This window comes from Lotus japonicus, chromosome 1 (genome assembly GCF_012489685.1).
Source record: "Lotus japonicus ecotype B-129 chromosome 1, LjGifu_v1.2".
Taxonomy (NCBI): domain Eukaryota; kingdom Viridiplantae; phylum Streptophyta; class Magnoliopsida; order Fabales; family Fabaceae; genus Lotus; species Lotus japonicus.
In genome coordinates, this window is record NC_080041.1 from 25,544,005 (window position 1) to 25,688,183 (window position 144,179).

General features: G+C 38.0%; 9 protein-coding genes across 15 annotated transcripts; 3 read left to right on the forward strand and 6 right to left on the reverse strand.

Annotated features, from left to right (window-relative positions):
- Positions 1-3,820: 3,820 nt before the first annotated feature.
- On the reverse strand, positions 3,821-10,933 carry LOC130734260 (sulfate transporter 1.3). Its single transcript, XM_057586603.1, has 16 exons — positions 10,843-10,933; positions 10,675-10,740; positions 9,589-9,726; positions 8,725-9,075; positions 8,572-8,620; positions 8,267-8,474; positions 7,931-8,105; positions 7,579-7,644; positions 7,373-7,486; positions 7,063-7,179; positions 6,845-6,971; positions 5,647-5,933; positions 5,294-5,484; positions 4,800-4,885; positions 4,380-4,456; positions 3,821-4,284 (listed from the first exon to the last, which is right to left on the reverse strand). Exons 4-16 carry the CDS (start codon positions 9,058-9,060, stop codon positions 4,141-4,143), a joined length of 1,977 nt encoding a protein of 658 aa, XP_057442586.1. The 5' UTR covers positions 9,061-9,075; positions 9,589-9,726; positions 10,675-10,740; positions 10,843-10,933; the 3' UTR covers positions 3,821-4,140.
- Positions 10,934-40,292: 29,359 nt separating this feature from the next.
- On the forward strand, positions 40,293-56,722 carry LOC130734261 (low affinity sulfate transporter 3-like). Its single transcript, XM_057586604.1, has 12 exons — positions 40,293-40,638; positions 40,720-40,768; positions 40,851-41,058; positions 41,153-41,345; positions 41,455-41,520; positions 41,603-41,833; positions 41,949-42,075; positions 44,479-44,765; positions 55,810-56,003; positions 56,089-56,177; positions 56,278-56,354; positions 56,464-56,722. The coding sequence occupies exons 1-12, from the start codon at positions 40,333-40,335 to the stop codon at positions 56,602-56,604; spliced, it is 1,968 nt and encodes a 655-aa protein (XP_057442587.1). The 5' UTR covers positions 40,293-40,332; the 3' UTR covers positions 56,605-56,722.
- Positions 56,723-68,041: 11,319 nt separating this feature from the next.
- LOC130734262 (uncharacterized) lies at positions 68,042-70,142 on the forward strand. Its single transcript, XM_057586605.1, has 2 exons — positions 68,042-68,200; positions 69,714-70,142. The coding sequence occupies exons 1-2, from the start codon at positions 68,087-68,089 to the stop codon at positions 69,846-69,848; spliced, it is 249 nt and encodes an 82-aa protein (XP_057442588.1). The 5' UTR covers positions 68,042-68,086; the 3' UTR covers positions 69,849-70,142.
- A 1,546-nt stretch (positions 70,143-71,688) lies between these two features.
- On the reverse strand, positions 71,689-75,023 carry LOC130734263 (agamous-like MADS-box protein AGL104). Of its 2 annotated transcripts, none has more exons than XM_057586606.1 (11): positions 74,649-75,016; positions 74,227-74,280; positions 74,095-74,127; positions 73,920-73,938; positions 73,699-73,760; positions 73,549-73,576; positions 72,909-72,970; positions 72,706-72,805; positions 72,548-72,598; positions 72,257-72,354; positions 71,689-72,173 (listed from the first exon to the last, which is right to left on the reverse strand). In XM_057586606.1, exons 1-11 carry the CDS (start codon positions 74,966-74,968, stop codon positions 71,852-71,854), a joined length of 1,149 nt encoding a protein of 382 aa, XP_057442589.1. In that variant the 5' UTR covers positions 74,969-75,016; the 3' UTR covers positions 71,689-71,851. The 2 variants fall into 2 exon arrangements, with proteins under 2 accessions (XP_057442589.1, XP_057442590.1); XM_057586607.1 differs by having other exon boundaries at positions 71,985-72,135; positions 74,649-75,023.
- Positions 75,024-78,205: 3,182 nt separating this feature from the next.
- LOC130734265 (probable aldo-keto reductase 1) lies at positions 78,206-81,918 on the reverse strand. Its single transcript, XM_057586612.1, has 7 exons — positions 81,764-81,918; positions 81,516-81,683; positions 80,703-80,912; positions 80,419-80,591; positions 79,561-79,657; positions 79,334-79,487; positions 78,206-78,784 (listed from the first exon to the last, which is right to left on the reverse strand). Exons 1-7 carry the CDS (start codon positions 81,806-81,808, stop codon positions 78,606-78,608), a joined length of 1,026 nt encoding a protein of 341 aa, XP_057442595.1. The 5' UTR covers positions 81,809-81,918; the 3' UTR covers positions 78,206-78,605.
- A 1,172-nt stretch (positions 81,919-83,090) lies between these two features.
- Positions 83,091-90,012, reverse strand: LOC130734264 (aspartic proteinase-like protein 1). 6 transcript variants are annotated; one of them, XM_057586610.1, is made up of 11 exons: positions 89,847-90,012; positions 88,343-88,604; positions 87,748-87,886; positions 87,049-87,290; positions 86,720-86,947; positions 86,475-86,613; positions 86,322-86,392; positions 86,140-86,239; positions 84,991-85,051; positions 83,924-83,995; positions 83,091-83,582 (listed from the first exon to the last, which is right to left on the reverse strand). In XM_057586610.1, the coding sequence occupies exons 2-11, from the start codon at positions 88,594-88,596 to the stop codon at positions 83,362-83,364; spliced, it is 1,527 nt and encodes a 508-aa protein (XP_057442593.1). In that variant the 5' UTR covers positions 88,597-88,604; positions 89,847-90,012; the 3' UTR covers positions 83,091-83,361. The 6 variants fall into 6 exon arrangements, 4 of the variants coding, with proteins under 4 accessions (XP_057442593.1, XP_057442592.1, XP_057442591.1 ...); XM_057586609.1 differs by having other exon boundaries at positions 88,343-88,687; XR_009017843.1 differs by lacking the exon at positions 89,847-90,012 and adding an exon at positions 84,135-84,273 and having other exon boundaries at positions 83,514-83,582; positions 88,343-89,840.
- A 7,107-nt stretch (positions 90,013-97,119) lies between these two features.
- On the forward strand, positions 97,120-98,140 carry LOC130731738 (protein FAF-like, chloroplastic). Its single transcript, XM_057583979.1, has one exon. It carries the CDS (start codon positions 97,457-97,459, stop codon positions 98,051-98,053), a length of 597 nt encoding a protein of 198 aa, XP_057439962.1. The 5' UTR covers positions 97,120-97,456; the 3' UTR covers positions 98,054-98,140.
- A 17,689-nt stretch (positions 98,141-115,829) lies between these two features.
- Positions 115,830-116,465, reverse strand: LOC130730943 (uncharacterized). The gene has a single exon (XM_057583102.1). The coding sequence runs from the start codon at positions 116,463-116,465 to the stop codon at positions 115,830-115,832; it is 636 nt and encodes a 211-aa protein (XP_057439085.1).
- A 9,819-nt stretch (positions 116,466-126,284) lies between these two features.
- On the reverse strand, positions 126,285-127,001 carry LOC130730954 (uncharacterized). The gene has a single exon (XM_057583112.1). The coding sequence runs from the start codon at positions 126,999-127,001 to the stop codon at positions 126,285-126,287; it is 717 nt and encodes a 238-aa protein (XP_057439095.1).
- Between the last annotated feature and the right edge of the window lie 17,178 nt (positions 127,002-144,179).

Below are 144,179 nucleotides of genomic sequence, written 5' to 3' on the forward strand. Positions count from 1 at the left end.
TCCTCTTATGCAAATACCAATATGGTTGTAACAAAAAAAAAAATCAATATGGTTTGGCTTGGAAACAGCAAAATTAGACCCGATTCATGATCTATATTTTCTTGTGCTTCAATTTCTGCTTCTTTTCCTTTTCTTTTCTTTTCAACTCTTCCCTCCGTTTCCTTTCCTTTTCTTGTTTTCTCATCATCTCCTCCTCTGCTTGTTTCTTCATTTGCTTCTCCTCTCTCTTTTTCCTTTCTTTCTCTTTGGCCTTCCTCTCCTCTTCTTTTCTCTCCTTCTCCTTGAGTTTCGCTTTCTTCTTTCTCTCCTTCTCTTTTAACTCTTCTCTGGTAAGTTCCCTGCTGACTCTGAAGCACATATTGGCGCATCAATATCTATCACACTAATGGTTTCTCAAAATGAGCCGTGCGTTTGTAACTATATATATGCGAATGATGTATTTGTGTGAGTACTAAATACAATATTTTGTGTTGCCGATTGTAGTTGCCTCTTTTGCTAGTAGCTACTCTACGTTCAATTTGGATTTTCTATTGTCTCCTTTATGCATAGCCGTCCATTGGCCTGCAGGGTGGCACATTCATTGTTCTGTATATGAAATGCGATGGTCACTTTGTAATTGTGCAACAAGGAGTCCTAAACACTTTGATGTGTAGAAAGTGTAGGGGGAAAACTCGACAGGGCAAAAGTAACACTTTCGTAGAGCAGACACATAAACTTAATGTTTTAAAGTTTTGATTAAAAATGTAGTGTCGAGTTATCTTAATTGTATTCGGGGACACTACATTTTTAATACAATTAAGATAACTCGACACTACATTTTTAATCAAAATTTGGCTTAATCCAGTTTTTGGTCCCTAACCTTTGTCATAAATATGGCTTTAGTCCCTCGCTAAAGGTGGGGATTGGTCCCCAGTTTTTGGCAAAATGATTGGGTTTGGTCCCTCCGGCCGTTTGGGTCAACGCCGGAGCTCCGACTGCTGATCTGGCGTTGCCACGTCAATTAGTGAGCTTCAGTGGAATTTTTTTTTCCATTAAAATTCTAAAAATTTATAATTAAATCCTTCATTTAATTAAAAAAAAAACCATTCTTCATTTTCTGGATCTTCATCCACATAACATCCTTCATCCACACATCTTTCATCATCATCTTTCATCATCATCAACCCACCCTACCACTCCCTTCTTCTTCGTCTTCTTCTTGTCCTCTCTCCACCGCACCACCACCAGTCAAGCAGACAAAGGGATAGGGCAGAAAAAGAGATGGTAGAACAGAGTGTATGGGATCGAGAGGAAGAGAGCGGCGAGCTCGCAATTCTGGGTTCATGGAGCGGCGACTCGCGGCGATGGGCGGTGGTTCTGGGTCGGAGATGGGTTTGGTTCTTGTTTGGTTGTTTCCCTCTCCTTCACGGTATAGATCTGGGTTTCACGTTGTAGATCTGCTTCCGCACTGTTAATAGCCACCGCGACCTACCTCCACCAAGCCATCATTGAAGTAATCGCGAATTCCCTATCTCTTCTTCCCCAAGCAGCGAAACTATGCGGGTTGGGTTGGAGTTGTGGTTTCAGATGGGTAATGGGGTTAAAGATTGAGTTTTTTTTTTTCATTGTTCTGTGTTTTTCTCTTCTTCTGGTTGTGGTTTTGGGTTTGGATATTGTGGATTTTTGTTCTTGGTAATGGAGGAGGAAGAAGGAGGAAAGGTTTTTTTCTGGGTTTTTCTATGATGATTTTCTGGGTTTCTATTCACCTTCATTTCCCTTTTTTATGTGGCCAATGGTTTGCATAAAAACCTGCCCACTCCAATTTCAAAAAATGATGTCAATAAACAATATGGAACCCATCATGATCAAAAGGCAGCAGCTACAGTTAATGGTAGTAAGGCATGGAGTCGAAAGCCTAAATCTGAAATTGACAGGGTGGTTTTAAAAATCAAAGTAGAGAAAGAACCAAACCTAGTTAAGAATCATGTAGTTTTGATAGGACCTGTATCAGTTAATCTTGGTAATTGCAGAAAATCAGAGGGTAATTGCATAAAATCATGTAGTGCTTGTTTTTTGTTTAGTGTTAATTGATTTTTGTTTTATTTTAATTAAATGAATGATTTAATTAGGTGAAGGATTAATTAGGAAGAAGGGGATTTAAGGGTTTTAATTATATTTTTTTAGAATTTAAATGAAAAAGAAAAGCCACATAAGCTCTCATTAAATGACGTGGCAATGCCACATGAGCTTCCCGGAGCTCCGACGTTGACCCAAATGGCCGGAGGGACCAAACCCAATCATTTTGCCAAAAACTGGGGACCAATCCTCACCTTTACTCCGGCGAGGGACTAAAGCCATATTTATGACAAAGGTTAGGGACCAAAAACTGGATTAAGCCTCAAAATTTTAAAACATTAAGTTTATGTGTCACATATCTTACATTGTAATCATATCATTCTTAACCATTATAACTTATAAGACTCTATCTCAATATCTCACACTTCAATTCTCAACGACATTCTCCCTCTCATATATGAATACTCATCACGCTTGAATTTTTATTATTGGTTAAGAATGAATGATATGCGAAGACAATATATTAGATATGACTCATAAAGCTAACTTTTTTTTTTGTTAATTTTGTCCCCTCCAATCATTTATGTTAAGCTTCGCCTTCAGTTGGGTAGACAAAAGAAGTCTAAACTAGGAGAATCTGTATTAAACACACCAAGTTGTCCCAAGACTAAGATTGTAAGAATCATTGGTCCCAAAGGCAAACCTTACTTTATGGTTTTTTTGTAAGCATATTCTGATCTGTGGTGGTGAGTGAACTCGAACTCATCCAAACATCATTAATGAAGAATATGATATAAGAAATGATAAGATGTTAGTATCTTATTTTGTGTGCGCAACAAGCAATGGAATGTGACTATGTAGCATATCGTGTCTCCAACTTGAACTTTACTAATGATGAATATGATATGAGAAATGATAAGATTTTGTTATCTTATTTTGTGTCCCAACAAGCAATGAAATGTGAAGGCGTAGCTTGTCATGCCTCCTGCACATAAATAATTAACAAAAATATTAATGCAAGGGTTATCTTGCACACTTTATAAAATTTAAGGAGTTAAATACAAATTTTTTAAAATCAACCACATGACTTAAACGTTAGGGGGGGCTAATTTTCATTTTTCGTTATATATAAAGATAAAGATGCCATCACAATTTTCCAAAAAGCAAGAGAATATCTAGTGGAGAAAAGGAGAGTATAATAATGAAAATAATAAATAATAAAATCTAAAAGGCACTTTAAGCCAAATTCTAAGTGTGTGCGTGTGCTGGTACGGTTATGTGGAGAACCTGCACCATGAATCATATGCTTTTTGAATTTGCTGTTGTTATACTTTTCAGCTATGAATCTTTGCTTGTGATCTATGAAGTCTGGTTGAATGAATGTGGCGTGGTTTGCGACTCTGTTCAGAGTGAAAATTAACAAAACCCCATTGCAATCACAACATGGAATAAATGGGCGTATGGGACCAGAATGAGAAAAGTGTTTTTCAGATAAAACATGATAAAGACAGCATGGTATAGATGATAAAAGTAAACTATTTTACAAATATTGTACCATGATACAAAAATTAAAATATTCATATTCTTTGCAACAGATTTATGCCCAGTTATTAGTGCATGGTTGGTTTGAGAATTGCATATTCAATAATTGTGTAATTTAGAAGCTTGGGATGATAATTTCTCTCTTTTCATACTTGATTTTGGACTTTCATATGCTTAACCAAATGTGAAGTTAGTAATAATAATAACATCTCACATCAAGACAGATGAGTTAGACTATGTGGATATTGGACAAAGGAGTGTGCTTATTGGAGTGCACATAAGCGCACCTTTATATGCTTCTTTTTATTTCTCCTGTGGTATAAGATAAGGAAATCAAAGACCCCATTACATTATAACTAGGAGAAAGGGCCGATATTTCTACCAACTTTCTGTAGTGAGTGACCACTGACCACCTCATAATTCTTCACTAGCTAACTCAGCTGAAAGCTACAAGTACAAACAAGTGCTCTCTACCCTTAGCTTTAATATTTCTTTATCTCATTTCCCTTAATTTCCTAAGGCAAAAATCACATTAATATCTTTTCAAGGGTCCTCAGCAAGCTTTGGAGAACAGTATGCAACAGCCTCTGCAACAGTGAGGAAGATCTTGTCCTCACCAAGCAAGTTTGCAAAGTTTGATGTGTGGAGCTTGCCTATCACTAGTGGTCCAGGATTTGCCAGAACGAGCTGATCAGAGAGGAATATAAACATTTTGGTAAGATTAATTGTCACATGATCATGTTTTGGAATTGTTTTAGAATAGAGATTAGTTTGATTGTTACCTGAACCTCTCTCTTCTGAAGACTTCTGAATAACTCTTCCAGGGCATGAATGCCACTGGTGTCTATATCCGTAACGGCTGCATTAATAAACACATATTTGAGGTTAAGAACAGCTCAGAATTATGTGCTTAACTGACGACAAAGGAAAAATATTTGTAGACAACCCAATTGTGGGATTTGGATTCACGTAAGGAAAATCCTAAATTCACGCAGTCAAGGAAGTTGAGTTTTTTTCGATCGAGACCAGATGACTGAAATTTTGTTTGAGCTAATCTATATGATCTTAGTGAAACATATGAGTCATCTGATCTTGAAGCTTACATTACTTGAATGCGTGAATTTAGGATTAAGCTAACAGTAGGAAACCAAAATCGGGGGTTTAGGGTTTAAAAGTCAGGATTGGAAAAAGTAGATACTCACGTGACATCTCAACAATTAAAAATTGGATTCTTGTTTGGTAATCTCCTTTCACATGCTCTTCCTCATCCATCAGCCATCTTAATATCCTGCAAGAGAATAATAGTTCTCAGGCAATTAGACATCAGTAATTGGTTTTAAAATTACCAGAAATGAAAAGGTTCCGAATTTATCATTTGAGAATACTTATGTACATGAAAAGGGTGAAAAACTAGTTTTTTCCTGCAGAATAAGTTGGAATACAATTCCAAAACTTGTTTTAACCATCCATTTGGTTCACCCTACATCATTTTGTCTTTGATCATGTGTCTTTCTTGTTTACAATGCAAAACTAAACTTCCCTTTTTACAATCAGATATAATTCTTAATGGTATGCTTATGCTGCTTTAGAATCTCACCTATAAACAGATTTGGTTGTTTCCTTTCAGTTCAATCTAGAATTTCAGATAATAGTTCCAATTTTTATGTGTAAAACAAAAGGAGGAATAATTTTTTACCTTTCTCTAACATAATTTGAGTTGGAAAAATATATTGCAGAATCAACCCTTATAATTAGTACACCAGGAACGCTCGTGGCCTCTGGGTATTGTTGGATGTTTCTATATACAGTTGTCCTAGGAATCTTCCCCAGAATAGCAGTTCGCGGCCTTGTTACCTGTAATAGGATCTTTGCGAAGGATATAGAGACCTACCACAAAGTGTAACAATAACTTGTTAGTTAAGTTGTCCTCGCTTAACCCACTTCTAACCAATGTGAGACTTCATAACTCAAAACACAAATTTCCGAAAAAAAAAACCTAAAAACCACCAATTATATAAAGATAACTAGTTTTAAACTTTTAATACTTACAGCAATCAGAAGCCCTATCTCAACCGAGGCGAAAACAACCCCGAAAAATGCTCCCACGCAAGCGACGAAGTCAAATTTATCGACCTTCCATATCAAAATTGCTGCCTTGTAGTCCACAAGGTTTATGACAGCAGAAATGATAATTGAAGCAAGAATGGCATTTGGAGTGTATTTGAAAAGAGGTGTGATGAATAGCAGGGTTAAGAACACAACAAAGGACATGACAATATTAGACACTGCAGTTTGGCAGCCGGACATGTAATTCACAGCTGATCGAGAGAAAGAACCTGAGTATAGCAAAAGGAAGATCAGAGGCTGTAAAATATTAGTTCATAACCCAGTTTACATGCATTCCCTTGATTAAATATGAAGCAAGCTACTGTAATATGATTAAGGTGAACTAAATTTCACACCTCCATTTTCACCCCCTTCAACTTTGGTTTAAACTAAATATTAGCCTTTGAATTTACTTTAACATCAAGTATTACTTATAATGCACATTCCTTGTCATGGTTTAATAATTAAGTGGACTCTCAAATTCGTCCCTGAAAGATATACAGCATCGGACAAGTTAGTCTCTGAAAAAGGAAATAACTTCAAAAGTCCTTGAATGTGTCAATTGTCGGTCAAGTTGGTCCCTCCATCACTTTAAAAGTCCCTGAACGGTAGTGGATCAAGCGTGATGAAGGGACAACTTGACCGACATTTGACACAATCAGGGACCCTGCGCTATATCTTTCAGAGACGAATTTGAGGGTTCACTCTTAATACTTGCTCAACCTACCCCTTAAAGTTGTTGTTTAGTCTTTTACATGTTACCCTCCTAAAGAAAATTTTGCGGGTAAGCAGAGAAAATGTTAAACTGATGTTAAAGTTAAATCAAAGGTAAAATATTTCAACTTAAACCAAAGTTGAAGGGGGTTAAGTGATTGAAGAGAAAACAAGTTGAGGAGGTTGTTTGAGAAAGGTTGAAATTTAATAAATTCAGCTAAATAGATATAAAAGTAACTTCCCTTCTTGTTCATTCAGATCTATTAACTGCTCAGAGTTTCCCCTCTTTTTAGTATTGTTTCTACAACCTAAAGAAAATGCTTTAACTTATATTTCATCACAGATATAACCATCTATTACATCTTTCTAACAGTTGCAGCTGATGACAAAAGAAAGCAAGGTTCATATAACATCTCTTCGAGCTTACCGGTCGCTACATAACAAGAAGTCATTGAACCAACAACATTCATAGCTCCTAACGCAACCATTTCTTTGTTTCCATCCAGTTGATAGTCCTTCATAGAAGCAAACGTTCTTCCAATTGCTGTGGCTTCCTGATAAACAAAATGTAACAGTTTATAACAATTAAAAAACACAAATGGTAAACTTCTCCATATGAAGATAATTTTGTCAAAGTTTGCTTACAGTCAATGCGATCATGCCAGCCACGATGCCAATTCTAACACCTTTCCCGAGGTAAACACCGCTCCAAAAAATTTCCTTCACTGATGAAGGGTTGAGCCCTTTCTCTATGTGTTTTACCTTCACGTATCAATAGACAAAGCTTTACTATATTGCTACAATTAGTAATATTTAGCAAATCTTAAATAGACTTTCAACAGAAATCCATGTCTCCTAATGGATTGGGATGAAAGTGTTTTTAGGTGAATGGAACAGAAATCCAAACACAATCGTCTACAATGTTCAGGATGAAAATGCCAATATTTATACTTACAATCGCAACACCGTGCTTGTCCGCATGAGTTATGTATACAAAAAATGTGGAGAGTACGACAGATATCAATGGGGCAATAGCTGGCACCCAGAAGAATTTCTGCTTCTTCTTTCCCTGATCCACATATCATAATATAATGAGAAAACAATTCACAATCCCAATATTCTGTCTAAGGAATATATGATAAAATGAATTAGAGTGCTTACAATATACTTGGCCAACAGAAGAAAAGCCAGAAAGGTGGCTCCAATTACTATAGTTTGCCAGTTCCACTGAAAAATGTTAGATATTTATCAGCTTTAGTGTGCGGACAAACACATATCTTCAAAATAAAGTCCCCGGATTTAAGTTCTCTGTAGTCAGGGCAGTCCTACATTCGCGCAGTTAAGGAATCCGAATCCTTCGATCAAAGATGAGTCGGCTCATATATTTCATCAAGATCATATGACAGATATAAGCTTAAAATTTGAGTCGTCCGATGGCTTAGATTCCTTAACTGCATAAATTTAGGAATTTCCTAACGGCAGGTACAGTAGATATAGAAATGAGAAAGCATACTCCATGATGGGCTGTTGAGAATACTGAATTCATCACAGAGATGATATCAGTTTTCTTTGTGAACTTTTGAATCCCAAGGAAACCTTTAAGCTGTTGAAGTGCAATGGTGATGGCAGCTCCCCCCATAAAACCGACAATTGCAGCATGAGATAGGAAATCAATCAAAAATCCTAACCTGATAAAAAGATCCACCCAACCAGAATGTCATCATATTGTATAAACAATGAAGCATTACATTGGAATTTGGTAGCACGAGTGCAGGGCAATGCATAAACACTACTATCAGCTATGAAGATTCAAATGCAAACTCCCCTAGAATCAAAGTGTCATTCATACCTACAAACCCCAAGTATTGCTTGAGTGATTCCAGCAAAAAATGTGGCAGTAAAAGCGAGTCGTCTATAGTCTTCTGGATTCGCAACGGGATCAATCTCATTCTGAAGTAAAGTCCCCAACAAGAGAGAAACCACTGCCACCGGTCCTATTGCAATGTCACGAGAACTACCCATGAGAGAGTAAATCAGTGGTGGAACAAGGCTGGAATCTGTAAAAGGAAGAAGAAAATGCAACAAAATCTCAGTCCAACATCTAAAGAAAGCATATGAGCAACTTAACCTGTTCTTCAGAGACAAGAGTCTTACACAATCCGTACTGTGGAGCCAAATTCGCAAGCTTTGCATATCCAATATCCTGTTTTTACAAGCCAGATATTAAAATCTATGTAATAAGAAGTATAGTTCTTTACTCACAGTAATCTTCAAGATCTCAAAATCAACATTTCAAAGCAAATTTACCTGAGGAATGCAGAGACTTGCAATAGTTAGACCAGCAATGAGATCCCCTCTAAATTTTTTGAGGGTGTAAGTTCTCCCCCAACTAAGTATAGGGAATATGGCTTCAATGCCGAGGATACACTTCCGCGACTTCGACTGATCCTTGAAGGACCGTAGAGGATCGTCTGAGAAGAATGTTTCTTTCACAGTGGATTGGAATTCCTTGAAGAGGTTTTGTCTTGGAGGAATTCCAACCTTGTGCACGTACGGTTCCTGGCCATGTGAAGATGACAAACTTCTCGCGTCCATCTCTTTTGTTTCAAGATTCTCATCACCTGGATGTCCCATTGAGGACATCAACAATGACTTTTACTGTAATACATTGAAAAATGTTATGTCCATGAACAAGTGGTGGAAATAGTTTAACTGCAGTACTATTTCACAAGAACAATATGGTATATTTACATTGCACTGAAAGCAACCCTACAAATATGGATTCCTGCAGTTAAGGAAATCATAAATTCACAGTCAAGGAATGTGAACTGTTTGATTAAAATTGGATGACTCAAATTCTGAGCTTATCTGAGCCGTCTGATCTTGATGAAATATATGAGCCGTCCAATCTTAATCAAACAACTCAAATTACTTGAATGCATTAAGTTATTATTATCTTTACTGCAGAGAACCTAAATCCCGCTCCAATGCAGTTCTATGCTTAAAGAGTTTAACAATCAAGCATATAATGCTGCTTACAGCTCTTGTGTACAACCAAAAATGTTAAGAAAATCAGGTACCAATTCACGTCTATGGGATTTGAGATGTAGACTAATAATAACATGAGATATTTTACTAAAAGAGCAATAATTCAGAAACATTTAAACTAACCTGAATGAAAAGTAGGGAACACTGACAGAAAGGTGAAGTTCACTTTGTTAAAGCAATAAAACACTTGTCTTCTTGAGAAAAAGATTGCTGTGAAGCTACTTAGGATTATGTAACTTCAGGTCAAAAGATGGTGCCAAGCTGAAAGAGGAAACACAAGCTAAATAAGATGTGAACCCAACTCATCAAATGCAGAGAAATTCTGGTGTACATTTACTTCTTAAGAAGAATGGTGGGGAGGGAATATATAGTGTGAGAAGGGTATTGAGTATTGACTAGGGACCAAATTTTTAATGCATATTGTAAACTATTATTTAATTCTAGTTATGTGACAATCCTGTAATTGCTTAGCTCATTAAAAACACAAGGAGTCCCAAAGGTAAAATAAAGAAGGATGTTGAAACTTGGTCCATCATAACTAGCGATTGACAACACTAGTTCTAAAGTCATATTTGAACTCCATTTGTTATTCAGTTATTCTCACAGTCAAATAAATAAAACTAGAATCATGTTACTCAGTTCAACAGAATCATAGTATGCTCCATAAAGCTTTTTTTTTTTTAATTGTATCTATGAATGTTCAGATTTTTAATTCACAATAAAAAAAATTAGCTTGACTTTTATGGCAATTTTGGGTGTTTTTGCAACTTGAACATCTTAGAATTTGGATTAGGTCTAACACTACCTCAAAAACTAGCTTAAAAGTTTGTGTTTCTCTACCCTTTATATATAACAGTTATCTTGACCATATCTCTGATCAATGCGGGACTTCTAACAGAATGCCCTTGATAGCAAATAGGGCTTGATGGCTTGTTTGAAGCTTTGAGCCTAGTAAGGTGAGATCCCAACCAAAAACGCACTAGTAACATGCGTTATCGATGACCTATGTTGCCACATTGCATTTTACCTTTCAGTTTTCACTTTATATACAACAGAATTGGACATTTCTCAGAAAAAGACAGAGAACCAAAACACCAAACTTTTTCCAATTCTTGAATATAATATTAGCCACAAAGTGTCAATTTCAATGAAAAAATCATTGGAGTTTGACGAATAAAGTCTAAGTACATAACTAGAATCGAAACTCACCTATGCTTCTTCTCTTCTCATGCAAACCATTGATAGTGGAGGATCACAATCTGGTCCTGTTCCTGTCTGTGATTCAACAAAGCGCAAATATATTAAGAATGATAAACCACTCATCAAAAAAAGGTGGAAGAATAATAAAAAGTTCTGTGTACGTGAAGATGAGAGTACTTAGAAACAGTTTCTTTTGGCTTTGGCTTTCAATGCTTCTCCACAATCGATGGTTCTCGTGAGTCTTTGGTGAAAAAAAGACTGAGTTTTTATTTTGAAAATTCTGAACCCCATTAATAGAAAAGATAAGTGGCACTTGAACAAATCAATCAGATCATCGTCCAGATTCGATGAATCCATTCTGTTTGTGCCAAAATCTTACTAGTACTACCTGGCCCAAGCCATGTTTGGTTGCCTTTTGATAAAAAGAAATTAAATTAGTAAAAGAAAAGAAACATAAAAGGCCTTTATGTGGAGATTGAGAAATAGTATTTTTTTTTTTTAAAAGAAAGAAGATTGAGAAATAGTAGGAACACTTGTTTTGGACACTGTTTTTTAATACTTTCTCTTTAATTATTCAAAATCCATGTATAATTCATTAAATGTGAGGCACTTAATAATATGCACTAAACATTTAACTTTTTTGGAGTACACATATTGGGATTTTAAATGTTGTTAACCTGAAGAGATAAATTCACTTGTAGAGAGAAAAATTAGTTGAATTTTCAAATCTTTAAATAAGGATAATTTAAAAAGTCAATATATTTTTAAAAATGTATTATTGTAATTAACTACTCATTCTATCCTCATTTATACGCTACTTTTGAAGATTTTTTTTCCTATATAAAATATCAATGAAGAACTAATAAGAAATAAAATTCCGTCAAAATAAGAAACAAAATTAATTATCCTCCTATGTGGCATACTATTATTGATTGTGCAATGTCGGTGTAAACTTTGTTGTAAGTGTAAAATTCGTTTACATTGAAAGTGCATATTCATTAAATTCTAATATGAAAGAGATTGTGTGCTTTTGAAAATGAGTTTAATTTCTATGTATTGACGGTGTAAAGTTATTTTACACAGTCAACCAAGAATGTGAGAAAATCTGTTTTTTTATTTAATTTCATTAATTGACATGACACATCTTACAATCTAATTGATTGATTGTGTAAGAAAAATTTACACCACCATTAGTGCAGCATCATTTTTCTTTAAAAAGTTTTTAAGTTAAAGAGAATTACTGGTAATTTAACAAAGTTAATAATACAATCTCTTACAAATTTTGTAACCAAACAAAAATCTCTTACAAATTTATTGATGAACATATATAAAGAATAAATTAAAAAACTTATAAATGGGTTGTACCGTTGGAGAGAGGAGTATATTTCTTAAATTAAAATGATTCATCAATACAATTATTTAATGTCGAATTAACGTAGTTATGAATTTAAGGACAAAAAAAATGTAGTTATGAATTTCAAAAAAAATAAAATTAATGTAGTTATGTAAATGTTGACGGTGATGGAACATGACACAAGGCACGTGTATACAATGACGAGGACACTGATGCATGGGTAATAAAAATACTAAAAAGTCAAAAGCACGAACAACCTAGTCCGTTTGTGTGGCGTACGTTTTGGTGAAGTGAAGGCTTCGGTTCTGTCATACGATGGGAAACGGGAAGCCCCACACTTGCCATGAAATCAGAAATGGTTGAATGAAGCCACTATCTTGGCTACATTCCTTCTGTTTTCAGCATCTATTTTTCATCACAGAATTTTCTATCTATAGCCTACACTTTATAGTCCAAATAGACTTGCTTTTGTATTTTTTTAATTGTTCTATTTAGAGCAAGGTAGGTAAAATGCACCTTGGTCACAAAAAGCAAGGAGCATCTTCAATGAAGATTTCTATTTTAATCTTACTTCACCATTTCAACTATTCTACATGGCGTGAGATTTTAGAAAAAGTTAGAGTTCGTGCCTAAGTTGGTTACCCTCTAAAGTGAGATCTTATCATCTTAAATAAAATAATCATTATTTCTTTTTTATTTAATACAAGAAATGTAAAATAAATAATATAAATATATTGAGTATTGTGGGTCCAACTAAAAGTAAAGTAAGATTCAAACCCTTAGAGCGAAATGTGTATCAGGACTTTATGGGTGCCTTAAATCCTATGTGGCAATATTGGCCTACAAAAAGTGAGTTAAGTTACAAAATAAGATCTCATTGTTGAAGATGCTCTAACACTTACTACATGCTATTTTCGAAACCAAAAAGTGGCAACTTCGACAACTGTCACCCCCTTATTCTAGGTCTTTTTTCATAAGTTTTCTCTCATACTATAATTAGTAGGCAGATGATGTCATATTTATATTTTTTGATTTTTTAGTAATTTAAATATTGAATAATTTCATATTCTTGAAAATAATTAATTTATTGATATTTAATTTAATAGTTATTAATGACATTATAATAATTAACAAAATTCAATTGTGATTTTTTTCAAAGATAACTACTGTATTAATATAACATTTAATGATTTTTAATAACATTAAAATAATTAATAAAATTTAATTGTGATTTTTTTACCATTTTGATATATGTTGTCCAAGTTTTTTTTTTAATGATTTGGTTATTTTTTATATTACAAGATAAAAAAAAGAATGTAATAACCTACATTCAAAATGATATCAAAAAATTCATATTAAATAGTTTTAAAGGATTGATTTGAAAACTAACTCAATTTTTTTGTATTTTATGTTTTTGTATATACACTGAAAGATTAAAATTGTTTTTGTATATTGATTCAAAGCATAACAAATTAGAAAAAAAAATGGAATTAAAATATAACTATTATTAGAAGAAAAAAAACGTAAATCGGTGATATACGTATTTAAAAAAGAAAAACGAGAGAGGAAATATGAAAATGTATGATGTATGTCGATAAAGTATTCTTATTTCATCCATGCATGATGCGGGGGATCAATAATATACTACATCTGTTCCTATTTAACTGTCTAGAGAGAGAAGAAACACATATTAAAAAGCGCAATAATGTTAATGCTCTCTTAAAATGTTCAGTGGACACATACATAGGAACAAATTTTTTTCTTCAAAATTGACAGTTAATAAGGAACAGAGGTAAGAAAATACTTTAGTAAATTTGACCTCATAACTATCATGAATCTTCGAGCTACTATTTCTAAACCTCGTGGGCGACAACGTCCTAAAAAGCTAAGAGAAGTTGTAAGTCCTATCTGATCTGGCCACTTGTGAGGATTTGGTTGTAGTTGTTGTAGGAGGTTCTATTTCTGATGTGGCCACGTCCACGATTTCTCTTGCTCTGAGTGGTGGTTACTTTACGCGGGCGAAGAATACTTGCCATGTTGGTCAATTTGAGGGGTTGGAGTTGATAGAAGGGACAAAGAGGCTATTTGCGGTTCTGAAATGGAATAGAAGGAGTTGTAGCTTCTTGAGCGTTAAGGTGCTCTTTCTTTTGTTTTTTCGTTTTTGTTATGGTACATTTGTTTAGTTTTAGGCTCTTTTGGCGTTGTTTTTTGGTACAAGAGGTGGCTGCTTGTGACACCCGGGCGGTTGACGAGTGCAGGGAGTGATCAACGATGCAATGAGAAGGCACATACAAGGTGCGACTCCTTGTAAGACTTCTAGGAAAAAAGACACATGATTGGACTGATCTCGCACCCGAATTAGAGGTATTTTGAGATTATATAGGTATGAGACAATTCAAATAAGGAGGCCATAAAATATTTGATTGGTACTATTCATGATAACAATATACATCTTCTTTTCGGAGCCCAACTCATAAAAACTCAAAGGTTAAGGAGGATTGCCTTGGAGCAATATTGTGATGGGTGACTTTTTAGGAAGTTATTTCAGGAAGCGCGCAAGTGAAGACAAAGCGCACTATGAAGACTCGTGTTGTTACCGAGAGGTCAGTCGTTAGATCGGCATGTTACAAATGGTATCATAGCCAACATCTCCCAGCACAGTGTGGTTGGGGGGACAAACTAATCGAAAACTAGTATGGGTGCATTGGAAAAAGGAAGGGGATTCATTCCTTAGGGAGCGTCCATTTAACTTGGTAAAAATGAAGCAATCCATTTAAAGAACACAATCTTTTCATCACTATAAAGGAGGGCGTAAGCAATCCGTGTAAGGAACACAATCTATCTATATCGAAGAAAAACAACTGATCTATTTAAGCAACATAGTTTTGTGTCTTGATAAAGATGAACGTATGCAATCCATGTAAGCAATGCAAACTTTTTATCTCAATGAAAAAACAAGAGATCCATTTAAGGAACATTGTCTTTTCGTCTTGGCGAATGCAGAGGTAAACGATTCATTTAAGGAACACAGTCTATTTGCTCAGCAATTATAAAATGTGAGTGATGCAAGACAAAAAAAATTAAAACTATGAGATGTATTCATAATTATTGTGAATTATATCATTCAACCAATTTTAGGGCCTAAAAAGTCTAGATAAAATGTTTAAATAGTCATCCTTCTTAAAGAAGAAAGAAAAGCAAGTGTTAATAAAAGGTGAAAGTATGAAAATCTATTTGAAATTCTTGTCTCATTAGAATGAATGCAAAGGATGGTGCTTCCACATGATCTTGAAAATTGATAATTTGAAGAGATAAAACCCCTTAAGTTCCTAATGGTTGTCAAAAATGTATCGACTATGAACGAGAAACTCCGCTTCATTTGAAAATTTATTTTGTCTCGCACAACCCTATCACAAAAAATGCATCCTATTTTTAGGTCAGGGTTCAAAATGACAAGTTGCTCGACAATATATTTGAAGGCCACTTCAAAATCTTCAGATAAAACGATGTAAAGAGTTATGATTCTTGAACTCACGTTGTTCTATGATATATAAAGTTTTTTTTATTCTTTTGCTTCTCAGCGTGAGCAAGAGAAAAGGATCATTCTTTCTTAAAAGCAGAGGAAGCTTTTTCCAAATTGGAGCCTTGATATTGTTGTAGATGAGTCAATTGGGTTTCCTTCTCTTTCAAAGAACCAACTAAGGTGAAAGCTTCAATTTAAGCATTAGAGAATTTAAACTTGAGATCTTTAGCAAGGAGTTGTGGGGGACAACCTCATAACATAGTTCTTTAATCTTTGAAATCATCCTTTTTGTCTCGTTCTCGATCTTCAAGCGTGAGACTCAAGTGTAAGATCAAGTTCTGATCGAGTAGTACAACTCTATGTTTTGATTATTACAAGTTAACATTTTAGTATGAACAATTATGGTACTCTAACGTGTTTTTCTGAGTGTGCTATTTACAGGCTCTGACCTCAATTCAATCTCACACAAATCAGAAGCACTGTGCATAAAGAGTGACCCAAGCAACGCTTTCGCAACATATATGTTCGCTCTGAACAGTAGAAACGCTTCAGAAGATCTGAAGTCACACAAGCTCTGATATGGACTCAGTCACTTGAAGTTCTGAAGATCCAGACGTTCTGACAACCAAGAAACTCTGAAGGCTCAGATGTTATGACGGTGTAGAAGACTCTGAAGATCCAGAAGCTGAAAAGTGGAAACTCTGATGTCCAGAAGCAAGATGACTCTGAAGACCATGTACTTCCCTCTGAGTTCAGAATCAGAAGATACAACGGTCAGAGGATCTGTGCTTCCCTCTGACTCTGATCAACTGGCTTCACAAGTTCCAACATGAAGCATTCCCCTGATCAGAAGTCTACTAGGTTTAAAGGTCAAGTCACTATCCAAGTACAAAAGCAAATGTACTATCCTGACGACCTACCTAACATTCTCAGCCACAGCAGAAGCTGGAATTTCCAGAACTGCCCTCCAACGGTAGCATTTCCATGCAGCGTTCAAACCCTAATCCTTGGAGTATAAATAGAGGCTGAAGATTGAAAGATGCGGTTGGAAGAATTACTCACGCGCAAGCTATATTCAAAACCTTCTAAGCATTCTTTCATCTGAAATTCATTGTGTTTACTATTAGCTTTTCAGAAGCAAATCCCTTGTAAACATTCTTTCTTAAACAGTTGTTTAGTTACCTTTAGGAGATCAAGGTTGATCGGATCCTAGAGAAGACTAAGAGAGTGAATCTTAGTGTGAGCTAAGTCAGTGTAATTGTTAGTCACTTGTAGGTTTCAAGTGCAGTTGTAACATTTACCTGATTAGTGGATTGCCTTCATTCTAAGAAGGAAGAAATCACCTTAACGGGTGGACTGGATTAGCTTGAGGGATTTATCAAGTGAACCAGGATAAAATCCTTGTGTGCTTTTCTATCTCTTATCTTAAGCACTTCGTTCTCGAAAGATTTGTTAAAATCTTTAAGGTGGAAGTTTTATTCTGAAAACGTTATTCAAACCCCCCTTTCTACCGTTTTTCATACCTTCATCAAGCCCTTTGATTTCAACTACTTTTTTAAGATACCAAGAGGCGTTTTCATAAAGATCTTGTTCAAATTGAGTAAGGACCACCATTCTGAGAATGAGAGAGGTAGAAGAAACCCTTAAGGCACGTCTCACAATCCAATCTAGAGTCTCTAAAGGACCAATATCTTCAAAAGACTCAAGGGAGAAGTGACCATCGAGAAGTTAGTCTGCGACTTCGAAATCCAAAGATTCTTTCAAGAAGTCATAATCTCATATTATCATATTCTCATTTTCATCCTCGGGCGTTTTATCCTTCATGATTGTAAAAGGGTCGTTCGTTCTCTCTTTCTACTTGAGGTAATAAGGGATGCATCGAATGGGGTGGCCTCAAATGTTTCCATAGCGATCAGCCCAAGGTCGCTCTCACCTTAGAAAGTTTCACGTTGAGGAAGAGGATTCGTTCCTCCGGTAAGGGAACACATCCCGCGAAGAGGTGTGGGTGCACTGGTATTTTTGGCCCCTTTTGAAGCAATGTTTGAGTCAATGTCCTTAGAGTTGTCTGAAAGGTTTTTCTCAAAGTTGATGTCTAGCATCTTGCCCATCGAATCTAAGGAAGACGTTTCAAGTTTTTTCTGAAAAGAAGAAGTCAAGAGAAATGCGTGAATAAGATAGTAAATGGGTGCATTAAAAGCCAGAATAAGCTTGACTTTTCGGGTACCTATATATTTTTTAAGTGCAGGATAGATACAATTGATTATCTCTCGAGTAGGTAAAATATTTCGTTTCTTACAAACATATGAAATTAAGATGTTAAAGTATCATCATTCATTTAATCCCAAAGAAGCCGAGGAGTGGAGTATTCTTTTACTTCTTTGAAAAATTTATTCCTTTTCCAACTTTGAAGAAACTTCTTTGAATTGTTTTCCCTAATCAAAAGAGGAGTTTGATCCGGAGAAGCAGAGATAAATATAAAATATTCTTTGAGCCAATCTTTGTCGGATTGAATTTCCTTCTATGATTTTTCTTCCAACATTACGATGAAGAGAAACGAAAACACTTCCGAGAGCAGCTACATCATAAATATAAAAAATAATAATGATGAAGGGTCTGGAATGAAAAAGTAGTCGAATTTAATTCGATATGCTCTAACAAGAGCCCACATACTTGGATGTAGCTAAGTTGAAGCTATTTGTAGGTTCCTAAGAAAGAAAGTTTCAAAATGATTAAAAGGAACCCTAAGTCTTAGCTCAGTCCAGACATAGGTATATATACTTGAGACCCCCTCATATCACGAGAAGAAAACGCGAGGATTAGAGTCTGGAATGATGAAACGATAGTTGTAGGATAACTCGTCCATCAGAGTTATCTATACTATACATTTATTCGGCCCTTAGAGTCGGGAAGGAAAGAAGAGCTACACTCTCGAACCTTGTAATGGGTCTAGTCAACCCTAGAAGAAGAAGTGGGAGTATCAAGAGCTCGCTAGATGTGTCTAAGACAAATAATATTGATATTAATGAGGACGAACCCCTCTAAACATAAATAAGTGAAGTCTCGATCAATAATACAGAGACCATGAAAAGGAAAAGTAAGGATTGAGGAAGACGTTCAAATGAGAATTTTACAAGACTTATTTAACTAGGTTTGAAAGAAAATCTTTGGTTCAACCCATAAAAAGGAACATCGTTTTCTCACTATGATTCTCTCGTTGCATTTTGATGAAAGACAGAGAAGTAACGAAGGGAAATCAAAAAAGGGAAAGAAAAAAGAAAATATCTAAAGATCCTGGAAGAATTGAACAAAGAAAAGAATGATGATTGTCTCACAAGTTCAAAGATCTAGGCAATTGGTAAAATGAGATAATGGGAAAAACCATCTAAGTTTTTGGTTAAGTAATTCAAAAAATGGGAGAATTCGAACAATTGTGAAATGTAGAGTGAAGCACGAAAGTTAAAATGAGCCACCCACGTGGAGAGTTCAAACTTTATAACAACACAATCATTACTAAAGACACAACTATTGGAAACACGTCTCTTTAGTAATTTCAACTTCCGGATTCAAATTGGCTGAACGAAGAAAAAAGATTTTTGAAATTGAAAGTTCATATAAAAAGTGAACAACAGACAACCGGAAAGCGTGCTAAGATATCATCACAGCCAAGGAAAACATCGAGCAAATAATTTTGGGCTATGTTTGAATAACTTGACATTGCACAAGTTACATGTCAAGCTGGGGGCTCTTGTTCCAGTTAGTCCAAAAGGCTCAAGCATCTTAGTCAGTTCAAATGTCTTGTGACTAAGCGGGCACCGTAGAGGCTGACAAAATGACTTAGTTAAGGAACATCTCGTGACACGACTGAAGTGCAAGGACTCACACCTGCTCGTTAACAACCAAGCGAAGCTGCCCAAGGACAGCTACAATCTCTGAAAACCTCCTTAATTAGAGGCTTCTAAAGATTTTAAGAGACTGTTAAGAAGGACACCAAACTATAAATACATGTGTAGTCGTTCATTTATGTACACATTATTCATTATGCTAAACTTATACTTCTTTCTTAGACTCTGACATCCTCTTTTCACTTTTTCACTGACTTGAATGTCGCAGTGTCTTTTGCAGGTACACTCCCACCTTGTGCAACACTGCTCCGTCGTGCCACAAAAATCATTCAAGGTCCAACACCACCACTAGAGATGAAAAGTTTCAGGTATCTGCTTGTAAAATGCATTAATTTTCAAATATGGTTATTTTCCAATTAATAAAAGTTATTTTGATTCTATTCCGTTACTTAAATATTTAACTACAAATTTATTCTTTTTCCTACAAATAGTGAGTAAAGAGAAGAAAACAACTATTAAAAGAAAATCCACCAAACTTGATATAGAAACTATATTGTGAACACTTTTTTATAGGTACCTTTTAATTAAATATATTATTAACACATGTTTCTGATAGTACAAATGAATATAATATAGAGATAAAGTAAGCTATTGAGTATTGACACATTTTCTGATTCTATAAAAATAACTATAAGTAATGTGTTTACTAAAAGCTAGATTTTTCCCCTGCAATTATTTTTCTTATTGAAAAATTAAAAGGTGCTGACATATATATTCTTCCGTAAATCAAAAATAAAATTACGCCAGCAAGATCTTCATGAGCCATAATAACCAAATTAAATATAATTGACCCAAACAGAACTTAATTAGATCTGCCTTCTCATCCAAATGACCAACCATTTTAGTATTCTACATTCAGGGCTTGTTTGATACGTTGTATTATGCATGATAGTATAAGTTTATTAAATATATCATGGACTTATCTATTGTTTGGTGCTAATATTGTATTGTATAAACTTATACATCAATCCCCTCTTATACATTAAAAGGATGAATTATTTAATTCACCTTATAGATAATGGATAAGGCACGATAAGAATGTGATGTATAAGCCACCACCACCCACCACCACCACCGACGCCGCCTCCACCACCTCAATCGTCATTGTCATCGCCGCCACCACTAGATCCTGTCATGACCCACCACTACCATTGTAACACCCCGTTTTCGGTGGCGTCACTTTAGTAACCAAAAGTAAACTTAATGCGGAAAACGTGAAATATTTTTTTTTTGATAATAACTAAGACAAGACTGAATTAAATAAAACCCAAATGCGAAAGGTAACAGAACTAATACACAATACATATAACATTCCCCGCTGTAAGTAGCGACCTCGTCACGAGTAACCTCCAGTGACAGAAAGTAGAAAAGTGTAACGCCCGTAGGCAAAATGTACAATCCCAAAATGTTAGGTCAAGTGTCAGCAACACAAGCCCTCAAAAATAAGAATAAGTCAGAGCTAGGACACTAACACCCAACCTTAATAGACTCTAATCACCCATCCCCCATACTTCCATCATCGACTCCCATCTGGTCATGCATGAAGTCCAGGTCCACGTCGAAGGCTCAATAGTAGTCATTTTGCTCCGGGTCTTCCCCGAACGACGAGGAATCACGGAAGAATCCACCAACGACATCTGACGAAAAGGGCATACATAGCCCCCCAAACACAGGTAGCACGTGCAAGGGTCAACTTACGGAATATAGGATAGAGAATACAAGACACCAGATAAAGTATAAGGGGTATATATATATATGTTGTCTACATACATATAAGTTCTGCATTGTCTACCCTAAGGTTTAAACATAGCATGTTATCAAATCTCTAGTACAATTCCATCATCAAAGCACATAACGATATCTATCAACATCTACTCATCAAAACACATAACGATGTTTATCAACATCAACTCATCAAAACACATAACGATGTTAATCAACATCAACTCATCAAAAACACATAACGATACAATTAGAGTGCATGATATGTCAATGCAACGTCACTCTCGAAGGTTCCAGAAAGAATAGGCTGGGCACGTTTGAGTTGGTCCTAACACTGGCATTGTGTCGACCATAACCCCGGAGTGTCACTTACAACCTTGACATAGCCGGATCAGTCCTAACCCTGCGGGTCGACTTTTCCCTCCGCTATGCCCGACAATCAACAGGTCGATCCTAACCTCACGGTCGATCATATCCCCCGTCGATGTCCGAATTACCCGAAGGTATAAACTGTACCCGAAGGTATAAACTGTACCCGAAGGCATAAACTGTACCCGAAGGCATAAACGGTACCCGAAGGCATAAACTGTACCCGAAGGCATAAACGGTACCCGAAGGCATAAACTGTACCCGAAGGCATAAACGGTACCCGAAGGTATAAACTGTACCCGAAGGTATAAACGGTACCCGAAGGAATAAACTGTACCCGAAGGCATAAACTGTACCCGAAGGCATAAACGGTACCCGAAGGTATAAACTGTACCCGAAGGCATAAACGGTACCCGAAGGTATAAACTGTACCCGAAGGTATAAACTGTACCCGAAGGTATAAACGGTACCCGAAGGTATAAACTGTACCCGAAGGTATAAACTGTACCCGAAGGCATAAACGGTACCCGAAGGTATAAACTGTACCCGAAGGCATAAACGGTACCCGAAGGTATAAACTGTACCCGAAGGTATAAACTGTACCCGAAGGCATAAACTTAACTCATGATGATTCCTCGAATCATCCGACTCATCTCTATCCGATGGTCAACACTGCTCAACGAGCAAAGAGCATCAACATGCTCGGAAACTACCCGTTTCCCGGCTTATCTCTCAGATAGCCCAACAACACAACTGCTCCCAGAGCACAAGAGTATCAACATACTCAAAACCTCTCAATATCTCAACACTTGGATCCGACGACACTTCTCGTTTTCCAAAACTAAGATTCGACTCCTAAGCTTCCTTCGAGATTATTATCATTACTTAAAGATTTAGAGGTTGTTTAAGGTCTTATGAGTTTTCTTCACAAAATAATATCCTTTTAGCCTTATCGCAATTCTTATAAGTTCTCGGGATCTCCAAATCCCCAAATGACTCCAGAGAATGTCTCGATCCATAAAACACCATAACAAGGCCCGAATCTCATTCGTCCTATCAAACTTTCCCCAAAACTCTCAAAATAAAATCGGCATGACCTGCCCGCTATTCTCACTATTCAGAAACTCAGATTTCATTGCTAAAGCATAAATAACTCAGCACCATCAATCAACATGTCATATATCAACATAATAAGCAATAACCACATAGCACTTAACATATAAGGCATGCACCACACATCCTAGATTACCCACATAGCACATAGCATATAATTCAATCTCAAAACATTCAGTAGATGAATCATCTACATTGTCAGCCGAAGCCTCATAAAACATTTTCCCAATCATACACAAACAAGTGCATAAACAGTAAATCAAGTCGAATGCGTCGACACCTAAAGCATTAGCTAGTAAGGTAAGTTGCCCTTACCTCTAGTTATTCCAGCGTTCTCCTCAAACGTTCCTTCACAATGAGCTCCTTGATCTTCAGGAAATTCTTCGAAAGAACCTTTAAAGTAAAACCACAGAATTCTATCAAAATCTATCGAAAACTAAGCTATCAATGCTCACTAAGGTTACACGAAGTAGTTCATACTCCGAGGTACGATAATCTAGCGCGAAAGGACAAGTTTTCGGAAAAGGAAATTTTCCTCCTCCCCCCTATAGGGCTCGGCCACTTTGGTTAATTGTGGGGTTCGATTTTTCTTCGATCAAACTTGGTTCCTATGCTTTCATAAGCCGTAACTAAGGGTATTCTGAACTCGGAAAAATTATCGGATCAAAAACTGTCGCAGGGGTATTTTGGTCATGATTTTTAACTTAGAAATTTCAAAACTGAAATCCCAAAAACCAAATTTTGCAGAGACGTCACCAACGACGTTTATGACAACTAATCCTACTAGCACTAAGCTAAGGCGATAGTTTTCAGCCTAAAGGTTGAAGCTTTACACCAAAAACTCCAAAAATGGGTATTTTAGGTTCAAATTGATTCCGGCGGAATTCCGGCGACATAACGGAAAATCTAATCCGGCAGAAGTGATCTTGGACACATATAGAAGAGGTTTAGAATCAGAAATGAAAGATTCAGGATAGTTTTGCAAAAACCCATAAACTATCCACTCAGAAAACTCTACAGAAAAGCTATGGAAAAAGGGATCAGAGGTAAGGATTAGCGACTATACCTCGAAACCTTGAAGCAGCAACTGATTAATCGACGATCAAGCAAGAGATGAAGAAAAACTCTTCTTCCTTCCTCTTCAATGGAGCTCGCGGGTTTGGGAGAGAAATGGAGGAGTTCTTGTAAATTTTCTCACCTTTCTTGCTATATGTAGAAGATGGAAATTCGCGGCGAAATGAAAGTTTCGCGAATCTGATTTTTCCGGCGTCATTCTTTATGAATTCTAAGATATGTTTTGGCGAAAGAATTCCAAAACTAAAATGAGGTCTCCTTATATTTTTGGCAACAGATGCATAGTCGGTGTAAAACTATTTTACCCGATAAGTTGCTTTTTGCATCGAATGTCGGAATAGAAAACTTCCTTCGGAAGAAAGATTGAAATCATCAAGAGAAATGGGTGTACGCGTGTAGAATATTCATTTGAAGCTCTGAGTAGAAAAAGTCTTCATCGTCGAGAAATTCTAGGGTTTTGAAATACCAGGGATTTGGTTTCGGCAAACTTCCGATGATTGGAATCGGACGTTCGTAGATCCTAGAGTTTCGCCTCGAAACGATTGCGATATATGGAAAAAGAGAAGTTCTAACATTTCTCTGAAGATTTTTGGAATTAACTTCCGTCGTGCCTAAAAGTGAAAATTAGCTATATACTAGGGTTTCTGACCTAGGTTTAAGCGTATAACGATCGTGCTATAACTTTTATCGACTTCGATACGATCCTTTGACTTTTCCTGAACTTTCTCCTTCATAAATTTATTTCATTTGGTAAACTCTTGTTCAGGTTTCCCTTCACATTACATCAACCCTAATCGTAAATGGAAATCTCTTCCACTTATTCTAAGCTTAAAATCTTGGGTCTTACATTACTACCCTCCAAAAAGAAAGTTTCGTCCTCGAAACTTAAGGGTCAGTAATAGTTCTGGATATTATTCCTTGATCTTTTCCTCTAACTCTCACATAACACCGTCCGTGTCTTTATTCCAAATAATTTTCACTAAAACACTCTGCTTTCTCTTCGATTGTTTCACTCTTCTAGTCCCAATGTTGACCAACGGCGTCTCAACAGACATATCATCTTTCAACTTGCCGAGGTTAACTACAATCATCAATGATAACACCCCTAAAACTCTTACTCGAATATGATCTCCAGCTTCTGAAGTCAATCTTTACCCTAAGATTCTCATTCCACTTAGCAAAATTCACTCGCTAATCTCTAGCTCGTATCACCAAAATCCATAACAAGTTTCATTCACTCTTAGACTTTAAGCAACTTGTCCAAATATGACAACCTCAAGTGTTCATCTTAATACTAACACCTCCCTTTTCTGTAACTTGATCACCATCTCGTCAATCAACTTCTTAATCCCTCTATCAAATTCTAACCAACTTCGAGTCCTAGAAACTTAAGACAACAGTTCATAGACTTAAAACCTGAACCTTCACCAAGTTTGGACCTCTAATGTCCGTTAATTCTTCAATGCTTCCTAAATGAATATCCATTTCTTCAAACTATATCTCCTTCGCAAGGGAACTTATACCTAATGCGAACTTTTTCCTCCCAGCTCGACTAATCCTCGATCCAATCAAGTTAATCTTACCAATCCTTCTATCAAAGTCCATAGCCAGCTCTGATTCCGAATATCACCCCCTCAATATTAAGTTGATCAAGCCTAATACATCGAAGGTGAAATTTAGAAAACCCACTGGAACAGTCAATGAGTTCCTATCATCCAATAGTCACAATTATCCTGACCTCACATCCTCAACGATTCCGCTACGGAACTACACGCCCTCGACATCATACGTATACTATCCATAAGAAATCTCTATGAGATTCATTCTTCAGCTTCTAGCTTCCTTTTAAACGCATCGGTAGAAGACTACTTTCTAAGCTTAGCGGGTCATTCTAAACCTCGTATAACTTCTATAGCTAAAATACGAGCTACGGTCAAATAAGGTATTAATAGGCATAATAACTATAAGGTCAAAGCTTAGACAGTATAAGTAAGTTAGGTGTGTTTGCACACGCTACGAGAGTAATGGAATATATTATACTGAAATGAGAAAGAATGGTTAGAAGGTTACCGTCGTTCTTGCGCTCTCCTCTGGCTAACTTCTTCGATCCTCCTCCGTCCATGATATAAACTCTTCCCCTAGTAGTGAGGCGCTTTCCCCTTGCAGTGTTAACAGATGGCTCCTTCTTCGGCGCCTTACAATCCACAGCTCGATGTCCCACTCGGTTGCAATTAAAGCATCTTGGTCCAGTCACTGGGCACTTGTCAGCAAAATGTCCAGTCTTCCCACACCTGAAACATGTCACGTCCGTGTTGCCGACTTGATTCCCTGCACCTCCAGTAGCAAGGGTCATCGGTTTGTACTGTCCTAGGGTATAACCTTCGCCCGTAGGGCGCTGATAAGGCTTCTTCATCTGAAACCTTCCTTTTCCAAGATTGTCTTGGGAACTCGACCACATCGGTCCCCCAGTTCCAGCTCCATTCATCCTTCTATTTTTCATCAGCTCCACCTCTGTGGCCTTCTCCACCAAAGCTTGAAATCGTATAATCCCCAAAGGCCTCACTGAATCTTCGATGTCTGCTCTCAGCCCATTCAGAAACCGCTTACACATGTAGCGTTCATCAACATGGTTGTTGAAAAACTGGAAGTGCTTAGCCAATGATTCCAGCTTGGAAGCATACTCAGGTACGGTCATGCTCCCTTGACAAAGGGTCAGAAATTGTGCCTCTCGCTCGTCTCGAGCGCTAGTTGGAAAGTACTTCTCCAGAAATGCAGTACGAAAGGAGTTCCAATTCACCTCTTCGTGGTTAGCTCTCATAATTCCTCTGGTACCCTTCCACCAGTACTCAGCGTCGCCCAGCAGCAGATAAGTTGCCAGGCCCACCTTAGCCCCTTCAGCAGTCTGCAGTACTTCGAAAATCTTCTCAATTCCTTGGATCCACAAATCCGCATTGTTCGGGTCAGTCCCACCCGTGAACTTGGGTGGATCCTGCCTTCTGAAATCATTCAGTCCTCTGTTCTGGTCCAGGGCTACTTCTCTCTGAAGCCGGTGTAGCTCGCGTGTATCCTCAGTAGCACGCCTATGAGCATTGTCATTCGTCTGTACAGTCATTGCTTGGACCAAAGTGGCCACCATCTCAGCAAGTTGGTTAGAGTTCACCATGTTCTGTTAAGTTAAGCAAACAGTTAGTACTCATCATAAGATAGCATTTCCATAACTATACAATATGATTAAGCAATAACTTCAATCAATTTTTAAGCGAAAAATCGCTTGCAGACAATCAATTTTTACTCTTTGCAGAGTCACACAACCTAGCACAGAAGACCTATTCCCCAACAACTCCCGAAAGACTCGACCGTGCTCTGATACCACAATGTAACACCCCGTTTTCGGTGGCGTCACTTTAGTAACCAAAAGTAAACTTAATGCGGAAAACGTGAAATATTTTTTTTTTGATAATAACTAAGACAAGACTGAATTAAATAAAACCCAAATGCGAAAGGTAACAGAACTAATACACAATACATATAACATTCCCCGCTGTAAGTAGCGACCTCGTCACGAGTAACCTCCAGTGACGGAAAGTAGAAAAGTGTAACGCCCGTAGGCAAAATGTACAATCCCAAAATGTTAGGTCAAGTGTCAGCAACACAAGCCCTCAAAAATAAGAATAAGTCAGAGCTAGGACACTAACACCCAACCTTAATAGACTCTAATCACCCATCCCCCATACTTCCATCATCGACTCCCATCTGGTCATGCATGAAGTCCGGGTCCACGTCGAAGGCTCAATAGTAGTCATTTCGCTCCGGGTCTTCCCCGAACGACGAGGAATCACGGAAGAATCCACCAACGACATCTGACGAAAAGGGCATACATAGCCCCCCAAACACAGGTAGCACGTGCAAGGGTCAACTTACGGAATATAGGATAGAGAATACAAGACACCAGATAAAGTATAAGGGGTATATATATATATGTTGTCTACATACATATAAGTTCTGCTTTGTCTACCCTAAGGTTTAAACATAGCATGTTATCAAATCTCTAGTACAATTCCATCATCAAAGCACATAACGATATCTATCAACATCTACTCATCAAAACACATAACGATGTTTATCAACATCAACTCATCAAAACACATAACGATGTTTATCAACATCAACTCATCAAAAACACATAACGATACAATTAGAGTGCATGATATGTCAATGCAACGTCACTCTCGACGGTTCCAGAAAGAATAGGCTGGGCACGTTTGAGTTGGTCCTAACACTGGCATTGTGTCGACCATAACCCCGGAGTGTCACTTACAACCTTGACATAGCCGGATCAGTCCTAACCCTGCGGGTCGACTTTTCCCTCCGCTATGCCCGACAATCAACAGGTCGATCCTAACCTCACGGTCGATCATATCCCCCGTCGATGTCCGAATTACCCGAAGGTATAAACTGTACCCGAAGGTATAAACTGTACCCGAAGGCATAAACTGTACCCGAAGGCATAAACGGTACCCGAAGGTATAAACTGTACCCGAAGGCATAAACTGTACCCGAAGGCATAAACGGTACCCGAAGGCATAAACTGTACCCGAAGGCATAAACTTAACTCATGATGATTCCTCGAATCATCCGACTCATCTCTATCCGATGGTCAACACTGCTCAACGAGCAAAGAGCATCAACATGCTCGGAAACTACCCGTTTCCCGGCTTATCTCTCAGATAGCCCAACAACACAACTGCTCCCAGAGCACAAGAGTATCAACATACTCAAAACCTCTCAATATCTCAACACTTGGATCCGACGACACTTCTCGTTTTCCAAAACTAAGATTCGACTCCTAAGCTTCCTTCGAGATTATTATCATTACTTAAAGATTTAGAGGTTGTTTAAGGTCTTATGAGTTTTCTTCACAAAATAATATCCTTTTAGCCTTATCGCAATTCTTATAAGTTCTCGGGATCTCCAAATCCCCAAATGACTCCAGAGAATGTCTCGATCCATAAAACACCATAACAAGGCCCGAATCTCATTCGTCCTATCAAACTTTCCCCAAAACTCTCAAAATAAAATCGGCATGACCTGCCCGCTATTCTCACTATTCAGAAACTCAGATTTCATTGCTAAAGCATAAATAACTCAGCACCATCAATCAACATGTCATATATCAACATAATAAGCAATAACCACATAGCACTTAACATATAAGGCATGCACCACACATCCTAGATTACCCACATAGCACATAGCATATAATTCAATCTCAAAACAGTCAGTAGATGAATCATCTACATTGTCAGCCGAAGCCTCAGAAAACATTTTCCCAATCATACACAAACAAGTGCATAAACAGTAAATCAAGTCGAATGCGTCGACACCTAAAGCATTAGCTAGTAAGGTAAGTTGCCCTTACCTCTAGTTATTCCAGCGTTCTCCTCAAACGTTCCTTCACAATGAGCTCCTTGATCTTCAGGAAATTCTTCAAAAGAACCTTTAAAGTAAAACCACAGAATTCTATCAAAATCTATCGGAAACTAAGCTATCAATGCTCACTAAGGTTACACGAAGTAGTTCATACTCCGAGGTACGATAATCTAGCGCGAAAGGACAAGTTTTCGGAAAAGGAAATTTTCCTCCTCCCCCCTATAGGGCTCGGCCACTTTGGTTAATTGTGGGGTTCGATTTTTCTTCGATCAAACTTGGTTCCTATGCTTTCATAAGCCGTAACTAAGGGTATTCTGAACTCGGAAAAATTATCGGATCAAAAACTGTCGCAGGGGTATTTTGGTCATGATTTTTAACTTAGAAATTTCAAAACTGAAATCCCAAAAACCAAATTTTGCAGAGACGTCACCAACGACGTTTATGACAACTAATCCTACTAGCACTAAGCTAAGGCGATAGTTTTCAGCCTAAAGGTTGAAGCTTTACACCAAAAACTCCAAAAATGGGTATTTTAGGTTCAAATTGATTCCGGCGGAATTCCGGCGACATAACGGAAAATCTAATCCGGCAGAAGTGATCTTGGGCACATATAGAAGAGGTTTAGAATCAGAAATGAAAGATTCAGGATAGTTTTGCAAAAACCCATAAACTATCCACTCAGAAAACTCTACAGAAAAGCTATGGAAAAAGCGATCAGAAGTAAGGATTAGCGACTATACCTCGAAACCTTGAAGCAGCAACTGATTAATCGACGATCAAGCAAGAGATGAAGAAAAACTCTTCTTCCTTCTTCTTCAAAGGAGCTCGCGGGTTTGGGAGAGAAATGGAGGAGTTCTTGTAAATTTTCTCACCTTTCTTGCTATATGTAGAAGATGGAAATTCGCGGCGAAATGAAAGTTTCGCGAATCTGATTTTTCCGGCGTCATTCTTCATGAATTCTAAGATATGTTTTGGCGAAAGAATTCCAAAACTAAAATGAGGTCTCCTTATATTTTTGGCAACAGATGCATAGTCGGTGTAAAACTATTTTACCCGATAAGTTGCTTTTTGCATCGAATGTCGGAATAGAAAATTCCTTCGGAAGAAAGATTGAAATCATCAAGAGAAATGGGTGTACGCGTGTAGAATATTCATTTGAAGCTCTGAGTAGAAAAAGTCTTCATCGTCGAGAAATTCTAGGGTTTTGAAATACCAGGGATTCGGTTTCGGCAAACTTCCGATGATTGGAATCGGACGTTCGTAGATCCTAGAGTTTCGCCTCGAAACGATTGTGATATATGGAAAAAGAGAAGTTCTAACATTTCTCTGAAGATTTTTGGAATTAACTTCCGTCGTGCCTAAAAGTGAAAATTAGCTATATACTAGGGTTTCTGACCTAGGTTTAAGCGTATAACGATCGTGCTATAACTTTTATCGACTTCGATACGATCCTTTGACTTTTCCTGAACTTTCTCCTTCATAAATTTATTTCATTTGGTAAACTCTTGTTCAGGTTTCCCTTCACATTACATCAACCCTAATCGTAAATGGAAATCTCTTCCACTTATTCTAAGCTTAAAATCTTGGGTCTTACAACCATTACCGCTACAACCACCTCCCTCTACCGTTGACACCACCACCATTATCACTGCCACAACCATCATCACCACCACTTCCACCATCACCATCGCCGCCGCCGCCGCCTAAACCACCACTGCCACTACCACCACCTCAACCCTCCACCATCGTCGCCACCACCACCTCGCTCCACCGCCGCCACTACCATCATCCCATCACTTCCAACACCACTGCCACCTCTACAGCCACCGCCACAACCACCACCCTTCATCACCACCATCGTCACTATCACAACCATGTCTGCCGCCACCGCCATCTTTACCACCCACTAACACTATTTTTATTTTTATAATGTATATCATTATTCAATATTTCACAAAACATAGGTTCATATTAATTTAAATAAAATGACAAGTTATATAGTGTAATATCAAACATCGTATAGTATTAAAATTTTATTAGGCCTAATACAATCATACCTAATATTAGCAGGCCTTATACTATCAGATCTTATATTATACAACATATCGAACGAGCACTTAAGATGATAGAGCAATCTTTGCATAATGATATACTCATTAATTAATTAAAAAATCCTTATATATTAAAATAGTAATAATAATAAATAAATATGATTATCAAGTTGAAATTAAATTTAGGATTTATAAATGTGTATGTACAGTGTGAGTATATAACCTCTTTACATTAAAATTCAATATATATTTTTTTTCATGGGCAGAGCTAGGCCCCGGTAAAAAAAAAGAAAAAAAGAAAAGACACAAAGCAAACTACTCCCTCACATAGGTGGAACCGTTTGCATGAGCGAATAGCAAAGGCTCCAACTCCGGAGGAGGCTCCTGGATGATCTGGATGTCAAGATCCTGACGCGTACCAGCTTTCGCAAGCAAATCGATCTGCACAAGCATTCCCTTCTCGCAAGGTATGGCGAAGATGAACTTCCGACCCACAATCCTAGAGGTCGCGAAAGTTCGCAATCAAAGAAGCATACTAGTGCTGGGGAGGGGAGCACGCTGCAAAATGTCTACTACAGAAGTAGAATCCGAATAACAGACAACCTTGCGAAAACCTATGTTCCAGGCAAGGCACAAACCATGCCAAATTCCAAGCAATTCCATATGTAGGATATTAGAGTCCCCTCCATAGCCAATGAATCCCAGCAACCAAGCACCATCCGGCCTTCGACGGCAACCACCAAACCCAGCATGCAAGGGCTGGCAACACACGTTGTCGTCGACATTAAGCGCAACGAAGGAGGCAGGCAGAGGGGTCCAAGAAACAACACGCGGAGCACGAGAAAGAGGCGCATGGGCGAAAAAACGCAAGATCTCCTCCTTAGCTGCGAACACGTGAGCGACGACAACCTCCAGAGGTGTAGACTTCTACTCCATGCACCATTTGTTCTGGTCACACCAAATGCACCACAACACCGTTAAGGCTATTACCGGAGCTTGCTGGACAAAATTATGGAGCCACGTGAAAGGATTAGTCTCCAAAAACCCATCACTAACAGCGCTAAGACTAGCTCGGAGCCAAACTTTACAAGCAAATTCACAATCACGCAGACAATGGAGAGTTGCTTCAGGGAAAGCATTGCACCGAACACAAACAGGGGGCGCAACCATTCCACGATGAAATCAGAGCATATTGGAAGGGATAACATCATGGCACACTAGCCAAGAAAGGAACGAGAACTTTTGAGGAACTCGGGCGTTCCAATTCCAGGACCACGAACGATCTGCATTGCCACCCAAACTGTGAGCATCTCTGGTGGCCCACTGGTAACCTGATTTCGCAGTATAAACTCCAGACAAGTCCCCCTTCCAAGCACAACAATAAGGAATGCTGGCATTAATACTCACTGGGACTTTTCGAATAAATTCCATTAACTCCTAGGGTAGCATGGATACAAATTTTTCCAATCTCCATTGTTCTCCATCGACCACATCACAAATTCGCTTCTGGGTATCGTGAATTGCAACGAAGTCCACCCTATCACAAAGCTTTGTGTACCCTAGCCAAACATAATACCACAAGGAGGATTGGCCATTGCCAATCTTGAAAGCAAAGCCATCCCGCAACACATCACGAGCCCTCAAAATCGAACACCAAACATACGAGCCCGTCCTCTACTCAGTACGCAAAACGTTGCTTCGGGGCCCAACATACTTAACATTCATGGCGAACCCAGGGCTTGTGAGTCTCATGCAAAATTTGCCAAACGTTCTTGCCAAGAAGCGTTGTATTGTGATCTCTTGCACTACGAAAGCCAAGCCCCCCCCATGTTCTTTGGCTGTGACACTTTTGACCAATTTATCAAATGAATACCCCTCTCAACTGTCCCACGCCAAATGAATTTTAGAATCGAACCATCAATTTGGTCACTAACCCCTTGAGGGATCCACACGTGCTGCATGCAATAAGAGGGAATTGTCGCTAGAACCGACTGAGCCAGGGTATTCCTTCCCGCTCTATTCATGAGCTTATGCTTCCAAGAAGAAATCTTAGAGTGAACCCGGTCAAGGATGGATTGGAAATCACGGTTAGTAATCCACTTCTGGAAGATGGGAAAACCGAGATATCTCCCAATCTTCTGTGTAAACTAGATAGACGTAATCTCCGAAACCCTTTGCTTCACGCCAATTTCTAGATTCTTCATACCCATAACACGAGACTTAGCCTCATTCACTTGGAGTCCAGGTACTTTACAGAAGTTAACAAGAATACCCCATCTGAGTAACTTGAGCAACTGAGTCCTTAGTGAAAAGAAGAAGGTCGTCTGCAAAAAGGAGGTGAGACAAACCAACCCCAGCATCTGCCACCTTCATCGGAGTCCACCGACCCTCTGACACCGCTTGCGAGATAGAAGAGCTCAATCTCTCCATTCAAATATTTGTTATGCGAGTATGTAAACTTTAGATGTAATTGAAGAAATTAAACATGTAACTATTTAAGATGATGGGGTGTGAAACAATTAGAAGTCAGTGTAATTTTGTGTTACAAATTAAGCTCTTAAATTAATACAGTATATTATTTAATCTATTTATGAGAATTATATAGGGTAAATGGTCACTTTCGTCCCTAAAGTTAAAAGCGTCGGATAATTTAGTCCTTACTCTTTTGAAATGTCACACGTGGTCCCTAATGTTTAAAAACGTCGATCACGTTCGTCCCTAGGTTGGATCCCGTCAGTGAACGGTAACGACCAAGGTGATTTGGCACGTTATGTGTCAATGTGGATTTTCCACGTGGATTTAAATATTGGGGGAAACTTAAAAGCTTCAATTTAGTCCCTGGAAGTAAGAACCCTAGAATACTTCAATTTGTGCATTGGCTTCTCTTGCTACCTTCCTCCCCTCATCTCCATTCACCATTCAAACACACCCTTCCCATTGCCATCAAAAAATTCAAGCCAAACTTCAGAAAAATTACAAATTAGAAAAGTGGGATTTTTCATTTTTGTGAAGGACTAAGAAAATTTGGCAGGACATCGACCAAATCCGTCCAAATCCTCAATACAATCCTCGAAGATTCTTCTCCCCTGATTCCTCTGTTTCTCTCATTATGACATCACCTCCCTCCTCTTCTTCTTCTTTTTCTTCTTCTTCTTCCTGAACTGATGAAGGGTTTTGCAGATTTGTCTACATCCATTCAGATCTGTCCCTAACCTCTTGCAACCCATGGGGGTTGGGTTGCGTTTGGGCGGTGTGGGGCAGTGGTGCTTATTCGCCAGAGGGGGTTGTGGCTTGGGCGATGGGATGGCGGATGGTGGTGGTTGTTCTCCAGCAATTGACTAGGGGTGGGGGGGACGAGTGGTGGTTGTCCTCAATCTAAAACGACGGACAATTTTTCTAGAGGGCATAGAGTTTTTTAGTCGTAAATATTACCATTTATTTTTCAAATTTCCATTTAGATCTAACTTTGAGAGATGAAGACACTTGATTATGAAATTCATTACTAAGGGTATTGCTTAGTACTGAAAAGTGTGTATTTTTCAGTTTTGTGATGTATGGTTTTGTGAAATCATGGAATGTAAATTGGGGAAGTGCATTGGTTAAATCTGGGAGATCGCAAATAGTATCACCTGGCTTGTGTTTGAATGCATTGGACTGAATATAGTATAATAGGGACCAAAAGTGGGAATTGAATTCAGAGCAATGTTCTTCAATCTGGTTTTTGCCCTGTTGTTTCATTGTTTGCCTTTATCCGTTGTGAAGAACAGTCTTTCTGGATTCTGGATTCTTTTTGGTGAAAATGAAAATGATTGGGGATGAAGATGATATATAATGAAATTAAAGATTTGAGTTTTTCTGATTTAGGATTTTGGCCTGAGACTAAATTGAAGTTTCTAAGTTTCTAAAAAAAAAAAAAAAATATTCAAATCCACGTGGAAAGTCCACATTGACACCTAACTTGCCAAATCACCTTGGTCGTTACCATTCACTGATGGGATCCAACTCAGGGACGAACGTGATCGACGTTTTTAAACATTAGGGACTACGAGTGGCATTTCAAAAGAATATGGACTAAATTGCCCGACGCCTGTAACTTTAGGGACGAAAGTGACCTTTCACCCTAATTATATAATTATAAGGCTTAAATGCATTTGGTGCCCCTGATGTATTTCAAAAGTGCAAATGATAACCCTACTCTTTTTTTGTAAACGTTTGTACCCCCCTTGTTTTGAGAAAGTACACCGAATGCCCCTCCGTCAGGTTGACGTTAAAATCCTAACGGAGGAGCTGACGTGGATATTATTTTTACATTTTCCTTTATTTTCTCTAATGCCACGTGGATTTTATCAACCAGCTGAGCTACATGTAGGATTGTTAAAATAAGCAACACAATTTTATTTATAGCATTTATCTTCTTCATTCTCCATCATAAACTTGATATCCTCTTCTTCTTTCAATCTTTCTTCAATCACCTATCTTTACCATCTTCAGGAAATCAAACCCCAGAAAACCCAAAACAAGCACAACACTGTTCCTCTTCAAGAACAAAACAGCAAAAATCAAAATCTCAAAACCTTTATCAAGAACAAAAACCGAATAAAATTAAACTTCCAAACCCAAAAACAATAACAAAACCAAAAAATACATTTAAGGAGCAATCTACCAGTTCATGAAATTAAGATAAGGTTCAAAATATCCAGAAATCCCAAATTCTCTTCTTCTTCCTTCTCCTTTCGCCACTGTTCCTCTTCTTCCAAAAATCTAACCTGCTTCAGAATTTTAACAATTTCACATGGAGATGGTGGATGGAAGGAAGAAAAATTGCAATTGAGAGGCGGAGAACACCAGTGTTGCCGTCCCTTACACCCCACTCCGCTACAAGTCATGCACCTCTCTCATAAATCCAAGACCCAACCCACCCAGAACCACCTCAGAACCACCACCCACCACCCAGATCCAACCCACGAAAGACCCAACCCACCCAGAACCACCGCCTAGAACCACCACTGCAACCCACTTTAAACCCAAGACCCAACCCCAGAACATAACCCAAGATCCAGAACCACAACTTACCCGCCGAACCCCATCAAAGTAGGGGGATTTGAAGCGTTGCTTCTCCCACCCATGAAGAACCCACTTTCAAATCCACTGTCAAAATTGTTGCTATTGAAGAAACTTTGTGAGTTGATGGGTCCAAAGGGAAAGAGTCGATGTTCAAGCTCTGTTGCATGACGAAGCTATAAGTTGTTGATGGGTTTGAAATTGAAGCAATGGGGTTGTTGACACCATTAGTGCCTGCAATTACTGAACCCATTGCAATCCACCCACCCCACACAACCCAACCCTAGCACCCAATCCCCCACCCTAATCGCAAACCCATAATCACCATTTATTTTTTTATTTTTTTTTATTTTTTTCTATATAGAAAAGCCATGTGGAAAATAGGAGAATTAAAAAAAAAACACGTCAGCCCCTTCCGTTAGTTTTCTAACGGAGGGGTACTCGCTACACTTTTCTGTTTCATTGAGGGTACAAACATAGACGAAAATAGATGAGAGGTGTCTTTTGCACAAACATGAAACATCAGGGGCAACAAATGCTTTTAAGCCTAATTATAAATACACTGCCCATGTAAGAATTAATATGTGCAGAAGTTTCTCGTAAGAAAGGACTAAAATATAAAAGTAAAAGACTACATGGGATTAAAACGTTGATAAAAGAGAAAAATGCTAATTTACACGACACATAGTCACATACTACACTTTTTTTTTTTCTAAAACTGTTTGTATTATTAAAAACTTAGCCAAAGGAACCAAAGGCACAAAGTCTCGAACAACATAATCCTTAACGGCCGGTGGAACATCCTCCACCCAAACACAGTGGCCAAAATCAAAAGATTATGAGCTAAAAAGTCAGTTATACCATTAGCTCTACGACGAATAAAACTAAAATCAAGAAAATCAAAATAGCACGACATAGCCCGGGCTTCATTGATAATCGAAACCAGGTATGAACGACCAGCACCATGCTTCTTCCAAATGTCAAAGACTTGCAGACAATCCGTTTCTGCAATTACCTTCCTAATTCCAAGCTCAACCGCCAGCTTAATTAAGAGACCATAGGATACTTCACATTTCACAATCACATGACATGTAAAAATTGTGTGTTTTACAAAATTGTTATTTTTAATTTACTGAATTTTTATTTATAAAAATATGTTTAATTAGACAATTGATCCAATTTGTCATCTACATCTTTCCAATTTATAAAAAAAAATTGTCATTTAAATAACTTTCCGTATGTAACAAAAAAAATTGTCATCTAGCTGAATCGTGCTTTACTTACTAGCACCCACTTATTTAATGTGTACTTATTTTTAATTTGACCCTGAATATAGGGTGCATAGATAAACCTCTCTTACTTCTTTGGCTTAAATGCACTTTTGGACCCCAAGTTTATATTTTTTGCGATTGTTGACCCTGATCTTATTTTTCTACGAATGGAGACCCTAATCTTTCAAAACGTTGCACCGTTTACCCTTCCGTCCAAATCCGTCAAAAACTTGACGGGCGGAAGGGTAAACGGTGCAACTTTTTGAAAGATTAGGGTCTCCATTCAAACTAAAAATAAGATCAGGGTCAACAATCGCAAAAAATGTAAACTTGAGGGTCCAAAAGTGCATTTAAGCCATTTTTTTAAATCCCCCTTTTATCCATGTGGAAGGCCATATCAGCGTGTTCCGTCAAGTTTTTGACGGATTTGGACGGAAGGGTAAACGGTGAAGCGTTTTGAAAGAATAGGGTTCTCATTCGTAGAAAAAAAAGATAAGGGTTGACAATCGCAAAAAGTTAAAACATGAGGGTCCAAAAGTGCATTTAAGCCAACTTCTTTTGGTATTCAAAGTCTTTGAACTGTTGCTCCATTTCGGCCCACATTAATTGTTCAACTCTAATACATTCAAAGCATCTTGTAGTAGTAGTAATTTTTGGGTAAATAGCCAACTTGGTCCCTGAAAGTGTCAGCCGCCTTCAACTTCGTCCTAAACTTTTAAAATGGCGTTCGTGGTCCCTGAAAGTTGTATTTCTCCTTCATCAGAGGTCCTTGAGTTAAAAAAACCTTACGCTGTTAACGGAAAAGTGACGTGACATTTTTTTTTGAAAAGCAACAGCTGACGTGGCATGTGAACGTAAGGAATGTTTGGGAATAGTTCAATTTAGTCCTTGAAAGTTGAGAAAATTTTAAAAACTTCAATTCAGTCCATAAAAATGTTTGGGAAGTAAATTGAACCATTCTCAAACATTCCTTACGTTCACATGCCAAGTCAGCTGTTGCTTTTCAAAAAAAAAATGCCACGTCACTTCTCCGTTAACAGCATAAGATTTTTTTAACTCAAGGACCTCTGATGAAGGAGAAATACAACTTTCAGGGACCACGAACGCCATTTTAAAAGTTTAGGGACGAAGTTGAAGACGGCTGACACTTTCAGGGACCAAGTTGGCTATTTACCCAGTAATGTTTCATTTATGGTGGTCTGGATTGGGAGATCACACCAGCTAAAGAACAATAACTTAAGAAGCTATCTTTTTTTACCAAAAAAAAAGCTATCTCTTATAACTTCTTTCAATAAGTGATTATGAGATTTTTTACCCATGAGATCTTCTACGGCATAACCCCTTATGAGTATTTTGAATTTAGACTAAGTAAAGATTATTGAACTAGATTTTACATTTTTTTAATGAAATTTTTTCCATTCACTAAAGTATAAGATGTGATAGATGATAAAAGGAGAGAGATAGAAATAAAAATAGGTGGAAATGAAATGGAGAAAAAATGAGGTGTGAGTATATCATTGTTGCTAAAACATCTCCAATGCAAGGTTCTTAGTTCTTATTTATGAGCTAAGAACTAAAATATGAGCTTTTAACCATTAGAGGGGGCTAACGTGAAGTTCTTAGTTCTTAAAAATAAGAACTATAATTGATTACATTAAAACTTCATTCACACCTACAAAACTACCGGATATAATTAGTGATTTGATAAAAATAAAATAAAAAAGGTAAAAATGAGTAAAATTTGACTAATATATACCAAAAGCAACGTTCTCAAGGAATATATGCTTTCCTGTGGAGACATCTTAAAGGGCTTCCAACAGCTACTCCTCAACCAGTGGAGTGTTATCTATTAGAGCTCTCTCTAGTGCCCCTTTCCAGCAAGTAATTCTTGGTGGCCTAAGAAAACAATCAATGCAAGTAAAAATCAAAATTAGAGATAAATTTATTCTATTGAGTGGTGTTGGCCGTCGTTGAGAGATCTCTTGTCTTGCCAAATAAGTTCTTATAATAAATAGAGTAAGTCTTGTATCTGAAATAGCTTTTGGGCATAGTTAAACATACTTACATGATTTTATTTTGGGAAAATGGTAGAGTTTATTGAGACACCTTTAGTATTTTGGGTAGGGTGTTAATAACATATTGATGATTTTTTATGGGAAGAATTGTCTTCTCTTACCCCATTGGAAGCCAGCGAAGACTTGCTTCAGTGACATGTTGGAGTGTCATGAGATCTTCCTAAGTTGGAATGCCCACTGAAATGAGATTTATGTCTACAGGAGGATTCAAACCATATCATTGGGGGTGAGGCTCAAACCGGGGTCCTAAATTTCAAGTGTGTCAACCCATATTATTTTTAAGAGTGATATTTACATCTTCCCTTTCCTATATATAAGTTACTTATATATAAGTTACTTTTATCTAATTTACCTCTATTATATTTTCTACTCCGTTTTATTTCAAAGTTGTATATGAAAAGGAGTGTAAATTTCTATGTCAGATGTTAATATTCCAAAATCTTACCATTTATTTCATATAATACGAGGGTAAATTTGGAAAAAAATATTTATTGCTTACGAGATACTCCCTCCGTTCCTCATTATATTTTTTTTTTATTTTTCCTAAATAACTATTTTTAGTAAATTTATTTCTAGTAACTATTTTTCTTAATCTAATAGAATTATTAAAGAGTATTTAATGTGCAATTATTAAGGGAAAACTACAGAGAGTTGCACATTAAATACAGCTGACTATAGATCACCAAGAACACTTCAGAAAACAATGCACTGAAGCTTCCATCATGAGAGAGCAAGGGGTTCTTCACCTTGAGAATGCTTCTCAACCAGGGAGGTCCCAGTGGGTTCTTGATTCTCCCAATCCACCCCCTCTATGGAAGAAGCTATTCAATTCAGTCAAGAAAACCATTCTGCCTCATGGTAACAACAGGTTCTGTTTTTCATCCAAGAACAGAACTTTCTGGGGACATGCACTCTCACTCTTGCAGAGTTTGTTCCCAATCCTTACCTGGATAAGAGATTACACATTCTCAAAGTTTAAAGATGATCTGCTTGCTGGTTTAACTCTTGCAAGCCTTTGCATTCCTCAGGTATTCTCAAAACATTACTTTTATTAACCAAGATTATTAATTTTTCCCTTCACTCTTTTTATTTTCATTTGAATGTTGCAGAGCATAGGATATGCTCATTTAGCACAAGTTGATCCTGAATATGGCCTGTGTAAGCAAATTTCCAATTTTTGTTTTTATGAAGCTCCACTTTTTTGGAATTTCACAATTGATCTGTTTTGGTTCCCATTCAGATACAAGTATTGTTCCTCCTCTTATATATCCTCTGATGGGGAGTTCAAGAGAAATTGCAATTGGACCTGCAGCTGTAGTCTCCATGCTGTTATCTTCTCTGGTCCAGAAAGTGGAAGATCCTATTGCAAATCCTGAAGCCTATAGAAATCTAATCTTCACTGTGACCTTCTTCTCTGGAATTTTTCAAGCTGCATTTGGCATTTTCAGGTGGTTAATTTCATAATTTTCCTTTTTCACTTGTGCAAGTTTTTTAATTCTTTTTACAAGTTTCCATTATTAACCAACAAGTAGTTTATTTCAGGTTGGGTTTTCTTGTGGATTTTCTTTCACATGCTGCACTTGTTGGATTCATGGCTGGTGCAGCCATCATTATTGGCCTTCAGCAGCTGAAGGGGCTTCTGGGGATTACTCACTTCACCACCAAAACAGATGTAGTTTTAGTTTTAGTATCTGTTTATAAATCACTGCATCATCAAATTACTTCTGGAGAAAAAGTGAGTTTTTAGTCATTTTCATCTTTTTTTCATAAATTTGAACCATGGAATTTATATAAGTCATATTTTGTTAATGTTTCATATTTTTCTTTGTCTATTCCTCTGACAGTGGAGCCCTCTGAATTTTGTCCTGGGGTGTTCATTCCTGATTTTCCTTCTAGCAACTCGTTTTATTGTAAGTAATGAATTTTTATTTATTTATTAAAATTCCACTACTTCAATACATCTATTTATTTTTGTGATGTATATGATATCAGGGTAGAAGAAATAAAAAGCTTTTCTGGTTGCCTGCTCTTTCTCCTCTTGTATCAGTGATCCTATCAACTTTAATTGTGTACTTGTCTAAAGCTGATAAGATTGGGGTTAATATACTAAAGCATGTCAAAGGAGGATTAAATCCAAGTTCAGTTCACCAATTGCAATTTCATGATCAAAATGTTGGACAAGCAGCTAAAATTGGATTGATTTGTGCAATTATTGGACTCACTGTATGTGAATTTCTTAATTTCTTGATTAATTTTCTCTAAATTATTTATTTCTTATTCTAAGTTTTGTTGGTTATTGTGTGACCCTGATTGATGGCAACTTGAACTTGTGATTCAGGAAGCAATTGCTGTTGGTCGATCTTTTGCTTCCATCAAAGGGTACCATCTTGATGGGAACAAAGAAATGTTATCAATGGGAGTCACGAACATTGCAGGATCATTAACTTCATGCTATGTGGCGACTGGTAAGTTTTTTTCTTTTCTTTTTTTGAAATTGACTGGTGAAATCTTTGTCAATAAATATGCAGTTAATGGGGTTGTGACGTTGTGTATGTAACCTGCTCTTGGGATAAAACCTCATTGATTATGGGACCTACGTGGATTAATAAAATTATACTCCCATTTTTATTTTAACTGTCCATTTAAAAATAATTATTTTTATATATTTATCTATGATTCAGGAAGCAATATGTAAATTAAAATTTAAAGAAACCACATAAATTTATTAATAAAGATTAGTGAACCACTCTTTTTTGTTTAGAAACCAAAATATATAAAGAAAATAGAGAAAAATAATAAATGTAATATGTGATGTGATGCGATCGAAAGTAAGAATTAGTGTGAAAGTGTATATAAGCGTTACTACTGTTTTGTAGTATACAAATTGAGACTGTAAATTTATAGTGTCTCACTCACATTTTTTAATTGATATGATAAAATTTTATTGATTAAACGGTAAATTGAGACATCATTTAGAGATTACACATGTTAATTCTTTGAGAAATCACTTTTTTTTTAAATAAAGAAATCACGTATTATAAATACTATTGAATATATTGATGCACTTTTTTTTTGGGTCAAATATTGGGAAAAATTTATTATGGACCACTTTTATGTGGTGCAAAGTTGCACCACCCCCTTTTGACCCACAATAACAAGTTTTTTTTAAAAAAATCAAAAAACATATTTTATTAATCTTTAATTAATTATTAGGTTAATTGAATTAGGTCAAATTAAATATTTTCATCTTCTTCTTTTCTTCCTCCCACCCAACAACCACTACCACCCACAACCCTAAATCCGACCGCCGCACTACAACCACGCCGCCACCACCACCACCACAAAATCGAAAGAGAAAAGCTTTGGGTCGTGGATCTTCTCTAAGGTGGTTGGGTGAAGGTGAAATCGGAAAATTTCAAAAAAAGTTGAGAAGGGAAACCACAAGATTTGGTGCCTTCGAAATTTTTTCCAGATCCGATTGCATCTCCTGGGTTGAGACTTCAATCACGACCCACCTTCTTCTTCTCTTCTTTTCCATCGATTTTGTATGAGTTATGGGTTTGAGGTTTGGATCTGGGTTTGAGGGGGGTTTTGGGCTGGTGGTGGCATGGATTGGGAGTGGGTTCTGGGTGGTGGTTTGGATCTGGGGTTTGTGAGGAGTTCTGGGTTGGTGGTGGTGGTGGTTCTGGGTTGGGAGTGAAATCTGGGTGGTGGTGGGGATTCTGGGTTGGGAGTGAGTTTGTTATTTTTATTTTCATTTTGGTGTTCTTGATTTTGTTTAGTGGTTGTGGGGGTTTGATGCTCTAACAGGTTGTTTTGTGAGGAGCAAAATTTTGGGTTTGTTATTTGGTTGTGGGGGTTTGATGCTCTAACAGGTATGTCACTATAGCAAAATTGAAGAGAGGACAGTGCTCCATGAGTAGAAACTAATAATTACAGAATAAGAATTTCCAGAAGTTATAATGAGATTGTTAGAAGGGGATGGAAGTGTTTGTGCAGTGATTAACCGAAACCTTATGATGAGTAAGTTACCCATGAACTTTATGCAAATATGCCCAAAGCCCCAAACATAAAGAAAAGGTGAGCCACGGAAAAACTCATGTTTGCGGGAAGCAAATTAATTTTACATCACAGACTTTGAATGACTTGCTAAAAACTCATACAGCACCAACTGGGTAAGATGAAAATATTGTGGCTTTGTTTCTGGGCTTTCTGGTGTTGGGTTTCTAGGTTTCAGTTATTAATTTGTTGAGATGAAGGGGAAATGTGGAGGGAAGAAGAAGATGGAGGAGGAGGACGATGGGTGAACATGAAGAAGATGAGAAGAAGATGGAGGTTTCAGTTATTGGTTTGGAGGATTGATGGGTCATGGATAGGAGATGTGCTTGGTTTGGAGGCTGGTCTTAGACAGAGGAAGCAACAATATAAGGGAAGAAGAAGGAGAAGAAGAACAGAGTGATGATGATGAGGAAGAACAACGAAAATGAGAATGGGGAGAGGTTTTGATTTCAGAAATTGGGAGGTAGAAAATGAAGAGGAGAGAGAAGAGAGGAGAGATTAGGGAGAATTAGGTTTTAATTAACTTAATTAAAATTATCACAAATTAATTATTGTAATTAATAAATATGTATTTTTATTTTTATTTAAAAATCGGGAAACCTGCAATAGCAGGTCAAAAAGCAAGTGGTGCAACCATGGACCAGAAAAAACTGGTCCATGTTAAACGCCTCCCAAATATTGATGCACTCTAACTTATGGGTAATTTACAGTTTTCACAGCCCCAATAATACTTCTCTTCTGTGGCTGCAGAAAATTGCAAGAGGGGGGTTATCAGACTTTTTTAATATTTTGATGGTGAAAACTTTCAGGTTCATTTTCAAGGACAGCTGTGAATTTCAGTGCAGGGTGTCAAACAGGAGTGTCAAATATTGTGATGGCCATAACAGTGGTTCTATTCTTAAAACTGTTTTCAAGGCTATTATACTACACCCCTGTGGCTATCCTTGCTTCTGTGATCCTCTCTGCACTTCCTGGATTAATTAACATACATGAGGCTTGTTATATCTGGAAGGTTGACAAATTAGACTTTCTTGCCTGCATTGGTGCTTTCCTTGGCATCTTGTTTGCATCTGTGGAAGTTGGTCTTCTTGTTGCTGTAAGTCATTCACCACTTTCAAACTCAATTTCTCATCTTTCATCTTTGGTTCTCACTTTTTTTTATACATAAAAAAATAAATTACATACACAGTTCAAAAATTGATTATTGGACTTTTCCTTTTCTAACCCATATGTCACTTCGGTTCTCACTCTGTTGAGTATCTATTATAAGCAAACATAAAAAAAAAACACATTTTAAAACACTTGGATATTTTCTAATTTTCATACTTTTTATAAGGGATATCCAAACTGCCTCTGTATGCGATGCAGGAAGTAACGTAAAATTCATTACTTGTATATTTAATTTTGTTGGACTATTGGGTTTTTAACTGTTTGACAAAACGAGTTTTCAAGTAATAAATCTGGTATCGTCAGCCTCACATTCATAACCTGTAATCAATGTTTGAAAAATCAGTCACTGTAACTGTTTGTCTGTTTCATTCAATGCTTGAATCAATGTATGAGCCAGAATCGAATAACTCATGTTTAATTTTTTTTTTAATATTCTATAGCATATATTTAATTGTAAGATGATTATATATTGTTCTGTACTAGGGCAAGCTTACGTAAGAGAAAGACAAAAAGTAAACCCTAGCAGAGCACTAAAATAGCAAAACTACCATAAAAGGAATATTCTCATTAATGCTGAAAAAGTTGGTTTCGTACAAGTGGATGACCTCCCCTTTTATAGAGGGGGTGGTCATGATATAGATCTTTCCTATATTTGGGCCTGACAATCAGGGCCCAAATCCATGTACATATAAGACAAATCCAAAGGAATCTTCCAGCTGGCTTGTGGGTCCATCATCTAAGGGAGGGCAATGAAGCTCGTCGTGTCGCCTTTCCCGCCATGGCTATCTTCAATGGTTATTTGTTCATTTTGGGCGGGACATAATCTTCTTTATGTCCCGCCCAGTCCACATGCCCCCAAGACATGAGACTCGAGTAATTGAGTCGAAATGTCTTCATCATGTTACCCAGTAGTTCGCCTCTATTGTTTATTCGTTCATCGCCATTTTACTTTCGTTGTTACATCGCCATTTTCACGCTTCGCCACCTTTGTTGCCGTTTCAAAGATATGTCGCCATTAGTTATAACCGTCAATCACGTCTTTTCAACTGACGCACGTATCCTTATTTTCCGGGATTTCGTCATCATTTGTTATAAATGCAATTTTCAGTTGTGCGTCTCGAGGAGTAACGTCTTTTCGCTTCCTACCTTTTCGAATTTCAAATCCCAAAATCCCACGATCTTCCCCCATTCATTCTCTCTCACCCACGATCTTCCCCCATTCATTCTCTCTCCTCCTTCTATAAAAACCCCTTTTCTCATTCATTTTTCACTTTCTTAAAACTTTTGTTCTGAAAACCCTTTTCACCGCAGCTTTCATTCTCTTCTTTGAACTCCGGTGAACCTTTTTTTCCTCCGGCCGTCGTCATTGCGCGGTGCTCCCCTATCGCCGACGTTCTCCTTTCTCAAATCCACAGTTCTTCCCCTGATTAGTTTTTCTCTTTCTTGAGATTCTTCGTTTACTTCTTTTTTCTCTGACTCTGTTCATCTTCTTTCTTCTTTTGACTCTGTTCATCTTCTTTTTACTTTTAGTTTGTTCATCTTTCTTCTTTTTATGAAACTGCCTCGCATGTCTTTACCAAACGCTAGCCTTTCTTCCCTAGAACTTTCTTCACCCTCCACGGAGGAGGAAGTTGTCGCCCCCTCTATAATTGAAATTCACTCCTCGCCTTCTACCCATGATGATTCCGGTCCCGCCGGCTCTGTAGACTCAATTCTCTCCTCTAATGGAGATTTGTCTTCACCTGAATGGCGCTCTGACGTGCATTTAGTTGAAGATAAATGTCTGTTGCATTCTATCTGGAGCAGCGTTGGGAGCATTAGTTCGCTTCGAATATCTGCTCAAGGGTTCACGAAGATAAATCCCGATACCTCGAATAATGAAGATCATCTGTTGAATGTCCTCCCATGTGGCGAAGATGACTGTGTTCTGTTGCGTAAAGAACCAGCCGATGAATCGCCCGATTTTTTCTTTGTTTATGGCTATTTCTTCTTAGACTTGAACATCAAACTTCCTTTCTCGCCGTTTATATGTCACGTTCTTTCTTTTCTGAATGTGGCGCCTTGCCAACTCCAGCCCAACGCCTGGGGTTTTCTCCGCTGCTTTGAAATTCTTTGTGAACACTTGAGTTTCACTCCAACCTATCCTTTGTTCTTCCTTTTCTATAAATCAGTCACCACTAAACCTACTTCTGTAAAATGGGTTCCACTATTAGCCCGTAAGAACATGAGTCGGTTCACCGCCCTTAAAAGCCATTACAAAGTATGGCAGAAGAAATACTTTAAAGTTATGGAGTCGCCCGAAATAAAGAACTTGTTCCGAGATTCCGACAATAACCCTCTCTTCCCTTTTTACTGGACAAAGAACCCTCGCCGAAAAATATCCGTTTCATACGACGCCTTGGATGAATCTGAACAAGGCGTCGCCGATTACCTCCGCACACTACCAGTAATTTCTGGTCACGACTTGATTGAGGCGTCGAAATCCGACACTTTAAATCAATTTTTTAGTAAGTTTATAATCTTTGTACGTAACTTCTTTTTCTTTTTGTTCATGTATCTCGTCTAATTGGTGTTTTCCATACAGCTACGATGGGAAAAGGCAAGGTTGACGCGAACCCAATCAAGATGAAGGAATACCTCGCCCAGTCTGCTGCGGCGGCGAAGAAGAGGGCCGCCGAAACTGAGCAGAAGAAGAAGAATGAAGGTACTTCGGGTTCTGACAACGTCAGGGACCCTAAACGTCAAAAAACTTCAGGTGCTGCTGGTGGTAAGCCTCTCCATCAATCGACTCTCGATCCAAGAAGTCATCCGGCTGAGAAAAAGAAGGGACATGACAATGTCCCGCCCCCTCAACAAGACTCAAGCGCGCTGATCAACCGCCCACCAACTCCATTTAACCAAGCTGGCCCTAGCTCAGCCATTGGTGGCGAGGCTCCTCCCCCCTTGCTGAACTTGTCGGATCCTCACTTCAATGGGCTGGAATTCATGACCCGTACTTTTGACAACCGGATTCACAAGGACATTTCCGGTCAAGGCCCCCCCAACATTGCTTCCATGGCGATCCATCACGCGCTTTCTGCCGCCAGTACTGTGGCGGGAATGGCTCAGTGCGTGAAGGAGTTGATCTCAGCCAAGAACCGTTTTGAGAAGAAGGCAGCTGATTACAAGACAGCCTATGAGCGGGCTAAAACTGATGCTGAGACTGCCAACAAAAAGCTGAAATCTGCTGAGGAGAAGTGTGCTAAGTTAACTGAAGACTTGGCTGCTTCGGACCTGCTTCTTCAAAAGACCAAGTCTCTTAAAGAAGCCATAAATGACAAGCACACTACCGCTCAAGCCAAATATCAGAAGTTGGAAAAGAAATATGATCGCCTGAATGCTTCCATCATAGGGCGTGCTTCTCTCCAATATGCTCAAGGCTTTCTGGCGGCCAAAGAGCAGATCAGTGTAGTTGAGCCGGGCTTTGATCTTTCCCGCATTGGGTGGCTGAAGGAGATCAAGGATGGTCAAGTAGTTGGTGATGATGACATTAGCCTCGACCTCCTTCCCCAATTCGATGATGAGAGTGAGCCTGAAGAAGATGGCGAGGATGGGAACGAGCAGCACAGGAATGAGGATCAAGAGAAGGAAGATCCCAAAGCTGGGACAAGCCAGGGCAACAACGCCAACAACGAGAACCTGGCTTGAATTTTTTATTTTATGTTGAAATTTTTCTTTGGGCATTGCCCTCTTTTATTTTCATTCTAAATCATGTATGGGCGTCGCCCCCTTTTCCCTACTTTAAATGGATATCATTTTAAGTTCATTCGTTGTTTTAGTTGTTTCCAACTTTCGTTGTTATTTTGGTTTACATACCTTAGCCGATTTTTCGACGAGGCTTGGTTTCTAGTGGCCACCAGAATTGCCAAGGCTTTTAACTTTTGAAGGCGATACTCTCTTATTCCGAAAGGTTTACTCGCGGTATTGCATACCTTGATACGATTTGCATTGCATGAACTCGTAATATAAGTTAAAAAATATATGCGATTCTGTTGAAATGATCTTTTCATTAATTTTCTTTCGTATGGGAACAATTGTCCCTTCATTACAAATGTCGCCTCATTAAAAACTTTTCCAAAGAAAGGGAAAAAGAGTGCGACTTCATTTACATTTGTTGTTTCTATTAACTAAAATACTGCTTTAGATGAGAGGCGTTCCATGTTCGTGGAACCTTTTGACCGCTTAGTTGTTCCAACTTATAAGCTCCTCCTCCAACGTCGCCTATAATCCTGTAAGGCCCGCCCCAGTTGGGTGAAAGTTTGTTGTGTTTGTCGGGTATTGTATTTTTTCGGAGCACTAAGTCTCCTACCCTCATTTTTCTTGGCACTACTTTCGTTGAGAACTTTCTTGCCACCTTCACTTTTCCCGCCTCATTTCTTATGTGAGCCTCTCGTTGTTCCTCGGGCAGCATGATTAGATTTGCTATTAAGTTTTCTCCGTTGTCATTTTCATTAAACCGAGCCACTCGCCAACTTTGGTTTTCAATTTCCACTGGGAGCATGGCGTCAGTTCCATAAGTTAGACGATACGGGGTTTCCTTTGTGCTTGACTGTTCCGTGGTGTTGTATGCCCAAAGAACGCCTGGTAGTTCCTCCGCCCAAAGCCCTTTTGCTTCATCCAGTTTCTTTTTTAAACCTTTCAGGATAACCTTGTTAGCCGACTCAGCCTGCCCGTTGGTTTGTGGATGTTCTACAGAGGCAAATCGCATCTCGATTCCCATTTCTGCACAAAATTCCTGGGTAACACTACTTGTGAATTGGGTTCCATTATCCATTACTAACGCCATGGGGACCCCAAATCTACAAACAATCCTTCGCCACAGGAAGTTCCTGACCTTGGCGGCTGTGATAGTTGCCACCGCCTCGGCTTCTATCCACTTAGTGAAGTAATCAACCGCCACGATGATGTACTTCATTTGTGCCTTCGCTATAGGGAATGGTCCTAAGATATCAGTCCCCCACATAGCGAACGGCCAGGGCGCCATCATGGTTGTTAATTCTTCTGGTGGAGCCTTGTGCAAATCAGAAAAGACTTGACATTTTTCACATTTCTTCACATACTCCAAACAATCCTTCTTCATGGTTGGCCAATAGAATCCTGCTCTTATCACTTTTATTGCCAAGGATCGCCCGCCGATATGACTAGAACACACACCTTCGTGGACTTCCGCCATTATTCCGAGGGCGTCCTTGGTATCGACACATTTGAGCATAGGAGACATGATTCCCCGCCGATACAACTCACCATCCACCAGTGTGTAGAAACTGGCTTCCCTGCGTTTTGTTCTCGTGTTCAAATCATCCTCCTTTGGTGGATTCTCTAAGAAGGTCTTAATCGATTCCATCCAAGGTAGCTCGCCCTCACTGACTGACTTTACAGCTTTCAACTTTATTTCTACCAAATCAATGCTCGGGCGAGGCAGGGTTTCTTGAATGACTGTTTGGTAGTTGCCCAATCTCCCTGTGCTTGCCAACTTCGCCAACACATCAGCCCTCTCATTTTGTCCCCTCGGGACATGTTCTATTTTGATTTCTTTGACCTCCATCATCAATCTGCGCACCACTTCCAAATATTTGGACAGTTGCGGATCCTTCACCTGGTACTCGCCTTTCACTTGCTTAACCACTAACTGCGAATCTCCTTTGATAAATAACTTCTGGACTCCCAACTCAATGGCCAACCTTAAGCCGGCAATCAGAGCCTCGTACTCAGATTGATTATTGCTCGCCTTGAACTCGAACTTGAGAGACTGTTCAATGATCATTTTATCTGGACTTTCGATTGTTATTCCCGCCCCACTTCCAGTGTTATTAGAGGATCCATCCACAGACAGGACCCATTCTCCTTGAGTCTTCTCTCCTTCAGTGGGTGTTAATTCCGCCACGAAGTCAATTAAACTCTGGACTGTGACTTGGCCCCTTGGCTCATATTGTATGTCATATTCCGATAGCTCAACTGACCAGCTAACCAATCGCCCTGATAAATCAGGCTTCTGAAGTACTTGCCTTAAGGGAACATCAGTTTTAACTTTGACTTGGAAACTTTGGAAGTAAGGTCTGAGGCGCCTTGCAGTTTTCAGAATCGCCAAAGCCGCCTTTTCAATTTTTTGGTACCGCAATTCTGCCCCCTGTAAAGTATGGCTCACGAAATATATAACTTTCTGCTTTTTTCCTTCTTCCTGGAGCAACACCGTACTTACCGCCTTGTCAGTAACCGCTAAATAGAGCACTAATGGAACGCCTGGTGTTGGCTTGGAGAGTACTGGTAATGTGGCCAATGTTTCTTTCAATTTGGTAAAAGCTTGTTCGCATTCCTCTGTCCACTGAAACTTTGAATTCTTTTTTAAACATGTGAAGAACGGGGCCGCTTTGTCACCCGCCATTGGCAAGAAACGTGACAAGGCGGCCATTCGCCCTGTCAAACGCTGAACCTCCTTTACACTTGTTGGGCTTTTCATCTCCAAGATCGCCCTTCCCTTATCAGGGTTCACTTCTATTCCCCTTGATGTTAACATAAATCCCAAGAACTTTCCTCCCTGGATCCCAAAAGAACACTTCTCAGGATTCAACTTCATTCGATATGTTCTTAACTGAGTAAACGCTTCTTTGAGATCGCCCTCATGATCACTAGCCCTGGCGGACTTTACGATCATGTCGTCCACATACACCTCCATATTCCTGCCTACTTGTTTTGAAAAAAATTTGTCCATGAGCCGTTGGTACGTAGCTCCTGCATTCTTCAAACCAAAAGGCATTGTCTTGTAACAATAGTTCGCCTGATTGGTCATAAATGCTGTACTTTCCTCATCCGAGGGATGCATCATAATCTGATTATAGCCCGAATAAGCGTCCATGAGACTTAAAAGTTCATTCCCTGAAGCTCCATCCACAAGCTTATCAACATTGGGAAGTGGGTACGAATCTTTGGGACACACTTTGTTCAAGCTTGTGTAGTCCGTACACATTCGCCATTTCCCATTGGCCTTCTTGACCATCACAACATTGGCGAGCCACGTTGGGTATTGTACCTCACGGATGAAGCGAGCCTTGATTAACTTTTCAGTCTCTAATTGTACAGCCTTGTTCTTTTCTTCACTCATTCTTCGCCTTGGTTGGATGACTGGGGTCGCCCCTGGTCGTATGGCTAGTTTGTGAGTGATCACCTTGGGATCAATCCCTGGTACATCATTGATGGTCCATGCGAAGAGATCTAGATTATCACCCAGAAGGGTGATTAGTCTGTCCTCTTGTTCTGTTGTCAAACCACTGCCAATCTTTAGAAACTTGTCCTTGACTTGCACCTGCTTGGTTTCTTCCAGAGGTTGTGGGCGAAAATCATCAGCATCATCTCTTGGGTCCAAGCTAAATCCTTCTTGTGGGAAGATTTCTGTAATTCGATGGCTCTCCTTGGCGGCCTTTCGCCCATAGAGCGCCACGCTTCTCAAATAACATTCCCTTGCTGCATTCTGGTCTACACGCAATATCCCGACCTTCCCGTTGCAGGCGGGATATTTAACAGTTAAATGAGCAGTTGAGATGACCGCGCAGACCTTGTTGAGGGTGTCTCGCCCCAAGAGTACATTGTAATTGGCTTTACACGCCAATACTAAGTACTTTACTTGAAATTTCTTGACAAACTCTCCTTCTCCAAAGGCAGTCGGAATTTCGACGTATCCCCGCACACTGACACGGTCCCCTGTGAATCCCACCAAAGTTCCCTTGTATGGTTTCAAATCTGATTCCTTTAGTCCCAGGCGATCAAAGGCGTCTCCATAGATGATATCCGTCGAAGATCCCTGGTCTAAGAATACTTTCTTTGTCACGTAATTGTTAACCCTGATTGTCACCACAATTGGATCGTTGTCATGAGGAATTACATGCGCGAAATCCTGAGGGGTAAATATAATAGGGGAATGATTCACCCAACACTCGCCTTCGTTCGACTCCTGTACTGAGTGTACTGCCGCCACGTAGCGTTTTCTAGCCTTACTTGAAATTGCACCCCCGCCAAATCCTCCTGCAATAGATGAGCATTCCCCAACAGGATCGCCCAACTCTTCAACTATCTCTTTACCTTTGCCTTTGTCCCCCTGAGTGATCTTAGCTACCTCCGGCGTTGCTGTGTCTTTAACAAAGTTTGCCAAATGGCCAGCTTTAATCAAACGATCAATTTCCCGCCTTAAATTCCAACAATTATCTGTCGTATGCCCCAACGCCTTGTGGTACTCGCACCACCTATTGGTGTCCACGTTAGCTGGCGGCCGCCGTGGGGGTGGTGGGTACTGCACAGCGTTGGTCTGCCCAACCGCCCTTAAAATAGTACTTAAGGGTGCATTCAACTTAGTAAGTGGGACTGGCGTTGGCGAAGCACCAGGCTGACCAGCTGTGGCAGCAGTGGGACCTTGTGAATTTCTGTGCCATGTATTTTGAAAGCCAGGTTTAGAGTTTTGGTATGGTCCCGGTCTTGGTACACGGGGGGTTTGCGCTACCCTGGTTTCCTTCCCCGCCTTGGATTTGTCCTGTGAAACACCGCCAGATTGAGACTGCTTGCGTCCTTCCTCTCTTTCTTGTTTCTTCTGATCATCTTGCTCGATCAATATGAACTCTTGAACACGAGCGCGAAGATCCATCATATCCTTCGCCGGTCGCCTTGTTAAGTCTCTATTCAAATCTCCCGCCCGAAGGCCATTTTTGAATGATGCCAAACAGACATCTGGATTTTCATCCTCCAACTGCACCGCCATCTTGCTGAAGCGTGCCATGTAGGTTTTTAATTTCTCACCTGGTTGCTGATGTATGCTGATAAGATCAAACATTGTTGCCTTTGTGGTTTTATTGGCGGAGAATTGAGTCAGAAATTTCGTGGACAGATCAGTGAAATTATCAATGGAGAAGGGCGGTTGTCGAATGAACCACTGCATCGCCATGCCTTTGAACGTGGAGGGCAATAATCGACATTTTACCGCATCCGTCGCCCCGCCGATCACCATTTTGGTATTGAAATATCTAAGGTGCTCCATAGGATCAGATTCGCCCGAGAAGGCGTCTAATGCCATGGTTTGCAGGTGCTTTGGAATGTCCACCCTAGTTATGGCTGGAACAAAAGGTTGAAATTCAACTACATCCTCCGCCTCCAGACGTTGTTCTTGCTTAAAATCCTGCCGCTGAGTAAGATACTCAACTTGGGCTTGCAACTGCTCGTTTTGGGACTGCACCTTCTGCAAGGTATCTAACATTTGTTGTAAAGCCGCAGGCGTGATACCTGTCACTGCCTCTTGCGCTCTCCGTGGAACAGTGGTTTTAAGATCTTCCAAGTTTACATATTCAGGCGGCGTTGAACGCCGCCGAACACCTGGATCTGATTTAGCGATCAGATCTGAAGGTCTTCCCGGAGCTGCATTCACCAATGACGCTGGCGACGGCGCCACTGAGTGGACCCCCTCCGAGGAAGCTTCCTGCTCTTGCTCGTCCAGTACGGGACGGTTGTTGTTTCGTCCGCCGCCGCGACCGCCGTGTCGACCACCACCGCGCCGGCGATGATCGCGTCGACCCACGCCGCATGAACGAGTCTCCATGGCTCGCAATTCCTCCTTCTGTCACCGGAAGAGCTAAGTCAGAGCCACAGACGGCGCCAATGTTCTGTACTAGGGCAAGCTTACGTAAGAGAAAGACAAAAAGTAAACCCTAGCAGAGCACTAAAATAGCAAAACTACCATAAAAGGAATATTCTCATTAATGCTGAAAAAGTTGGTTTCGTACAAGTGGATGACCTCCCCTTTTATAGAGGGGGTGGTCATGATATGGATCTTTCCTATATTTGGGCCTGACAATCAGGGCCCAAATCCCTGTACATATAAGACAAATCCAAAGGAATCTTCCAGCTGGCTTGTGGGTCCATCATCTAAGGGAGGGCAATGAAGCTCGTCGTGTCGCCTTTCCTGCCATGGCTATCTTCAATGGTTATTTGTTCATTTTGGGCGGGACATAATCTTCTTTATGTCCCGCCCAGTCCATATATATATATATATATATATATATATATATATATATATATATATATATATAATACAACTTCATTGACAAAATTGCCCAAAATAGCCATAAGTTCCAAGTTTATCTCTCAAGTTTATATAAGTTGAGACTTGAGAGCTCAACCCAAATTTTTTATAGGCAAATGTTAGTTGTTAGTAATGTTAGTAAATTAGTCATGCTCAAGGTTCGAACCCTGGACCCTTCACCTTTCCAACCCTTACGTCCCTAACTCTTACCACTTGAGCTAACCTTCGGGTACGAGCTCAACCCAATTAACACTTGCAGCAGTCTAAATGTGGTTTTTTTATCCGTTTAACCATTTTAGTTAAAAACTATTTTGCATGAAAAAATAATAGTAATAGGACAAATATTAAAATTTATGTACATATCATAATAGCATTTTGCATATTTATTGACCTTTCATTTTCTTTGAAATTATTTCTTAAAAATATTGGAAAACATATAATTGAAAAATAAGAAACTCACTATTTAACCAGTTTTTAACCATTTTAAACCGACTCTAAGTATGTGTTTGCATTTGTGCTACTTTCAAGTTGAAAATACTTTTAACTCAATGAAAGAAATTCTCACTTTCACTTTTTGTACTTTATAATGTGCGCAAAGTAAGTTATAAACAAATGAACTTAAATCCAAATATAGCCTAAGACAATACCAATGAGTGGTGGGTTAGTTTAAATTAGGGGCTTCAACTTTGTATAAAACTTTAACTGGAAGAATTTTTCCTACCAAAATATGGATGTTCCAACCTCGAAGAAAGTTGAGGATAACATGTGTTAGAAAAAAAAATATACACACGTAAATAAGTAAATAATAGGTATACTATACAATAAGTGTTATGATTTATTATTCAAGAATTTCAAAGTTTTTCTGGATGTGCAGGTGTTTATCTCATTTGCAAAGATACTAATTCAATCAATTCGACCTGGAGTAGAAGTTCTTGGTAGAGTTCCAAGAACAGAAGCCTTTTGTGATGTTATGCAATATCCTATGGCCATAAGCACTCCAGGCATCATAGTGATTCGCATAAGCTCTGGCTCACTCTGCTTTGCAAATGCCAATTTTGTCAAAGAAAGGCATGTACTTTACAAATGATTTACAGAGGGGTGTACCTTTAGCCCAAATATAGAACCTTGTATGAACTTTTTCCACTTGTTCCAGAATCTTGAAGTCTGTCAAGGAAGAAGGAGATCATGACCTTCAAGGAACCACAAAGGGAAAGACCAGAGGAGTAATTCTGGACATGACAAGTGAGTTTTAATTGTTATATTTATCTGAATTCTAATGCCTAAAAATTTTCATAACTATAATCTTAAGCAAATAATATTCTCTTCAATTCTCTTTTTATAGACCTGATGAATGTTGACACTTCTGGAATTCTAGTTCTTGAGGAACTTCACAAGAGGTTGATTTCACGTGGCGTAGAAGTGAGGCCAACACCAATCTATATTCTTGGAAACTAGTGATGTTCAATTAATGTGATTGTTCGAATCTATACATGTTTTAACAATTGGTGCAATGTGTTGTTTTTTACAGTTAGCTATGGTCAACCCCAGGTGGCAAGTGATTCACAAGCTTAAGGTTGCACATTTTGTGGACAAACTTGGAAAAGAATGGGTTTTCCTTACTGTTGGAGAAGCTGTAGATGCAATAACTTCTAAAATTGTCAGTGCTTGATTTGATACTGGGTGTCTGTATACTTTTGAAAGGTTAATGCATAATTGCATATCTAAGCAGGGACTCATACAGGAGTATTGTAGACTTCCTTATTATTATAATATCTCAAATTTTGGCAGGGACTGGTATTTATACTGTTCAGATTATTTTAGATAATTGATTTAAGGCTTAAATACTCTGTAGGTCCCTGAAATTGTACCCCGTATCAAAATAAGTCCCTGAAATTTTTTTTTCCGATTCTGGGTCCCTAGAAAAATTTGTTTTATCAAAATAAGTCCCTACGCCGGAGAAGACAGTGGTTGCCTCCTCATTGTTTCCACAAACCATGAAATAACATGTTTAAAACACTCCTAGACCTTCATATATCTGATCTGGGCGAAGAAATCGCAAGAAACAAAGCTAAAACGAAGAAACCGAGAAGCTCCATAAATTCCGGCGAGAAGAAATCAACTTGCGACTGGCCTTTTCTCTTCAACTGTGACGACCCAGCCCACGAGACCACCACCACTGAGTTCCTGAGGACGAGACGAAGCCGGCCCAACACCCTGGTCGTAGCGCCGCCATGACCGCCGTCGTCAACCACCGTCTTCTCCGGCGTAGGGACTTATTCTGATTAAAAAAACAATTACAGGGATCCGGAATCGGAAAAATTTTTTTCAGGGACTTATTTTGATACGGGGTACAATTTCAGGGACCCCTAGAGTATATTGTAATTCAGGTTCCCTCTGATACGATTGTCCTGCACGATGCTAAGACAAGAGGTTCGACAATCGCTTAACAATAAAACAGAACTTAACAACAAAACAATAACACTCAGAAGTTGTTCACCCAGTTCAGTGAAAACTTTCACCTACGTCTGGAGGGTTTGCACCCAAAGAAAGGAAATCCACTATCTCAAGATTCAGGAATTACAGACACTCATGAACGACTCAGTTCATAGTTCACTTCCTAATCTACCCAGTGTATTTCTACTTAGAATCCCAACCTAAGTATGAGAGCCCCTCTCACTTTCTCTCAATCACTGCCACAGTGATTGGTGAACACAATGAACAAGTAAAGTTTGAATGCAATCAAACAACACAGAACCTCTCTTTGCTTTATAGAATCAGTGAGCAAAGATAGATTCACAACTAACACAGGACGAAGCACAATAACAAATCCTAAAACTCTTAATCTCTCTTTCAGCTTCGGTGATCTTCACGTTTTAGGTCTTCATCCTTTTATAGACTTCAGCAGCGGTAGCATGGGCTTTAGGGTTAGCACGGGCTGAAGAAACAGATTCCAATAACAGCAATTTGAAAACGCAATCTTGATAGATTCGGTTTCTTATTGCACAAGTAAAGATAGAAATCAATCTTTTAACAAAGATTGGTTCAACAAATAACAACCCAACAACTAAAACCCTTTTGGAATAGTTACTTGCTCCTCAAGTAACTCAAAAACATATCTTCAGCAAATCTTCAGAAGGCCCATAACAGAAACACAAGCTGAGGACTGATGTCCTAGCTTCACGAGGTCAGATGCCACGGCATCTGCTTCGACAATCAGTTGTTTTGACAAAATGCAAGGCAACATGTTCCAACAATCTCCCCCTTTGTCAAATTTTGTCTAAAACAACTCACAATCAGAGAGGATAAAACCTAGAGAAAAAACTCTCCCCCTTAGTCAGAACTCCCCCTCAAACAAACGCATCTACACAACCCACTATCATACTTCAGAAGGCATAGTCGGAACAAAACACTTTAGCAGCACAAACACACAACCAGAGGTACAATCAGCCTTAGCACATGATAACATCAAAATGAATCAGTTTGAACATCATCGTATCAGAAATACTACCATCAGAAGTACTGCTCATCAGAGGCAACATTTCAGAAACAAACATAGCCATCGTCTTGAACTTGTCTTCAGACCAGAGCTAACACTATCAGAACACACATAGCACAGTAGAAACAGAAGCAACTTCTCACAACTTCTGAGAACATGAATATCTGAACCAAAACAAACTTCTGATCTGCGAACATCTGAACAAAAACAACTTCTGATCTGCGAACATCTGAACAAAACAAACTTCTGAACAAAAACAAACTTCTGATCTAAAACATCTTCTGATCTAAAACATCTTCTGAACTAAAACATCTTCTGAACTAAAACATCTTCTGATCTGCGAACATCTGAACAGAACAAACTTCTGAACAAAAACATCTGAACATAAACAACTTCTGAACCACAAAACTGCTCAAAAACAAATTTCTTCTGATCTGAAACTTAAAACTACTCCCCCTTTTTAGCACAAATTTGCAAAGGGTGCATCCAAAACAAAAGACAAGATCAAAATCAAAGCAAACTATGCTTCAGAACCGGACTTTTCCTTGGAACCTTCGGCACTTCTCTCTGTACTTGCTTCAGATCCTTCCTCCTCGTCGCTTTGTTCAACATCTTGACGTTCTTCTTCTTGTAACTTGAGTAGCAACGCATCAACTTTGAGCTTCCTGGCAGTACTCACCCGGATTGTTTCTTGTAAAGCCTTGGAGACTTCCAGTAATTCAGCAATTATGGCCTTAGTGTCAGATGCAGTCACAGTAGGCGCAGATGTTTTGCTAGTTGGTAAGGCAATGTCGAGAACATGTGGGTCCATAAACAAACGTTGATCCAAAGTGATTGGAACACCACAAGACATAGCCACATCATCAGCTCTGAGAATCTGAGGATGTTGCTTCAGAATGATCTCAGTAAGAAGTGATGGAAACGAAACAGGCAGCTTCACAGCACAAGTATCAGCATGCTTCAATGTCTGCTCAAACACAAAAGTTCCAAAATCAAAATCAATAGACTTGCCTATCCGATAGATTAATTTGGCAAGCGTTGCAGAAACTCCAGAAGTATGCTGAGTAGGAACCCAATTCACAGCACCAATCCTGTTAAGAATAGCATACTTCACACTCAGATTTCCAGTAGAGAGCAGCTTCTTGCTAGGCCACTTCTTCACATAACCAGCGCTAAGTTCCTTGGCCACAACATCCATGGACACTTCTTCATCAACAAAGGCAATAGCACTTCTGCCAAGTGCTTGATTGATCACAGCAGGTGAGAACACAACACATTCAGCTCTCACATAGACTTTCCTGAATTCTGCACTATCAGGACGTCCCACATCAACAGAGAGATTTACCAAGAACTCTCTCACAAGCCTCTCATAGCACCTACCAACATTCTGAATAGTCTTCATCAGACCTGCTTTCTCAATAAGTGCAATAACATCTCTACATTCAAGAACATCAGAGCCAACTTCCCTTTCCTTGGCCATTCTCCTCTTGCAAACAAACTTCCACTTCTGAACATTCTCTTCTAAGTGAAAAGACACTCTATCAATAGGAACGGCAGGAACATTCTGAGGAATACGCTTACCAGAAAACTTCTTTTTCTCAGAAGATCGAATGTTCTGAACACCGACTTCAACATCTGATTCAGAGTCTTCAACGTCAACTGGAGTCTTCCTCTTCTTCTTCTCAGTGGGAGTCTTGTCTTCCTTTTTCTTTCCCTTACTCTTCACACTAGCTTGTCGGGACTTGTAGGTTATAGGTGAAGACTTGGATTTCTTTGATGGAGTAGGAGTGACTTCAGGAAAAGAAACCCTTCTTTTCTTCTTCATCCTCGCAGCAACACTATCAGCAAAGGACTCAGTCAGAGGAACATCATCAGAAGCATCATCAGAGATGTTCTGAACAGAGGCTGGAGCCTGGTTTGGCACTTCAAAATTGGTACCCTCAGAGTTACCATTCTTTGGATCAGCATCCTTTGAAGAGGATGACACAGAGATGTCTGGCTGGGCAGCATTGCCTGAATCTTCATGAGAAGTGGAATCCTTTCCAGAATTTTCTTGAGCAGAACTTTCCTTAGACCTGGATGTCTCAACATTAGGTACAACATCAGGCACAGTAGAATCTTCATCATTGATCTCCTCTTCGTTAGGAACAATTGGGGCTTTGCTGTTCTTGACCTGTGATTCGTAGACCTTACACGTTGGGTTTTTTGATCGCATCTTCTTGAAGACTTTCTTGGACACAGAAGATGGTTGAGAAGTATCACTCTTCAAACCCATACACTTGACTCCTTTTGCAGTTCTCTCAATCTTAGCCTTGACAGATTCCTTCCTTCCTGAGCTTTGAGACATGATGAATCGAGAGTAAATACAAACAGAGTACAGAACAATGAGCACAACTTTCAGATGAACGATGATAAGTCTTGAAAAAGATAGATGCACAAGCGGTTGAGAGAACACAATTTGACCGTTGAAGGTAGTTATAGGATAAGCGAACCATGAAGTAACCTTCTCTCTGCTGATGTCACAACGGCAGTTAATGATGAACAAAAATAAACTAGCCGTTGACACATATGGACACGCTAATTGCTATGCATCAAAAAGGCAAATCCCTAGATTTCCTCTTAATTTTTCAAATGTAAGTGCATCAAGGGGTTTTGTGAAAATATCAGCCAATTGCTTGTCAGTTGTAACATGTTCCAAGTTGACAATTTTATCCTCCACCAAGTCTCTAATGAAATGATGTCTAATGTCAATATGCTTGGTCCTGCTATGCTGTATGGGATTCTTGGAAATATTGATTGCACTGAGATTGTCGCAGTACAATGTCATGACATCCTGCTCAACATCATACTCTTTCAACATTTGCTTCATCCACATGAGTTGAGTACAACTACTTCCGGCTGCAATATATTCTGCTTCAGCTGTAGACAATGAGACACAATTCTGCTTCTTGCTAAACCATGAAATCAGATTATTCCCTAGAAAGAAACATCCACCAGATGTGCTTTTTCTATCATCTGCACTGCCTGCCCAATCGGCATCACAGAAACCAACTAACGAAGAATTTGTATCATGAGTATAGAGAATACCATATTCACTCGTGCCATTGATGTACTTGATAATTCTCTTGACTTGTAGCAGATGACTAGCCTTAGGAGCTGCTTGATATCTTGCACATACACCTACTGCAAAGGTGATATCTGGTCTGCTGGCAGTGAGATACAACAAGCTTCCAATCATGCTTCTATAGAGACTTTGATCAACATCTTCTCCTTGCTCATCTTTGGACATCTTGATGTGTGTAGCAGCAGGGGTTCTCTTGTGACCAGCCTTTTCAAGACCAAATTTCTTGACTAGGCCTTTAGCATACTTACTCTGAGATATGAACATGAAATCCTCCATTTGCTTGACTTGTAGTCCTAGAAAATAATTCAGTTCACCAACTAAGCTCATCTCAAATTCAGATTTCATTTGTTGAACGAAATGTGCCACCATTGAGTTAGACATTCCTCCAAAAACAATGTCATCCACATAAATCTGTGCTATCATGAGCTTTCCTTTGTCATTCTTTACAAACAGAGTTTTATCAATTCCTCCCTTGCAGTAACCATTGCTTACGAGAAACTCAGTTAATCTTTCATACCAAGCCCTAGGTGCTTGCTTCAAACCATACAAGGCCTTCCTCAACTTGTACACATGATCTGGATGATGTGGATCTGTAAATCCTTTAGGCTGTTCAACATAAACTTCTTCATTCAAATAGCCATTCAGAAAAGCACTCTTCACATCCATCTGATAAAGTCTGAACTTCAAGAGACAAGCAACACCTAACAAGAGTCTTATAGATTCCAGTCTAGCTACTGGAGCAAAGGTCTCATCAAAATCAACTCCTTCTATCTGAGTATATCCTTGAGCAACAAGCCTTGCTTTATTCCTTGTGACTGTTCCAGCTTCATCTGATTTGTTCTTGAAGATCCACTTGGTGCCAATGATGTTTACTTCTTCAGGTCTGGGCACTAACTCCCACACTTCATTTCTTCTGAACTGCTCTAGCTCTTCTTGCATAGCATTTATCCAGTATTCATCAGTGAGAGCTTCATTAACATTCTTGGGTTCTATTTTAGAGATGAAACAACTGTGAGCAATAATACTTCTGGATCTGGTAGTCACCCCTTCTTGAAGATTACCAATAATGTTTTCTTGAGGATGATTCTTCTGAACCCTGATTGATGGAGCTTTGTTTGATGTGATATCTTTGTCTTCCTTTTCATCAGCACTTGTTTCTGACTCATTGTCTAGGGCGGTTGCTGGAGCATTGGCTGGAACATCAGTACCATCATCATCTTCATTCAGAACTGCTTCTTCCTTCTTGCTTGGTTCATCATCCACAGTCACATTCACAGATTCCATCATGGTCCTCGTGCGAGAGTTAAAAACTCTATAAGCTTTGCTGTTCATAGAATACCCCATGAAAATTCCTTCATCACTTCTAGGATCAAGCTTCCTCTTAGGATCACGATCTGCAAGAATATAACATTTACTTCCAAAGATGTGAAAGTATTTTACAGATGGCTTTCTACCTTTCCATAGCTCATATTGTGTAGAGGATGTCCCTGCCCTGATGGTGACTCTATTATGTGTAACAAGCAGTACTCATAGCTTCAGCCCAGAACTGGTGTGGAATCTTCTTAGCATGTAACATTACTCTGGCTGATTCCTGGAGAGTTCTATTTTTCCGTTCAACAATTCCATTCTGCTGTGGAGTGATGGGGGCAGAAAATTCATGGCTAATACCTTCTGTTCCACAGAACTCCAAGAATTTTGAATTCTCAAACTCCCTTCCATGATCACTTCTGATTCTTACAATCACACAGTCCTTCTCATTCTGAAGTCTCAAACATAGGTTCTTGAATATTTCAAATGTCTCTGATTTTTCTCTCATAAATTCAACCCATGTATACCTTGAAAAGTCATCTACACAGACAAACACATACCTCTTTCCTCCCAAGCTTTCAACTTGCATGGGACCCATGAGATCCATGTGAAGCAATTCCAGAACCTTCGTTGTGGTCTGATGCTGGATCATCTTGTGAGACACCTTGGTTTGCTTACCAATCTGACATTCTCCACATAGCTTCCCTTCTCCCATGCTCAGATTGGGCAATCCCCTTATTGCTTCATCAGCTATAACTTTTTGCATGCTCCTGTAGTTGAGATGTCCTAGTCTTTGATGCCATACATTCACCTCACCTTCTTTAGTTAACATACATCTGGAAACATGAGCTTTTTCTTCTGATGTCCACATGTAACAGTTGTCTTTTGATCTGACTCCTCTCATCACAACTTTTTCATCATCAGTGGTCACAACACATTCTATCTTATTGAACTTCACATCATACCCTTGATCGCACAGTTGACTTATGCTGATTAGGTTGGCAGTTAAGCCATTTACAAGCAACACATTGTTCAAGTTAGGAGATTCTGTGCTAACAAGCTTTCCTACCCCCTTGATCTTTCCTTTAGCTCCATCTCCAAAAGTAACATAGTTAGTGGAGTGACTTCTGATATCTTGCAAGAAGCTCTTGTTTCCTGTCATGTGCTTTGAGCAGCCACTATCAAAATACCAATCTTCTTCTGATGATGCTCTGAAGGACGTGTAGGCTACCTGACATCTGACTTCACCCTTGGGCTTCCATTCCTTCTTCATCTTAACAAGCCTTTTATCGTGCATCTGAGGATAGCCATATAACCTGTAACAGTAAGGCTTTATGTGACCATTCTTACCACAGTAGTGACACTTCCAAAGTACAATTTTCTCAAGCTTGAGCTGGGATTTCCCATGTTGAGGTACATGTCGAGGCAATGGATCTGACAACTGATAATTTCTGGGCTTCTTGAATTCAGTTTGTTTTGCAGCAGACACAAACTTCTTGATCCTTTTTGACCTTCTTTGTTCGTTGTTCTGTAGTCAAAACCAATTCCCTTCAGACTCCCTCCTTGCTTGCTAGTTTCTTTCAGAATCTCATCAAGCATGTCAGAACCACTGTTTAGCATTCTAACAGATTTATGAGTGGCTTCAAGTTTTCTTGTCAGAATTGTTACTTCCTCTTGAAGTCCTGCATTAATCAATATTAGGTTAGCTTTTTCCATAACATCAGCATTATTAAACTTACTTTGCCATTCCTCCAGATCCTCCTTCAGTTTTGTGCTGAGCTCTTTCAACCTTTCATTCTGAGACACAAGTTGCTCTATCTCACTTTGCTTTTCTCTCACAAGTTTACATGCTTCTTCCCACTTGTTGTGTAGCAGCTTATAAGTTTCAGCCAATTCCTCATCAGAGATGTCTTCATCACTTGTCTCAGACTCACAGATAGTTCCAGAGAAAGCATTGACTTTGTTTGCAGATATCTCCTCCTCATCTTCAGTGTCTTCATCTGACCAAGTTACCATCATACCTTTCTTTTGCTTCTTCAGATAAGTGGCACATTCAGACCTGATGTGACCATATCCTTCACATTCATGACATTGAACTCCTTTGTTCTGAACAGGTCTTTCTTCTTCCTTGGTCTTCCTCTGAGAGTTTGAAAACTTGGGTTTGTTATCGAACTTCATGTCCTGGGCATTAGGTCTGGTTCTTTTGTCAATCTTCCTCAAAGCCCTGTTGAATTTTTTTGCTAGCATGGCCAGAGCCTCAGAAAAATTTTCACCCTCACAGTCTTCATCATCACCTTCATCAGTGTTAGACACAAAAGCAATACTCTTATTCTTCTTCTCAGATTTTCCACTCAGTTTCAACTCAAATGTCTGCAAGGAGCCAATAAGTTCATCAACCTTCATGTTCTCAATGTCTTGAGCCTCCTCAATTGCAGTGACTTTCATAGCAAACTTCTGAGGAAGAGATCTCAGAATTTTCCTTACAAGCTTCTCATCTGACATAGGTTCTCCCAAAGCAAATGAAGCATTAGACAAGTCACGGACACGCATGTGGAATTCTGAAATAGTCTCTTCTTCAGTCATCATCAGATTTTCAAATTGAGTAGTAAGCATCTGAAGTCTTGACATCCTTACTCGAGTAGTTCCTTCATGTGCAGTTTTCAGAATTTCCCAAGCATCCTTTGCCACAGTACATGTATTGATCAGCCTAAACATATTCTTGTCAACTCCATTAAAAATAGCATTTAGAGCCTTTGAATTTCCAAGTGCAGCTTCATCTTCAACACTGGTCCATTCTTCTTCAGGTTTTTCCACAACAGTAGTAGAGGTGCCTTCAACCTCAGCCTTAGTGGGGTGCTTCCAACCCTTGACAATAGCTTTCCAAGTCTTGTTGTCAATCGATTTGAGAAAGGCTGTCATGCGAACCTTCCAGTAGTCATAGTTAGTACCATCCAGAATGGGTGGCCTGTTGACTGATCCTCCCTCCTTGTTATCCATGAGAACTTGAATAAAACTCCCTGGAGCTCACCCAACCAGAACAGGGTGCCTGCTCTGATACCAATTGTAATTCAGGTTCCCTCTGATACGATTGTCCTGCACGATGCTAAGACAAGAGGTTCGACAATCGCTTAACAATAAAACAGAACTTAACAACAAAACAATAACACTCAGAAGTTGTTCACCCAGTTCAGTGAAAACTTTCACCTACGTCTGGAGGGTTTGCACCCAAAGAAAGGAAATCCACTATCTCAAGATTCAGGAATTACAGACACTCATGAACGACTCAGTTCATAGTTCACTTCCTAATCTACCCAGTGTATTTCTACTTAGAATCCCAACCTAAGTATGAGAGCCCCTCTCACTTTCTCTCAATCACTGCCACAGTGATTGGTGAACACAATGAACAAGTAAAGTTTGAACGCAATCAAACAACACAGAACCTCTCTTTGCTTTATAGAATCAGTGAGCAAAGACAGATTCACAACTAACACAGGACGAAGCACAATAACAAATCCTAAAACTCTTAATCTCTCTTTCAGCTTCGGTGATCTTCACGTTTTAGGTCTTCATCCTTTTATAGACTTCAGCAGCGGTAGCATGGGCTTTAGGGTTAGCACGGGCTGAAGAAACAGATTCCAATAACAGCAATTTGAAAACGCAATCTTGATAGATTCGGTTTCTTATTGCACAAGTAAAGATAGAAATCAATCTTTTAACAAAGATTGGTTCAACAAATAACAACCCAACAACTAAAACCCTTTTGGAATAGTTACTTGCTCCTCAAGTAACTCAAAAACATATCTTCAGCAAATCTTCAGAAGGCCCATAACAGAAACACAAGCTGAGGACTGATGTCCTAGCTTCACGAGGTCAGATGCCACGGCATCTGCTTCGACAATCAGTTGTTTTGACAAAATGCAAGGCAACATGTTCCAACATATTTAAGCCTTGATTTAATTAGCCATAAATCCCACGGTTCTATCAACAGCATGTTGGTCTAGTAGTAAACAAACTAGTGTTTAATAAGGGTAAAAACACAACTTCAATTCTCGAGAAACTCATTTGTTGGGAGGGATAACTCAAGTTTCCCAAACTACCCTTTGTCATTTTGATGAACTATTTTAAATCAATTTGAACCATTTTGACACAGCTACATAACCCACAAAGTTCAAATTCTTTTAGTTTTCAATTTTTTGAAGAAGGTAACACAACACGACCCCTTGTGTCTCTTCACCTTTTAAACTAATGGGAAACGAGGAAGTGAAGAAAGGATATGTGAGATGAATATGACAACGAGTGAGATACAATCTAAGTAAGTGTGAGACTGTGTAAGAAATAAGATGTATCACAGAAAGCCGCGAGTTTCAAACTACGAGACTATTTAAGATGTAACATATGAGAAATTGTGGTTTTCAAATAACGCAAGATGCGCTTCAGAGTCTCCACGTGAGTTAATGTTGGATTTTGCATGTATTGTGGAAGTTTGGTGATAGGAAAAACAAAATCCGAACGAGCAATAGAAAAATAATTCATCTTAAAAGAAGATATATTTAAATTCAAATTGAAGTTAGTACTCTTACATCATTGTCACCGAAGAAGGCAAGGTTGTAGTCGATGAGGTTGACAACAAGGTCAGTCTAGAAGTATTGATGGAAGGAGGTCTAGAGATGCTACGGTTGTTGTGGAGGGGCTCAAAGGAGAGCAAGTGTTGTTGGATGATGTTGTCATTAAGGGAGAATAGGGGGGAATGGAGGAGATAGTAGAGGGAGGGGGTGGAGTAGGGAAGGGAGAAGAGGGTGCTAGGATTTAGGGTTGAGTGGTAAAATTTAGGTTTTAGCTTTTTATTTTTTATTTATGGTCACGTTTATCAAATGAACCATGTAGGATGTCACATAAGTAAGATTGATGAGGTGTCAAACGTTGAGGGAAAGCTCTATTAACCATGTCATGTTTTTCTTTTGTAATGCTGAGTCAACAACAAAGACTAAAGTAACCATATTTAAAAAAAGATGAGGATCAAAATTAAGGGTTTTGAAAGTGTAATTACTAAAATAAGAACACACTATTGAGAACATATTTGGTTATTTTTATAAAATAAAATAAAACCTAATGTGAAAAAAAACAAAAATTGTATAAAAAATGTATTTAATAATTAAATAACAAATCAATTAAACGACGCATATTTCTTGTTGTGGGGTTTGGAGATAGAAGCAAAACGAAACGATGGGAGCTGAAACTGAAACTGATACGCAGGAAAAGAACGCCCAAGAGAGGCCAAGACCTTCTTCTCCCACTCCTCTAACACCGGACCAGTTCCTCTCATGGAAGCGCCAGAAGGTTTCTCTCTTCATCTCTCACTTTCCCTTTCCCTTAATTAGGGTTTTTATTTTATTTTTTCCTATTGCATCATGTTATACGATTTACAATAATTTTAAATTCACAGGCTACTTTGAAATTTGTAAAATTTTAGATTTTTTGTACAATAATTGAATGAGTTTTAGTTTGTTTATTTAATAAAAAAATTGGAAAATTATGATTGTTATGAAGTTGTAGTCTATGTTGTAAGGTTTTAGATTGTGGTCTATGTTTTAGTCATGTGACAATCCTTGATATTGTGGAGAAACACAGCTAGTGTAGCCACAATTGCGGTTGTGATGCGGTCGCGGTGATCTCCAAAACTGTGTATTTGCAGCGACAATTGCGGCTGCTGAACTTGATTTAAAACTATTAGAAGGGGAGAATGGATGAAAACTAGTGTATTTTTTAGCTTCCATCTTATTGTCTTGGAAAGGCGAATATGGAAAAAGTGAATGTAGGGCTGGGGAGTGGGGAGGATTGGTGTTCAATTGGAAAAAAATGGCAATGCAAACACATTCTAAGCTGATGTGGGTTCTGTTATGATTTAAAATGATTGATCAATACTACATCTGCTTATTAACCTACTACTAACTGAATTCTAACTAACAGATAGGGCTAATTTCTCCTCTATTCAAACTATTGGACTCTAGTAGCATGATTTGTAGTGGTTAAACTACAGAATTGGTCAGCGATCTTATATTGCTGTTTGAACACTGAAATACAATATGCATTATGGAAGCTTAGTCTTGTGTTGAACAAAAAATTTCTGGACATCTAGATATTTAGTTTGTTCACTGGTTTTATTTTCTATTTTTTTATTCTTTCTAAGTTTTGGCAAAATTTGGAAGTGAGAAGATTACTTCTTAGATATTGTCACTTGTTAGATACTAAGGTAGACCCAAATGCTTGTTATGTTGGGTACTTTGTGCTTGCACCACCATGGCCTATGATTTAACAAGCTAGCAGCACTAGCCACTAATTATTAGACATAAAGGGTGGTCCTGAGACCTGATGGCTTCCTGAATTAGTTTGATTGCTCTGAGATATGCTCGCACAGGCCATTGGTTTTAGTTCTAGTAGCTCCTTGGGTATAGCTTTGAGTTGCCTTGTGACCTTGTCTTTATGATCAGAAGATGATGTAGTATTCTAAACTTGGTGGTTGCATTTGATAATTACTAGTGAAAAGAAAATGGAAAAGCTAGAGAACCAAGAATGTAGATGCATTCAAACAAAATGCACAGACTTCCGCCTTCGGGGGGGTATTTACATGCAAGTTACTTGACTGGGAAGAACTTCATTATGTTAAAATTAGATTGAGTGATGAAATGGCTTAGTCGTTTATTACTGAGGATATTATTGCAGGTTGACCAATTTACTGAAATAAACTGATTGAATTGGTTGAAATTTTGAAATTTTATTCCATTTCTGGGAATTACCCATCTTCTCCTCTGTTTGGTCTCCAAATTGATATTATTTATACTCCTCTTTGCAGGATGCTGCTGAAGCAGCCACAAAAGCTGAAGCATCCAGGAAACGTGCAGAGGATATAGCCGCAGGAACAGTCCCAATGAATGGCCGGGAGCTGTTTTTACATGAGCCGTGGGTGTTTGATAACTCACAATATTGAGGTTTCTTTTCATTGGCTCAACAAGCTGTTTATGGTCATTCTTTGAAGCTTTATTGTTAATGAAGTATTTTCTTTAGTTCTTGTACATGAGTGGGGTTGATCATATTTGTGATGTTGCAACTTTTTTTTGTCAAATATGTAGCAATGTTTCGGAAATATGAAGTTTATGCTTTTGGCAAAGGAAACACTGAAAAATAGTTGTTTCTTTGTATGGCCATCGTGACTCTATAATCGATTTCATGTTATGTTGGATCAGGTTCTCTTTAGAATCAATTGCAATGCTTTTTTGACAAATTCAGTATTATGCAGGAGGATTGAATCCTCAAAACCGACTGCGCCTGCTCTGTACTTTTTTTTTGGTTCCATTAACTATTTACTATTATCGTTTTTACCACGAGCTTATTTCTACTTTTATTTTTCAAGTAGAAATTATTGTAGATATAATCAAGGCATTCGTGAGGGAACTTGAGTTTGTGGCTATGGGCATGCTTGATAGTACCTATGGCATCTAGTTGCTATGTGTTTACGGATCGACCCATAATGGACTAGGAACATCTTGATCCATCCCAGATTGCGTAGCCACAAACCTATATATGCTCAATTAACGAGCAAAGACCATAACTTATCATCAAAATTAGTATTTTGATAATTAGGGTTGGCCAAGTTGATGCTAAAACTAATAAATTGTAGGCACCCTATGTGACAAACCCTAAAAAAGTGAAGGAGAGAATAAATGCAATGGGGAGAGAGAAGTGGTTGAGGACTCAAGGTTCAACCTCACCTTGCCTACGAAAGAGTTGAGGTAGATTTTTAGTTAGACGAAGATGTAGAGGATGGTGGTGGAATTGATTGGGAGGAGACAGTTGTGGCTGTAATGAATGGGGAGATTGACAGAGCTAAGGCGAAGAAGTCTTTTACGCAACAGGTGCCGTCACTGACAATGATGCAATGAGAGCCGAAGGCGAATGAGGTGAAGATGTTGAAGAGGATGAGAAAGAAAATGAGGAGGCCCTCAAGAATCTGGAGGGTGACATGCTTTGTTGAGAACATGTGCTACATGCATTTGCAGACCTCGAAGGGAGAATGGAAATGGCGGTATTGAGGTCACTAGAAGTGAGAAAAGGTTTTTGAAAATGTTGAAGCGTGGAAGGGATTGATCACCGCCTCACCGGCACAAATTAACCGCAGCAAAACCCCCTTTTCCTTTAGTAGTGTGGATAACCCCCACTGTGATAGGGTTTTCACTGATTCTCCCACCCCTCTGATAACAAGAACCTATTTGATCTTCTCATTGCTTTCGTTTGCTTGTACCATGTATACTTTTCCTCATGGTCATTGGCAAATATAGTAGTACCTACTCATTAATGAATTTATGTCTCCTCACTTCTATTAGCCTCCATATCTACCAGAAGATTGTCTGGCTACCTACTGAAATTCGTCATTTAATGTTTTAACAAACAACTTAATCGCCTCCATTCTTTTTTTTCCCACTACCTTCCATCCCTCTTCCCCTTCAATTATTCTACTGTATCTCCCTCCTCTCCACCACTACACCAATCTGTTTTTTTTTTCCAAAATTTCATATCTCCTTAGCCAATCAAGTACCTGATTGGGACCTAATAACACAATTCCCTCATTCTACATTAAAATCAGAAATTTGGTTACTTAAAAGAGCTGGAAAACCATTGTTCTTGTTCACTACCTCCGGACAACTCTTTCTAGGTCTACCTCAATCCTGTTCCATCTTTTTTAGAACAAAATTGTTTGCTGTTTTTCTTTCTAGCTATTCTATTCTTTTAATCTTTCTATTTTTTTTTAACACAAAGGACCATCACAGGTATAGTTTAATATATGCACATTATCATCATATAGGTAATCTTACACATTATACCCAGCTAACATAGCAATTTTTGCCGCTGGTTAACTTCACATTTGAAACAAAAAATGATAATTAAGAATTGGACATGGCTTCTCCATTCCGACAGCACATTGAGCAATATGTGTCATTGAGTATTAAGCTGGTGATGATGCGGTTGTTGTTGCTGTTGTTTACATTGATCATATTCAGCAGCTTCATTCTTCGGCGGCTCCACGTGTGAGGCGGTTATTGGCATGTTCACCTGCCCATGTGGCATCATGTCTTGGATGTCAGGATGGGGTGCCACCATGTCATGCTGAATGTGTGGATACAACGTGTATCCTTGTGGCCATGCTGGAATGTTTGCATCGCTCGGATTTGCCACATGGCACTCCCCCATGCCTCGCGGGTCAGCGTTTGAGCTTGTGCCTTGTGAAAATGAACCATACACGGTGGAAGGTAAATCCCTAATAAGCATACCATCATTATTGATATTATTAATCATTTCATAAACATCATACGTGTGGATTAGAAAATAAAATTATCAAACCTGAGAGGATCCAAGGGGGCAGAAGCGTCAAACATCTGGGGATGGTTCTGGCTACCATCTTGCAACCAACTTACATTCTCGAAAGAAGTAGGCATCCCCTACAATATAACATTTTTATTTATGCAATCATGTATCATGTGATATAATGTGATTAGATGTCAGTATAAAACTTCTTTACAGTGATGTTGATAGTGCATCCATTAACCTCTTAACCTCTTCATTATTTATATATAGTTAGATCTCTTTTCATACTAAGCATTCATCAAGTTAGACCTCTTTTCAATTAGTTACCTGAATACCAGATGGATCATACGAAGATAGTTGGTTGCTCAAGAGATAATCCTGCAAGCATAAGTAAACAAGTATTTGTAAATAATAAAAGCACATAAACCAAAGAGAGAAAATGTTGATTTGTACAAAAATGTGTGCTACTATGATTATTATCTAACCTTTCTCTGTATAACACGTGTCAATGTATCTAGTAGGTGTTTTTCGCTTGCTTCAAGCTCCCCCATGGATGTCATCTTTAATGGGTCAGGTTCATATATCCTGTGTTCATACTCCCAAAATTAAAACCATTATTGGAAAAAAAAATATATTGAACAACAATATTAAGAAAATCAAGGATCATCTATATTTGCTGTGAAGGAACCTTATCTGCTCGTCAGCCATTTGAAGTTGTTGCTGCAACCTACTAACTTCTTGATGGAGTTCCTAATCAAGAAAATTTCAAGATCACATGAGAAATTTGACAAAAAGATGACAATGGCAAAAAAAAGTCTAATCTCACAAGAATGGATACCATAAATAAACTTGAAGCTATCTCCAAAGGAGAGTTATATGATACGAGCAATTCTACCGTGGACTATGTAAAAAATTGTTCCACTCGTTAACTTTAGTTGTAGATGAACTATTTTAACTTGTGAACCAAATTTTTCTTATTATACGGTAGACAAAGACTTTTTAAACTTTACACTAATACACAAATCAAAATCCTATTAGATCCTAGTCGGCCGCTATGAGATTAATCATTTCGAAACTCTGAGATTACATTAAGTGGGTAAGTCTCTTCCAATAAATTATTCTCCATACATACCGCCCAGAGATCGAATCCTCGACTAAATGCTTAAGAAGCTCTCAACTATCTACCAACTGTGTTTGACCTTATTGGTCTATTGGATCCTACTTGAGTGAGGCTAAAACACACCTCATTCAATGTGTACGAAACAAATAATAGTGATAAAAAGCTTATACTCAATTTTTTCACTTGGAATTTAATGTGGTTTTCTTACCTCAATCTCAGAGTTAATGTCTCCCGGACTTGTTTCAAGCAGAAAAAAACAGAAGGAACAAAACAATTAATACCATATTAGATCATCCAAAATACTTTTAAAAAAATAATCCCAACAAAATTCGAAGATTAAATTAATATATTTACGAACTTGGCTAGCTGGAGAGCTATATCATTTTCACTTCTCAGTTGCTGAAGTGTCCTAAGCAAGTACTGCAAATGCCCCAGAAAATTATAAACTTGTCAGAATTGAACTCCAGAAACAACTCGGAATTTTAATTGGAATATCATAGTAAATTCTCAAGTTAATAATAATTCCCATGCTTTCTTGCGACGGTTTAATTTTTATATAGATGTAGTTAGAGAAAATACCTCCTTATTCTGAATACCCCTGCAAATAAATAAATAAATAAATAAAAGAATGAGTAAATAAGTAAATAAATAGTAAAAGAATAAAAACTAGTTTCCTTGTGAAGAAGAAAATAAAAAGAACCAAAGAAAGAGTAAACGAAGGCAAAGAGAATAGAATTACTGAGAGTATATATACCTGCGGTAAGGTAACTCAGGAAAACTTACAGCACTGCAAGAAAAGTTTTACTATAAATCATGAAATTAAAAAAGCCAAATGTGATAAGAAATTTAGAAAAATGAAGTTACACAAATCATGTTCAGGACATACTTATCTCTTTCTTGATCAGGAAGATTAATGTAACGAGTGAAAACATCCTCGATCCTGATTAACACGACAACAGCAATATCATTATAGCTCATCATATAATGCATCTCATCATCCTCAAAATTTAAACAAAAAAATAACAAATGCAACATTCGTTAACATGATCATAGTAAAAATAATAATTGATTTCTTTGCTACAAATTGTGAAGGCCACGATTATTTTAAAGCAAGATTCTACTCAGTCAAGATCCTAATCCATAGGGCACGATTATGCATGCCCATTTCTCTAAAAGAGTGAAGAACATAAGAAATCTAATTGTCATAATGAAAAACTATCACATACATAATTTTTAGCCATTGCATCTAAAGCATGATGAACAAGACCTTCAAGAAACAAGTTAAAAGAAATACATTTACATGATTACCTCCTTCTACCGGAAAAATGGTTAACTTTTCCTGATGGAGAAAACATTATAAGGGCGATATCAATGTCACACAAGACGGATAGCTCATAAGCTTTCTTGATGAGGCCATTTCTACGCTTTGAGAATGTAACTTGTCGATTTGTGGTGTTGTCTATTCTTTTTATCTCAAGCTTTACACGACCCATCTTGATTTTTTTTTGTTTTATCAAAGGATGTATGCAAAGGATAATGGAGAATCGGTAGGAGGAAACCGAAAATGCCCTCTCTCTTTTTTTCTTCAATCGGAAAAACCAGGAAATTATAAATGGAGAGTGATGCATGAAGCTTTAAAGGAGGAGCTGTTGGATAGGAGAGAAAGGGAAGGGAATTAATGGTTATGAATGGGTGAGAGGAGAAAAGGGAGGGAGGCGGAGAGATTGATGATGTGTTTATAAGGAAAAGGTCACAAATGATTTGGCTCACTTTTTTTTTCATTGATGCATTGATGCATGAGTACCACCAAAACAAACCATTAGTTAGCTTGCAATATATTTATTGTTTCTTCGTATCCATTACTCTTTCCGTTTTAAAATAATTGTTCTGAGAAAGGAAGAAACACAAATGCAATACGTGTAATTAACTTTTTCAAAAAAATTAGTTGTTTTCTTATTTTACTCTTAAAAATGTAGTTTTATCTCTCTTCATTTATTCTTCTTATAGGAGACTATTATATGGAAAAACATCATTTAATGTTTTATTGGAAGTCTAAGTGGACAGTTATTATAAAACAAAAAAACTTTCTTAGAGTGAACAATTATTTTGAAATGGAGGGAGTAATTCCTATTTTCCAAATTATTAAACCTCATTATTCACATAATTACACTTATTAAAAAAGTTAATTAATGTATTGACTTTGAAGTTTTTTTTACAATCTTCCACATTTACCCTTAATTAATGTATTGGATAAAGTTGTAGAAAATTAATTATTAGTGGTAATTAAAATTTTGAAATTACAAAAGTTTAATAAATGCAAGGGTATATATGAAAATGAGTAATAAATTTTTCTGAAATTTAGTAATGCACAATGTATGTCTCTGAGATCTTATAATTAGGAACAAAAGAAGTATTATTATAAAATAGAGAAAAATACACGCACATTCCTCAATGTTTGTGAGAATGACATTAAATTTCATTTTTATATAAAATCTAAAATCCACCGCACCTTATTCTAATAAGTTAACATCATCTAAGAGGATGCTAACGATTCCTTTTAACTCAAATGTAATTAATTTAAATATTTAAAGAGCAATCATCATCTTCAGACTCCACGAACCACACAAGAAGAGAACATCCAGGCTAGACCAAACCATTAGAAGCACTTGATGCGCCTCTCATTGGAAGACCTAGTCGAGCTACTATACAGCGAGCATAGGAGTTCACCAGGTAGAGGACTATGTTGAGCTTCGTCTATTAACGGAGGAATAGGGGAGGCACACCTAAATTTGCATCTACCCTTTAGTTGATTCCTTTGTATGGACATGTATGGGATGGGTAGGGTTTTTGATGATGATGGATATGGATATGTGTTTGGATGTTTGCTTTTTCACTGATGATTGACATGTATGGGATGTGCATGATCTGATATATGTTTATTAATTTTATATATTTTTTACTTTCTGGATTCTTAAAATTCGAAAAAGAACTCGTATTTAAACATTCTGGGATTTAAATCCCGGGATGCTAAACTACATTCTGAGTTTTCATATAGGAAGTTGATGTTTTGGAATAAGAAAACCACAACAATAGTCCACATCTTTTACCTCTTGAGTTTTTCAATTCCCGGACTGAGAACCATTGATTTCTTAGAATGACATCTCCCAGAACGTTAAAGGCGGAAATAGATTCTGAGTTTTAAAACCCAGAAGAAAACCATGTGTTCCGAGTTTTAATTCTTGGAACAAAAAGGCACTACATGTTCCGAGTTTGAAGAAATCGGAATGGAACTTAATTAAGAGTATTACATACTTTTACTACAATAAATGGGTTGGGAAATTGGGTGTTTGAGTGCCAAATTGAACCCCCTTTTAAAATTGGTCTACCAGTGGACCGCTAATTAAGCCTCGTTGGATCTTAGATTTAGTTCGGATTCCAAAATGATGAAAGGGTAAAATTGTAATCATCCTCTAAACCAATATTGTCATTTCATTTCTGATTCCACAACTAAACTTGTGTTATTGATATGACGTCGTTTTGATCTCCACAGATGAATTCGCGGTGTTTCTGACCAGCGCGAACCTCATGTGATGGACTACTTGATGTCTAATGTCTTTGTCACCGGAAGCTTCATGGCGTACCTCTAAGAATGGAGGCTCACCGTTCCTTCTCTCCTTGAGAGCTTCAACAAGGTAGACATGATCTGGGTGGTCGTCATTTTTCTCATTATGCTCGTTATCTTCAACAGTTTCGTTTACTCTCACACAACGAACCTTCATTTTCATTCACTCTAAACCCTTAATTGATGGTGTTGGTCTCAACACGAGGGGTGAGTTCGATGGTGAACACGATTGGGCGATGCACATACTGTTCATAGTATTTGTGATAATGATTGGGATCCGCAGAGGGAGCTGGAAGAATTTCACAAAGCCAACTCACTCGGAAAAGGGTGTTAGGAAATAGCACAGCTGAAGAAGCAAAATAAACCAGGAGCACAATCAACAACACCAGAATATAACGTGGAAACTCCAAAACCAGAGAAAAAACCACGGTCGTTGTCAAAACCGATAACCAGAGAATAAACACTATGTGAAAATTGTTACAACACATAAACTTCACTCTCAACCACCCCATGACCCCAGTACACCCACACTCTCCAAAGTAAATATTTGAACTACATCTCACAATACTCTAAAACAAGAGCATAAGAGAAAAAAAAAAACAAATATAAACTTAAAGTGTTTTCAGGTGCTACATCTTTGGTGTTTTGGTGTGTTGAAACAAGGAGACTGAGATTCCTATATATAGTCTTGGACCCTCCCACCCCTCACTAATCTAAGCGATGTGGGACTTCTCCAAGATGCATAACTTGATCTTTTTTCTCCTTCATTAGCAATGTGGGACTTACATTGCAATCAACCCCAACAAAGGGTTCTTCCCATACGTGTGGTAGGAGTGTTCAAGGGCACAGCGGCAGAAAGATGTCACCTTTAATTTGTTGACACTGAGAAATAAAGATAATAGAGAGAATGAGAAAATGAGTGGGGGTGGAGAGGCGGGTGGAGTGTGAGATGGGGAGGGAGATTCGTCTGTACCCCCACTGGGGTTGGGAGAAAGGGGTGGGGGAGTGAATTACATAAATCACTGTGTCTACCGGTGGACGAATTTTAATAGGTTACACCTTAGTGTCCACACCTTTGCTATCATATCTTATTCGCGCATCAAACAATAAATTAAAATTGTAATTTAAAACAAGTGATGATTACTGACTTCATTCTATCAAAGCAGACGAATTGTAAATATGGCATTAGACATTTTAAACATGAGATAGTTTCATTATTTCACATCCCTCCAGACAAGAGAAATAAACAGGGAATTAGGGGAACATCACATTAACCGAACCATGTTTAAGCAAGGTGTGAAGAAAATATTTCCTTCAGCAAAATTGCTGGTAACCATGATAGGAAATCTTGGATTCAGATCACACACACACACACTCTCTCTCATCATTTAATCTAAACATAATTAAGCACACAAAAGAGCAACAGTTTTATTCAGATAAGACTTTTTTTTTTTGGTTCATCGGAAAGTATTTAAATTCCCCTTCCAAAGATTGATCCCTAGACCTTCCCCTCTCCAACTCATATGTCCTCAGCTCTTATCCTTCGATGACTATATGACTAACTTTTGGAGGCGTGCGTAGAAACCAGAAACTAGATAATAATAAAAACCATCTGAACGCTGAGTTGCATAACTGCTGTATAGCTATGCTTTTGGTGGAGTATCAGCAAAGTTCCATGAGCATCTAACTAAAGCATCAGAAGTTCGCTCCCCAGCCACCTCAGATATTGGTATTGCTTCTGCAATTTCCTTCAAGTCCTCTTCGCTCAGCTTCACTTCAAATGACCCAATATTACTTTCAAGATTTTTTATCTTAGTTGTTCCTACAATACATAGGTTGCAGAAATGTTACTGTCTGGCCCCAAAAAAAATCATAATTTGAATGTCTCTTAAATGTGATGCATGAGCAAAATGTTAATTGAAGTCTCATATTGAACAAAGATATAGCTAAATAAGTCCTTATAATTAAAGGATAGAACAATCCTCAATCTTCAGCTAGCTTTGAGGTAGAGTTAAGCCTAGTCTGAATTCTAAAAAGGTGTGAGAGTGTATCCTAGATCCACTGATAGATGGACCACCCGCAGAAATTTGGTCGTGAAACATTCACGCTCCTAAATTCTAATACATGATGAAGGGAAGGGGTTCATATATATGTTCAGATCAAACATAGACGAACAGGGAGGCAAAAGAGAAGAAGGTGTGATTTCTGGCTTCTGGGTGGAAATGGATGTTTGTGATTTGAAATGTCAAGGACTCAAGGTGCAACTTTCTTCTAACAAGAAAGATGGAATAAATTTTCAGTCCTTCAGCAGCACTGAATGGCAGATTATTTTATTTGATGTGGGTTGGGAAAAAAATGAAAAATCACTCACCAGGGATGGGTACCACATCATCTCCTTGATGAAGAATCCATGCAAGAGCAAGTTGTGAAGCTGCACATCCATGCTTCTCTGCCAACTTTACTAGCCGAGAGTAGAAGATCTTGTTCTTGTCAAAGTTCTCCCCTTGGAACCTTGGTTGGAATGCCTGGTAAAATGAGATGTTGATAAACAATGAACAAGGCCAATTTTTCATCATAAAGGAAAGAGCAAGTCCATACCAGAAAACTGTTTGCAGGCACACTTTCTATGACAGCCTTGCCACAGAAAAATCCACGGCCAAGGGGACTGTATGGTACTATTCCAATCCCAAGTTCCCTGTAAGTTTTGTGACCGATCAGGGCCATCTAATGAAGAATCATGAAGGACATGGAAAAGCAAATGAAAGCAATTAAAGAACTTTTTTTTTTGACAGGAAAGAAATTAAAGAACTTGGTAGCATATACACAAATGAAAAAGTTCCAATTTAAGCAAGTAAAATTGTTCAGAACTTCACTTGTTAAAAAGAGTTTTTTTTTTATAAAAGGAAATGGCTTCACCCTTTCCCGAAGAAGTTCTAGTGACCTCACAGTACAAGCCTTTAAAACAAACCTTGAGATTTCCTACTAACTCAATTCAGTCTTTATTTTTAAGGTGAAACAATAGTTCATGGATAATCCACAGCCAGAGTCCAAGAGTCACACTGTGAAACCTATAACGTTGAGCTTCTAAGTAAATCCGAACTCAAAGACAAAGGTTGACCAGAGAACCAATCAGCTAACAAGGTATTTGGATATTCATTTATAAACATCAGAATTGATTCTGCACGGTCCAAAATAACTTTTGGATGTAGATGTACTTCTTATCACATATGATTCTAGCTCTAAAATCAATTTTGGGATGAAGCTACAAAACTACCTAGCTTCTGCAGTTCACATAATCAATTCTGAGATTTCACAACGGGATTCACATCATTATTCTAAAAAAATTACTTTTCTCTTAAATATATATCCAAACGTAAATCACTTCATTTTCAAGTCGCTTTCATCATAATTAATTTTACCAAAACTAATAGTGATAACACAAATCCAAACACATACCTGCAAAGTGGAACAATATCTTGCTCGATTTCACGAGTCCAAATAGACCACTCCATTTGCACAGCAGTGATGGGATGAACAGCATGTGCCCTCCTAATTGTGTCAGGACTAGCTTCAGATAATCCTATGTACTTTATCTTTCCCTCTTGGACCAACTTCTTAAGTTCTCCCATCTGTGATTCAGAGAAAACACAAAACAGTAAATCAAAGACAAACACAAAACCAAATTGTCCCAAATTCAAAAGAGGTCAAAAGAGTTTTGTGGGGGAACTACTACTACTCACAGTGTCTTCAATGGGCACTGTGGTGTCAATACGGTGCTGATAATAGAGATCAATGTATTGCACCCCAAGACGTTGGAGGCTAGCCTCACAACAGGACCGAACATACTCAGGTGTACCATTCACTATAATATTACCAGATCCAGCTTCAACTTTGACAATCCCAAACTTTGTGGCAATCTGAACTTGATCTCGAGGTAAGTCCTTGAGCGCCTGAGAGATTTCAAATGGTATGCATTTTACAATGTTGAGTATTACCTTTCCATTTTAAAACTTCAAATGGCAGAAAGAATGTGAAACAGATCAGTTACTCATAGTGTTATTCATACTGTTCCATAACTTTGTACGAATTGTTTGGAAAAATATAGGGTGTGTCGATTAAACAACCTTAGGTAAGCATTTTTTCTAGACCAGGGTATCTATCGTCGACAGCAGTGACTAACGCCCTCGCCGTGGGTTCTCTCACTAAGCAGTAAGCGGCTAGCCACGAAATTTGTTTCATTCCCATAGGCGAAGAAAATCAAACCTCCAACCTCGTGGTTAATGGACGAGATGGGCAATCACCATGCCAAACCTCGTGGTTTCTAAATTAAGAATTTATGACAATAAACATATAACACATAAGTGTTCATTCATAAGCTTATTGAAATAAACTCAAAGTGCTTATCCATAAGCTAATTTGAGCCCCTTTTGAAAATAAACTCAAAACAACTTACAAGTCGTCATAAGTTACTTTCATGAGTTTATCCAAACATTTATATAAACTAATTTGAGTACCTTTTTGAAAAACTGATAAAGAATGAAACATGGACATACCTTTCCGACCAAAATTTCATTTACATGGGGTCCATATACATCGGATGTGTCAAAGAAGGTGATCCCTTTGTTGAAAGCATACTTGATCACAGAGATACCGTCCTGTTCAGGAAGAGGAGAGTTGTACACTCCGGATAGACCCATGCACCCAAATCCTAATTTGGAAACCTATAATGCAATCAAACACCAGAAATTGATGAGAAAACACATTCACACAAATGGCATTCAGATTTCAATGACTTAGTTACCTCGAGGCCTTGGCTTCCAAGCTTCACTCGAGGAATGTCTACCATTTTTGTGTTTCGCTCTTCCTCTTGTTCCAATTTTCCGACACGCACTGAACCGCAATGTAACACTTCTCACAGACTCACAGTCACAGTCATCCATCCGTATCTCTTGTTTTATTGGGTTCAGACGTCAGACACAACTTCCTTTTTCTTTTTCTTTTTCTTTTTTTAAATTACTCAGCAATAATTTCAGTGTTTTTCAATGAATAATAGAATTTTAACTAAAAACATAATAATAAATTTTGATTCATTTTTTTTTATTTTTTCCATTAAAAGAAATCGAAGATGAAGGATAAAGAAGAGGAGAAGAAGTAGTCTGTTGCAGATGAGTCGAAATTGGGGAAGAAAACAAATTATGGCTAGGTTTGAGGAGTTTAATTTGGTTTTGGGATTATTTTAATTAGTGAGTTAGTGTTAAGTTGGGGTTAGATTTTTTTTGGGTACATAAGTTGGGGGTTAGATTAAAAGTTAAATGAGTTAATTTGAGGTGAAAATTTCATTTTTTAAAGAAAAAGAAAAAATTACAAGTCAGCTTCATTAAGCATGTGGCAATTACACGTAGAACCGGTGAAGCCATGTGGCAAGGTCATCAAACCACTACCACTATGTCCGACAAGGACCAAAACTAAATAGTTTCCATGTAGTAGGGTATGAGTTCAAACTTGCTCCAGAAGGGACCAATTTCAAATTTAGCGTATTACAATGACCAAAATATTATTTAACCCAATTATTAAAATTCAGTAAATTATATAATAGTTATAATAATTCAATATTGTGCTAATGATAATTTAACATTCCATAACTTTCATTTAAAAAAGATATCAACTTAGAAGTTGTTTAGAATAACTAATTTACCCTCCCTCCTTTTACTCAAAAAATACCTCCCAAACAAATTTAGGTAGTGGAGAGCTAAGCTCCATGGAGAATTAGATTTCCCACCTCCACGACTAGATTTCCCACCCCACAATTTCGGTTTTTTAATTTCCGATTATTTTGGGATTTATATTCTGAATTAATTCGGGATTTAAATTTCCGGAAGTGCAAAACACAGTGTAACACCCCACTTTTAAGTAGAAAAATACTTCGGAAACTCAATTTCCGAAATATGTCAGGAATTGAGTTCTCGAAAGTGTTTTAAGTGGGGTAACATTTCTAATGAGTGGGGTGACAAATCCAACTCCCAGCTCCATGGGGCCAGGTGAAGGATGACTAGTTTGCAAATTGAAGGGTTTAGAACCCTTCAGTCCATTATTTAGAATGTAAAAGAAATGTATGCAAATCAAAAAGATTCTAACAAAAAACTAACCATATAATATAAGATCCTAACAAAAAGCTTATCTGCCATTAGGGTATAGGAATAGGGGGTAGGGGGATTGCGCTTACAGAATTGGATGATGCATAGAAAAGAAAATTGGAAAAGGCCTACATACCAAAAGAACAACAAAGGGAAAATTATCTTACGAACCTAAATAGATACAACAGCCTAAAAAGATGAAAAAGCAAACCCCATGATTGTCTAGTTTAGATTGGAGAAAAATTTACAAGTAGATTAGATAGACTTAACCACATAACCAGTACAAAAGGAGGCATATCAGAGACAATGAATTTAACAAATGCCAAGAGGTAAAACCAGGTGTAGCCGTGGACGGTTTGGGGGAAGTGTGTCCAGCAATAGCCGGTGGCACAGAATGAGTATTAGGAGGGCTCTGCTGCTGATTCGCTGGTAAAGTGCTCGGCGACGGTGATGTGGAATTTACTCTAACTCCTACACTATCTTCACCTGGTGATTCTGAGTGATTAGCACATTCATAGACTTGAAGCAAATGAAAATGATATAGAGAACATAAAACTATACAAGGTAGTCCCACAAAACTTAAATGAATTAGCTAGCCTTCATTTTGACCAAAACACAACTTTTTTTAAGAAATAATCAGGTCTATATCAATTTGTTCCATTCTTTGACTCACTCTTTTAATGTGTTTGAAAACTCAGTAGGTTTTCCCGTTTCACATAATAGATTCTTGATTTAGTTAACAGAATACAAACTACATATAAAGTAGGAGTAATTTTTCATTAAGATTTGGAAAAGAAGGTTAAAATTTAAGTAAAAGAAGTACTTACAATTGGATCTAGACCAGCCAAACCGTAGATTCTCCCTGTCGAAGACCAGGCGATAACCCCTCAAGTAGTTTTCTGAGACGAAAATGTCAATAAAAGAAACAATCACTGTGAGCCATCACAATTTTGTATGTGCATAGATGAGTAGCTACATGCATGTGAAACTTGTTTAAGTTTGTTGAGAATTCAAGTGCGGAGTTGGAGACAAAGTTACCAGATGCACATTTCTCAGAGACAAGAGGGTAGACGAAAAAGAAAGTAAGAAATTGAGATCATTCAAAGGGGTGAACAAGACCCCGGTCAGCTCATCAACCCGTCCTAACCCGGTGCCACCTGGCCAGGTTAGACCCAACCTGGTTTAAAGAAAGGACGAAAAAAATTGTTCAACTAAAAGACCTGACTTCAGGTTGGGACAGGTCTGGGTTGACCATTGGGTCACCCGACCTGTCCCAAATACATATTTTAACTATCATACATTCACATACAATAGCTTAACCCTTCACTCACGGTTTCATTTCAAAAAACTTCATTTTAAATTTTTTTCACATATTCCGTTGTGCTTAGAAGCACCTACTTTCTTAAAATAGGATTTTGAATAGTGATAACAAGTCATTTGAATATATGCTTATCTAGGTTCAAGGGTTCTGATATCTAAGCAGCCTAACCACAAATTGTATGTTTGAATATTCTTATCTAGTTTGCTGATTTCTTATATCTACTTGCCAGGATAGTGATGAACATGGCATTTGAATATGGAAGAACACACACACACACCCCTACACACACATATACATATATATATATATATTAGAGTGTAGAATCTTAGTATCTCCGGGTCAACCCGGTCTCATCTTACATAGACCCAGTCTTAGTTAGGCCCGAACAATGTCGGGTTGCTTTGGGTTTGTGAATGGGTTAGGGTTTACAAATTGGTTTGATCAATATTTAGTGTTGGGTGAGGGACAACCATAAACCGTCCCGCGTATGGAAAAGGGAAAAGAAACGATTTAGTTTCATGTAGTGAGGAAATGCAGTTTGGTTTCATGTATGACAAGAAGTGGTATACTCACGTCCAATGGTAACATAGTCATCCTTAGAATTGTACACAGTCAAACACATGGCAGTATATTCCTGCACGAGATGTTTTTATTTCATCAAAATCACAAGCAATACAACTTTGGGACGACAAAGAAGATTCTGCAAGACAAAAGCTGGATCAAGTGGCGTATATCCTTGCCATGAATGTTCTCAAATCAAATAATGAAACGTGGATACTTTTCCAACATTATATCATGTTCATTTGTTCAGCACTATGACAACAATTGTCTCTTATGAGTCGGACTCAGAAGAAACTAAAGAGAAACAGAAGATTATTTTATGAGAAACTTGAAACATTTATATCCTAGAAGTATTTTTGAAAACAACCAACATCAGCTGGAGCAATCTGCGGCTGCGCCCATTTCTACATAATATATGCTGAGAAATCACTTTCTGATAACATGAAATACTGTTCGCTTCAAGCTTATTATTCAGCATTAATCAAATTTCTTAGTGTTTATCATTTAGAGCGAGTTGTCCATGAAAAATTTGCCTCTGGAACTCTGCCTTTGTAACTAACCTCAGCATTGAGACTTTGTCTATTTGTTATTAGTTAATACCAGAAAGGCATGATGCCATGATGATTGCATCAAACATCGATAATTTATCATAAATGAGCAATGTTCACTTAGTACCAGATTTTCAAAAGCTTAATTCCAAACCCATCCATTAGTTTCTTCCCTTAAACTATAAAGATTCTTCACCTTATTGACTCTGAAATTCAGTAACACAGTTTTTAGGGTGTCCTGAAATTTTCAAGAAGTTTAGGAATTTTTTTTGGTTTAATTTTTCCTGTAAGTTCAATGAAAGCTGGAAACTTTCTTCCAAAAAAATATTCCCCTTGGATTTTCTTTCAAAAAGAAGTTCCCCCCAAAAAAATTCCCATAATTCTTAAGCTACTATCAAACTAAAACTCAGCCTCAGCATGAAGATTAATTTTCTACCAATTGCAGTATCTAGAAGCCAAAGTAACACTCACCAAATCAACTGTCAATTCCCTAAATACCAATTAAAGGTCCGTCTTCTTACCTCGATCAATGTTTAAATATTGACTCAATAGTTTCAACCAAATACGCTTACATCATAAAAATAAAGGGGTCAAAATTGGAAGGTTAACTTACCTCATTGATTGAAAAAGTAGACAATGGGTTGCGAATTAAAAAAGTTTGATTCTTAGAGAAAGTCAGTTTAATCGGTGGAGTGTTAACCACCTCCTGTGAACTGTCACATGAAAAACAGCACTGAGTTACAATGAAATTCATGAAACTTGTGAGCCTGAATGTCTAATCATTTAGTATCAAACCTGGCATCGTAGCAGTATTCCCATGGTAATTGTTGGAAAGTTTCCCTGGTTGCATTTACTTGTTTGTCAAACTGTATTCAGTGAAGATTATTTTTAGCCCAGTTTATGCTTGATCATAAAGTACCACTATGTTTTATAATAAAAAGGAATTACCTCCATTACAACTTTTTTATAAATGTCATGGGGAAGATATGTGAAAGAAGCTCCACTGTCAATAAGTGCTTGAAATCCAGTTCCCTTGAGACAGAAACTCCCAACACAGAACCTCTCTACTCCAACAATATAGTCAATACTGCAGCACCTCAAACAATTGAGACAAACCAAGAACATTAGGAAAATATTTAGAAATCACAATTAAAACTAAGCAGCGGAAAAATAGCATTCTACACAATACATACAATTCTCCATCTACAGGCAAGAATTGAGTAGATTGTTGGGTGACATGCCCTTGATCACCAAAGAGAATTCTCCCAGACTCATCATCATTAAGACAAATTGAGAAAGAATTCCGAATAAGTCCTTCCTCTGCCAGCAAACTCGGGACTGAAATGCTTCCAGGTCCAAGCCCCAAAACACCATCAGGAGCAGCTCCATCTAAATAGCCACCACTTTGTTTCCTGCCACAACTGTAGTAGTCATAAAAAATCAATTATCTTCAGCACGGGTACACATCAGACTCATGGCTTTTAATCAAGAATCTGATAATTTTACACAACAAAAAACACACCCTAAAATTATAGAAGCTGGCACAGATTTTTCTGCTGTGTGTCTGCTATTGGATGTCAAATGTAGTTTGTCTTCAATAAGAAATCCAGAACTTGAGGTATTGTCTGTGTTATACTGATAATTATAAGGGCAAGGATCTTTAGAACCTTTGCAATCGTAACCTCGAGTACACAGCTGGTGACTGCAAGGTAGATGTCTGCTGGTACTCGACAATGATGGGCTATACTGATTCAGATCCCTATCCTGCATGAGAGATGCCCCCATGTACAAGGGAACATCTGCCAATCAATCATTGAAATTAACTGCTAAATCTCTTACCACCCTAAGGATAACTATTGAAGAAATCCAAACAGAAACTTTTGAAATGCATATACGATATCAAGTTGATAAGCAAAATCAAGATAATGGAGTAATAATAAAGCTCATCACAATAATGACACAACACAATAAGGGCAAACCCGGTGCTATAAAGCTCCCGCAATGCGCAAGTTCCAGGGAGGGGCCAGACCCACTTAGTCGATCTAATGTAGGCATGCCCTTGCATTTTTGCAAGAGGCTGATTCAACGACTCGAACCTGTGACCGCAAAGTCACATGGCAACAAGCTTATCGTTGCGCCAAGGCTTGCCCTCAATGACAAAACACAATAACATAGAGAAATTGAATTGTTTTGAAAGATAAAAGGCAAACCGAAGACCTACCAACACATCATAGTGACCAGCTGACAAGGGAGCACATTCTATGCAGTCACAAGGGAGCCAAAGCAGATCACTCCCAGTGTCCAATGCAACAAGAAATGAAACATTTGGAGTCCCTATATCAATCCATGTGTAATGCAACCTGAAATTCAACAATGAATAAGTTCATACATGATACATGGCATTGCCAAACTTCTGCAGCATCTACTACACCCCCTTTCTCTCCTATTCCTACCCATTTGATCAATAAAAATATAAGTAGCTAAGTTGATGTCCAACAGAAAATCTGTCACGTGACTTCAACCAAGCATTTCAAAATTGACCCTCTAAGATTGCACTTCAAGTGGTCATAGTGTAGATTAAATAACAACCCTTACTCTAGTAAGCATTAAACAGAGTAAAATAAATAACTAAACAAAAAAATGTTTTAAAAACAACGAAATTAAGCTTAACAGTTCATAGTTGGCAAAATACAGCAATGGATCATCACATTCTACACGTTTGAAGGACATAAGAAAACATAAAGTAAGGAGCAAAAGGGTCAAACTTCATTTTCCTCAGCATTTCTGAGAAACCAAACAGACTCAAACTCACTCACCAATTCCACTCATTGCCAAAGAAGAAGGTTTGGCCTCCCTTAGAAGGATACATAGATTCATATTGCGAACCAAGCTTCATCCTCTGGCGTGTAAGGTCACTGTTCAGAAGCAACCTGAAATACTCAGAGGTGCTTTTGTTAGGCCATGATTGAAGCGCAGCACCATTGCCCCTTGAAGCCAAATGAACCTTAGCCTCCTCAGAGAAACGATGAACAAGCCTGGAAGAAAATGTGACCGCAGCTTCACCCTCCATGGCAAGACCTTTAGCCAGTAACAGCCACAGAAGAAGACCAACCGCCATTCCCAACAGAAGAAAAAACTCAGCTTCAGCTCCAAAGTATCAGCTACACGAACAAACACTCCAAAGGGTATGCAAAAATGAGGTTGATTTTGAGAAAAATTGACTCTGATTCTGGAAAGTTTGAAGCTTGTTCTCTTTGTTCTTCAGAGAGAGAGAAATGAGAAGGTAGAAAACATAGGATGGGATGCGCAGTGCGCACCTTAGTGTTTTACAATAATGATTTCTGTGGTGAACGTGGCGAATGGACAGAGGGGGAGGCATGTGTCTCTATTCTGTTTCGGTTTTCAAAAGAGACTGAGAGTTTTGTATAGTTTGTTTGTTACTCCCTCCGTTCCTAATTATAAGACCTAGTTTTAAAATTTTCTAGTTCCTAAATATAAGACCTTTAACAATAATCTAGCAAAAAGTATTCTACTCTTCCATATATGATTAATTAATGTGTTAAAAAAGTGGTGGTCCATAAAGTACATAAGGGAGAAAATCCAAGGTACGAAAATGGTAGAGTAGCTTGTTGCAGCATAATGTGTTAAACTATTGTTGTTTAAGGGGTATGTTGTATGCATTATAATTTGACAGAAACACATTTATTTAATGTTGAGTTATATTAAAGAGAGTATAGGACTTGGCTTGCTGGTTTTGCTAGGCATGTTTGTGTTTCGCATAGTCTTCACGCAGAGCTTTTAGCAATGATGCATGGCTTGAAGATTTGTTGACGGCGTGGATTTCGCAATATTGAGTTATTTTCTAATTCGAAGTTATCTTTGGGGCTTTTGATGGAGGATCATCCTGTGTTTCACTGTTATACCTCAATTATTTCTCAAATTAAAGAGGTTGATATGATTAGGCGTGATTGGGTTGTGCCTTGCTCTCATTTGCTTCATGAAGGGAATGTAGTAGCAGATTTTTTTAGCCAAACTTGGGGTTGTGGATCCTCCTTCTCTTTATGAGTTTGGGATAGGCCTCCAGGTGGTCTTGCTCTTGTGTTGTTAGGTGATTGCATGGGAACTATTTTCCTAAGGCTGCAGTAGTAGTTTTTTATCTGTTTTGTTTCTTTTAGCTCTTTCTACCAAAAAAAAGAGTATCATAATTATTGGTCAACTAATTAGTGAGAATGCAACGTTGTTAAAATTTAAGCAATAAGAACAGTCATGTCATGTTCCTCTAACGATTATTCAAAATAAACTTTCTGTTGCTATGAATACCTCTGTGTTGGCTCCCAAATCTTCCAGATTTCCGAGTTGCTCACTTACTCACAAACCTTGCCTGTGCAAAATTACTTTCTTTACTTACTTTACTTTCTCCTGTTTCCCCTGTCCACTTTGTATCCAAACCAGAACCCAACCCCATCGAACCCACCCCCAGTCTGTGCAAAATTGAACCATCGAATCCACCCCCACCATCGCCCCCAACCACCAAAATCCCCAACCCAGAAACCCACCTTCACCGATCGAAAACCCATCGCAACCCACCCTACCCTCAAAAAAACACAAACTCATCATCACACGGTGCTGGAGCAAAGCCACGAGGCCAGAACAAAGCTCCTCCACCGGCGTCGCACCGCCGCCATAGCTCGAGCCATCGCGCCATGTCCCACCACTCGTTGTGCATTCCCTTAGCCGCCATTGATTCTCTCTCCCTCGCGAATTTCTTTCTTGAATCGCTCCTTGTCTCTCACTCTGTTTCTTAATCGCTCCATCCCTCTCACTCTTGATCTCGATTATTCGAATCTGGGTAAGGAAAGGGGTAGCGACGACTATTGTGATTAGGGTTTGGGGTTGGGGTTGAGAGAAGAGGTGTGTCGGCTGTGTTTTGGGTTAGGGAAGGAGAAGGTTGTTGAGTAAGTGGTGGCGGCGCTAGGAAGGAGAAGAAAGGGTTGCTGCTCAATTAGAATTAGGGTTTGTCTTTGTATTGTTTTTAATTTTAAACCTAAATAGAGTTAGGGATTAATTTTAACATTTATTTATTAATTATGATTGATTAACACATTTGTAATAAAAGAAAAATAAAAATTCCACGTGTAATTGATGATTGTGCAAAAGTAGAGCCACCTCAGCTTTAAACACACGTAGGGACTTATTTAGATTAAAAAAAAATCTACGGACTCGGAATCGGAAAAAAAAATCCAGGGACTTATTTTCGTACGGGTACAATTTCAGGGACCTACAAAGTATTTAAGCCTATTAACAATTCATTTTCACCTCGCCTCGCCTTAGTTAAATAAGAAGAGAAATAAGTGGTATGATTTGTGACGTGGCAGAAAATGCGGAGAGAGATAGAAAAGAAAAATGTATACAAATGAGATGGAAGAAAAAGTAAATTGTAGGTATCATTACTTTATGTTATTACCATAAAATTGTTTCGAATTTTAAGACAATGACGTATGATATTGACAAACGAAATTGAGATTTTTTAAGGAAAGCATTGTTAACGCTAAAATTGCGAAATTACCCGAATTAGGGGAACTTTTTTACTAATGTAAGACAACATGAAAGGAAATTCAAAAGTTAAGCCAAAAGGTGAAATTAAAGTGTGTAAGTAATGTGGCCAAATTTGAGGACCATTCCAAGGAATTGGTTTAATGAGTTACATTGAAGAAAAGAGTCAGACCAAACATGAAATTAACATGCTCTTATATATAAAGATGGTTCAAAGAGAGTTTTGAAGGGATCGTGCTTCAAATTTGGCTGCGCTAAATGTGGATCAGTTTTAAACTGGTCTACCGTGGTCCAATTTCATTTTTCGGGGATATGATAAAAATGTCCTCATCTTCCCTTATTCATTCTTTTTCTATCCTTTATTGGAAATTGGGTTTTCTCTCCGCCGCAACGCCAACGAGCCACCACCGCAGATCAGGCTTCATGCCACCACGCAGTTCTTGGCACAATCGTGGTCCAGATCTATGAGAAGTTTGCTCTCCCCTCTCTCCTTTGGCCTCCCAATCGGGAGGTTGATATGAATTGTTGTGTGCTTAGTTCAATGAAGGTAGAACGCATGTCTTAGGTCACGTCATGTGTTAAAGTTTTAATTTCTGCACTTCAAGTATCATTGATTTGTGTTAGATTTCTATGGACTAACATGAAATCGGGGGATAGTTGCGGGTCCGATTCAAGAGAGAAACCACTCAATGAACTAGTTTTCTTAGGGTGAGATTATCTTATGCAGGAACAATAGTGGACTTTCACGTGACAAGTAGGGTGTTGAGTTCTAACAAGAGTTTCTGTGGTGACAACAGGGATTTGTAAGCCTAGGATACCTTGTCTTATGATTGATTGGTCATTGTGAATGTCTTTGAGAGAGAATCTGAGTTGTATTGTTCCTTTTGAGTTTTCTAGATGGTAAGGGATTATGTGTAGGAATTCTCACTGATACATTCCCCTAGGCTAGGGATAGTTAGGTGGATAACTCTCGGCACCAAAAATGAAATGAACCATTACAAAAGTGTTTGAGATGAAAGCAATTAGAGGATTAGGTGAATGCATTCTAAATATGTTTTCTTCTTCGTCTATGTAAACTTTTTTTTAGTGCTTTCATTTATATTCAAAAACCATAAAAACAATTTTATCAAACATCTTTCTATCCGCTTGAATCAATATTTAACTGGTGGAACCGGTGTTCACACAATCCCTGAGGACGATAAACCTGTGTCTAGTTGCTATGATTGAATCATAAATGTTTACGCCGAAAGGAGTACAAACAACGAGGAAAAAATCTTTATCACTAAGACCAAGTGCAATGGATGTTGAAAATTTTTGTTGAGAGTTGTTTAGATGGTTCAATGGTTGTTGAAGGATGTTGAGAGTGATGTGGAGGAGAGAGGGAGGGGAGAAATGTTGAGGAAGCTCAACATTGTTGAGAGTGGTCCGGGACGCCACGTGGCGCCATCTGAGTGGCCTCCGTCAGGCGCGTGGAGTGCACGGCCAGACAAGGCGCGTGACGCGCCTGGGAAGAGAGAGAAAAAGTCAGATTCTGCAGGGGAACGCCACGTGTCTTAATCTGATTGGGTCGCCGGATTTCTTTTATCCTTATCTTTTGAACTCAATTATTTCATCAAAAAAAATATTTTCTGAAAAAAAAAATTATACCAAAATTCATGATTTTTTTTCTCTATAAATAGAGACATGGTTCGTTTGATTTGGAAACAGAAAAAAAAACCAAGTTTTTTCACTCTCTTATTATCTCTCTCACCATCTTACTATCTTTCTATTAGCTTTTGTTTTGAAATGGATCACAACAATCACCATTTCAACACCCAGAATTCATCTTCCATTTTTAAGTTAAGGAAATAAAAAAATTATTGTCTATATTAAAAAAAAATTGTTAAGTGTTTATTGTTTAATTTAATTTAAAACAATAATTGTAATTTTATGTAAATAATAAAAACAAAAATATAAAATTAAATAAAAATATGAAATAAAAAAGTGGTGGGGTAGGGTGAGTGGTGGGGTAGGGTGTTGAGAGAGAAAACCATTGGAGTGGGTAATTGTTGAGAGTGTGTTGAATTGGAGAGAGAAGATGATGTGGAGTGTTGGGAAGAGAAAAAGTGGTGTTGAGAGGGGGTAAATTGTTGAGACCATTGTACATGGTCTAACCCAATGCAAATAATAACCACCTGCTGAAATTGGAGGGGGTTCAGCCATTTTGCATTTAGAATGAGTAATGGCATTTTTTATATCAACCCAAAAAGTAAAAGCATCAGTTGTAACAAAAATATATTAGTTGAGTTATTAATTAATTAACTATTTGAGTATTAAGTTATGTGTGCTGTTTGGGAATTGGAGCATCGTGATGTTGTCTGTGTGTCTGATTGCATGGAAGCAGTGGATGTTCTTATCAATAATACAAACGCATGTGGCTAGTCATAATTATTAAACTCGGACCAGATGATTGACCGGACTGGTTTGACCATGAACCAGGCATGTGGCTAGTCAGGTCCTTATGTTGGATCGGCCATGCAGTCAAACTCAGTATGAACCGATCAAACTCAGGTTCAACCGAGTAAAATCGGCGGTTCAACCGATTTGGGTTTCTGTGAAATTAAAATTTCCTTGCTGAGCAATTTGATAAAAAGTATAGCCAAGGGGAATTGAACTCTGACACTCCTTACTACATTGTAGCATGACTAATTGACTACCACTAAGCGAAACTTGTTTTTGAGTAAAGTTGCCTAAAAAATTACATATACTTGATTTATGTGAATGCAAATCTTTAATTTTGGTTTCATAATATTTTTTATTTTTATAAATGTTATAATTAATTAATACTTGGACATGAACAAACTTGACATTGTTGTTGCTTTATTAATCATTTGTTAGCTTATGATGTAATTAAAATGACCTTAGTTGTTGAATTCTATTTTAATTTATGTTCTTTTTGTTGTGATTAAAGCGTAAAACCAATGTTGTTTGATGATCTTTAAAACTTATTTTAATTATTGTGAGTTGGGACATTTTTTATGGTAAAACATTCATTGTTGCTTTTGTGTGTGTGGTATTTGTGAGTTGTGACATTTTATTATGGAATTTGATTTTTTTTTTTAGTGTCAACCGAGTCAACTGGTTCAACCAGTGACCCAGTGGTCAAACCAGTGATCCATTGACCCAGTGACCTGATCAAGTCGATCACTGGGCCGAGATTGGTTAGTCACCTTTCCTGATGACACTATTCTTAGCTCGAATCAAATTGTCCTCTTCTAGCTTGCCTTTAACGATTGTGGAGACTAGTTGACATATTGTCGCTTCTATCGCTCTTCTTGAAGCCCTCTTCGGTTTTCAACCCGTTTTTCAGCCATCTGACTTCACATCGCAAAACACCAAGCAAGGGGTATTACTCTCCAAACAACACTTGGACCTTGCCAAATCACAAGCTGGCCTTGTTCGAGTGGGCTTCCAGCCCCCAAGACACAATGGGCTCGTGAGCATCTCCTTGGCTCTTCATCGAATTACATAGAACCTATGCAAACATGTTTCCCTCATGATCTGAAATGATGAAGTATGCCCTATTCCAAATAGAAAATAGTCAATTCAAAACCCATCCACTCAAGATGTATACAATTCAAATTCGACCTAAATTTCAAAACCTCCTTAGAAATAAAAACAACAACTTCCCCACCCCTTAAAACGAGCCTGATATTAGGGGGAGCAAAAAAGGAAACCCCATTCTCGTAGAAGGAAAAGAATCATATACATTTCTATGCCGACCTTGACCTGAGATATTCCCAATGGCTCTAATGAAGCTTACACGGAAGAGATCCACTTGCTCTTGTTTGCCACTCAATTGTAAGGAAAGCTTGCCACCGACACAAACATCAAACCTCATTCCAACTTCGACCCAGTGAGACAACTAATAGCCTCGACTGCGTGCATAACGTACACACTCGAAATGAAACCTCCTCCCTTCTTTTCTCAATCATTGAACAACTACATTCACAAGGTCCCCAAATATAGCGAACAACTCCCTGATAATACCAAACCTTCTTTGAAATTCCATATATGAAAAGGGTGGAACAAGATTCTCGAGCACCGCCCCGTTTAGCCATCCTGTCATCCCGCTCCTTGCCGCCATCCATGAGTGGGCCTCTGTTGGTCTCCCAAACATGTCACTAACGCCCTGCCCAGTAGTTTGGGGGTGCTTTCTCTCCGTTCTACCATTTTTGTCACAAGCTACTTGTCCATACTTTTGATAAAAGATTGAATTTGAAGAAAAATAGAAATCTGATTAATTCTCTAATTTATTTAATTTCTTTTAACTTTTGGAATAATCATTTATTTTGAGTTACATTTTTTTGTGAATTTTTTTTTTATATTTGTAGACAATCATAATTTCTCAGCTTTTCAAATAATTACTTAAAATAAAATTAATTTTTATTCAAGCCCAATATCTCCTATACAGGTAACAAATATACTCTTTCCGTTTTTTATTAGCTGTCAATTTTTTTTCTTATATATCTATTTGTCCACTTAAAAATTTAAGAGAGTATTATTTGATGCCCCTACTGCTTGATATTTTTCTAATTAATGCCCTAGTGGGAATAATAAATGAGAAAAATAAATACATTCAAAAGAATAAAAAATAAAATAAATAATATGTTTTTGAAAATTAACAAAATTAATTAATCTCAATATATGTGTTTCTTCTTTTTCAAGGATAATTCATAATAGAGAGAGCAATTAACTAGCTCATCGTATTGATATAGTATAGATGATGACCATATAATCCCATTAAACAGGAAAATTAGGAAACAAATCATAAGTAACTAGGAAACAAATATTAAACTTGAAACACATGGGATATGCCAATGCAATCACTCCCTTAAAATTGGGCCTGTTTTAAGATTACGTTAATTTGTCTACGTGTCTGTGTCATGTTGATCTGTCATCTTATCCTTAATTAATTGCTTCATTTATAAAAAGGATTTGTTTTGTTGTGCTTCTCTGTCTCTCTATTTTCTAGAGTTGCCTTGTCGTCTTCGAGATCTACACGGTTTTTTTGTTCCTTTGGTACTGCATGCTTTATGTCCAAGATGCAATATTCATGTACACAAGCCAATTGAACCAGGTAGATGAGAACCTAATTACCCCTTCATTTCATTTCATTGTACTTTTTGTTTGACATGATCCTCTATTTTCTTTAAGAAGTTTTCATGATTCCCCTTTGTTTTTTTTAATTCTGTTGTGGCTGTTTTCATTATGCTTCGATGGCAAAATGGCTCTAAAAATGTGATGATCATGGCTTCTCGAGCATCAATCTCTTTGGTCTCGAAGTAAATCCTAACACCCGTTAGCATTGACGCTAACGAGTATCCCAAAACAAGGTTAATTGACATGATAAAATCTTATTGGTTTTAAACATGAAATATGAAATGAGTACACAAAGTACTTTGATCCCAACCTTATGGAATTGACCAATGCATGAAATACTTATTAACACCTGGTTCCATATCTCCTCTCTACGTGTATAATCCAAATGCATTTCATGTTAAATTTATGTCTTTGTCTTGTTCATCCAAAACGATCCATTGCTGCAGAAATGGTGCTGTTCCTATTGCCTATTTCCTTTTCAATCAGTAGTATGAATAGTGCAACTTATTCGCATAATGCTATAAATAGTTGCATCATCAAATAGTATCACAATAGTTTGAATTTTAGAACAGCTAGCACAAGAATATTGCATTGATACAATGATTTGCAAATCATTTCCTTAACTAGCCATTCTAGGTAAGAAATTAATAAATCAAATCAATGGATAAATGAGATTATATGAATTGATTCTATTGGAGGATTTGATGCAATCCAATATCCTTTTGGAAGACACGGTTTTGTGTTAATGACATTGCTATGATATTGGTGTCACATTCTAATTAATTCTATGTATTTATGATGTGTTTATCTACATTTGAACAGTCATCATTAATTTGCTAATTTGTCCTTTGTTTTGTGATTTGGGAATTTGAAATTTTTTTCACAGGCAAGTGAAAGAAGGAATCAGATTCTGATGAGGATACACCTTGCCACATAAAACTCAACCATGACATGACTCTTATTAGCTGTCTTTTCGATCCTCTCTTCATTGCCACCACATTCACGAAAACCTAGCCACTCCACTCCCTCTTCTCACTGTCCCTGCATTGAATGTACGTGATAGTAGAACACACACTCATCTACTAGTCTAGTATATACCAGCTCATACCCCATTATTACACACACCCCAAAGTTCCTCCCTCTCTATATAAATTCAATGTTCTGAAACCAGGTTCCAAACACAAAGAAAAAGTGTTAATTACTAGCTCCTACTATCATTTTTTCTCTTCAATATCATGATCTCAAGCAACACTTCATTTCCTCCTAAACTTGACGACTACATTGGCACTGAGAGCTGCTACGACCTGCAAAATGAAAATGATAACAACAACGTCATTGATGTCAAGGACAAATCCAATGCTGAGAGCAGCAGCATCAGGAAGTGCAAGGAGAAGAGAGTGTTCCCTCCTCCTATTCCATTCCTAGCACGGACCCAAAACTTGGCGTCTCACATGCCGTGGGTTTTAAAGAGGTACACCACGAGCGAGGGAAGGTTGATTCTGAAAGAAGAGAAGGTGAAGCGCCACGAGTACTTTCGCACGCACAGGGAGGATGGTAGGCTCATATTGGAGCTTGTTCCTCTTGACGATGATGACTACTACTTGGAGAAAAATGAAGAAGAAGAATTAGAATCACCAACAAGTTCACATGAAGAGGTTGATGTCGATAGGTTTGAGGATGAAGAAGAATTTGATAATGAAGAAAATATTAAGGCTAGTGATAATAATGTTGAGAATGAGAATGGTGTGGTGGTTGGTGGTGGTAGTGGTAGGTTGAAGTGTTTGAATTACAATAGTATGAGATCTTCTCCTTCTTGTATTCTTATTTCTTAGGACTTAGGGTGCTAGTGCATCCTAATTCCTACTAGAACTCTAGAAGGGTTCGTGGTTGATTTATTTAGCCAATCAAGTTAATCTGATCATTTGCCATGTTTAGTTTAATTTTCTTTTGTTAGAAGTTTAGAAATGCGCGGTATTGATTTGTACTAGTTGGGATTATTTGTCTCGTAGTTGGGTTTTCTTCTCTGTGGAAGTTAATCAATTCAATAATCAATTTTGATTTTGGCTTCTTATTTTGAAAGCTCATATTTATTAGGCTAAAATGAAATCACACCTTGTTTTGAGTTAAGATCTCCAGAATCATTTCGTTTTGAAATGGATGCGCGTGCCACAATCAACAGTGGTAATTTGTGGCCACCACAAATTGGGAATACATATTTGTGAAGATTTTATCCGATTGATAACCTATAATTATATTGACCATTCAACTCACTGAGTTGGTTGCAGGTTCAATTTTTAACTCTTGTAAATAGAAGAAGCATCATTAATTAATTTTTTACAACTTAATGCTCTGATAATAAAGAGCGAGATATTAGTCTCACATTTATCAATTGATGGAAGAATTGTTTATTAACATCAAAAAGTTATATTGAGCATTTTCATGTTAGTTACCTAGCTCCACTAACGTCCATTAGTGCAAGATGGGGTTAGGGTCCGACGACTGTTGGTTTGGAATAGGATTAGACTTGTTTTTAATAGATGATATGTCCTTTCCAACTCTATATATCTCGTCGCTTTGAATTGAACGACCGAGGAATGTATGCTTTCATCCTCATATACCATTGACCTAGAGAAGAATGTTGAATTGAGGAAAAGAAGTCTTCCCAATGAAAATATTTTCCTATCGATGTAGTCTTTTCTTCTATATCCTGCTCACCGACAAAGCGGAAAATGAATAAGAAAAAAGCAGGTAGCTAGATTCAAGCTACCCTAGTAGCTAGGATTTCGTCCTTCCTAGGTCACAAATGTACGTAGTTGCGTGTAGTTCACTTTTTTGTTCGAGTTTGGCTTGGTCTTAAGTGTACCACTTGTGTAGCCTATACGAAGCAAACAAGTAAGGGATTGAGCTGCGCGATGACTAGAAGATCAACTTTTTATGGAAAGAATTCATGAGTTGTCTTTCAAGTTTTCAGTTCTAAGCATTGTTATTAAACTCGACTCCACTAATGTGTAGGAGTTAATGGGCCATTGGTTGAACCAATGAGTCAGTCGCTCAATTGATAACTGGGTCTTATTAAATAATTCTAAATTAATATTATAAATTCAGGTTGAGCTCATAGCAACAATAGAGGAGGAGAATGCTGATAGATTTATGGAGTATATATTGTTGCAAATTAGAGAAATCATAAAGATTGTTGCGGCGTGATTGGATTACTGATGTGCGTTGAATTCCCAGGGCCTCCAACAATCAGTTGCCAATTGTTTAGCAAGAGCTACTTCCAGATTGCCTACCCCTCACAATAGTTTTCTAGAGATTCTCATGTTGAGGAACTCGCAGTTTTTCTTGTGTTGTTTTTTATTTTTCGATGAAGAAAAAAGTAATTACATATATCCTTAAAAAATAATATTTATATATATGATTAATTTGAAATAATGTATGTGAAATTAGTATGGTCTCTATTTAAGTAAAAGATAAAAAGTTTTTGGTTTGTGCCTAAAAAGCATAGGCCTCTAACCCAGGCCGGTCTCACATGCACCAACAACTGCTTATTAAGAAGCATGATAACCTAAGGAAAAAAACAAAGAGTGCGAGTCAACAAAAAAAAAAAACGAAAAAGGATAGTTAGGCATGTTTGGTGGCCAAGACATGATAGGATATGACAGGATAATAATCATATCCTATTGTTATCTATTGTTTGTTGCACCAGAAGGATAGGATAACACTATCCTGTCTCCTATCATATCATGTCAATCATGTGTAAAAGTTATCCTGATGGGAGAGCTAGGATAAAACGTGATATGATATCAGTTATCTGTTGTTTGTTGCGCTAGCAGGATATGATAACACTATCATGTCTCCTATCATATCCTTTTACATCAATTAGTGTTATCATATCCTGCTGGCGCAACAAACAACAAATAACAACAAGATATGATTATTATCCTGTCTTATCCTATCATGTCCTTGCCACCAAACGAGTCTTAAGAGACTCCAACACCAAAATAATTGATTACTAATTTTATCTAAAAAAAAATTTTAAATTTTATGGAAATGGAGTCAAATCTTAAATTTTAAGGGAATTAACACTGTGTAAAATTTAAAAAATTAATTGAAGAATATTAATAATTTATCAAAATAAAATACTTTGCAAATTGATGTAATTGTATTTCCTAAAATTGTAAATTCGCTTTTTATGAAAAATTGACTCAATAGAATTTCTTTATTAAATAAAAAAATTGATTGAAGGAAATTAAATTGTTTTATTTAAACAAAACATTTTACAAATTAAAACATTTAATTGATGTAATTGAATTTCTTAAAGCTTCAAATTCTCTTTTTTTATAACTCTTGAAAATGCAGGGAAGGAGTGAAGGACAGAATTAATTTTACTTTTGTCAGTGTAAAATCTCAAACATTTAAGTTTGATCTAAAAGATGAAGAAACCGTTTGAACATATGAAATGTCTCACTAACGGTAGCTTTTATTCGCATAATCACATCCTCTGTATTATATCAAAACACGTGAATTCTAAAGCCAGTTTTATGCAGAACTTAAATTCACTGATATCTACCTAAAATTTTGCGCAATAAGTAACAAACTTCCATTAAAATTTTTAATACAAAGAATTGGAGCATATAAAATAACAGTCAAAATAAAAAAACAGGATCTGTAGTCTGTGAGGACGAAAAATTCAAAGTACTTGGTATAATCTCCATGTACTTGGGAAGCAGAATAAATTAAATTAAACCAATCCTTAAACTCCAACATCAATCAGCATTAATATTGGTAGCTTCAACATCATGGGAGTCTGATATCCAAGAAATTTTCCGGTTCTGCTGCTTGGAAAGCCAAAAGAAACACCCACCTGATGTTTTATGATCCTCTGAAGCTGTTGAATTTGTATGAGACTTCATCTTGTTCCCTCCTTTGTGCTTTTCTTGTTGTTGTTCGTGTGTCATCTTGGTCATTTTTTCCTTGTATAGCTTCCGCTTGACATAGATTTCAGCGAAACTGTACCCCAATGACGCCATGGCTATGGCTAGTTAGAATAACAATGAAATAATTAGAGTGAAGGTTTGTTTGATGTAAGAGCAAAGATGGGGTTGATTTGTATTTATAGACCTTGTTTCTGGTCGAGTATTTAACTATTTATAGACTTGAATTGGCTTGAGGAAGAAGCAGAGAAAGCCGTCAAGCATGAACAATTGAGTTGCCTTTCTCATGTTTCTTCAGTGTTAGGATGCTTCTTCACCCCTTTTTTTGTTTTTGTTTTATTGCATGTCTTTCCAAGGAAAGTCCTCCAAAACACTACATTTTATGAGTCAAACTTACGAATGCTCTTTGGTGTTTTGTATAGCAAAAATAAATGCTGACACTCTTTAAAAGATAGATTAGAGCATCTTGAATGCAAGGTTCTTAATTCTTATTTCTGAGCTAAAAACTAAGAATTAAGTTCTTAACCATTGGAGGGGGCTGACTTGGAGTTTTTAGTTCTTAAAAATAAGAATCAGTTCTTATATAAGGAGTTTTACTTTTTGAGTTCTTAGAATAAAAATTTAATTTTTTCTCTCTCATTCACCGACTAATATTTAATTTAAGTATTGAATTAACATTTAAATTTAAATCAAAATTATATGGAAATAAAAATATTAATATAACGGTATTGTGGGATCAAATGAATAGTGCTAAGAACTAATAACTCATGGTTGGACTTTTAAAAAAAAAAAAAAACTCATGGTTGGAGCAAATCTGCAAAGTGTTGCTTAAGCACATGAGGCAGTACGAGTCCATATGAATAGTGCTCAAAACTAAGAACTAAAAACTTAGCATTGAAGATGCTCTTACAACACACTCATTGAAATTGTTTTATTTTTTTTACATATCTTTTTCAATTCTTAAAAATTGTGTGAGATTTTTTTTTTCAAAAACAAATAGTGTGATAGAATGTGTCAATAAAAGAGTGCCAATTTATATTGACACATCTACATTTTACGTTTCATTCTTCTACAAGCTCAGAAGGGTGGTCTAGGTCGTGGTAGCAGTCAGTGGAGGGGTGTGCATCCTTGTTAGCTAATGTTAAGAAGATAATACGATGCATGCTTCTTTGCAGGCTGGACCTAGGATGGTGGCCAAAGGCAGAGATCATTTAGGCTACTTTTGGCTACTGGAACATATCTCTCTTTGAACGTTCATTACTTGTGGAGGTGGCTGAAGCTCTCGCTTTTCGGTGGGCGCTCAACCTTGGTTTGTGGCGTAGGAAGGGTGTTGTGCGCTCCTATATTTTGATTTTGTGGTTCAAGACTCTGTTTTATTGGCAAAGAGTTTTTCTTTATTTTTTATTTTCAGTTTTCATTCGTTAGGCGTGCTGGCAATATGGTTGAAATGATGCTCTCTTCAGTTTTCAGTTTCCTACCATTTAATGCGTTGATAATGAGGTAAGATATTAGTCTAACAACTATCGACCGATCGAAGAATGCCTTAATTAACATCCATTGACCATTTTCATGTTAGTTACCCGCCCCCACTAGCGTCCACTGACTTGATCATATTTTGATGACAAGAATTCATGAGTTGTTTTTCAAGTTTTAAGTTTTAAATTGTGTTATTAAACTCAACTTGACTGATGCGCAGGGTTAATGGGTCATTGATTGAATCAATGAATTACTAGTTAAATTGGTTGACATGGTCTAATTAAGTTATTCTAAATTAATACTATACATTAAGGTTATTTTAAAAAAATATAATTTCTTAATACTTAATAATTATATATATGATTAATTTAAAATAATGTGTGTGAAATTAGAGTGATCTTTTTTCAGTAAAAAATAAAAGCTTTGGTTTGCGCTAAATAAACGTAGGCCTAACCGAGGCAGCCCACAGGCACCAACAATGGCTTATTATGAACTGCATGATAACCAAAAAATAAAAATAAAGCGGGTCAACAAAAAATATACAAGATGATAAAAACAAAAAAATATAATGGCTAAGGATTGATTACTAATTTTATCTGAAAAAGATTTTTTTTTCTTGAAAATTATCTGAAAGTGAATTTTAAACTTTATGGAAATGGAATCACATCTTAAATTTTAAGGAAATTAAATTTCTTTGTAAAATAAAAAATAATAATTGAAGAAAATAAATTATTTTTCAAATTTAAGAAATTAAATTGATGTAATTTTATTTCCTAAAATTTTAAATTCTCTTTTTATGAAAACCCATGAAAAACTAAATTTTAAATCGAATCAATAAAATTTCTTATTATGCATAAAAAAAAATTCTCATTAAATGAAAAAAATTAATTGAAGGAAATTAAATTATTTTATTAATTAAAAAATTTTACAAATTAAAACATTTAATTGATGTTAATGTCTTAAAATTTCAAATTCTCTTTTTTGACAACTCTTGATTGAAATTGCAGGGAGGATAGGCATAATTTTTCTCTTGTCAGTGTAATTTTTTTTTGGTTAAACAAGGTTTTTTGTCCTTGTATAATATGCTAAGTTTGAAAATGGTCCATTTTAGAAATAAAGTTTGAACTCAACCCCTATTATTTGAGGAACTATATGGTTTTGGTTCCTGTCGGAGGTGGTGATCCAATGACATTTTTCCTATGGCTTCATTGATCCTACGTGTAATTGCCACATAACTTCACCGATCCTACCGGAGTTATGTTAATTGTGAGTTAGTGGCAAAGGTCACCACCTCAGTATGGACTGAGTTCAAACTCTGTTGCGGAAAGGAACCATCTTTCAACACAGCGTATTACACAGGGACAAAAACTTTATTTAACCCAAATATCTTTTCGCCGACTTTTCATATTCATTAATCTCATAAAAGAGCATCTCTAATGCTAGTTCTTAATTCTTAATTCTTAGCACTATTCATGTGGGCCCGTATTGTCACATGTGCTTAAGCAACTCTTTAGCAATTTTGCTCCAACCATGAATTCTTAGCTCTTAGTTCTTAGCACTATTCATTTGGTCCCACCAACCACATTATTTATACTTTTTATTTTCATAAAGTAATAAAACAAACTCATAAAGCAATAAAGTAATTTGGATGAGAGAAAAAAAAAATTAATGCTAAGAACTCAAAAAACAAAACTCCTTATATAAGAACCTAGTTCTTATTTGGCTTAATTGCACTTTTGCTCCCTGATCTTTCATCTTTGTGCGATTTACCTCCCTCATCTTTAAAATGAGCGAATTCCCTCCCTCTTCTATTAATATGTGTGATTTAGGCCCTTCCGTTAGTTAGCCGTCCAATTGCTAACGGTGGTTGCTATTTTCACCCCCCCTTTTACTAACCACACCCCCTTATCATAAATAAAAATAAAAAAATAAAAAATAAACGAAATAAATTAAATAAAATTAATAGAAAATAAAAAAAAATTATAAATTAAAAAAAACTGAAAAAATATTTTTATAAAAATCAAAGAAAAAATAATAAAATAAATGAAATAAGTTAAATACAATTAATAGAAAATGAAAAAATATTTTTATAAAATCAAAGAAAAAACTGAATTTTTTTTTATAAAAATCAAAGAAAAAAATGTTTTTATAAAATCAAAGAAAATAACATATTTTTTTTAATTGAAGATAGAAATTTAAAAATAAAATAAAAGAAGAATTTGTTTCTATTTGCACCACCTACACTAAATTAAAAATAATTATTCTTTTATTTTATTTTTAAATTTCTATCTTCAACTAAAAAAAATATTTTATTTTCTTTGATTTTATAAAAACATTTTTTTCTTTGATTTTTATAAAAATATTTTTTTCAGTTTTTTTTTTTGATTTTATAAAAATGTTTTTTCATTTTCTATTATTTGTATTTAACTTATTTCATTTATTTTATTATTTTTTCTTTGATTTTTATAAAAATATTTTTTTTAGTTTTTTTTTATTTTTTATTAATTGTATTTAATTTATTTCTTTTATTTTTTTATTTTTTGGCTTAATTGCACTTTTGCCCCCTGATCTTTCACCTCTGTGCGATTTACCTCCATTTTATTATTTTTTTTAATTTTTATTTCTGATATGGGGGTGTGGTTAGTAAAAGGGAGGGTGAAAATAGCAACCGCCGTTAGTAATTGAACGGCTAACTAACGGAACGGCCTAAATCGCACATATTAATAGAAGAGGGAGGGAATTCGCTCATTTTAAAGATGAGGGAGGTAAATCGCACAAAGGTGAAAGATCAGGGAGCAAAAGTGCAATTAAGCCTTCTTATTTTTAAGAACTAAGAACTCCACGTCATCCCCTCCAATGGTTAAAAATTCAGTTATTAATTCTTAACTCAAAAATAAGAACTAAGAAGCTTGCATTGGAGATGCTCTAAAGATTTAAGTTTGATTTATATGATGGAAACCGTGAGAACTTATGAAATGAAATGTCACACTAACGGTAGCTGTTAGCATAATCACATCTCTGATGTGAATTCTGAAGCTAGTTTACTTGGATTTTTACTTTACCAGATTCTCTGCATCAATGGATAATTTGGGGACATCCCCATCGTATACAATTAGTGGGACACTATGACTTCTAAATTGTCCTTTATGATTACAGAACAATTATACGTCTTGCAATTAATATGGAGATTCAACAAACTTCCATTAAATTTTTGAATACAAAGCTAGAATTGGAGCATATAATATAACAGTCAAAATAAAAAGCAGGATCTATAGTCTGTGAGCACGAAAAACTGAAAGCACTTGGTATCATATCCATGTACTTGAGAAGCAGAATAAATTAAATCAATTAAACAAATATATATCCTTAAACTCCAAAATTAATCAGCAATATTGGAAGCTTCAACTTCATGGGAATCAGATATTTTCCTGTTCTGCTGCTTGGGAAGCCAAAAGAAACACCCACCTGATGTTTTATCCTCTGAAGCTGTTGAATTTGTAAAAGACTTCATCCTGTTCGTTCCTTCGTGTTTCTCTTGTTGTTGTTCTTCGTGTGTCTTCCTCTTCATTTGTTCCTTGTATAGATTCCGCTTGACGTAGATTTCAGCAAAACCGTACCCCAATGATGCCATGACTAGTTAGAAATGAAATAATTAGATTGAAGGTTTGTTTGATGTAAGAACAAAGACGAGGTTGATTTGTATTTATAGTCTTTTTTTTGGGTCGAGTATTTGTAGACTTGAATTTTGGATTGGGGAACAAGCCGAGGAAGCCGTCAAGTATGAATAACTGAGTTGCCTTTCTTCTGTTTCAAAGTTAGGATGCTTCTTCCCCCTTTTTTGTTTTTGTTTTATTGCATTTACATGTATCGCATGGAAAGTCCTCTAAAACACTACTACATTTTATGAGTCAAACTTACAAATGCTCTTTGGTGTTGTGTATTGCAAAAATAAATGCAAGCATGACACTCTTTAAAAAATATTAGACCATCTCCAATGCAAGGTTCTTATAGTTCTTATTTTTGAGTTAAGAACTAAGAACTGAGTTCTTAACCACGGGAGGGGATGACGTTGAGTTCTTAGTTCTTAAAAATAAGAACTAGGATCTTATATAAGAAGTTTTACTTTTTGAGTTCTTAGTATAAAAAATTGATTTTTTTTTCTCTCATTTATTTAATTTAAGTATTGAATTAGCATTTAAATTTAAACAAAAATTATGGTATTTCAAATTAGAAGAATGCAAGAATAGCTTCTTGAAATGAGGGATGAGAGAGGGTAGAGAGAGAGCCCGTTGGGAACCCCAGCCACGGTGGTTCCGGCACCGGCGATGGGAGGCGACGAGTTCCAGGTATGAACGCGATGACAAGCAATGGCAGCGGAATTCATGGCCAGGTAGGGAGGCTCAATCATGGCGGTCTCAGCCTTCAGTCGCGCCGCGCTATGGTGGCGATGGGTTTCAGTGGCAGCGAATGGGATCTGAAGAGCGGCGCACACCCTTCTATTCGCGGCCAGGGGGAGGCTTTCCTCGCCAACGGCAGCAGCTGTACTATTACAGTCCACGCAACCATGGCTCCGCACAACAGCAACGCCAGCAAAGGTTTCGTGATTGGCATCAACAAACCTCTAAGGCTGAGGGGAAGTGTTTCTCGGTGTACGTCGATGGCTTGGGCGATTGGATCACCTTAATGAAATTAAAAGCTATCTTTGGGAAGGTAGGACGGGTCTGTGATGTTTTCGTCGAGTTCAAGAAGAAATTTTAGCGGCGATTTCGTTACGGATTTGTCCGTTTTCATAACGATGCCGAGGCGCGGAGGGCAATTCGTTTGTTCAATGGGATGCGTTTAGACGACATCTTTCTGCTCGTGAAAAGAGCAAAACCTCAGAAAGCTTTTGATGTGAATACAGCAAAATCATCTGAACAACAACAAGTGCGAGCTATTGGCAAAATTTGGCAACCAAAGGCTCAGCAACAATCTTCTGCCAAAGAGCATGACATGCAAAATAACGAAACAGCTCAGCCTCAGGAGTCTGCAAAAGGTACAGAAGCATGTCAGTTACACCTTTCTGACTTTGATTTGGATGAGGTGTGGTATCAACGTTATGCAAGAGCTCACATGCTTGAACCGAAGCCTGTCCAAGTTCTACAGGACGAGTTCGCCCAAATTGGATTGTATAATTTTCGTTTCATACCGCTCGGAGCAGATGAGGTGGTTCTAGAGTTTGAGAATAAGGAAGAGATGGAGGATACTCTCTTGGAGTGTAAGTGTTTTCTAGAGTTGAAGTTGTCCGAGGTTAGACCATGTACCATGCTTACCTATGGCGTAGCTCAACTGTTATGGATCCGTCTGTGGCAAGTCCCGATGGGAGTTTGGACGGAATCGTTCTTTACTGCCGTTGGTAATAGATTGGGGAGTTTTGTGAGTTTGGATTCAGCAACCAAGTTGCGTCACCGGGCAGACTTTGCACGCATCCTTATTCGTATGCATCATCCGCTTTTTTAGAGTTTTACTATGGCAGTTGATGTGAATGGAATCTCTGGTATTATTTTGTTAGAGAAAGAAGATTCTGCTTATGACTATGGTAAGATGGAAGACATGCCATCTACGCCGGTGAAGATTTATAACTCGGAGGATGATATTCAGTCAGAGGACGATTTTGAGAATGAGGAAGACATTAATGTTGATGAAGCTATGTTCCAAGTAGGGGTGTTCGTGGATTGGATTGGATCGGTTTTGAGGAGAAAAATCATCCGATCCGATCTCATCGGTTTTATGATTTTGTCATCCAATGGATTTTTTACTAAATTCAAATCTGAACCAATCCGATCCAATCTATAGCGGTTTGGATTGGATTGGATTGTTCGGTTTTTGTTTCACTTTTTTATACTTTGAAATTGTGTTGTATAAATTTTAAAAATATATAATATATGATAAATACAATGATACATAATTTATAACATTAATATAACATTCATAAATTATAACGTAGTCAACATATTTTAAAATTATGATTATAATTGTTTACTTTGATGCATGTATATAGTAAACTTTGATGCATGTGTGATAAAATCAATATATATACAATAAATATGTACTATGTAAGTGTAAATGGAATGATATATGTATAACTAAAAGTATACATATTTGTGAATGTTCGGTTTGGATTGGATTGGTTCGGTTTTGGAAATCAAATCCGAAATCCGATCCGATCCAATAAATAATTTCGGTTTTTTCAATTTTCAGTCCGTTCGGTTTTCGGTTTGATTAGATTTCGGTTTTTTTGGATCGGTTTGTCGGTTTTGTTTGGATTGGTTCGGTTATGAACACCCCTAGTTCCAAGCAGCTTCTTTTGATAAGGAGTATGAATCCGCCGAGGAGGTCGTTTCGGAGGAAGAGGATGAAGCATATAGGAATGATAAACTGGAAGGGTTACAAGTTCTGGATGATGCGCACTTTATCATGGCGGATGAGGGAGTAAATTTCCCTGTTGTGAGCGGCGGTCAAGCCATCAAACCGGAGGCAGCGGCGGCTCAGGCGTTCTCAACGGATTTGGGGCAGTTAGGAGCGGTTTTCAAAAATTCAAAATCGAACGTCATTAAGGCAGCCATAAATTCAGGAGAGGAGTTGAAGGAGCAGTTACAGACTCTAAACGAGTCAGGTTACACGCATGAGGAGATAAAGGGGTGGTGGAAAAATATAAGTTCAGAAGGAATCTTGGCAAAGGGAAATCAAATCTGTTTTAATGATATTCAAAATCCTGTTACTTATATTGATAAGAAATTTTCTGTTACAGGTTATTCTTTTAATTCACAGGATTTGTTCGGAAAGTGGACGCTCACGATTCTTGACTTTATCCAGGATTATCACAACCAGATTTCTAACATTCAGCAGCATGAAAAATCACCTCAACAAGACAACAAGCTTAACCGCAACAGCAACCTCGTAGAAGCACACACCAGCAACAGCACTATGCGTATTTCAGCAACATCAGGAGCCAAAAACACCCACGCACCAGCTTGTTCTCTAGCAACAGCAGCAGCAAAAAATGATTCTAAGAAATACTCAGCATCATTGCAGCAAAATTCCACATTCCCTTGACCAATTGACCCACAGTCATGGGGTAGCTTCGGCTGCAAACAAAAGAAAAATAAGACCAGAAAAAACAAACACCCCATCCCATGCGTCTAAACCTCCATGAACAACCAAATCGGCGCCACACAAAAGCATCCTTACTTAACTAACTCATCCACCTCCGCATTCTCGATCTCAAAAGCACCTCATCAGACACCATCCAGCGATGAGCCAAGACCCCGACATGTCAATTGAGATGAGGGTGGTTCTCGCGGATTTGAGCTTCCCAATCTCTCAGCATCAAAGCTTCAGAACCGCGTGGTTTAAGGCCTAACTGCTTACCAATCAACCAAACTCTTTGCGCACGTGTTGACACACCGTCCTCTCCCGTCACGGGCTCCAAATAATCCGCAGGCAAGGCTTTGGGTTTGTTTTTGCTCCCTTTTGGACGCCCCCACTGCGAGCTCTTTTTTGAGGAGGATGTATTTGGGGACTTCTGAATCGCGGGAAGCGTCGGAGTACTAGGATCAACGCGCACAGTAGAAGTTTGAGGCTTTTGAGGCGTCTGAGAAGCCTGAAGATCACGCTCCAGGGGAAGGATGGAAGCACAGGTATCGGTTTGCCTTATGATTTGATGAGGGGAAGTGCGAATGAAGACTTCACGCTGTACGTGCTTTGGGGCAGTTAGGAGCGGTTTTCAAAAATTCAAAATCGAACGTCATTAAGGCAGCCATAAATTCAGGAGAGGAGTTGAAGGAGCAGTTACAGACTCTAAACGAGTCAGGTTACACGCATGAGGAGATAGAGGGGTGGTGGAAAAATATAAGTTCAGAAGGAATCTTGGCAAAGGGAAATCAAATCTGTTTTAATGATATTCAAAATCCTGTTACTTATATTGATAAGAAATTTTCTGTTACAGGTTATTCTTTTAATTCACAGGATTTGGTGCATAATTGTTCATGGCCTCTTTATTCCACTTATTGGGACCCACAGATCTTAATTCAGCAACAAGAGCAAAGGCCATGTTTGCAGAGCTGCTTTCACAGCCAAAACGACTTATTGAGGTTTGCAACAACTTCTGCAACTCTGACAACTTCAGTCTTACAGGAAACAAAGCACGTACAACGTGAAGTCTTCATTCGCACTTCCCCTCATCAAATCATAAGGCAAACCGATACTTGTGCTTCCATCCTTCCCCTGGAGCGTGATCTTCAGGCTTCTCAGACGCCTCAAAAGCCTCAAACTTCTACTGTGCGCGTTGATCCTAGTACTCCGACGCTTCCTGCAATTCAGAAGTCCCCAAATACATCCTCTTCAAAAAAGAGCTCGTAGTGGGGGCGTCCAAAAGGGAGCAAAAACAAACCCAAAGCCTTGCCTGCGGATTATTTGGAGCCCGTGACGGGAGAGGACGGTGTGTCGACACGTGCGCAAAGAGTTTGGTTGATTGGTAAGCAGTTAGGCCTTAAACCACGCGGTTCTGAAGCTTTGATGCTGAGAGATTGGGAAGCTCAAATCCGCGAGAACCACCCTCATCTCAATTGACATGTCGGGGTCTTGGCTCATCGCTGGATGGTGTCTGATGAGGTGCTTTTGAGATCGAGAATGCGGAGGTGGATGAGTTAGTTAAGTAAGGATGCTTTTGTGTGGCGCCGATTTGGTTGTTCATGGAGGTTTAGACGCATGGGATGGGGTGTTTGTTTTTTCTGGTCTTATTTTTCTTTTGTTTGCAGCCGAAGCTACCCCATGACTGTGGGTCAATTGGTCAAGGGAATGTGGAATTTTGCTGCAATGATGCTGAGTATTTCTTAGAATCATTTTTGCTGCTGCTGTTGCTAGAGAACAAGCTGGTGCGTGGGTGTTTTTGGCTCCTGATGTTGCTGAAATACGCATAGTGTTGTTGCTGGTGTGTGCTTCTACGAGGTTGCTGTTGCGGTTAAGCTTGCTGTCTTGTTGAGGTGATTTTTCATGCTGCTGAATGTTAGAAATCTGGTTGTGATAATCCTGGATAAAGTCAAGAATCCTGGATTTTTCAGCTAGGGGCTCCGCCCCTTGGACCCCGGTTCGTATTCGCGGTCAATTATGCGTTGGCTCACCGAGCGTGCACTCCGCACTAACCTGACTCGATTCCGAGCCTAACGCGTAATTGCATCAGCCTATAGTAGATCACATTACTACTAAAATACATTGATGATTCTAAAATCACCAACAAATCCCCCCCATTTTAGTGTAATCCTTGATCTACTCAATTTGTATAAGAAAATATATACAAATTTATAACACACAGATATAACGATCAAAAAAATGCATAAATGAAAATATCTTGCGATTGAATTTCCACTTTAGTACAAATACACATTCCAAATACTCGAGAATCGGGGTGTCTTTAAAGATTGAACCCGTCAACCCATTTGAATATCTAAAGATATTGTACACATATGTTTCTACAACACTCACTTATTCATACTTGACACTTTACAAGCCATGTGTCCTTATCCATTAATAAGCATATAGGAAGCCAAGTCCAAGCTTCTTGAAGCGGCAAAACTTCATGCTTACATAGGTGATCCTTTTAATCTTGCACCTGCATTTACAATTTTCCAAAAGAACCATTAAGAAGATATACTTCAACCTAGCCATCACTTGCAGGTCTGAGCACATACCTTGGGAAGATAAACACAAGTGCTCCAATCTCTAACTATGATCTTTCCACATTGAATTCAGCTTCTAACGTTGTATTAGAAGGGAATTAGGTATAACATAGCTAGTAGATTTAAATGGACTTCAATCACATTCCAATAACCGACTTCTTCACTAAGTCTCTAGCTAACCCCTTCGTCAAGTGGTCAGCTAAGTTTTGTTGCGACCGAACAAATTCAATGGATATCACCCCATTCAAGATTAATTCCCTAATCATACTATGTCTAACACCCAAGTGTCTAGACTTTCCATTGTACATTTGACTATAAGCCTTGGCCAATGTGGCAGCACTATCACAACGGATAGAAATTGGTGATATCGGTTTAGGCCATAATGGAATCTCATATACCAAGTTTCTTAGCCATTCCGCTTCTTTACCAGCAGCAGCTAATGCTACAAACTCTGATTCCATTGTAGAACTAGTTATACATGTTTGCTTCTTGGAAGCCCACGAGATGGCACCTCCCCCAAGCAAGAACACCCAACCACTTGTAGAGGATGAGTCTTCAACATTATTTATCCAACTAGCATCCGAATAACCCTCTAATACCGAAGGAAATCCCACATATGACAATCCATAATTCATAGTACCCTTCAAGTACTTGAATACCCTAGTTATCGCATGCCAATGATGTCTACTAGGATTACTAGTAAATCTGCTCAACTTTCCAACCGCAAAAGCAATATCCGGTCTAGTACTAATCATAGCATACATCAAAGAGCCTATAGCTCTTGAATATTCGAGCTGATCTACAGATTTACCTGTATTTGACATAAGCTTCTCTCCCGGATCCATGGGAGTACTTACTGGAGAACAACCTTCATAATTAAACTTCTTGAGTATTTTCTCAATGTAATGAGATTGCGTAATTACAATCCCCTTATTCTCCCGTTTAATCTTAATACCAAGAATAACGTCTGCTTCTCCCATATCCTTCATGGAGAACTTTGATGACAAGAAATTCTTTGTTTTATCAACTTGATTTTGGTCCGTGCCAAAGATCAACATGTCATCCACATATAGACAAATAATAACTCCTTTACCGGATGTATCAAATTTGCTATATACACATTTGTTAGCTTGGTTTAGAATAAAACAACTAGACAAAACAACCTCATCAAATTTTTGATGCCATTGCTTCGGAGCTTGTTTCAGCCCATACAACGACTTAACTAGCTTACACACCTTATGCTCATTACCAGGCATTACAAATCCTTCAGGTTGCTTCATATACACTTCTTCTTCCAAATCACCATTCAGGAATGCTGTTTTGACATCCATTTGATGGATCACTAGATTGTGAATAGCCGCTAAAGCAATCAACAATCTAATAGTAGTGATACGAGCAACTGGAGCATAGGTATCGAAGTAATCAATCCCTTCCTTCTGTCTAAAGCCTTGGATTACCAATCTAGCTTTAAACTTGTCAATTGTACCATCGACTTTCATCTTCTTTTTGAAAATCCATTTGCAACCCAATGGTTTACAACCTGGTGGTAAATCAGATAATACCCAAGTATTATTTTCCATGATAGAACTCATCTCTTCATCAATTGCTTCTTTCCAAAAAGCAGAATCTCGAGATTTCACAACTTCATCATACGTTCTTGGATCCTCCTCTATACTATAGCAATAATAGTATTGATTATCAATCTGATCCTTTGATCCCTCAACTAAATATAATTGAAAATCGGAACCATAAGATTTAGGTTTTCTAGCTCTTTTGCTTTTCCGAGGTTTGAGTGTCTCACTTGGTACATCAGTTGAATGATCATCCTTTATAGGTTCATCCGACTTAGATATAAGGTCCTTTGGTCTAGGTATAGAAGAGAAACAATTCTCATCAAATATAGCATCTCTTGATTCTATAATTGTGTTAATAGAAGCCGAGTCATTAGGTTCTATAACATAGAACCTATAGGCTTTGGAATGTTCAGCATATCCAACGAAGATGCAAGCTACACCCTTTTCACCCAAAGTTTTCCTTTTAGGGTCCGGGAGTCTAACCACGGCCCTGCAACCCCAAACACGTAGAAATGTTAAGTTGGGTCGTTTCTTATACCAAAGTTCATATGGGGTAGTCTTGTTCCTTTTATTAGGAACCCTATTTAACAAATAGCAAGCCGTTAACATGGCTTCTCCCCAAAACCCTTCACTCAAACCAGAATAGGACAACATGGCGTTCACCATTTCTTTAAGAACTCTATTCTTCCTTTCAGCCACACCATTTTGTTGAGGTGTATAAGGTGTCGTAGTCTCATGAATGATTCCTACGGATTGGAAAAATTCAGGATCATAATATTCACCACCTCTATCCGTACGTAATGTTTTAATCATCACATTCTGTTGCAATTCAACTTCAGTTTTATAAACTCTAAATTTATCTAAGGCTTTATCTTTAGAATGCAACAAATAAACATAACAGAATCTAGATGCATCATCTATGAAAGTGACAAGATACTTTTTATGTCCTAATGATGGAGTAGCATGCAAATCGCATAAATCACTATGTATCAATTCAAGTATGACAGATTTCCTTGTTATGCTTTTAAAAGGTTGCCTAGTAATCTTTGTTAACATGCAAGTTTTACACTTTTCTATATTTGTATCAAACACAGGAATTAAATCATCTTTAGACATTTCATGCATTCTCTTATAGTGTACATCTCCTAGACGAGCATGCCATAAAGATGAATTGGTAACACTCAAAGAAGACATAAATATAGAACCAGAATCTTTAGGAACACCGTTCAAATTCATCATAAACATTCAATTATTATAATATCCAAATCCTATAAACACACCAGACTTCGATAAAACATATTTATCGGATTCATACACTTGCTTGTATCCAAGCTTATTCAATACAGGACCAGAAACTAAGTTCTTACGTAGTTTAGGAACATACAAAACATTAAACAAAGTAATAGTTTTTCCAGAACTGAATTCTAACACCACGCTTCATTTGCCTTCAACAGGATCAAAGTGATGATCTCTCATGTAGAGGACAGATCCATCTTCCACTGGAACAAAAGTCTTGAACCAGAAACGATCCTTGCAAACATGTGTTGTGGCGCCAGAATCAATCCACCACGCAATAGCATCATCCTGCACATAAAATGCTTCAGAAATTAATGAAACTGAATGTTTAATCAAAATATTCAAGTTATGAATTGATTTCTGACCTTGTTCTTGGGATTGGTCCTTAGACCCCTTTCCCGAACCACTTGCATTCGCGTTATCATGCTTCTTTCCAGAACGACAATCCCTCTTGATGTGGCCTGTCTTACCACACTTCCAGCATTCTAGTTTCGGTTTTTTGTTAGAACCGAAACTTCCTTTGTTGTTCTTGAAAGCACGCTTCTTTCCTTTGTTTTTGTTGTTATTGTTCTTACTACCCTCCTCGATCATATTAACCGAGGGACCAGCAACTTATTTTCCTTTTCCCTTGTCACTCTCCTGCGCTCTTAGAGATTCTTCTATGCGCAAGTGACTTCCAAGTTGGACCAAAGACAGGTCGTCTTTTCCATGCTTCAAATTGTGTTTGAAATCCTTCCATGAAGGGGGCAACTTGTCTATGATACTTGAGACAGATATTGTTTCATCCATCTTCAATCCGTGCAGTGTGAATTGTCCAAGAATTCGTAGAAGTTCATTGTATTGTTCCATGACAGACCTTGATTCAACCATTTTGTAATTGTTGAAATCAGTCACCCAGAACTTCTTACTGGATGAGTCCTCTGCCATGTACTTGGCTTTAAGACAATCCCACAATTCCTTTGCAGATTCCACATTTTGATAAATATCGAATAAAGGATCAGACATACCGTTAAGAATGTGTCCTTTGCATATGTAGTCGTCATTCTCCCACTTTGATCTGCTCCTTATATTTTCAACAGTTTCTTCCTCCAGAAGTTCAGGAATCGGTGTAGACAGGACGTATACCACTTTCAATGTTGTCAACAAGAAATGCATCTTCCTCTGCCAACGCCTGAAGTCTTGTCCTTGAAACTTGTCCAATTTCCCGAACTTAGTAGTCATCTCCTTGACAACGCCTTCTCCAGCCATGATTATCAGTAAATAATTTGTTCGTTTGTTAGAAATCTAGTTGTGATAATCCTGGATAAAGTCAAGAATCGTGAGCGTCCACTTTCCGAACAAATTATTTCGACCCTATAATTGCCTGGGTTCACGAAATCTTTGTTGGGATAATACTTGACAATCAATCTGTTTCTTGGCACAAGAGAACAAATAAAGAAAGTAGAGATGTTATGGTTTTCGAATTTCTGTGTCTGTATTCTGTTTCTGTTTTTCTGTATCCATTCCTTAGGCTGCAAGTAACCTTATATAAGAGGTTGCACGAATGATCACAGCCAGGGGCTCCGCCCCTTGGACCCCGGTTCGTATTTGCGGTCAATTATGCGTTGGCTCACCGAGCATGCACTCCGCACTAACCTGACTCGATTCCGAGCCTAACGCGTAATTGCATCAGCCTATAGTAGATCACATTACTACTAAAATACATTGATGATTCTAAAATTGGTCAAGGGAATGTGGAATTTTGCTGCAATGATGCTGAGTATTTCTTAGAATCATTTTTGCTGCTGCTGTTGCTAGAGAACAAGCTGGTGCGTGGGTGTTTTTGGCTCCTGATGTTGCTGAAATACGCATAGTGCTGTTGCTGGTGTGTGCTTCTACGAGGTTGCTGTTGCGGTTAAGCTTGCTGTCTTGTTGAGGTGATTTTTCATGCTGCTGAATCTGTGTGCTTCTGGTTCATACAAATGAAGTTGGTGCTGCTGCAAAATTTCAAAGACAAGTCGCTGGTATGAAATTTGGAGGAGACTCTTATTCATGTAGTTGTTTCATGTAGCTGTTTTATGTGCTAGTTCATATAATTTAAGATGGTGTTGCTGCACAATTTCAAAGACAAGGTGCTGGTGTGTAATTTGGAGAAGGCTATTATTCATGGTGTTGCTACACAATTATAAAGACAAGGTGCTGGTGTGAAATTTGGAGGAGGCTATTATTCAAGTAGCTGTTTGATATACTTGCTATAGGATATGTGCATACTATATTGACTTTGGGTGCGGCATTTGTTTGTAATTCTGATACAAGCTGGGATTGTCATAATTGACTGCTGTTGTTTGGCTTGGAGCTGTTAGTTGACTTCTGAAATTTCTGCACTGCTATCTATCTGTTCTCGATATGGATTGTCCCTGTGCTGCTGTTGTGGTATCCTGGCGGTTGCTGTCATTATATGTTGATGTTTATTGCTGAGACGAGCATTAGAGAGCTGTAGCTGAAAGTTTTTCCTATCTTTTGTGGCTCTATATATGCAGCCGTATACTGCCAGTGTTGGAGCTCTTAATATGTGGTGTTTCTTAATGTTATTAGTGCCCCATTGCTGCTGCCGCTGGGCTCTTCGTTTGGGGTGGTGTGGATTATTCATATGCTCCTATTTGTCTTGAGTTGCTGTTATGCTACTGGTGTTGCTGGCCTGTGGTTAGTCAAAAATTGTTGCTGCTGGTATTTGGAGCTGGTGCTGTTGCTGTTATGAATATTATGTTGTTGGGATTGATTTATGAAGGACTAGAGTGCTGTTGCTGCTACAAAATTTGGGCTGTTGCTGCTACTGTAATTGGAAAAGGACGGGTGTTGTTGTGTTTTTATGAAGATGTTGTTGTGCTTATGTTTGGATGCCTTGCTAAGATTATTTTAAAGGCTGCAGATCTGTTACAGGGGGTGTTGGCGCTACTTGTTGCAAATTAATAGGGTGTTGGTGCAACTTTCAAATATAAGTGGTTGGTGTGATCTTTGGAGGAGGTTATTATTCTTGTAGTTGTTTGCTGTATTTGTTGTTGGTCATTTGTGGGTAATTCTGGCTCCAAGTTTTGATTTTGTATTAAGTTCCAGAATGGCTTTTCCAAGTGAGTGGTACTCTTTTTCCTTGCTTGGCTTTTTCCCACTGGGTTTTGCCTAGCAAGGTTTTAATGAGGCTCTTTCTTGGAAATTTGTTCTAGTCATTCTGTGGGGTGGTGGAGGGTCTTTTTTCCTCAGAGTAAGGTGTAGTTTTTTTGCCTTGTCTCAGTTTACGTTCGTATTGTATTCGGTTCTTGTCTGTAACTATTTTTGGCTCAGACTATTCATATTAATAATATTCATTTCGTTTTCAAAAAAAATTTAAACAAAAACTATATGGAAATAAGAAATATTAATATAATGGTATTGTGGGACCGGATGAATAGTGCTAAAAACTAAGAACTCATAATTGTAGCAAAATCTGCAAAGAGTTGCTTAAACACATGTGGCAGTACGGGCCCACATGAATAGTGCTAAGAACTAAAAACTAAGAACTAGTATTGGAGATGCTCTTAGAGCATCTTTATCCATCACATTCACTAAAGTGTCTACACTTCATTTTATATTATTTTTTACAATTCCCCATAGTGTCACACCATCTAAACGACTAATTTTTTACTCCAACCCAACAACTCTTAAAAGTTTCTCTAATAGACTTCACAATCAACATCAAACCACTTGTACTTCAGTATAATAATAATAACTTTTTTTGTTTTTTGTGCACAATTTGAAGAGACATAGTGCCTTGCTGTAGACACTAATTTTTTACAGCATGGAGATCTCATTTGCTCCAATGGTGTGAGACACTCATCTTCAAGTGTCTTAGACAAGAGACACTCTCATTGGAGATGCTCTTATACCACCACAACACATTCATTGTAATTGATTTACTACCTCCGTTTCTATTTAATTGTCAAGAGAGAGAAGAAACACACATATTAAGAAGAACAAAATGTTATTAATTTTTTTAAAAGTATTGTTTGTTTTACCTCCATGATGTATTTTATCTTTTTAAATGAGAAAAGATAAAATACATTTCAAAGGGTAAAGTAATGGACAAATATATAAGAAAGATACTCCCTCCGTTCCTTTTTAAGTGTCGTTTTAGCATAAAGCTCTCCAACCAAGATAGTGGATTGTTAGAGTGTTTTTTCCCATTTTACCCTCTCACATTTTAATCATAAAGTCATAAAGCTCTCCAACCAAGATAGTGGATTGTTAGTTTTTTTTCAACTCTCTCATATCATTAAACCATCTACCACTCTCACCCAATCATAAAGTCATAAAGCTCTTCATAGTTATTGAGAAATGAGAATTTTATGGAAAATGTGAAGTGGAGTTATTGAAAAAGTAAGGGTATAATTGACAAATAGAACCTTAAAACATCAAAATGACAGTTAAATAGGAACAAAAAAATTCTTCTAAAACGACACTTAAAAAGGAACAGAGGGAGTATATAAGAACATCATTTGGAAAAACATCATTTAATGTTTTCTTGAATTGTAAGTGAAAATATATATAAGAATAATTTTTTTCTTTAAAGTGGACATTTAATAAGGAATGAATGTAGTATTGTTTTACACATTTCTCTCAATTCTTAAAAATTGTGTTAGATTAAGAAAAAAACAATAACAATTAGTGTGATGGAAAGTGTCAATTAAATAGTGCCAATTTAATTCGGCACATATACATTTTATGTTTCTATCTTCTATAAGCTCAGTAGTCTAGGTCGTGGAAGCAGTCATAGGAGGGGTTCTCTGTCTAGGCCCCTTATCTGAGTTGGGCCGTGAGGTGCACCACTACATGTTACAAGGATCACTTGATGGAAAAGTGGAGACAAAATAGTTCCACCGAGAAAGAGGTTGAGTTGAGGAGATAATATATTCGCCGACTCACTACACGAAAATTCACTATTACTGACAACCAAACATTGTCGGTAAGCCCTAAAAGTCGTCAATAATGTACTTTTGCCGATGAGAGAACCGATCGAATACGTCAGAGAATTCAAGTCAGACAACCCCCTCTAGAATCGCCCAATCAAGGAATGCATGCGATGGAAAAAGCGAAGGTCACATGAAAGACAAAGGCAAGGATGAATGTCCTTTAACATATGCAGAGATGGTACTTGACATCAAATAGGGTGACCTGAAGACCACCGCCAAAGCCACCAGATTCAGGATATCTTGATTTTCACCCCGAGGACAAGGTAGATCATATAGGGCGAAGTATTAATAGGGCTAAGGAACATAGTTACAAAGAGAGTGATTGAAAACATAGTAGTTTGGCTTGGGCTTGCCCTAAATTTGTATTTTTAACGTTCATTAGTAGTGAATACTTATAGCACTGGGGAGGGTCAGGTCATTGAGGGATAGATCAACTGATTCTATGTGGAAACAATTCAGGTAGTACCACTTTCGACTCAGCGTTCGCCCGTCCCTTCTCCTCTGCCACGCTCACCATTCGCCCATCCCTTCTCCTCTGTCACACTCACTGTTAGCTCCTTCATTCTCATATTCCACCCTCATCGTTGAATTCTCCCTTCTTTTTCCCTCCACACAACTTTCACCCTCTTCATCTCCCTTGGACCCCTTCTGTAAGACCCCAAAATAAATAACTAGATTATTTATTTATTTTCGTTATATATTTTTTTTAAAGCATTTTCGTTATATTAAATGATTGAGTGTTTATATTTTAATATTTTATGTTATTCTCCTGACTCGAACCCTATTGCGAGTCATGAATATTATTTATATGATAATTAAGTTCAGAGTATGACTAAGGATAACACTTTAGTCAGTTTGAGTGATAGCACGAGCCATATTCGCACCCGACTTAGGTTGAGAGTGTCCGAAAAAGGCTATATCCGCTCCTAGAGCACTGTGTAAGAGAAATTTAGATTTGATGGAAAAATAAGACCCTCAGGGTATTTTTCCCATAACCAACGTTTCGATACGAAACTCTGGACTGTACGCACGATAGGTTTTGCTTCTTGGAAGTCCGTCGAAGCTAGACTTTATCTTCTCGGGGAGAATTTCTTCATGGATTCATGGCTGGTGGAAAGAATGCCCTTTCTCAGCCTATGACTTTGCCAATTTCTTTGGAGAAATCAAAGTAAAGCCTACTGCTAATTTTATTCGAATCTGCGAGTGGAACCCTCCCCAGGTTGGCTTACTTAAGTTTAATGTTGATGGATCTTCAAGAGGTAACCCTGGACCGAATGCAACAGATGGGGTGGTTAGCAATCACATGAAGGTTTTTGTGGGCGTGTTCTCGGAGGTCCTGGGTATAAAATGGGCATTTGAAGTAGAGGTATCTGCAATTTTAAAAGCTCTACAATTTTGCAAATTGCACTCCCTAAAGCATGTGGTGATTGAAAGTGATTCTACACTAGCGGTTCACTGGGTAAACAATAGATCCAATTGACAATGGAAGCTTAGAAATGATTTAAATCTGATTGATGTCCTGATGGGGGAGGTAAACTGTGTTAATGTTGCTCATATTTATAGGGAAGCCAATACCATAGCGGATCATTTAGCTAAGTCTGGTGTTGACAGAGCTTACCCACTTTCTGTTTTTTTTGGGCTGTTTGAGCAATAGTTTGCTCATTGTTGTTCATTTGTTCTCTTTTTGTTTTTGATATTATCTTCAGTCTCTTTTATCTACTTGAGAAAGTTGGTCTCAAACTTTTTCTTTCATATATATATATATATATTCATTTTTGGAAAAAGAAATGAAGACCCTAAATAAAGAATTTTTCTATTCAGAGCTTTTAACGAAGTTTCCATCCGCGTGACCTCATTTCTTTCGACGTTTGCAATCTTTTTCCAGAAGGAAGTTTCTTCATCCGACGTCAATTGCAAAAAGTAGTTTTTCGGCGTATTTTGATCCATACTGCGTTTGGATCGTTTTCTTCAATTTAAAGAACCTCGTTTTGAGTTTTGGCATTCAGTCGCCAAATACTCACTTTTAATCAGCAGATGAAAGTACCAAAACGACCGGACCCGCGAAATCTTTCATTTTCTTCTTTTTCCTTCTCCTATAAAAGGAGAAATTACAATCACAAATCCTCATCATTTGCACATGAGAGGCCGCGAGCTTGAGGGAGAGGAGAGGGTTGGAGTCGTTCATTCGTTCCTTGCCCGATCGTCGTGATTTCAATTGCTGTGGATAGATACGGAGGTTTGGAACGAGTTGAGCTGAGAAAAGAGGTTTTGGAGCAAGCTGTGAGGTTTCACGACGGAGGAGGACACCCTAGAGAATTTGTTGAGTTCGGGAACTTGACTTTGGATCGAATTGCGATGTTGAGCTTGGATGGAGAAATAAAAGGTTAGGGTAACTCAGTATAGAAGTGTCTTTGAATCCTGCCTGTTTTAATTGCACTGCTTACGTTTGAGATGAATGTGTTTAGCTTGATTGTTATTGGATTGAAATATTAGCATGCCTTTCTATGTTGAATGCTTGTTGGATGTTTGAGGAATAATGTCAGTTTAATTGATTTCCGAACTACTCAATAATTTCATGATATGAAGTATATGAGGATCTAATTGTTGATAATGTTGATTTGATAAGTTTGTATGCATATTCTATTTGACGTATGCTTGGTGAAATTTGAAATAACATGTACTTATCATGACTTGATTATTGGATTGAGAATTGTTGATTGAGTGACTACTGAGGTTGATTATGTTGCTGACTTTATTGATATCTATCTTGGATTATATTGTTAGCTTATCTATTTGAATGGTTTGAATTAACCGAGTGGCAATGTGGTGGTGTTGTCCACCCGATTGTCACGCCTTGTTTGGCATTATAAGTGGCAGATCAGTGGTTTTCGTTCCACGTGACCGTCCTGTCTTGAGAGACACCAAAGTGGCAAATTTGTGATTTTCGTTCCACGTGACTATCCCGTCTCGAGAGACGTCAAAGTGACAGATCAATGATTTTCATTCCACGTGACTGTCCCGTCTTGCGAGATACTTTTGATCGACTCATCTTGGTAGTAACACATAGTCGTACTACATGACCCTTATATTAGACTTTATTGATAGTTGGCTTGATTTGATGTTGTGGAGTTTGTTTAATATTTGATTTGATTCTATGTTGTTGATTATGTTGATATCTGATTTGATTCTATGTTTTTGATTCTGTTGATATCTGACTTAATTCTATGTTGTTGATTTTGTTGATATCAGATTTAATTCTATGTTGTTGATTTTGTTAATATACGATTTGATTTCACGTTGTTGGATATATGTCGTCTTCTATCTTGATTTAGGTTGGTAGCTTTTATTCCATGTTATGCAGTTAACTTCGAACATCATGCTTTTCTCTTTTATGTGTGGTAATTGTATGGAGTTAACCTTTTCTGTTTGCTACTTGTTGTTTGGGCGCTTAACGCTATTAGGCGATAGAGAATCTTCGATGAAGTTCAACCCTTGTACGAGTCGGAAATGAGAACGTGAAGAATAGTGGAAGACTCGAAGAGTAGAGCCGGGTTTAAGGCTAGAGCCTTGGGATAGAGAGCTTACCATTATTGGTTAAAGCTTGCATTAGGATTTTATGGATTTATATTTGGGGTTTCGGGCAGGTTCCGATACGTTGCTTTCCTGCGTTTCCCTGATGTGGAAATCGTAGGGAGTGTGTCGGATTTGTGGTGTCATTGTATAATAGATTCCTTGTTGAATATGGTACTACTTGTTAGGTTTCGTAGGATGTGTGCTTTCGTCTTTACCCTCGGGTACTTGCCTTGTTTAAGGCTTCATGTAAATTTAATTATAGTTGGGAGTGGGGCATGACATGTTTTGAAAATACTTTGAGAAGAAAAAAAAAATACTCGCGTTTATGAATACTTTTGGAAAACATTGCATATTTACTTTAGAAAGTTACTATGGTGACCCCTGAAAGTCAGGGTGTTACACCTTCTCCTCCTCCTCCACCACCACCGTCCTCTTCTTCTCCCTCGGTCCTTCTCTCCTCCTCATTCAGCACCATCACATTCGCCTCACCTTCTCTCTCAGCCTCTTCTACATTCCTCCGGCGACGCTTCCAATTTTTCCTTCGTTTTGTGCGCTCCACTGTTGTTGCCGCCCAAGTGTCGTGCGTCACATTGCCTTTGCCACCTCATTCCTCTTCCTCTTACGCCACCACCGCCTTAGCTAGTAAGTGCTGCTAATAATTTTATTTATGACATATTTTTTGTGTTAGATGAATTATCAGTGAAATGAATTTATTTATTATTAGTAGTTTAGATATTGTCAAAAGATATTAAGTTAGAGTAGTATATTATTTGCAGAGTAATTGAAGAACTCGAGAAAATGTTGCTAGGACAAAAATCGTAGCAGATACTCCCTCTGATATTGAGAAACAAATTTCGAAGCTTGAAATAATGGTTCATAGTTTTTGCTTATGATTTTTATTACTTATGATTATTATTGCACCTGTCTTATAATTGTTTAAAATATGTTAGAATTAATTTCATCACAATAGCGTCAATTTTATGTTTGGATTGTTAATTGTTCAATTTGAACTCTTCTTTATTTTTTAGGGGTAGGTAAAACTGAATATGTTTGATCATTTAAATAAATATAAATGTATTTTATGTGTCACGGAGTACCGCATCGTCTTTGCAAGCTTTGAATTCGGTTTTGTAGCTTAACCACACTTAATCAGTCTGATTTATATATTCTCGTCTCGGCGATGACAAATAGTAGGGAAATCATATTAATTAAGTGACCAAGTTATATGACTGAATTCATTGTTTATAAAGGAGATGCATGGTTTTCAATGACAAATAAAATGCATGACTATACACTTTTTCAAAAAAGAAAAAAACTATCAAACTATGCAACTCTATCTATCATTGAAAAACAAAGATGAGATGTATTGATATTATCAACCTTTACATGAATTTGGTGTTAATACTTTGAAATCTATATAGAAGTTTGCGATTGACTATACGACTGACTCCAATTATTACGATTAAGCGTTGATCGTAGTCTGAGAAGGTTTGTGTCGACGTAGAGTCGGCTTAGTCGATGAAAAGATTAGCTCGGCTAAAAAAGTCGACTCAAAGTGTTAGATTCAACCCTTATAGCATCTGCCTTGACCTCCACACTATTTTAAAATCATCTACATCATCATTTTTTGGCCTATTTGGGAGCTCAATGTTTTTCTTGTAGGGCATGTGTTATCATGTTTTTGTATTTTTTCTGATATAAGTAAATAATGTTGACAAACTTCAAAAACTATGTTTTAAAATATATGTTATAGAATTTTTTTAAATCTGTTAAGTATCACTTTACAAAGCTACTCATTTTGAGATTCCACATTTTTCTATTCTTCAACTTATGTCTATTTTAATAATCTTATCCCAAAATGTAACGTGATTTCACTTTATTCTATTTAAATAACAATTATTTTTTTAAAACTTACATTCACATATAATTCTCAAATACAAATTCCTTTTTTCTAAACTAACTTTTACCAAAATTAATTATATTAAACTTATTTACCAACCTTAGTTTCCTCCTAATGCATGTATACAAACGCACCCACTAATTTGGCCCCTGTGCACTAGAAACTCAGTGGAAATGTTATCTATCCAAAACAGAGTCGATGAACTTAATGAAAACTATTGACCAAAATAAAAAGAAATATATCTTTGTTTCAAAAAATAAATAAAAATATCTAAAGATAAACAAATGAAAAGGACAACCATTGCAGATGGCTCCTGTCTGCATAATTGCATCCTCAGTAGTTTATATTAATGCACAACATAAATTCGATTATTTCTAGTTTTAAAATTGTGAAAGATAAATTACACAATTAGAAATTGATCATTGAACCTTCTCTTATTCAATTTGTATGTCTTCAACTTTTACCACTCAGGGACATATGACACTCTTTGTATTTTTTGGGTTACATTTGGAAAGAAAACAAACAAGAACAAAACTATAAAACTAAATTACTGCAAAGCAGTGGAACCACCATGGAGGGGGGAAAGCTCCAGACATTCAAATCCCAACCTTCCTAAATTGCAAGATTCGCCAGTGCATCCGCAACAACATTTCTTTCCCGAGTAACATGATTAATTGTTACGGTCCAGCTCCGTGCCAACACAACTCTAATCATCTCAATCACATCTTCATGCCAGTAATTCTGAACATCACCGGTACTCGTAAGCACTTCCTGTAATTCCAGACAATCTACATAGCAAACCACATGACGAAAGCCAAGCTCCCAGGTGTGCAAAAGGCCTTTATGGAACGATAAAAGCTCTGCTTTAATCGCATCGCCTGCTCCCAACGTCGTTGCGTAGCCGGAGATCCACCTTCCATTCCCATCACGGATTACACCTCCACCACCCATCCTGTCCACATCACCCTTCAAGTTGCAATCTGTGTACAGAGTTACGTGTTCTACTCCCATACCCGCTGCTGCAATCTCAGCCGACTGTCCACTTCCCCATCTCTGAAATTCCTGCACATCTCTATGAATTTTCTGTAACAAATCACCAGGTGACCAAGCATCCTGCTCAAAAACAAAACTATTCCTCACTTCCATAAATTCCAGGCTATCGTACAGAGCAGAGCATGGTGCTGGACCTGCAAGTGCGTAAACAACCAGCCACGAAACTGCATTGCTGCTGGAACCATTGGCACCGACCCCGCAAACCTGCTCCAAACCCAGATTGATCCTGGGCACTTGCGCAAGATATGCTTGACATCCTCTCTGGCCGCTCCACATCTGATGCAAGCCGCAGAACTCGCAAGGTGATACTCAGTATAAATTAATGAACCACTCTTTTTAATGTAGAAACAAATTAAACAAAAGAGAAGATAGAAAAAAAAAATTGCAATATTTGATGTAATGTGACAGAAAAAGAAATAAAGAAAAAAGAATGACATATATATGAATATTGTTACTGTTTTATGGTACACGAAGCAAAGAATGTAACTACGGAGATTCAACCAACATGGTTTCATTTTTTCAATACAAAGAATTCAAGCATATACAATAATAATCATAATCAAAAGAATGATCTAGCTTGTGAGAACCAAAAATTAAAAGCACTCTGTAATCTCTGTTCTGAAAAAGCAGAGCAAACCAATCCCAAAACTTCAACATCAATCAGGAATTGGCTGCTTCAGCAGCATCATGGGAATCTGATATCTGAGAAACTTTCCTGCGCTGCTGCTTGGAGAGAAAAAAGAAACACCCACCAGATGTTTTGTCCTCAGAAGCCTTTGAAGTTGCATTAGACTTCATCGTGTTCTTTCCCTCTTCTTGTTGTTCTTGTTGTCTTTCTTGGTGTGCCATCTTCGCCAATTTTTCCTTGTATAGCTTCTGAGTCACGTATGCTTCAACGAAACCGTACCCCAATGATGCCATGGCTCGTTAGAACAATGAAATTCTTATCTTCAAGGTTTCTTTGATTCAAGAACAAAGATGGTGTTGCTTTGTATTTATAGACTTCAATTAGAACAATGAAATTATGATATTCAAGGTTTGTTTGATGCAAGAACGTAGATGAGGTTGATTTGTATTTATACACTTTCATTGGCTTTGGGAACAAGCAAAGAAAGCCATCGCCCACCGAGGCTGAACATTTAATTGACTTTTCTTTTGTTTGAAGTTCAACTACTAAAAAAGTTAAGATGCTTCCTCTTCAAGTCTTTCTAAGAAGGTCCAAGAAGACATTCCCAAATATGCAAAATTCATAATATATTCAAATACCAATTTTTAAAATAAAATAAATATTTATTAAAAGTGTTTATTTTGATGTTCAAATTTTAATTGTTTTTATATAGGTATTAATTATGTTTACCGAATGACAATTGCTCAATTGGTAAATGGTTAATTTTCTTCAAGAAAAGTTTAAGGTTCGAGTGATACACATGAACAAGATTTCGCCGGAAGAGCTCCCATCATATTATGGACGACAAATATTTTTACTCCAAAAATATAGTTATTTTATTTGCAAGAATTATTTATATGGCTATGATCGGTTGACACTCACACTCTATTTTTACTTATATTTTATCAATTCTCTTTTCAATAAATTATGGTATAACTAATTTGTCATATTTCACTTTTTGAGTTTTTCTATATTTTCTTCGCATCTCTTTTTTCTCCATTTTATTTCGATTGGGTAGTTGTAGGAGGACGTAATTGCAAATTCTTGTGGTGGCCCACAAATAGACGGCCGCTCGCTTCTGCGAAGATAGCAATGTATGACTTTCAATCCAACAATGGTCAGTGGCATGGCCTGCCACGTTAATCAGTTGCTGTTAGAGTTGATGTTCCTTCATGGGTGATTCCTAATATAATATTGACTCTAGTTTTATAGCTACATGTCTTTATTGTTACTTTTTTCTTTCTATAAATGTGTATGGAATAAAACACAAATGGTTGTCAAACAACACTTACAACATGCGAGAGTGAATCTATTCCGTGCTAGAACATAGAGAGGGAAGGTAGTACCCAAAGTATGAGGATGGTGATGAGAATGCTTAGAGAGAGAAGCTCTAACCGCTTAGAGAGAGAAAATGTAACTGGATTTTCCTCATATTTATAGAGGTGGCGTTGGGCTTCGGCGCCTTTAACTTATCCAAGTTGGCCAGTTGGGCCTCGGGAAGGGAGGCCCAAGATCATGGTGCGTTCCCCGCCCAAGGTCAGGTTTCCTGGGCGAGGGACCCTAGGGTCTCGTCCAGTCCACAAGACACCGAGCTCGAAGCATGAGAGCTAAGTGTGTCTTTAAGCAAGAAACAAGGCGAAATCCCCGAGAATACTTGACTAAGACCTAAGAAAAAACTCTAAAAATCTAAAAGTGAAGAACAATGGCCAACATGGCCTGATAAATAAACCTTTGTAATCAATACTTTGAATCTCCAGTCGTGCCCTCCCCTTCCGGGCAATCCAAGTCCACGAGCAGGCTTGTGACGAAGGCTTCTAGTTCGCCCGCCTCAACATAGTTGCGCACGTGCCTTGAATCGTGATACTGTCGCGTATCGCGTCCATCCCACGCGTCAAGCCTTGAAATGACACCAGAGTCAGTGAATCCCCAAAATCTCAACCGCTACCTTTAACATGTCCCTTCCAGTCACCTCATAACTTTGACAATTTGAATTTCAACCAATCGGTAGCAACCGCTACGACTTTCATTTAATGCGGCACCCCCGTTTCCCCAAAATCCGTGTCATGTCTCCTGAGGTAATCATTCCACCTTTGCCATGATGAGGCACGTTCTCCCAACCGTCTCTCATCCTGACCTTTAAATTCAACTCCCTTCTCTCACTTACCACTTTTGAAACCCTCCACAGCCTTGCAAAGTTAACCAAGCTATTACCCCAGCATCTTCTCCTCTTCCGTCTCAGTTCCCTTCTGCAAAAAGATGACTCCTCAACGCCGCACCAAAAGATCCTCACGACTCCAAAGCCCCGCCCAAACATGTCGCGCCCCGGCCACTCCTCCTCCTGCCGGGGGGCATCCCCTTCATGAAAATGAAAAGAATGCCTTCTGGCACAAAATTCTTTCTACCCTCCCTTTGTCCGCAACCAGGGAACCCGTTCTGAAAGCCATCTGTCAACCCTCCGAGCTGTCCACAGACAAATCCATCGCCGAGCTGGCTCGCCGGGTCGGAGGGTTATGCCACGAAAAATCTCTCGAAGATGTCCTTATTACCAGCCGGGGCCTGAGTAGTCGTCGCCCCTGGAAATGCCGCACACTCGAGCAAGGCGCGGAAGAGCCCCACTTCTTCTACGTTTATATGTACTTCTTTCTTGACCTGGGAATAAACTACCCTTCTCCCCCTTTCTTTGCCAGGTTTTGAGAGAAATCAACGTAGCCCCAAGCCAACTTCATTTGAACGCTTGGGCCTTCGCCCGATGCTACGAGATCTTGTGTGATGCCATCAACCTTGAAGCCAAAACCTCCCATTTCTTTTACTTCTATGGCGTGGAACCAAGATTCTTAAAAGCAGAGACTCCCGGGTGGGTATCCCTGAAGTCTCGAACGGGTCGACAGGGTCTCCATCCTTATAAGAGTAACATCAAGATGGGGCCCGAGGACCGATATTTTCGTGTAATCGTGCACCATTCCTATCCTGAAGCTTTCACACGTCGGGATGAGACTGCTTCATTTCCTCTTTACTGGACTGAGGATCCCCGCGACGTTCCCTCGCCACCCGACGCATCACTGGACAATGAAGACAAAGCCATCCTCGGCTTCCTCGCTGGATTCCCCATCCTGGAATGCTCCAGTTGCTCGAAGCCGCTCGCGAAAACACACTCCACACCCTCCTATGAGGGATTGACTTTACTGCGGCCACACTACAGCGCGCCCTAACTGCCGATCCACTCGAGTTTCCTCCTGTTTTCAATACCCAGGTGATCAAGAGGAAACGCATCGCCGCCGATTCTGAAGCCGAGGCTGCCGCTCTTCCTTCGAAGAAGGCCTCAGGATCTTCTTCAACTAATCCCGTTCCCGGCGCCGCTGGGACTGATGAGGCTACACCGGGTGTTGCCCCATTACATCCTGCTGACGACCTAGCTCCCAGATTCCATGGTGATGCCGCTCCACCTTCCCCCCCGAAGAGGTCCCAGAAATCCAAAAAGTTAACCCTGGATGAGAGGGAAAATCCGGGGTCAAGACTTACTCGCCCCGAAAGTTGAAAAAGAAAAAGAAAGGCGAGAAATCTTCGACTGGTGAAGCATCCGCCCCACGCCTGGAGAAAAAAAAAAGAAAAAGAAAGGCAAGAAACCTCCAGCTGACGAAGCGTTCGCCCCACACCTGGCGGCAAAGAGACGCCGAAACATGTGGGCGGTGATGAGTCCTCACCTTGTCCGAAGGGGGTTTCCGCTGGTCTAAAACCCTCTGAAAATTCTTCCCAAACAACTTCTTCTCCTGATCCAACCGAGGCGGGCCCAGCTGGAGCATCTCTCACCCTACCGGCGAGCCCTCAGGACGAAGGTGCAAACTCCCAAGGGTCGCCAGTCTTTTGCTCCCCCAGTGCTGAAACCAACCATGCTATTTCCGGCGACCAAGCGGGACCTTCAGCGAGCCAACAACCTTCCCTCATCGCATTTATGTTGTCTAACGCCTCGCTTGGTAATATGAGAGCAGCCGAGATTCCTGACCTTGATATTGCAGCGCAGGAAGCCCTCAACCACCTCTTACAAGCGGGGTGGACTTTTGATGCAGGGAAGATATTCATGAAGAATCCAAGCTTAACTTGGACTTTTGATGTAGGGAAGATATTCATGAAGAATCCAAGCTTAAAGTGAAAATTTGATTTTTTAGAGTTGCATAGCGCTGAGCACCCAAAAAGGGGCGCTGAGCGCCCAAGTAGCTGAAGAAACCCAATGCTGAAGGAAGCAGGGCGCCCGGCGGCCTCTGATGAGCGCCCAGCACCCTATGGCCGCCTCAAACACATATAAGAGGCCATAAATCAGATTTTTGAAGTATCTCTCCCATTCTCTTCGATTTTCTCCCAATTTTGGCACCATAACAGAGCAAGGGAGCTGGGCTTCATGGAGGAGGGGTCCTTGGGCTAGGATTGGATGGATTGGAGCTTCAAGATGGTGATGGCAGCCATGGGAGGACGGTGACAACCTCTCGGAAGCCATGGAAAGCTTGGGAAAGCTTCCATGGTCGTGGTTACGTCGTCTCCTCTTGGGTTTCAGTTCTTTCTTCCCTTTCCCTTGTAGTTTTTGTTTTCTCTTTGTGTATTTAGATTGTATAACTTGACTCTTTGATTGTTCTAAGTTTGTTCATTGATGTAAGTGGAAATCTTTCATGTATGGTGTTTTTCTTTGTACTTCATGCTTCTAACCAATCAATTGATAATCAAAAGAGCTTCACTAATTCATAAATAGATCGAAAGGTTGATATGAATTAGTGCATGCTTAGTTCAGTGAAGGGTAGACCGCCTATGTCTTAGGTCACAATTTGTGTGTTAAAGTTTTACTTTCTTCGCTTCAAGTATTGATTGTCTGTGTTAGATTTCTATGGACTAGCATGAGATCGGGAGATAATTGTGGGTCCGGTTTAAGAGAGAAACCACTCAGTGAACTAGTTGTCCTAAAATGAGAATATCTTGGGTATGAGCAATAGTGGATTTCCACGTGACAGGTGGGGTTCTGAGTTCTAACAGGAGTTTCCGGAGTGACAACGGAGATTTGCAAACCTAGGGTACCTTGTCTTAGGATGAATTGGTCATTGGGAATGTCTTTGAGAGATAACTCGAGCTATATTATTCCTTTTGGATTTTCTAGATGGTAAGGGATTACGTCTAGGAATTTCAACTGATAGATTCACCTAGGCTAGGGATAGTTGGGTGGATAGCTCTCGGTATCATAAATGAAATGAACCATTACAAAAGTGTTTGAGTTGAAAGCAATTAGAGGATTAGGTGACTGCATTCTAAATATGTTTTCTTCTTCGTTACCTCACTCGCCGGCGGATCGCGGTGATGGCAATGTTGACGGCGAGGTGGAAGGCGGCGAGAAGGACGGTGATGAAGACGGTGGGTCCGGTGGAAGAAACGGTGGTGGGAGGAAGTGTTTCTCTGTTTTCATTGACGGTATCGATGAGAAGGCTGATTATCTCCTTCTTCGCAACTTGTGTTCAAAGTTTGGTAAGGTTCTCAATCTCTTTGTTCAGAGACAAAGGAAGATTGGGCGACTTTTCCGTTTCGGTTTTGTTCGGTATGAGCTTCGTGATCAGGCGGAGAAGGCGATTATGGGTATCAATGGCGTTTTGATGGGGAATGCCTCTCTGTCGGCTGCCATGGCCAGATCCCCACGGGGTAGTGGGTCTTCTCCTTGTTCTTCTGGTGTGGAGGTCCAGAACGCTTCGGCTCAGGGGAATCGTTGTTCTGCTCCAGTTCAACAACGGGTGGCTGGGTCTTTTCCCCCTTTTCCCAATTCATGGCGTGACGTTGTAGTGGGGCTTAGGAGGGGCAGAGTTGCGCCTTCTTTTTCTGAGGATGAGGATAGGATGCTTGATGGAGTGGGATATTCGTTTGAAGAGGGGACGAGAGTTCCGGTTCAGTTCCTATTTCCAGAGATTGCAAGGGCGGTTTTTGGTGGGGATAGCATCGTGAGAGGAGCAGAAGAGAGAGGTGGTGAAGGCAGCGGATGTTTAGCTCTAGGTTCGGATAGGATGGAGTGGTGTAGCAGAGACGACTTAGTCGATGTTGTGGCGGCGGTAGCAGAGGTTGTGCAGGGAGGTGAGGACGCGTTTGATTCTCGGTTTGGATTGAGGGGGTTTTGGGTGAACGACTTGTCTTTTCTTCTCAAAGGGTCCTCGGTTGGGTGTTGGCACCGGGACCTTATCTTGTCTGTTGCTCCATCTCTTCTGTCGGTGTCTGTGGGTGTTAGGAATGCTTTGAGGACTTTTACTCCTTTGAATTTGTGGCTTGCAGGTTTGAGTCGTGGTTCTGGGTTGTTGGAGAGCTCTAAATCCTTGGATTTGGTCTCCTCTGGTTCTTGTGCAGTTGCGGCTGTTGTTTCTCCGATGCAGGCGGGCTCAGTGGTTATGTCAGTGTCCTCTCCTTGCCCAGCTTTGGGTTCTTTTGATGGGGGGTCGGGTGTCGTTGGTTCTGCGCTTGAGGAGGGATGTGTCGTACTGCAGCAAGTTCAGCTACCTCGTAGACGTGGGCGTCCCAAAAAGGTTCCTCCTTCCTACCAGAGTAATCCGCTTTTGGGCTGCGAGGAGCAGCGGGGTGATTTAGAGGAAGCTGGCGCTTCTCCTGGTAGTGGTGGACCTTACTTCACGCGCTCGAAAAAGACGTGGTTGCTTGGCAAAGTATTGGGGTTAGAGTTCGAGGGAAGCGACATAGAGGCTATCCGTGGTTTGGAGAAGGTCTATGAGGATCATTTTAAGACTTGAGTCACGCTTGTATATCCTGGTTATGTCTGTGAAAGAGTTAGGAGGTTCTTTGTGGCCTATGCTCTTGTTTTTTTTGCCTGTTTAGTTCCTGTTTGGTTTAGCGGGCTTCTTTTTGTTCGTCGAAGCGCCTTGTTATTAGTGGGTGATCTTCGCCCCCTGAGGGTCCTGTCCTTAGGGGTTTTTTGTGTTAATCTATTTATATACTTTTATCTTTCAAAAAAAAAAAAACTTTCTTTTATATTGAAAATCACAAAAACAATTAATCAAACATCTTTGTATCCGCTCAGATCAATGTTTAACTGGTGGAACTAATGTTCACCCAATCCCTGAGGACGATAAACCCGTATCTGCTTTACTATGATTGAATCATAAAGGTTTAGCCAAAAGCAGTACAAACAACGAGGAAAAAACCTTTATCAAATTTGGCGTCGTTGCCGGGGATTGTGTTTTGAAATGTTGGTGAAACTAGTGGAATTTTGATTTGAGCTGTACATAGTGTATATAATGAATGTTTTGTTCTTATGTGTCAATTTCACTGATTTGTTCTTGTTTTTAATGCGTGTTGTAGCCTGATCAACTATAACATGATTTGTGGTTTGGAATTCTGTGAACCTGTCTTAGAATGAATCTGCTAGTGAATTTAATGTAATTTAGGTTCATTAGTCATGAATTGATGCATAGGATAATGTATATATGTGTTGTCTTGTGCATAGTTGTTTCTGTTTTCTTTCTCTTGTTCTCTTGTTTTTGTTTTTAAATTTCCTAAGAATTCCTCACTTTGGGTTCTTGAATGATCTTTGTATGTTTTCATGTTTAAAATCCTCTTTTGAGTTATTTGAATAAAGATAGAACCAAGAGTTTTGGAAACCATGTGTTTTGGTGTGCTTGTTTTCTCTTTTTAAATTATGTAGTATATGTGATTTAGTGAAGTTGTGCCTAAAGTTTAGTTTTTATCAGTTTCACATGTTTTGTTTATCATATTGAGATTGTTCAATGAGTTTAGAAGGAAGAAATGTGATAAAATCAAAATTTGGGGGTGTGACTTGTTGAAATGCATGTGAACATACGGTCAAATTTGGATTCTGTGCTTTTGAATGTTAATAACCTGTGTTTGAGACTTCTAACAGATCCAAAATACTATATCTAATGCACATGGAAGGTTGGAATGCAAGGTAGGTGAGTATTGCAAATTTTGAGATATGTGGTTGTGTGAAAGTGGTAAAACAACAAGTCCTCCGAAGTGGTTTTTCTGCATAACTGTGAAAACTTCTTCCTAATGATCTTGAGCAAACTCATTTTTGTGTTAGAATACTTTTCTTCAAGTGTTAGATTCGGTTTTAAGTTAAACTCTTTGATTTTGTAGCGAAATTGAATAAGAACTCCTCATTGTGTACTTTCTTAGCCATGAAATGTGATTTTTAGTAAAAATTCTCAATTGTGTGTTCTAAGGGTCTCCACAAGTTTCAAATGATATGTATATATGATTTTGAGGCCTATCATGATAGAAAAGTGAGGATTGAAAAATTTGAGGTGTTGAGCGGTGAAATAATGCAAATCCGGCTTTAATTTGAGCTTAATGTGACTTTTGTGCTAAATGTGTGTTAATTTCTAATCTTAAGATCCACACAAGTTTCTTAATGGATATGAATGTGTTTGAACCATTTGGCATGTGCTAGAAAGGTTCACATCAAAATATAGCCTATCAAGTTGTGAAAAAACATGAAACTTGTCTTTAAAAGCTTATAATTGTGAATCGTTAGGAAAATGAGCTTAAATGTTGGTTTCTAAAACCTAGACATGTTTCAAATGTTGAGTGAGTGTGAATGGATCAATTGGCATGCTTTGAAAGTTAGAAACTCAAAATTTGACCTACCAACTTGTCATTATAGAGAGTTTTGACTTATAGTGAACATTGTCAATTTAACTCATTGGATTACAAGTTTTGGACTGAAAATTGTGTTTGGAATTGATGCGAGCATGTTTAATTGAGTGTGTGTAGTGTATTAGTGAGGGTGTGAGGTGAAAACCTTGTCAGGAACAGGAATTGGGGCATGAGATTTATGAAAGTCCGAGTTTTGAACTGAACTGAGATTATGCAGACCAATTTTCTGCCAAAAAAATCGCCCAGCGGGCTCTGGTGGGCGCTCGGCGCCATGAGTTTTGCATTGCAGGCAAATGACCACTCTTTGGAAAGCTCTTCAAGTGTACTTTTATATGAAACAGAGTGCGGATTTTTTTTTAATGGAAGGTGTGACTTTTCTCATTCTCTTTTGTGTACTAATATAAATTACAAGTGATTGTTAGCAGGAATATTGCTCGTATTGCTTGACCTGGGGACAGTCCAATTTTACTGGAGGGGATGAGTTTTGAAGAATACAAGATTGAGCATGGCATAGCATCATGAGGGAGTATTTTTTTTTGTTCTTCTTTCATTTTTTTCTTTTAGTTTCTTGATAGTATTCTAGTCTCTAGATAATTTAACACTTTTTGTGAAATTCATGGATATATGTGATTTCAATTGGCATGGTTGATTAAACATCAATAGAATTGCATGATGTGTTTTTAAAATGCACCTTGAATTGTTTGATTCCATGATTTAACTAGTGTTTGCACTCAAAGATTGCATAACTTGATATGATTGTAAGATTCACATGGAATACATAGGCATAACTTGAAATTTTTGAAAATCAGAGAATGCTTTGAATCCAAACCATGTGAGGGAGTGTGCCTATACACTTGTGAGCTGAGAGAATCACTGTTTTTGCATGATTGGTTTTGTTTGAGTCTCCAATTATCATTGTTGTATGGAATTTCTTGGAAATGATCAAGGCATGTTCTTTCTTTAGTGCTTACTCACTCACTTAGCCAAATGACCATAACCTTTTATTAGGAAATTAATTGTTCAACCCCATTGAGCTTGAAAATGAAAAAAATTTGTGACTTATTTCTTGTTTATAACGTTGAGCCTAAAAGGAAAACAATGTTCTCACCTAAGCTGAATAAGTTAAGAGAGCATTTGCAAGATATGGTTATATTCAAGTTGGGGGGAGCTATTGTTGTGTTCAAGTTGGGGGGAGAAAGCTGGTTGTGCTATTTTTGTGTGGTTTGTGTATCAATCTATTTGTACATACTTGAAAGTGAAAATTGTACATAAAAAAAGGAGAAAAGATGAAAAATATAAAAAAAAAAGTAGGAGAAGAGGGATTGAAAAAAGAAACTGAGAAAGAAAAGGGTGAAAAGAAAAGAATGGTGAATGAGATAGTTGGAAAAAAGTGAGAGAGTCATCTATCATTTATGATTGTTTTGAATTGTAATTGCTCTCTTAGCTTATTGAGTTTCTTGCATATCCAGAAAAACCAATTATCTTTGAAACCTGGCCTCATTACAACCCTTAAAGACCTTAGAGATCCTTGATTGAACATGCAATCTTGATAACTGTGGAGATGGGTAACAAAATCGATTTTTGTGATTCAGTGTGTGATTGAGTGGAACACTTACCTTACTCTGTATAAACTGAGATGTTGAGTGAAAGAGTATTTCCTGGTTCGAAAGGAATGGATTGTATGCCTATTGATTTTCATGATGAATATGCATTTGTGTTACTGTTGTGTTATCTTTTGTGGGCCTCATATTTTGATTTTGGATCATTCAGTTTGAGATTCTGAAAAATCATGCAATGTAAGCTTTGGAGAATTCATATTCCATGCCTCTTGAATGAAAGTCAATACCTTTTTTTTGAGGACAAACAAAGTGTTAAGTTGGGGGGAGTTGAAAAGTGCTCATTTTACGTATATTTGAATATCATTTTAAGCACTTATTTGACTTGTATGCTTGCATTTTTTATCATTTTATCCCCAAAGTAATTGATTTAGTAAGTACTTAGTTTTAACTTAGAAATAATATAAATATTATATATTTCATGAGCTTAACTTGGACTTTTGATGCAGGGAAGATATTCATGAAGAATCCAAGCTTAAAGTGAAAATTTGATTTTTTAGAGTTGCATAGCACTGAGCACCCGAAAAGGGGCGCTGAGCGCCCAAGTAGCTGAAGAAACCCAATGCTGAAGGAAGCAGGGCGCCCGGCGGCCTCTGATGAGCGCCCAACACCCTGTGGCCGCCTCAAACACATATAAGAGGCCATAAATCAGATTTTTGAAGTATCTCTCCCATTCTCTTCGATTTTCTCCCAATTTTGGCACCATAACAGAGCAAGGGAGCTGGGCTTCATGGAGGAGGGGTCCTTGGGCTAGGATTGGATGGATTGGAGCTTCAAGATGGTGATGGCAGCCATGGGAGGACGGTGACAACCTCTCGGAAGCCATGGAAAGCTTGGGAAAGCTTCCATGGTCGTGGTTACGTCGTCTCCTCTTGGGTTTCAGTTCTTTTTTCCCTTTCCCTTGTAGTTTTTGTTTTCTATTTGTGTATTTAGATTGTATAACTTGACTCTTTGATTGTTCTAAGTTTGTTCATTGATGTAAGTGGAAATCTTTCATGTATGGTGTTTTTCTTTGTACTTCTTGCTTCTAACCAATCAATTGATAATCAAAAGAGCTTCACTAATTCATAAATAGATCGAGAGGTTGATATGAATTAGTGCATGCTTAGTTCAGTGAAGGGTAGACCGCCTATGTCTTAGGTCACAATTTGTGTGTTAAAGTTTTACGTTCTTCGCTTCAAGTATTGATTGTCTGTGTTAGATTTCTATGGACTAGCATGAGATCGGGAGATAATTGTGGGTCCGGTTTAAGAGAGAAACCACTCAGTGAACTAGTTGTCCTAAAATGAGAATATCTTGGGTATGAGCAATAGTGGATTTCCACGTGACAGGTGGGGTTCTGAGTTCTAACAGGAGTTTCCGGAGTGACAAGGGAGATTTGCAAACCTAGGGTACCTTGTCTTAGGATGAATTGGTCATTGGGAATGTCTTTGAGAGATAACTCGAGCTATATTATTCCTTTTGGATTTTCTAGATGGTAAGGGATTACGTCTAGGAATTTCAACTGATAGATTCACCTAGGCTAGGGATAGTTGGGTGGATAGCTCTCGGTATCATAAATGAAATGAACCATTACAAAAGTGTTTGAGTTGAAAGCAATTAGAGGATTAGGTGACTGCATTCTAAATATGTTTTCTTCTTCGTTACCTCACTCGCCGGCGGATCGCGGTGATGGCAATGTTGACGGCGAGGTGGAAGGCGGTGAGAAGGACGGTGATGAAGACGGTGGGTCCGGTGGAAGAAACGGTGGTGGGAGGAAGTGTTTCTCTGTTTTCATTGACGGTATCGATGAGTTATGAACGACGAATGAAGCTCTGACTGACGTGAGGTCGCAACTTGAGGCAGAAAACCAGGCCCTCGTAGATATGGACTCCAAGACCAAGACCTCTCAAGCCAGGTTGGTAGCCGACGTTGCGGCTGAGGTCGTGGAAGTACGTGGCCGGGGCTTCTTTCTTGCCAAGGCTCAAGTCCAACATCTTTATCAAGGAATTAACCTTGATGGAATGCGAGCTTTCAAGAAGATTACCCTGCATGGGCTTGTTGGCCCTGACGATCCTCTGGGCTTCACCGCCGACATTTCACTGCTGCTGAAATTGAGAGAGAAAAAATTTCTATGTAAAGATAACTATGTTTTGTCATCTTTTGTAAATATCATTTTTGTAATGAATTAATGTTGTTATATTTTCTTTATTTTGACCTCGTCTTTCGTCTTTCCTTCGCCATTTAGGCAATTTTTGTTCGCCCGTCGCCATTTAGGCAAATTTTTTTGTTCGCGTTGCGTTCGTTTAGCGATTTGAAGGTGTACCGAAGGAAGTATGACTTTTTCTCATTTTGAGGCTTTCTTTCACACCAATATTTCCCGTAAGAGCAGGTGTGGTCTTGGCGGTTTCATCCCGCCAAGGGCTTACATTGCTGGGGGCCCAATGGCCATATGGGTTTACCCAGGCTTATGCCTAGTTTATTTTCTCGCCCATATTTTAGGGAGGCCTCGTATTCCCAGATTTCGGGGAGACTAAGGGGATAAGGGACCCACCCCATTTTGGGGATGAGTCGCTTTCCCGCACACATCGCCAACGAGAGGTCAGTGTTTCGCGCCGGACTTTCCCGGAGCAATCCCCAGACATCAAGGTCGTGTTGGGATTGCCACCTTCGGGGAATTTTTCCCACCGAGCGAACGTGACGTGTTAGTTGAGTTGCTATTTGGATAGCGCCGGTTCGCGCCGGACTTTCCTGGAGCAATCCCCAGACCTCAAGGTCGTGTTGAGATTGCCACATTCGGAGAATTTTTCCCACCGGGCGACCGTATCTTTTGAATTAGGAGTATTACTGGTGAATATCCTTTTTGTATTTCATTTGTAAAAGATTTTTTGTACATCGAGGGATGCCTCATTAAAAAACTTATGTGTCGGTGAAAAAGAGTGCATCTTTATTTTTGATCCTACTGGCTTTGATCCGACCCTTCCGCTGCGCTCTCGCCCTTGTCAACGAACTTCCCTGTCAAAGTATCGTGCCCAGAACCTCAACCTTTGTTCCTGACGTGCTTGCCACCCACTCCACGCCGCCACAGATTTGGAGTTCTTGCCAGCGGGTTATCAATTCGCTCTCTTGCACGCTCCTCTTATCTTTCTTGCCCCTGAAGACCTCTCCTCTCGCCGATTTTCGCTGCCTCGCCCTGGCCTTACCTTTATCCAAGTGGGTCAGTTGGGCCTCGGGAAGGGAGGCCCAAGATCATGGTGCGTTCCCCGCCCAAGGACAGGTTTCCTGGGCGAGGGACTCTGGAGTCTCGCCCAATCCACAATCTTTATGAGCTATCACAATGCACGTAATCATAAGAAAATAAAGATCAAGCATGCATACTCAAGGCAATGAAACTTGTAGGAGCTAAATTGGCATAATAACATGTGAGCTGTGTTGGCGTAAGAATATCTCAAGTTCATGAGCGATGATTCACATTTAATAGATAAAGGTTAATCAAGTAAATCATCAATTTCTTCATTCAAGTTCATGACTGATATTGATTAACATTTAAAAGATAAAAGTAGATATCTTCCGAATTATAAAATAAAATAAAAAAATAAGATTTTTTTTAACGTAAAAAAAAGATTACGGTAGAGACATGAGGGGATGAAATAAAAAACTTATCATTTGAAAAAAAAAAAAACTCATGAGAATCTTAGAAGGCTCTTTGTCTTATTACCTATCAATACTGTGAAGGAAGGCTCTCTGTGTGTTGCACTTGCACTTTGTGAAGGGGGTTAGCACCACAACCTGATTGCTACAATGATTTGAAAGCATCTCTTTGGGCTGCGGGAGTTTTGCAATATTATCCTAACTGTTCTTTGTATAGTTATCCTTTGAGACCTCACTTTGATTACTGATTTCATGTACTTTTTTTCCTTTATCAGGTTTTCTCAATGAGATTTTTCCTGGTAAGGTTTTAATGAGACATGTGTCTTTAATTTGTCTTCAAGGAAGTGGTGAGTGGTGGGTTCTTATTAGTAGGAGGATCATTGTTATGGTTATGTAAAGTTAACATTTGTATTTTTATTTTCTCGTCTTTCTCCTTTGTATTGGGTTGAAGTTCCCCTTGTACTTCGTTTCAATATATTTCTTATTGCCTATAAAAAAAAATGAGAATCTTAGAAGTGAGGGAAGACTCAAATTAATTACTATTTAGTTATATTATCCTAAGCGAAGAGGATTTGACATAGTTGTTGAACAATTATAATTTCTTAAGTAAATAGTTGGAGTTCAGTTATGAACTCTTTCGAATGAAAAAACACTCAATTAGTGTGATGCCAATTAGGTCTCATTCCTTTAAGAGTTAATTTAAAAAATTTAAATTTAAAATTGAATGGATTTATTTATCATCTAGGTTTAGCATGGTTTTTGTGGTTAAACATTTCTATTATTGGTAGATTTTTTTTTGAAATTGGTAGAAAATTTATTTTAATAATAGTGATATGATAATAATAAAAAATATAATAAATTATTTAATTAAAATATTAAATCAATAAAGGAATTTTTCAATGCTTTGGATTGAGGAGTTTTTCGAGATTTTTTCCTTTTATTTACACTGGTGTATTGACCTCTGAGCCCGTTGTACATTCTTGACTTTGAGGTTTTCGTTAAAAAAAATCTTCAATTTATGTCATAATCAACTTTAATAGATTTTGTATTTACTGTCAAATGTTGAGGGAGATATGTGAGCCCATGGACCAAAGAGCAAGACACCAATGACGTCACATTTTAACTCAAAACCTTAAGACATTAGGTTTATGAGTCACATCTATTATTAAGTTTTCTCCTCACCCACACTTAACCAATGCATTACTCTAATTCACACTTGAATTTTCAACCCCCAACAATGAGAAATACAAAATTCAATTAGTTAGGAAAACTCTCGAGCTTGTGAAAAAATTCGTAGCAAAAAATCATACGAAAATCCCTAGTATAAAATATCGAATAAAATGAATTTATAGGAAAATCCAAACAAAAGAATCATGGGAAATCCAAAGAAAAAATCTGCAAATAAATTCAAAGGTATATTTTCCTACGAACTTTGCTTTGGTTTTCTCATACACCTAATATTTCTTACTAATTTCCTCCTTCAAATTCCTTTCACTCGCAAGAAAACTTAAAATTGTTACAATTTTCCTACCAATTTGAAATTCGTATGAAAAACTTAAAATATGCAGAACATTTATAAGAAAATTCTGAAAAAAAACCGCAAGAAATAACCAATTTTACATTAATGAGGTTAGATCCAAATAAAAAAATTTAGGAAATGAGCTTTTACTAAGTGTTTCCAATCTTCCTTTTTGTTAAAAAGCATAAATGTATTGATAAAAGAGGTAGACTACACAACCTTACACAAAATGACGTCATGTCCTTAGAAAAATCAGAACACCCCAAAGAAAGCAACCAATCCTAACACCAAAAAAAGAAAAGATGACCCCAAGCTGAAAGGAGGTCCAAGCTAGCAAAGCCCAAATAAAAATAAATCTACCACAAGAAGCCTCCGAACGCCATCTATATACTATAGAAAAGAAGAACTTTGTGAGACCCACTTAGATGAGTTGGCACTCTCAGGTTCACTCTCACCCACCCTTCTCTTTAGTTGACAAGTGTCAAGCTTTAATTCATTTTGACTAATTTATGGCTAGATTAATTTCTCCTTGATTTTAGTTTTATATCCCATCATTGTCAAGCATTCAAATAATCTTGAAATAACTCATTAATTGTTGTTTAATGATTTTTAAATAATTTTTTAAATGAATATCAGAGAAGGATTATTCAATCAATTTTTATAAAAAATTCTAATTTTAAGTAATCAAATGGTTGCATCTATTATGGAATTAAATCAATCAAACATACATAAATTTCATTTTTTTTAATTATTCAAAGATAAATTATGCAAGATATGCTCTACTATTGATCAACCAGTATTCAGTGTTACCTTTAATTTTCTTTATAACAAATTATGAAAAGTCATTTTTTTCCAATCCTATTTTTGGGAGAAAATCCACGTTTTAATGGTAAAAATATGATTAATATTTGAATAAAGTCCAAATAATAATTGTGAAGAGTTTTATTTTACAATCAAAATAAGTTGGAACAACATAAATTTCGTAGATTAGGAATTCTAATGTTGATATATTCACATTACCTTATTTATTTATCATTCTTCTCCCTACATACGGTCTAAATTTCTTTTCCTCTGACCTATTTGTTACTTTGTAGTTTCTATAAGGTTTGTTTAAAATTTTCAAATTATACACAGTTTATATTTGTATCGATTATTGATTATTACTCTTATATAAATTTTTTCCTTTGTAGGTTCTATAGCTCAAATATGCTTGATTAACAACAAGATCGGTTATGAAGTTTTTATCATTAATCATGGACTACAACTTCTAATAAGAGTTCATGTTGTTGTCATTGTTATGTTTATCTCATTTCAATTTCAATATAATGCATTCCTTAAAAACTTGATTCTTATTACTATTCAAATGTTGACATTGTGAGGTCTAT

Coding starts and splice junctions, on each gene's coding strand:
- LOC130734260 (XM_057586603.1), bottom strand. CDS start 9,060: ATGTCCTCAATGGGACATCCAGGTGATGAGAATCTTGAAACAAAAGAG. Junction 6,972..7,062: donor CTGGCATGATCGCATTGACT/GTAAGCAAACTT, acceptor TTTGTTTATCAG/GAAGCCACAGCAATTGGAAG. Junction 4,285..4,379: donor TTCAGAAGAGAGAGGTTCAG/GTAACAATCAAA, acceptor CTCTCTGATCAG/CTCGTTCTGGCAAATCCTGG.
- LOC130734261 (XM_057586604.1), top strand. CDS start 40,333: ATGAGAGAGCAAGGGGTTCTTCACCTTGAGAATGCTTCTCAACCAGGG. Junction 41,059..41,152: donor GCTGCATTTGGCATTTTCAG/GTGGTTAATTTC, acceptor AGTTTATTTCAG/GTTGGGTTTTCTTGTGGATT. Junction 41,521..41,602: donor TTCTAGCAACTCGTTTTATT/GTAAGTAATGAA, acceptor ATATGATATCAG/GGTAGAAGAAATAAAAAGCT.
- LOC130734262 (XM_057586605.1), top strand. CDS start 68,087: ATGGGAGCTGAAACTGAAACTGATACGCAGGAAAAGAACGCCCAAGAG. Junction 68,201..69,713: donor TCTCATGGAAGCGCCAGAAG/GTTTCTCTCTTC, acceptor TCCTCTTTGCAG/GATGCTGCTGAAGCAGCCAC.
- LOC130734263 (XM_057586606.1), bottom strand. CDS start 74,968: ATGCATCACTCTCCATTTATAATTTCCTGGTTTTTCCGATTGAAGAAA. Junction 74,128..74,226: donor CCTGATCAAGAAAGAGATAA/GTATGTCCTGAA, acceptor CTTTTCTTGCAG/TGCTGTAAGTTTTCCTGAGT. Junction 72,806..72,908: donor ATGGCTGACGAGCAGATAAG/GTTCCTTCACAG, acceptor GTATGAACACAG/GATATATGAACCTGACCCAT.
- LOC130734265 (XM_057586612.1), bottom strand. CDS start 81,808: ATGGTAGACATTCCTCGAGTGAAGCTTGGAAGCCAAGGCCTCGAG. Junction 80,913..81,515: donor ATGAAATTTTGGTCGGAAAG/GTATGTCCATGT, acceptor GAAATCTCTCAG/GCGCTCAAGGACTTACCTCG. Junction 79,488..79,560: donor TGCCTGCAAACAGTTTTCTG/GTATGGACTTGC, acceptor TCATTTTACCAG/GCATTCCAACCAAGGTTCCA.
- LOC130734264 (XM_057586609.1), bottom strand. CDS start 88,644: ATGGCGGTTGGTCTTCTTCTGTGGCTGTTACTGGCTAAAGGTCTTGCC. Junction 86,948..87,048: donor CCAGCTTCTATAATTTTAGG/GTGTGTTTTTTG, acceptor TGACTACTACAG/TTGTGGCAGGAAACAAAGTG. Junction 86,393..86,474: donor ATAAAAAAGTTGTAATGGAG/GTAATTCCTTTT, acceptor CACTGAATACAG/TTTGACAAACAAGTAAATGC.
- LOC130731738 (XM_057583979.1), top strand. CDS start 97,457: ATGATCTCAAGCAACACTTCATTTCCTCCTAAACTTGACGACTACATT.
- LOC130730943 (XM_057583102.1), bottom strand. CDS start 116,465: ATGGCTGGAGAAGGCGTTGTCAAGGAGATGACTACTAAGTTCGGGAAA.
- LOC130730954 (XM_057583112.1), bottom strand. CDS start 127,001: ATGTGGAGCGGCCAGAGAGGATGTCAAGCATATCTTGCGCAAGTGCCC.